The sequence below is a fragment of the Oncorhynchus masou genome, chromosome 28 (genome assembly GCF_036934945.1).
Source record: "Oncorhynchus masou masou isolate Uvic2021 chromosome 28, UVic_Omas_1.1, whole genome shotgun sequence".
Classification (NCBI taxonomy): domain Eukaryota; kingdom Metazoa; phylum Chordata; class Actinopteri; order Salmoniformes; family Salmonidae; genus Oncorhynchus; species Oncorhynchus masou.
The window spans coordinates 22,739,237-22,883,415 of record NC_088239.1 but is presented as its reverse complement, the minus strand read 5'-3'; the positions used below and the strand labels follow the sequence as shown (position 1 = coordinate 22,883,415).

General features: G+C 42.6%; 1 protein-coding gene across 1 annotated transcript; it reads left to right on the top strand.

Moving 5' to 3' along the window:
• Positions 1 to 87,899: 87,899 nt before the first annotated feature.
• LOC135517366 (V-set and transmembrane domain-containing protein 2A-like) lies at positions 87,900 to 120,860 on the top strand. Its single transcript, XM_064941596.1, has 5 exons — positions 87,900 to 88,176; positions 89,323 to 89,492; positions 113,819 to 113,869; positions 114,155 to 114,485; positions 116,946 to 120,860. Exons 1-5 carry the CDS (start codon positions 88,098 to 88,100, stop codon positions 117,020 to 117,022), a joined length of 708 nt encoding a protein of 235 aa, XP_064797668.1. The 5' UTR covers positions 87,900 to 88,097; the 3' UTR covers positions 117,023 to 120,860.
• Positions 120,861 to 144,179: the final 23,319 nt, after the last annotated feature.

Below are 144,179 nucleotides of genomic sequence, written 5' to 3'. Positions count from 1 at the left end.
CTGACCCATGATTTTGACTGCCTGAGAAAAGCTACCTGCCTGTCTGGCTCATCCCTACTCCAGACACGTTTATTACTATGGGACAGGTGGAGATCGAATTTGAACATTGAAACATTGATGCAAATGTCAGACAGACAGCAGGGTTAACACAAATCTCCACGGCTGAAAACGAAATGTTAGTCTAAAAGAAACGTGAGATAATGTCTAGATGCTTTTTATACTGGATATCAAGTTCATAAATTGCCTGGGTGGGTTGATGAGACTGTGGATTGTGCAGTCAGATGGAACAGAGTAAATACACATTTTAAGGTCAAAGATTTAGCCAGTGGTAATTTCTGGAGTAGACACCGGCTGGAATGCGCTTTTAACCAATCAGCAGTCAGGATTAGGCCCACCTATTGTAGAAATACTTATATCCACTAGGCTAATAAATAGTACATTTTTTCCTTTCAATTATTTAATGAACCTATATCATGTTATTTCAAGTTATCCTTTTGGAGTGCATGAAAAAAGCGATTTGGAGTTGTTGAAGGGGAGTGATAAAATGTATTACAATTGCATTTGAATGAACTGAATGATGAGGATTTAGAAGAGGATGATTGAATGTAGAACAATAGTGTAAGAATTGCTGTTCCTCTGACCCCCACACACACTCAAAAAAATGGAAATGCTTTGTTTCTACTTCCTCAGAAGAAGCTGTAACTGGACTGTAGCCTATTACTTACATAAACTGTTGTTACACTTACACAAGGTTTTTATTCTAAGAGAAACAAAAATGTTCTGTTATATTCCATTCTATTTTTTTAAATATATGTGTTGACTGAATATACACAATTGATGTCTGCTAAATTATCAAGTGGATGGCACAGCCGTATTGCCTTGGCTACAAAGCATAGATAAATAAACATCAATCTACAGACTCTTCAATAATTATTTTGCTTCATAAAAAGGCTCTTTGGACTCCAGAACCTCAGTCACTCCACAATATCACCTTCTCTCAGCTTCTCTCTTTCTCAGCACTTGATTGCTGTGGTGCTGAGTGACACCAGACCTTTCTGGAATATTGAGAGAGTCAGGACTTCAGTGAGTCTCGTGCTGTAATTTTTATTTCCATAGGAATAAGGGAACAATTCTATCTGTGGCTCCTGGCTCGACCACAGAGCGAATATTTACCGCTGGGAGCCGGCCTCTCTCACATAGATGCGAGCGCCGGGGTAATATTAAATGAAAGATAAAACCCTTCCATGGAAGCAGGGAAACGAGCTGCTGTGGCTGTGAGGTCTAGAAAAATGATTGGTATTAATTCCCCCCTCCCCTCTCCACTTTTTAAACACACAGTAAACTTTAAACTTTTCATGTGAAATTGGAAGGTATCAAGATGCAACTGAACTGGCCGATGCCTCTCCTGATATTAATGAAGAATTTCAAATTACAGACCAATTGAGTTGGGAAGCATACTATATCTGACCTTGAGGGAAGATTGGTGACCTTTAAGTTAGCGATTCAAATATGGTTTCCTCCATGACAGACAAGGGGCTAAAGAACACCATGACTTCTTTGAAATCATATGAAATATGCATAGATCTCATGACTGTCATGAGAGTGCAAGCAGCAGCACCATATGTGGATGACAGGGGTCAAGGCTCAAGGCTCAAGGTAACCATGATCTGAAATAGTTCTGAAATAGTAATAGCATAGAAAGCATATTCATGTTCATGCTACAATCATGCTCATTCTAGACACAGACTATTTGAATAGATTCCCATTCATAATTTAGTTTTGAAATGGGTAGCACTTTATAATAACTCCATGTAATAAAGGATTTATAATAGATTAGTAAATCATTTATTCATAATGTATTAATCATTACTCCATGCATAGATGTTTAATATAGGTCCTTATAAACCATTTCCTAATTATTAGTTCAGTGTTTTTTTTGTGGCCTCGTTTAAAGTGTGGGCTATTTATACTTTATAAATGTTTTGAGTGACTAGTGTAATTTTTCACAAAAAGATTGGACATGACATTGGTAGACATTCCAGGAGTGCCTGATGCACCTGAAGGTTTCAAAATAGCCTAGAACATATCAATGGTAAAAGAATAAGCACACAACACAGGATGTGTGCTTAGTAACTTAGTTGTAGTCACGATCTGGTTACCTTTAAGTACATTAAGTACAAACAGATTTATGTTTTTGGGTTATTACATATTTATGAACTTATCTACGGATAACTTTGAAACTACCCACAATGCACTACTTCTCAAAGTCATTTAGAGGATCTACTCTGTGCAACCAAGTTTGTATGCTACCTCGGTAGCTCAAAACGAAAGCAAAAATCATACCTGCTTGCTCTAATTGTGTAGTACTTCATCTGTGCTGAAGTAGGCTTCAGGGGTTATGTAACTTTACCCACCTTGGCTAAGTGCGATAGTTGACTGACATCTGGAATGTATCTATTTTGGATTTTGGCACAATGAAGCGCCCGCCATAACTGTAGTGGTTGGCTAGGCTAATAGCTAGTTACCTAAATAGCTAATGTTAGATGGCTGGCTAGCTTCCTGGCTAAGATAACTGCATATAGATAACATTATTTGATAACTGGTTAGATGGTGTTATGTATTTCCAAAATAATGGTTTACTTTAATGTAGCTGCAAGCTAGGTGTTGATAGCAATTGGCCTACTTGTTCAGTGCTAATGTAACGTTAGCAGGCTGATACTGTAGGGCTAACATTAGCAGGCTAGTACGGCTAATGTTAGCAGGCTAGTAGGCTAGCAACCTTGCATGTTGATTTGATCAATAAATTCATAAAGTAGTGCTTGTAAGTTAGCTGAAAATGTAATTGAAACCAGTAGTCATGACTGCAAACGATTTGATTTAATTTTGAGTTATTTCTGTTGGAGTTTACATTATGGAACATTGGCTGGCTTGCCGGGTACTCCGTATTACATCACATCAAACATTTTCCGACATGATTTCGGCCTTCTTTAGAATTCTGATCAGTTTTATGTGACAACAAAAAATAGAAAAGTGAGGAGCAACTTTGCATTGGGACTGATATGTATGATACGTATACTAATGCAAATCCATATGTTACATGTGGTTACGTTCATGCTACTTACCCTTTAAAGGAAATATTTTAAACATTTTATTCACAAAAACTGTTGTGAAACAACTGTTGCAAGGACTTCAGGAAGAGTAATGTCAATGTTTTGGTAATGTTGTCAACCTTGCGAACACAAACTAATCGTAAAGCAAGGAGATGTAGCCTCCACACAACAGCTAGCCGGACCGGCTAGTTTTCCAATAGGGGATTTTTATTCCTTCATTACTACTGATATGTGATAGAGGTAGAAATGGTTAAAGTATGATTTGCAGGTAGAAATTTTACATGTACTGCAAAACCTTTAAACGCTTCAGTCTTTGAACCCCAAACTATTTTCACACATGGCTTTGTTTCTGTCACGCCTTGGTCTTAGTATTTTGTGTTTTAGTTAATTAGTTGGTCAGGCCAGGGTGTGACATGGGTTTATGTTATTGTGTTGTCGTATTGGGTTTTTTGTAGGCATTGGGATTGTGGTTGATTAGGGGTGTGTTTAGTTTAGGTTTGGCTGCCTGAGGCGGTTCTCAATCAGAGTCAGGTGATTCTTGTTGTCTCTGATGGGGAACCGTATTTAGGTAGCCTGGGTTTCACTGTGTATTTCGTGGGTGATTGTTCCTGTCTCTGTGTAGTTTCACCAGATAGGCTGTAATTAGGTTTCACGTTCCGTTTTGTTGTTTTTGTATTTTGTATCAGTTATTTCATGTACCGCGATTCATTCATTAAAGACATGAGTAACCACCACGCTGCATTTCGGTCCGACTCTCTTTCAACAAACGAAGAACGCCGTTACAGAATCACCCACCACACACGGACCGAGCGGCGTGGTAACAGGCAGCGACAGCAGGAGCAGCGAAGGAGGACGCTATGGACAGCAGAAGTATGGAGTATACGACGTGGGAGGAAATAGACAGGTGGGCGGTCGACCCAGAGAGAGTGCCGGAGCCCGCCTGGGATTCGCTGGAGCAGTGCGAAGAGGGCTATAGGAGAATGGAGTTGGAGAGGCAATCACGACGGCGCAGAGGGAAGCCCGGGAATCAGCCCCAAAAATTTCTTGGGGGGGGGCTTACAGGGAGTATAGCTATGCCAGGTAGGAGACCTGCGCAAACTCCCTGTGCTTACCGGGGGGCTAGAGAGACCGGGCAGGCACCGTGTTATGCAGTGGTGCGCACGGTGTCCCCAGTGCGGGTGCATAGCCCGGTGCGGTATATTTCAGCTCCGCGTATTGGCCGGGCTAGATTGAGCGTCGAGCCAAATGCCATGAAGCCGGCTCTACGCATCTGGTCCCCAGTGCGTCTCTTTGGGCCGGCTTACATGGCACCAGCCTTGCGCTCGGTGTCTCCGGTTCGCCTACATAGCCCAGTGCGGGCTATTCCACCTCGCCGCACTGGCAGGGCAACCGAGAGTATTCAACCAGGTAAGGTTGGGCAGGCTCGGTGCTCAAGAGCTCCAGTGCGCCTGCACGGTCCGGTCTATCCAGTACCACCTCCACACCCCAGCCCTCCGGTAGCAGCTCCCCGCACCAGGCTTCCTGTGCGTGTCCTCGGCCCAATACCACCAGTGCCAGCACCACGCATCAGGCCTACAGTGCGCTTCGCCCCTCCTGCGCTGTCGGAGCCTTTCTCCTCTCCTGCGCTGCCGGAGCCTCCCGCCTGTTCAGCACTTCTAGAGCCTTCCTCCTCTACAGCACTGCTGGAGTCTCCTGTCTGTTCAGCGCTATCAGAGCCTTTCTCCTCTCCTGCGCTGTCAGAGTCTCCCGCCTGTTCAGAGCTTCTAGAGCCTTCCTCCTCTACAGCACTGCCGGAGCCTCCTGCCTGTTCGGAGCAGCCTGAGCTGCCAGTCTGCATGGAGCAGCCAGAGCTGCCAGTCTGCATGGAGCAGCCAGAGCTGCCAGTCTGCATGGAGCTGCCAGTCTGCATGGAGCTGTCAGTCTGCATGGAGCTGCCAGTCTGCAAGGAGCTGCCAGTCTGCAAGGAGCTGCCAGTCTGCATGGAGCTGCCAATCTGCATGGAGCTGTCAGTCTGCATGGAGTTGCCAGTCTGCAAGGAGCTGCCAGTCTGCAAGGAGCTGCCAGTCTGCAAGGAGCTGCCAGTCTGCAAGAAGCCGCCAGACCCGCCAGTCAGCATGAAGCAGCCAGAGCCGTCAGTCTGCCAGGATCCGCCAGTCAGCCAGACTCTTCCAGATCTGCCAGTCAGCCAGACTCTTCCAGATCTGCCAGTCAGCCAGACTCTTCCAGATCTGCCAGTCAGCCAGACTCTTCCAGATCTGCCAGTCAACCAGAATCTTCCAGACTCTTCCAGATCTACCAGATCTGCTAGCCAGACTCTTCCAGATCTGCCAGTCAGCCAAACTCTTCCAGATCTGCCAGTCAACCAGAATCTTCCAGATCTGCCAGTCAGCCAGACTCTTCCAGATCCGCCAGTCAGCCAGACTCTTCCAGATCTGCCAGTCAGCCAGACTCTTCCAGATCTGCGAGTCAACCAGAATCTTCCAGATCTGCTAGTCAACCAGACTCTACCAGATCTGCTAGTCAACCAGACTCTTCCAGATCTGCCAGTCAACCAAACTCTTCCAGATCTGCCAGTCAACCAGACTCTTCCAGATCTGCCAGTCGACCAGACTCTTCCAGATCTGCCAGTCGACCAGACTCTTCCAGATCCGCCAGTCAGCCAGGATCTGCCAGAACTGCCAGCCAGCCAGGATCTGCCGAATTCAACTGCCTGGTTGGGCTTCCTCTCAGTGCTGGGCTTCCTTTCAGTGCTGGGCTTCCTCTCAGTGCTGGGCTTCCTCTGTTCCAAGCTGCCCCTCTGTCCCGAGCTGCCCCTCTGTCCCGAGCTGCCCCTCTGTCCCGAGCTGCCCCTCTGTCCCGAGCTGCCCCACTGTCCCGAGCTGCCCCTCTGTCTCGAGCTGCCCTTCTGTCCCGAGCTGCCCCTCTGTCTCGAGCTGCCCCTCAGTCCAGTGGGGTTCTGGGTGAGGACTACTAGGCCATGGTCGGCGGCGAGGGTGGATTATCCCAGGACGCGTAGGGGAGGAACTATGACATTAATGGAGTGGGGTCCACTCCTTGGTCTTAGTATTTTGTGTTTTAGATAATTAGTTGGTCAGGCCAGGGTGTGACATGGGTTTATGTTATTGTGTTGTCGTATTGGGGTTTTTGTAGGCATTGGGATTGTGGTTGATTAGGTGTGTGTTTAGTTTAGGTTTGGCTGCCTGAGGCGGTTCTCAATCAGAGTCAGGTGATTCTTGTTGTCTCTGATGGGGAACCGTATTTAGGTAGCCTGGGTTTCACTGTGTATTTCGTGGGTGATTGTTCCTGTCTCTGTGTAGTTTCACCAGATAGGCTGTAATTAGGTTTCACGTTCCGTTTTGTTGTTTTTGTATTTTGTATCAGTTATTTCATGTACCGCGATTCATTCATTAAAGACATGAGTAACCACCACGCTTCATTTCGGTCCGTCTCTCTTTCAACAAACAAAGAACGCCGTTACAGTTCGTTGCACCTTTACTGGGCCTTTAAAGGTAGTAGCTCATCGAAATAATGTATTCAGATATTTGTTTCCTTTGTTATTTCTGATATTTGTTTCCTTATTTGTTTTGGCTGAGAGTTTCCTTTTATGAGGGTGGAGACTTCGCAAACAGGTATGGACCCAGAATTTAATCACGCAGCTGATCAAATCATCCAAGATTTTAATTTTGGATTAACCAATATTAAACTGCTCTAATGAGTCCCTGCAATCCACACTTTTGATTATTATTATTTTTTTCCCCCACACTTTTGGTAGAAAAAAGTAACTATAATTGACTCATCATAGAGTGGTATTTTTTGTGTGCATTTTAGTTAACCCTAACCTTAACATTTTCCGAACCTAATTCTCTTAACCTGCCCCCTTTAATTCTCCTAACCTGCTGCGTAGGTTGTACTAGACCTTCTACGAAAAGTCAATACTGACAAAAGCTGGATCCCTTCTAGCAATGACCAAGCCTCAGGTACTGCTGGAATGTCTACCAATGGCTTGTCCATCTTTTTGTGAGAAATTACACTGGTCACTCAAAACATTTATAAAGTATTTCTAAAGTATAAATAGCCCACACTTTAGAAGATGACTTATCTAACGATTGGTCATTGCTAGATAACCATTTTCAGGTCCTGCCATAGATTTTCAAGTAGATTTAAATCAACACTGTAACTCGGCCACTCAGGAACATTTCTCTCTCTTCTTGGTAAGCATCTCCAGTGTAGATTTGTACTTGTGTTTTAGGTTATTGTCCTGCTGAAATATTAATTCATCTACCAGTGTCTGGTGGAAAGCAGACTGAACTGAGTTTTTCTCTAGGATTTTGCCATGGCTTGGCCCATTCCATTTATTTTTTATTTATAATTACACAGGTTAATGAGAAATTTAACAGAATGTAGCCTGACATACGTTTACTTAAGGGTGAAATGAATGGCCATGAGGATGCAGGGGAAAAACATCATAAAACCTCCCCGTAATGTGGCACCGATGTTTGGGCAATTTCCCTGTCTGGGCCCACTTCAAAAGTCTGTGACTAACACATTCAGACAACAAATCTCCTACCATGCATATTCAACATCAATCTCAGCAATCCTCTCAGCAGCATAATTTAGTTCCCCCTGCGTAATGGGACTCACAATACCATTAAGAAAAGCACAGCAAACCTCTGGGGTGTCGCCGCCAACTTCAATTGAGCTTTTCTTTGGATTGTTTGAACACCAACAATGCCAAAGAAGGGCCCATAGTTGAAAATGGCCAATTTCAAGCATGTTTAAATGTATGCAAATATCATGTCATTATACTGTTATAGAATGATCATTATTATCAAGACATGACATGTCAAGATTGGCAATACATTATTTAGGATATTTCTTGTAAAATAGGTATTCTGACCTCAATGGAACTTCCTGGATAAATACAAGTTTAATTAATACATTTACTATTCCAGTTGAAAGTTACTAGCATCATACCATCGTTTGGTAAACATTCTTTATCTGTCATTTTCCAGCAGTGAGCCCTAAGATGTGAACAGGACTTGTTAGTCATCCTTGTGAGAGAGAAATCATCTGAAATATGAAGTATTAATATCTAAGGTACTGTCTGTGCGTTTGACAAGTTAAAGAGAATAGACTGAATATTTCAACACTTCAAATGTACTCACCTCACAAACTGACATGCTCTTGCCCTTCGAAACTCCGGAAACACCTTTGCTCTGCGAAGCTCCAGTAACACCTTTTGACTGGAAAAAGAATGGCACTCTCCCATCGCTCTTCTTTCATAAAACCAATGAAGTATTATAAGATAAGCTATAGAAAGCTTCTCATAGTAAGCGTTGGTTCTTTCTATGTTTGCCATTCCAGTGTTCATATAAGTCATACTTTTATTGTAATTTCTTTGATGGGTGTTGCCCTTTTGTGTATACTTTGTACATTACTGATGTGAATTATGTTTATTATCAAACTGTTAGTTCACAGTTTTTTTTTACTTTAGCAATCCATCAATTCTCGATGCCCCTGAATTTCAATAGATTACCCGGCAACAATTTGGTTTTGTTATTTCATGTCGAAAACTGCTGGGTTCACATTCAGGTAGTAAAGCCAGATTCAACTCTTCTGTGGAGTTGCCTTATGCAAGGAGTGCAGAAAACAGTGGAGGCACTCTAATCTAAGTGTAATTCATTCTGAGTGGTTAATGCTTTACTCCGTCAGATATTCTATGACTTTTAATTGTGAAATCTGCTCATGGGACTAAAACCTATTACTGAACTGGTGGAAGTGATATGGACATTGTACTGCAATTGTATACAGTACCTAATGGCATTAGATGAGAAGCTGAGACACATGAAATCTCTGGTCTCTTGCCCCCTCCCACCCCCACGAGGGGCCGGCTCCCACTCATCCCAATCAAACATCTTCGCTGTCCTGGCACCCTAATGGTGGAACAAGCTTCCCCCTAAAGTCGGGACAGATGAGTCCATCTTCTGAAAACGTCTGAAAACCTCTCTCTTCAAAGAGTATTTTGATGAATCCCACAGCCCCCCCTCCACACCACACCTAAAAAAATAACTATATATATATATATATATAGTATTTAAACATAGCCTTCTTTGCACTCTTTCACACAGTTTTTTTTTACTATAAGTCCCTGTAAGTTGCTCTGGATAAGAGTATCTGCTAAATAACTCACATGTAAATATGGAGATGGTATGGTTTGAGACTGACTGAGATCGCTCTACGGGGTCCAGGTGTTGGTCAGGATTTGGGGGTGTCTAGTGATTAGAAGACTGATGGAAAACATATGGTATAGGTTACGTGGCCTTTAGACAGAGTGAGTTACTGAAATAGTGATCTGATTACTTGCATTTTCAGGATTTATTCAAAGGGATGCATTTTCTGCACGATCATGTTGTGCGGTAGTTAAGACTTTACATTTGATTCATTGCCTGGCTAAACATGATAAGCTGCTTTAGTTCCAGCCACCACACCACGATCATAAGTGATTAGGTACACAAGGCTTCATACTGTCACGTTCTGACCTTTATTTCCTTTGTTTTGTATTTATTTAGTATGGTCAGGGCGTGAGTTGGGTGGGCAGTCTATGTTTGTTTTTCTATGTTTTGGGGTATTTCTATGTTTCGGCCTAGTAGGGTTCTCAATCAGAGGCAGGTGTCATTAGTTGTCTCTGATTGAGAATCATACTTAGGTAGCTTGGGTTTCACTGTGTGTTTGTGGGTGATTGTTCCTGTCTCTGTGTTTTGTTCCAGATAGGGCTATTTTTGGTTTTCCACATTTATTGTTTTGTAGTGTTCATGTTTATCTGTTTTCATTAAACATGAATCAATATAACCACGCTGCGTTTTGGTCCTCTACTTCACCACAGGAAAACCTAAACATACCTTAATCAGTTTATCTTCGTCTGAGGCAGTGCATTTCATGTGTCAAATAGTGCAATAGTTTGAATGGCATTAAGATAACGATTAACTAATCTTTTAAGCAAAATGTCCAACTATCTCAAGATTTTCTTTGAATTGATAGGTAAACATGCTAAAATGGTATCTTCCCCTGGTGATCTGTAACAAGGGGCTGGGGATTATTGTATACATATCAATGGATTGCCAGTTCTAAGTTGTTTGTACTGTAGAAGTCACAATGAGTTTATCAAGTACATTGCAGCAATTTTCCTGATGTTTTCCTCTTATTTGAACTGCACTGGATGATTTTCCAGGGCTTCCTTTCAAAAGAGACATTGGTCTCAGTTGGACTTCCCTTGCCTAAATAAAGGTTTAAATACAGCAAAGTACACCTACAGGCTTTCACCCTTAAGGTAAAAAGATGCAGTGAAAAAATAACTGAATACACAATATGTACATTCTTAAAACCAATCTCTTCAGCCTAATATGCATTTATACCTCAATGCAAAACTATCCATTTTATGCAATTATTATTTGGGCAAAATGTTTCCCTAAAGAAATGTCATTTAAGGTGACAAAATAGACATTGTTTGGCCATTTTTGACAGCAGTTTGACTTTCAATTTAATTGAATAGACACAGCCTCAAGCAAATCAAATTAGCTTACAAGGAAACAGTACAGCACTGGAGCATTGGAATTGAATGCTAAATAGTAGGCAACAAAATGCTCTGTGATTGTTTTGGATTCCAGAAAGAAATCTTATAAAACTTCAGGAACTGAACCTTGGGCCATACATTTCAGGTAAAAAAAATAAAGCTACTTGAATGCACATATATGTGCCTCCATCTCAAAAGTAATTTCTGAAAATCGAATAAATCATTTATCCTGTTTTTATCATCCACATTTGTTGGTGGACTTGGTTTAAATCATCTGACACGGGGTGGGGTATGCACTCCACCGCAGCCCCAAGTACTCAGCCAATCAGCGGCTAACACCTTAAATTTAACAACCAGCGCAATTTAAGGCCTAAACTTATTTTGGGTGTGTTTGTTTTTTGTATCACCCAGTGTCTTGCCGCAGGTGGATGGAGATTTCACTTAAGAACCCATGGAATGGTTACAAACTGAAGTAAACAAAGTCTTCCCACCTGGGGCACAACTAGCGATGCAAAACTAATGCCCCCAGTATAAGTATAGCCCTTGGATTGCTTTGGTGTCTCATTGGCTAGAGGTTTATTTAACGTAATAGAGATCAAATTGGGCCAGGACATTAAATTCAAAGCTTAATTACAGGTCACGGGTTAACCGGCACACTGGTGTTGAATCCCCTTTCTACTTTCAACATTGTTGGGACTTCTTAATCCATTTTTACTAAGCAGGGGAGGGGGGAAACCCACTGAACACCAAATTTAATTGCACCTATTTTGTTAAAAGTCAAAGCATTTATTTTTCTTTACTCCATTTAATTTCCACTCAGCTCTGTGGAGACAGTCTGGGAGATCTGTACATATTTAGCCCAATGAGTGGGAGGAGGTGTTTCACCGTGAAATGTTGTTTTGGAGCATTACATGTCAACTGCTACTGAAACACAAAAAAATGCTCGACAGGACTGCCGTCAACATGTCACACCAACGCTTTTACACTCTTGATCTCCTTCACACAGTCCTTTAGTTCTGGCCCTCCCTTGGTCGTCTCCCAAAATACACTATGCTGTATATACAAAAGTATGTGGACACCCCTTCAAATTAGTGGATTTGGCTATTTCAGCCCCGACGGTTGCTGACAGGTATATAAAATTGAACACACAGCAATGCAATCCCCATAGAAAAACATTGGCAGTAGAATGGCCTTACTGAAGAGCTCAGATACATTCAATGTTGAACCATCATAGGATGCCACCTTTCCAACAAGTCAGTTCGTCAAATTTCTGCCCTGCCAGAAATTCCCCGGTCAACTGTAAGTGCTGTTATTGTGAAGTGGAAACGTCTAGGAGCAACAATGCCCAGTGGTTAAGTTCTAAAATCATCTGTCCTCTGTTGCAACACTCACTACTGAGTTCCAAACTGCCTCTGGAAGCAACGTCAGCACAATAACTGTTCATTGGGAGCTTCATGAAATGGGTTTCCATGGCCAAGCAGCCGCACACAAGTCCAACTGTCGGCTTGAGTGGTGTAAAGCTTGCCGCCATTGGACTCTGGAGCAGTGGAAACGTGTTCTCTGGAATGAGGAATCACACTTCACCATCTAGCAGTCTGATGGACAAATCTGGGTTTGGCGTATGCCAGGAGAATGCTACCTGCCCGAATACATAGTGCCAACTGTAAATTTTGGTGGCGGAGGAACAATGGTCTGTGGCTGTTTGTTATGGTTCGGGCTAGGCCCCTTAGTTCCAATGGAAATCTTAATGCTACAGCATCCAATGACATTCAGTGCTTCCAACTTTGTGGCAACAGTTTGGGGAAGGCCCTCTCTTGTTTCAGCACGACAATGCCCCCATGCACAAAGCACAGAAATGGTGTGTCTAGATCTGTGTGGAAGAACTTGATTGGCCTGCACAGAGCCCTAACCTCAACCCCCTTGAACACCTTTGGGATGAATTGGAACACCAACTGTGAGGCAGGCCTAATCGCCCAACATCAGTGTCCAACCACACTAATGCTCTTGTGGCTGAATGGAAGCAAGTTACCGCAGCAATGCTCCTACATCTAGTGGAAAGCCTTCCGAAAAGAGTGGAAGCTATTATAGCAGCAAAGGGGCGACCAACTCTATCATAATGCCCATGATTTTGGAATTTGACGATCCATGAGCAGGTGTCCATATACTTTTGGTCATGTAGTGTAATATGCATCCTTGAATGAACCCAATGGGTCCAGAACATGAACTAACCAATTATCCTCTACCTTAGGTCCGTATGTGGAACACCTTTGTTGTTGCAGCCTCAAATGACTGTCGGTTTCCTTCTAACTGATATTTTTCTTAATAAAAGTTGGAGAGGTTTGGTAATGTCACACAGTATGTTTCCTGCTATATTCTAGCTTTTTATTAACGTTTTAGAGGTTTTATGAGGGCACACACAGTATGACATTGCTCTCCTGTCCTCTTCCTACCTCACAGTCTTCACGGACTGTCTGAGACATTGTCCTCCTGAACAAGCCCAGGGGCCTGTATGTGGAACAATCACACACTGTAGAAAACCTTGTGGCTGAAGGAAGATAACACAAGGGCCTTTGTAATTGCTAACTCTACAAGCCATACGTGATGGCAGTCATTCAACTGTCTTTAGGGCCACCATGCAACACAGGTTGTCAAGCATTCACTCAATCTCTGGATCCACACTTTTTGCACACCTATCCCGACACTAGCAGAATACACACCCCATGGCACGTAAGTAACATGGAAGATAGAAATATTGACATATCTTCTGGTAAAAACAAATATCAAAATAGACTACAAGGATCCAGAAATCCATTTAACTTTAAATATAGATTTTTAAATGTGACACTCAGGATTGTCATTCATCCAAGGCCAAGTGCCTACTGTTATTTATGTTCACAAGTTTCTCCTCACGCACTGTCAGGTTGAGTGAAATAGGGAAGGGCATTTACATAAATGTTCATAACTCCTACCAAGACAGTCATGCTGGTACAGTTTATGCGAAACAGTACTATGCAAATTGTCTTCAATGGTCTTTAATCTCTTCTCTGTCACCTTTATGTCATCGCCTGTCAGGCAAGATACTATTTTAGCTGATAATCTGCATTGAATCCCCAGCTGAAATATCCATACTATGCCCATATAAGGGCACTACAGTAAAGTGACAATTACACTGTGTGAATTGACATTCCCCCAGCCGAAAATCCTCTCGAGATCTAACTGGAAATCATTACATGAATCCCTATAATGGCCTCATACAAAATGTCAAGCCTTCCCTTAGCAGAGGGATCATGAAATAATCTTCAGTTTAATTAGATGACCCCTATAGATGGCAGTTCAATTGAATACAATGACGAGGCTCCTGCTTATTGTTTACGTCCGGTTGTTTAGGACTCTCCGCAATGGATTCCAGGGAAGGCATTAACTGAAAGAGAGAGAAAAGCTATTGGCAGGGAGCTTTTGTGTACAGCACCAATAAAGGAGGCGGAGTAACAGTAACACTTTATTTGGATAGTCCAGTGGTAGATGCTATACAGACTATAAGTAACCTTTCAACTAACTATACTGAGCAAAAATATAAACCTAACATGTAAAGTGTTGGTCCCATGTTTCATGAGCTGAAATAAAAGAGCCCAGAAATTTTCCATAAACACAAACAACTTATTTATCTCAAATTCTGGGGACAAAATTGGTTTACATCCCTGTTAAATGAGCATTTCTCCTATGCCAAGATAATCCATCCACCTGACAGGTGTGGCATTTTAAAAAGCGGATTAAACAGCACAGTTACACAGGTGCACCCTGTGCTGCGGACAATATAAGCCACTCTAAAATCTGCAGTTTTGTCACACAATACAATGCCACAGATGTCTCAAGTTTTGAGGGAGCGTGCAATTGGCATGCTGACTGCAGAAATGTTTACCATAGCTATTGCCAGATAATTTAATGCTAATTTCTCTGCCATAAGCCGCCTCCAACATTGTTTAAAGTATTTTGTAGTACGTCCGACCAGAGTCAAAACTGCAGACCACGTGTAACCACGCTAGCCCAGGATTTTTCACATCTGGCTTCTTCACCTGCGGGATGATCTGAAACCAGCCACCTGGAAAGCTGATGAAACTGTGGGTTTGCACAACTGAAGAATGCATGCACAAACTGTCAATAACCGTCTCAGGGAACCTCATCTGCGTGTTCATCGTCCTCACCAGGGTCTTGACCTGACTGCGGTTAGGCGTTGTAACCGACTTCAGTGGGCAAATTCTCACCTTCGATGGCCACTGAAGCGTGCTATTCACGAATGAATCCCGGTTTCAACTATACCGGGCAGATGGCAGACAATGTGTATGGCGTTGTGCTAGCGAGCAGTTTGCTGATGTCAACATAGTGAACAGAATGCCCTATGGTGGCGGTGGGTTTAGGGAATGCACAGGCATAAGCTACAGACAATGAACACAATTGCATTTTAATCAATTTGAATTCACAGAGATACCGTGACGAGATTCTGAGGCCCATTGTCATGCCATTCATTCACCGCCTTCACCTCATGTTTCAGCATGATAATACAAGGTCCCATGTCGCTAGGATCTGTACCCAATTCCTGGAAGCTGAAAATGTCCCAGTCCTTCCATGGCCTGCATACTCACCAGCCATCACCTATTAAGCAAGTTTGGGATGCTCTGGATTGACGTGTACAATAGCGTGTTCCAGTTCCTGCCAATATCCAGCATTTTCGCACATCCATTGAAGAGGGGTGGGGAAACATTCCACAGGCTACAATCAACAGCCTGATCAACTCTATGTGAAGGAAATGTGTCACACTGCATGAGGCAAATGTGGTCACAACAGATACTGGCTGGTTTTCTGATCGTCGCCCTACCTTTTTTTTTTACTATCTGTGACCAACATATGCATATTTATATTCCCAGTCATGTGAAATCCATAGTTTAGGGCCTAATACATTTATTTCAATTGACTGACTTCCTTATATAAATTGAAATTGTTGCATGTTGCCTATATTTTTGTTCAGTGTATCTGCTAATCCTAACCCTAGCCCTAACCCTGACATCAAACCGTCTCCTAACCCTAAACTTAAAGGGAAATTATAGTATTTCAGTATTTCAGGATGATTTCAGTATTTTGACCGTGTCATATCTTGAAAACTTGACTGCTGATAAGCAAAACATTTTTTTAACTATGTCAACAATGGACTAATGAAACAAATACCAAAAGATAGTTTTGGGGTTGAGTTTTCCTTTAACCCTTAAACTTACCCTAACCCTGGCCCTAACCATAACCATAACCCTTATTCTAAACCTAAACCTAACCCTAACCATAACCTTAGCAAGCAGTTGCTTATCAACAGATAGTTTGTTGATAGTATGACCATGTGTAAAGCATCTACAGATGGACTTTCCAGACTATCCAAATAAAGTGTGAGCTGAATAACAACGTAGAATGTTATTCTTATAATTTTATGATTTTTCTTCTGTTTTGCCTAAACCTTTGCAACACTGGGGTCAACAATTGATCATGATTATGTGTTTCGAATTGGACGTAATTGAAATGTAAATTATTATTGCACGCAACATACATAGTTAAACTCCTGTGTACGCTACTGCATTTGGCATAATACCAAAACTTTTAATACATTTTTGTGCTGTGTTGAGTGAACACCTCATAACTAGTAACACGGAACATTTGGTCACATATACTCTGTACAAAGAAAACAGCTACTGGGAAATGTAAAGGAGATATGCTGGTGATCAAATGGGAGCACCCCCCAACTCCAAAGTGGTATAATCCATAATAGCAGTGGCCACCTGTTTTTATATGAAAAACAAGGCAACAGTAAAAATGTTGTCTCCCACAAATGATGCAAAACTCTGTGACTCCTTGAGTTGACGCTGAGGCCTGTGTCTATTGTTTGGCTTGTGATTATCAAACCCACTCATGTTCTATTCCTGCAACATTAGGCTTTTAAATCATAGCATGTCCCACAGACACACACACTCAGTGACAACAGTGAGGTATGCTAATGATACATTTGTTCTGCCATTGGGCAATGCCATGGTAATTTGCGTGCCACACTACTAGACTTCCTAGACTCACTTTATGGACTAATTTGTTTTGAAGCTATACTTAGTTAGTCAAATATCCACCTCGCTATGGGGGCTGACCGTGTCTGTCCCTCCATTGTCAGAGCACATATGTAACCAGAGAGGAGATGAGATGCAGAGACAGGGGCTTAGAGTCTGAATATTGTGGGTCTCATTGACGTGCTGGTACTGTAATCCACCCTCCAGTGTTGAGGCCTACTACGCGACGTTGACAAGCTAAATGAGAAAAGCCACTGATAACTCAGCTGGTGAGGGAGAAATACAGTCCCCTTGTGATAGAAGATATGATACCTGAAGACAAAGATATTTATATAGGAATATACACTGAGTGTACAAAACATTAGGAACACCTTCCTAATATTGAGTTGCACCCACTGTGCCCTCAGAACAACCTCAATTCGTCGGGGCATGGACTCTACAAGGTGTCGAAAGCGTTCCATAGGGATACTGGCCCATGTTGACGTCAATGCTTCCCACAGCTGTGTCAAGTTGGCTGGATGTCCTTTTGGTGGTGGGCCATTCTTGATACACACGTGAAACTATTGAGCGTGATAAACCCAGCAGCGTTGCAGTTCATGAAACACTCAAACTGGTGCGCCTGTCACCTACTACCATACCCTGTTCAAAGGCAATTAAATCTTTAGTCTTGCCCATTCACCCTCTGAATGGAGCACATACACAACCCATGTCTCAATTGTCTCAAGGCTTAAAAATCATTCTTTAACCGGTCTCCTCTCTTTCATCTCCACTGATTGAAGTGGATTTAACAAGTGACATCAACTAGGGATCATAGCTTGGTCAGTCTATGTCATGGAAAGATTAGGTGTTCCTAATGTTTTGTACACTCAGTGTAAAGACCTTTGTTTCCTTAAGTATGGAGCATGTCCATGAATCACGCATGCCATTCACCTCTCTCGTTTTCTTCTCTGTGTGTGGTCCATATTACTGAATACTTATCTTTTGCTATATAAGCAGAACTCAATTATTATGTTGAGTCATTTCACCCACGTTTCTCTAGACCAGTGGTTCCCAAACTTTTTAGAGTCCTGTACCCCTTCGAACATTCAACCTCCAGCTGCGTACACCCTCTAGCACCAGGTTCAGCGCACTCTCAAATGCTGTACATTTATTAAACATAAGAATGAGTGTGAGTTTTTGTCACAACCCAGCTCTTGGGAAGCAACTTTGATGAGGCTCTCTTGTTCAGATATCAGTAAGTGGACTAATGGCAGGCAATGGAAGGGATAACGAATCCAGTTGTTTGTGTCATCCGTTTCGGGAAAGTACCTGCGTAATTGTGCACCCAACTTACTCAGGTGCTTCACTATATCACATTTGACATTGTCCGTAAGCTTGAGTTCATTTGCACACAAGAAATCATACAATGATGGAAAGACCTGTGTGGTGTCCTTGTTAATGCAGACAGAGAAGAGCTCCAACTTCTTAATCATAGCGTCAATTTCATCCCGCACATTGAACATAGTTGCAGAGAGTCCCTGTAATCCTAGATTCAGATAATTCCTTAATTGACCACCCATAAACGTAACAGACATGTACCAGGATCTGTGCTCGGCCCGCCACGTCTGTTGACTCATCCAGCTGTAACGCATACAATTCACTGGCTTGTATGCAAAGCAGTAATTGTTTCAAAACATCTTCTGTCATGTCACTGATAAATAGTTTTTTTGGCCTTTTCCCCCAGCATTGTCCCAGTCATATCCATGGCAGCAGGAAGACTTAAGTACTTCACAGTAGTATGGGGCTTGCCTGTCTTAGCCACTTGGTAGTTCACTATGTAAGACACTTTTAGCCCATTCTTATTAATGGTATCTGTTGCTTTTATACATGTCTTACTATTTGAAAGTCGTCTTAATTCTCGCTCTAGAAAGTCCCATGGCTTATTTTTCATGTTGGCCTGTTTTGTTTCTAAATGTCTGCGCAAGAGTGAAGGTTTCATCGAGTTGTGAGATAGTACTTTTGCACATATAACACACTGTCACTGGTGAAAGGCACTTCTCCCAATATAAGTGAACCCCAAATCAATGTAGTTCTCATCATATTTGCACCTCTTCGATGGTCCAACGTCCCTGTCTGTTGTTCGGTGCTTTCCCGGGTAAGGTGGCAGTAGCTCATCGGCTACATCAGATTCACAACAGTCAGTGTCCATCCTAGCTGGGCTAACAACAAATGTAGAATTACTGATGCTAGCATTGGATGTTCTCGTGGAAGCAGAACAACTTGTGTCATCGACATGTGTAGGTGTAGCACTGTTGGTAGTAGCAGTACTACCAATAGAGCTGGTATGTGTCTCTTTAACCATTTCTCAATTTTCAAGCAAACGGAATGTGCAGCAGCTATATTTGGTTACATATGGACCATTATTGGGGTGACCGGTAGCCAAGTGGTTAGCACGTTGGGCCAGTAACCAAAAGGTTGCTGGATCAAATCCCTCAGCTGACATGGTAAAAATGGTAAAAATCTGTCTTTCAGCCCCTGAACAAGGCAGTTAACCCACTGTTAGGCTGTCATCGTAAATAAGAATTTGTTCTTAATTGACTTGCCCAGTTAAATAAAGGTTAAAAATGGAATTCCTGTGAGAGAGTGACGGTTAATATGATTGGATGTTAATTATTTGACTAGGCCACCTGTATTTGACTTTGTGTTGTTATTTCGCTGAACACGAGTTTCACTTTATTTTTGGCAGTGAAATGAGGCTTCTTACGCGAGAAAAAACCCTCGCCCAAATGTATAGCCCCGTTGGAAAATATAAATGGACTGTTTGAAAATGTGAAGATTTTTTTTAAACAAAAATAAAATACATGTGAATCACATTTTTATTCGCCGTACCCCCGATGGCATTGCACATACCCCTGGGGTGTATAGTTTGGGAATACAAGCACTAGACCAACATCGTGTGCGTCCTTACCTAAAAAGAGGTACGTCATTTTCATTCCAGCTTTGTAAGCGCTCCATGAAAATAAAATTAGGAAATGACTCATGCTTTCACACTGGGCTAAAAGGGCTATTGTAAAGTTATTGCATTTAATTTTTATGGTTCTGGGAATAATTCATTTGAATTCCATCTCTGCATAGCGAGGAGCATTTGAAACCGTAATGAGGGTGGTAAGTTGCAGGCCCATTTTGCACATTAGCCTTCATGCTTGCAAAATACATGGAGAGATGAATTCTGTGTGTTAATGAAATGTCGTAGGGCTGTTGATTTGATGGACTTATTTATTTGGGCCTCTTATATAAACACAAGCATTGAAAGGGAACCATGCCTTTATATAAATAGAGGATGTATCGTGATGATAATTGCTTGATTGATTTGACAGTTTAAAAAAAGACAAACACACAGTTACAACTCAGGGATAATACAATAAAGTCAACTCATAATTTCCATTGTGGTCCCTTAAAGTGCATCATGCAATACATTACATAGACACACACATGAAAATGGTTCTATGGTTCAGTCAGTAGTAGTTGGTTTGAATTGAGGCAAAACATACAGCTTGTACTAGAAGCATACTGTCATGATCGTCGTAAGCATACTCAGACCAAAGCGCAGCGTGATCTGGGTTCCACATATTTATTTCATAAAACGCACAAAAACAATAAAGAATAACCGAAACGTGACATTCTGGAGTGCTCACAGGCAACTACACAAAAACTGATCCCCAATCAGAGACAAAGAAAAACAGCTGCCTCTGATTGGGAACCATACCAGGCCAGCATAGAACTAAACAACCTAGAATACCCACCCTAGTCACACCCCGACCTAACCAAAATAGAGAATAAAAAGGCTAACGAATAACCGAAACATGACATTCTGGAGTGCTCATTCTGGAGTGCTCACAGGCAACTCCACAAAAACTGCCTAAATATGATCACATATGACCTAACCAAAATAGAGAATAAAAAGGCTCTCTATGGTCAGCGTGTTTCACATAAAGCCTGTACTATAAGTTTCATTCCCTTTGTATCCATGGAACTTCTTGTCCACCGTTGAATGTTGTGTAATGTTTAATCATCCATTAAGTTCCGTGCCCACACATTGTCAATCACAATCGTCTGTTTCCATAGTTACTTTGTCAACAACTTATAAAAGAGAGCCCTTGAAGGACACACAGTAAAAAAATGTTCAATGATGGACGATACAGGCTTAACCTGGAATGAAATGAGAAATGGCAAAGAATGTATAACTGGATAAAGCATGTATAACTCTCGTTGGCAACTCTCAAGCACAATCAATGTGTATTCTCTCTATCTTCTCTGAAGCCTTCTTCTTTGTGTGTACCAAAGGGTTGTTTACATGGCTTAACGTTTGCTCCTTCTCTGTTGGAAAGAACACACTGTACAGAACAGTGTTTAGTCCACTGTCTATAAGGAATTCCTTTCTGAGGAATCTATGAGTCACATGGTAGTATATACTGTCCATCTTCAAACCATAAATATATATGAACTGAGAAAAATATTTAAGAAACACAATGTTTGTTTCTTCAAGTTCACCTTAGGTTAAGATGAGAAAGGGAAACAAAACTAATTGTAAAGTGCAGCCCCAGTCCACACTCCCAATCTCCATTCCTCTCCCTTGGGGGCTAGGGAGAGGCAACTTTGATCTCATGGTTGGTTTGTTTATTTGCTTGTATGCTTGCCTATTCAATTGGTCATATTACTGTGGTACAATATCTGATGGGGAAAAAAGACTGTCAACTGCAAAGCTTTCATTGTAAGCATATACAATCATCAACCATCAGCCTGTAAACCATATCCAAAACATAAAGCATAAAACATATACATGCAGAATGAAGATATTTCAACTGAAAGATCAGGCTCTACACTGCAGTCAAGGAAATCCTGTATCTCAAATGCACATGTGTAAAAATACACTTGAGAACAATGGAATATTTTGGTCTCTACTCTGCTATTCAGATGGAATAATATTGTCGCTACCAAAGACGACAGAGGGTGGGAGGGGGGTAAATTCAATAGTGGGGATTTGAATATCTGACAGAAAATAGCAAACGCATACCACGCCAAATTTTCGAGGCTTCCTCTGCATCATTTCTTTAATGTTATTGGCACTTAAAAGAGCTCCCACTTCAAGAAGCTGAGCCTTTATATGGAAAGCACTAACCGCCCCAGACGAAGGAAAAAAGAGTGTAACTGATGAGGAGAGCACATGGTAAACAATGTCAGAAAAATTCAGCATTGCAATGCCGGCGGATCCTGACAATAGAAACTTTGAGGGTTGCCATATCTATGCAGGCCTTTGCTATAGCATTTCACAACGATTACAATATCCACTAAGGAGTGTGTCACTTCAGATCTTGAGATAGGCAGTGTATAATAGGGGTAGTGTATAAGAGTGTATAATCAATTCTAAAAAAACATCTAGGCGTAGATCCATAGTCAACATGCATACATCGAATGATTAGACAACGTAGGATGGAGAGGAGCTTATTAAATGTCACTATTCTGACATTTATTAACCTACAGTAAATAGTTAATAAATGTCCTATTAACCTAAGTGGATGTACTATTAAGTGTATCTGTACGCCAGTAGTCATCACCGTCCTCAATGAGGGAAGGCAAGTGAGGTCAGGTGGGACCATTCTAGCCAATGAGAGGGCAGATACGCGTGTGAACAACAGGCACAACTAAGTTGTTTGTCACAAAGTTGCTGGAATGCCACGTTTATCCAATTACAGTATACTGTATATCAGTACATTTGTAACAGCCTAAACATTACAAAACTTCTACATGCTCAAATGCATCGGCGCGGCTGCTTATATTTTTCTAACTAAACAAGCATTGGAACTTTGCATTGCAGAACACAAGGCTGCTATTCAAAATAAATACACGGACTATGCTATTGCGTGCCACTGCATTCCTCCCTGCGCTCTGTAGCCATTGAACACCATGCAAATTTCACCTAGAGGATGTGATATTGTACGTAACCGAAAACATAGAGAGGCATTCTGGCAGTACTCCTTAGGCACTGTGGATCTAAATGGGTTAAACAATGATTTTTCACTGTCCTAGTTTCTATACGGTTGTTGCCTTGATTTTTGGGGGGTATCCGTGTCTCTGGATTCACAGACACCCAAATATCACCTATGTATATTTTGACATGGCCAATTGCTTAACGCGACACACTATTTGTCTTGTTATTTTGTGATACAATTTACCATTTACCAATTATATATTTTTTTACATTGTTGTGCCTCAATGGGCCACTAGGCTATAAATAGGAGCTAAGTGCAATGGCAGGTCACTCTGAGGAAGACACGTTGACACATCAGTCACCTGTTCACGTCCTGTACATTGGATTAAAGTGTGCAAAAAAACAATCTTTCTTTTTTTGTTGAGTGCGCCAACTCCTTTTCACCTTGAATTAGTCATTTTGGATGTTTTTCTTGGTAAGTCATTCTCATTATGAAACTTCTTGTCGATCAAATAAGCCTCTCGCAATTTGACACACTCTCATAGAACTCCATACAGAAAAGGGCTTATCTCATGCGGACAGATGTTGGACAGAGTAAATCCTCTCCCTTTGCATTTTCCTCTCTGGCTACAGTCACTACCTTCAGGTTCATGTATAGCGCACTGCATGACTCACTGACTACACTGTGCAAAAAAAAAAAAAAACAGAACAAAGGTACCACTACCTGCCCTGCCATATCTTTAATTTTGGTAGTTGTTGGCGTCTATCGAGCGGTAGCTTTGTGTGTAGAAAAGCATAATGTTGTAGCTAGGTCAACTGGAGAGGTTCATCCCTCAGGTTAATCCATGATGGACCAGTCCGACTACTAATCCAAGTACTCCTCTGCAGGCAGCTTGGTGTTACGTTGAACTTTTGTTGGAGGTGGTTTCGATGAGATGTTGATTCATTGATGAGATGTTTCAGGTTTCCCCTCTTTCTCTTTTCTCTCTTATCCTCTAGCGACAAATTACATTGACCACGCCAAAACTTACAGTCCGTTAATGAGCATGCAGGTTCAAATAAGTCACTCCTCTCCATAAAAAGAAGAATGCATTAATTGATTGGTGTTTGACACCTGTTTAATGGTGAAGGTGCATAAAGAATTGTTTTCCCACTATCCACTGAGTTCTTAAACTACAGTATGGCATGCGCCACGGTTCAATGCGCCAATAAATCCGCAGAATATATTTATATATTTTTTTTCAAAGCCAGCAGCTTAGAGCTAGAATTGGGATCATGTATACTGTGCTAATGATGACATAAAAAAGAATTAAGGAGAACAATATACAATGCTGCAAATTTAGCAAATTAGTCATTTGTGGCAAGTGCATAGGGGCTGCCATCTTTATGCACCTCCGTTTTTGGTGAGTTGTATTTTGTGTTTGCATGAAGAAGATTGACGTTTATTCCCACTGGGCACAGACATCAGTTCAATATCTAGTTTTGATTTACATTTAGTTGAATATTCAACCAACGTGAATTCAATGTAAAATCGACAAAACGTGTCACCATATCATTGGATTTAGGTCAAAAGTTGGGCAAAAAAATATGAAATGCCCATAAATGGATTACTTTTTGCAAATCCAATAATTTTTTCACGTTGAGTCATCACAGATTTCTTTGGGTTGAAACAACTGTAAACAACTTTGATTCCAGAGGTGTCATGCCTATAGGGTGCACAGGGGCAGTGCCCACTCAGATCTGTCCTATATATATATATGTATATATATACAGTTTTTGTTTGTTTGTTTGTTTCTCTGTAATACTAATAGCCACCTAGCAATTTTATGAGGTTGGCTTTAGCTAGTCCAGATAGGTTCCCAATCTCCAAACATAGCCACTAAGAAGTCATTTCAGGTTAGCAATCAAGTGGTCTAGCTGTATGCTTAGATATGCAAGATGTATGCTTAGATTTCCAAGATGTATGCTTAGATATGAAGAAAAATAAACATATTTTTGACATAGAATTAAGCATAATGATTATGGGTCTAGATTGCAGGGAACCTGTTTTGGGTGTATGAAAAATGCCAGCTTCATGACGGGGGTGCCTAATCCCCCTCCGGACCACCTCCCAGCCATCCTCATGTACTTTGTGCCCCCTCAGATTTTGGCGGTGCATGATGCCTCTTGTTGATTTAACCCGTTTTTGCCTAATTGGTTAGGATGGGTCTTGTCCTGGAGGCAGAACTGAATGATTTCCGCTCGATGGGCCAGCTGCAAAGTCTAAATTGTCTATATTGTAAAAAATCATGACAACGAAAAATTACTTTTGGTATTAATTTAAGGTTAGGGTTAGGCTTTAGGGTTATGTTTAAAATCAGATGTTATGACTTTGTGGCTGTGCCAGCTAGTGACCGCTCCAGAACAAGATTCATGGCGAAAAACGCTAACTTGCTTGGATAAGAGTTGATGCTGAATTCAGAGAGCACACAACTCTGTGACTCACTGGCTTTTGAATGCAAAAGTGGATGTCTTTTTCTGTTTACTATGTTGGATTGTGTGGGTTTAGATCTAAAGTTGGAAAGATAAAGGGAGTGCAGATAGCAATGATAGTGCAGTAGCCAGAACACATAGCGAAGTGTATTGCTTCAGAAAACGACTTAATGAGCCACAAGTGCCACCACATAGTAATTTGGCTAAGAGCTGAAGTCAAAAACCCTGGACATATTTTAAAAACGTATTTCCAACATGTTCCACCCTCAAAGTGTCCCCTATCTGCTCTTGACCCTAATTCAGCCACCACATCCACCCCAACTGAGAAAATAACAAGAGAAGTTCAATTGACTGATTAGAATTTCAGATTGATAAAAATCAACCTTGTTTTTTTCAGCCACAGAGACTCAATCTGCTTGATTAGAAGATAACTCCCATCAAGCGGCACTTGATTAGTGAAGGCTGTGGAGTTTATTTCCCTCTATCCAGGGTGCTATGTTGATTCAGTTGATGAGGCTTAATCATGAGTTCTTTAATCAATGAACTTGGGGGGAAAAATTAACTAGGCACTGATAGGTAGTCAGTCTCTGGTATTGGAATAGGGTACGCTATTGAAGTAATCAGTTTTGAAACCATAAGGTGCAGAATTAAATGGAATAGAACTCTCATGGCAAATACGCATTATATTTGCATCAAATACAGCAACTACCCAGCGGGCTAAAACACGACTTAACATCGAAATCCATTTTCCGGTTGATATTTGATTGAGTTGTGAACCTCAAATAAACCGACCCTTGAAATTACTGTTGTTGACTTGTGGTTGATTTCTCAGTTAAAAGGAGATGGAAACTGTGTACATTCAACCAAAACTTACATTGATTTTCAATGTTATTTTAATGTTATTGATAGACAGTTTTTTTTTCCCTTGTGAGTATTTTCTTCTATGAATATTTATTTGAGGAAGTCAACCCATCCTCACACCACTTCACTTCCATCCTTACATATTTCCTTTTTAAAGCTATTAAAAGTTCAACAAGGAAACTGTCTCTCCAGAGTAAAATTGACAGCCTGTGTATTTTTGTTTGTGGTAAATTGCATTGAAGTATGGATGAGAGCCTTTGGCTTTCAAGCATTAGATACAGATCTCTATACATTGGCCAGATACAGACAACTACAATTCAGAAAATTCACCAACACTTGATCAAATCAATTTTTATTTGTCACATGCTTTGTACTTACGGGTTATTTTCCAACAATGCAGTAAAATAAAACAAATTGAGATAGTGACGCAAGTAATAAATACTATGTGAATAACGAATAGAAATAACGAGTCAAAATAACATGGCTTTATATGGGGAGCAGAAAATAAAATAGCTATGTACAGGGAATACCTGTACAGAGTCGATGTGCGGAGTACGAGGTAATTGAGGTAGCTATGTGCTGTACATAGAGATAGGGGTAAAGTGACTAGGCAACAGGATAGGTAATAGACAGTAGCAGCAGCGTATGTGTAAAAAAGTTAGTGTGTTAGTGCAAAAACGTGTCAATGCACGTAGTCGGACGAGCCATTTGATTAACTATTTAGCAGTCTTGTTCAGAAGTCTTATGGCTTGGGGGTAGAAGCTGCTCAGGATCCTGTTGGTTACTGACGTGGTGCACTGGTACCGCATGCCGTGCAGTAGCAGATATTACAGTCTGTGGCTTGGGTTGCTTGAGTCTTTGACCATCTTTTGGGCCTTCTTCTGACACAGCATGGTATAGAGGTCCTGGACGGCAGGGAGCTCTGCCCCAGTGATGTACTGGGCCTTACGCAGTACCCTCTGTAGCGCCTTGCAGTCGAATGCCAAGCAGTTGCCATCCGGCCCTCCGTTTCCTGTAGTCAGCGATCAGCAACTTTGTCTTACTGACGTTGAGGGAGACATTGTTGCCCTGGCACCACACTGCCAGGTCTCTGATCTCCTCCCTATAGGTTGTCACATTGTCATCGGTGATCAGGCCTACCACCGTCTTGTCATCGGTAAACTTAATGATGGCGTTGGAGTCGTGCTTGGCCTCGCTGTCATGGGTGAACAGGGAGTACAAGAGGGGACTAAGCAAGCATCCCTGAGGGGCCCCTGTGTTGAGGGTCAGTGTGGCATATGTGTTGTTGCCTACCCGCACCACGTTGGGGCGGACAGTCAGGAAGTCCAGGATCCAGTTGCAGAGGGAGGTGTTCAGTCCCAGGTACCTTAGCTTAGTGATTAGCTTCTATGGCACTATGGTGTTGAACTCTGAGCTGTAGTCAATAAACACCAATCTAACTTAGGTGTTCCTTTATTCCAAGTGGGAAAGGGCAGTGTGGAGTGCAATATATATTGCATCATCTGGGGATCTGTTGGAGCATTATGTCATCTGGGGATCTGTTGGAGTGGGTCCAAGGTATCTGGGATGATCGTGTTGATGTGAGCCATGACCAGCCTTTCAAAGCATTTCATGGCTACATATGTGAGTGCTACGAGGCGATAGTAATTTAGACAGGTTACCTCTTGAGCACAGAGACTATGGTTGACTGCTTGAAACATCTATGTATTACAGACTGGGTCAGGGAGAGGTTGAAAATGTCAGTGAAGAGACTTGCCAGATGGTCAGTACACGTCCTGGTAATCCGTATGGCCCTGCGGCCTTGTGAATGTTAGCCTGTGTAAAGGTCTTACTCACATCGGCTACAGAGAGCGCGATCACACAGTCGTCTGGAATGATTAAAACCTCTTAACCTCTTAACCTCTCTGGGATATTCGGGACAGTAGCGTCCCACCTCAACAACAGCCAGTGAAAGTGTAGGGCGCCAAATTCAAAACAACAGAAATCTCAAAATTATAATTCCTCAAATATACAAGTATTTCACACCAATTTAAAGATAAACGTCTCGTTAATCCAGCCACAGTGTCTGATTTCAAAAAGGCTTTACAGCGAAAGCACACCAAATGATTATGTTAGGTAAGCACCTAGTCACAGAAAAATGATCTTCATTAGATGACACTCATAGGACTACATGTTACACAATACATGTATGTTTTGTTCGATAAAGTTCATATTTATATCCAAAAATCTGAGTTTACATTGGCGTGTTATGTTCAGTAGTTCCAAAACATCCGTGATTTTGCAGAGAGCCACATCAATTTACAGAAATACTCATAATAAACATTGCTAAAAGATACAAGTGTTATACATGGAACTTTAGATAAACTTCTCCTTAATGCAACCGCTGTGTCAGTTTTCAAAAAAGCTTTACCGAAAAAGCACACCATGGAATAATCTGAGTACAGCCCTCAGACAACAAAACAGCCAAACAGATATCCGCCATGTTGTGCAGTCAACAGAAGTCGGAAATAGCATTATAAATATTCACTTACCTTTGATCATCAGAATGCACTCCCAGGAATCCCAGTTCAACAATAAATGTTTGATTTGTTCAATAAAGTCCCTCATTTTTGTCCAAATACCTCCCTTTTGTTCGCGAGTTAGTACACAATCCGAACTCACGACGTGCAGGCAAATCCAAGCGAAAGTTCAGACGAAAAGTTATATTACAGTTCGTAGAAACATGTCAAACGAAGTATAGAATCAATCTTTAGGATGTTTTTATCATAAATCTTCAATAATGTTCCTACCAGAGAATTCCTTTGTGTGTAGAATTGCAATGGAACGCATTGTCAGCTCATGGCACTCTGCCAGAGCCCAGACTCAATCCCCTCTCCTTCGCCCCCACCTCACAGTAGAAGCCTCAAACAAGATTCTAAAGACAGTTGACATCTAGTGGAAGCCTTAGGAAGTGCAATATGACCCCATAGACACTGTGTATTCGATAGGGAATGAGTTGAAAAACTACAAACCTCAGATTTCCCACGTCCTGGTTGGATTTTTTCTCAGGTTTTTGCCTGCCATATGAGTTCTGTCATTCAAACAGTTTTCGAAACTTTGTTTTCTATCCAAATCTACTAATAATATGCATATATTAGCAACTGGGCCTGAGTAGCAGGCAGTTTACTCTGGACACCTTATTCATTCAAGCTACTCAATACTGCCCCCCAGTCCCAAAGAAGTTAAGGATCGGCACCTTTTTTTCAGGTTTTTGCCTAAAATGACATACCCAAATCTAACTGCCTGTAGCTCAGGCCCTGAAGCAAGGATATGCATATTCTTGGTACCATTTGAAAGGAAACACATTGAAGTTTGTGGAACTGTAGGAATGTAGGGGAATATAACACATTAGATCTGGTAAAAGATAATGCAAAGACAAAAACCAACTGTTTCATTTTTTTTGTACCATCATCTTTGAAATGCAAGAGAAAGGCCATAACGTAATATTCTAGCCCAGGTGCAATTTAGATTTTGGCCACTAGATGGCTGCAGTGTGTGTGTGTGTGCAAATTTTCAGACTGATCCAATGAACCATTGCATTTCCGTAAAAAATATTGTATCAAGACTGCTCAAATGTGCCTAATTTGTTTATTAATAACTTTTCATGTTCAAAACTGTGCACTCTCCTCAAACAATAACATGGTATTCTTACTCTGTAATCACTACTGTAAACTCGACAGTGCAGTTAGATTAAGAAGAATTTAATATTTGTGTCAATATCAGATATGTTTATGTCCTGGGAAATGTTCTTATGCTAATCGCATTAGCCTATGTTAGCTCACGGGGACCGTCCCACGGGGACCGTCCCACGGGGACCCTCCAATCCTGTAGAAGTTAACAACTCATGGTGTAATCGTAACAACAGACAGGAACTCAAGTCCTTTTGTTCACCTGACCTAAAATTCTTTACAATCAAATGCCGACAATATTATCTCCCAAGAGAATTCTAATCGGTCATTATCACAGCCATGTATATCCCTCCTCAAGCCGACTGTTGTAATAGGATTCGTTCATAGTCCTGCGACAGTGCGGATGTTGTCTGTAATCTATTGCTTCCGTTTGGAATATGTACGTACGTTCACTGTGGGGACGACGTCATCAATGCACTTATTAATGATGCCGGTGACTGATGTGATAAACTCCTCAAGTTCTTGAAAATACAGTGTATAGGCAGAGTTCAAAAGTTCAGTCAGGGGATGGCAAAACGGTTCTACTTTGAAGTTAACATGGAGTCTCAGGGTCAGACAGAGAAGACAAGATGTCCACGTCTGAATAGACCTAATGCTCGTCTCAAAGCAGACCAAGGGAACAGCTCTCACAGTTTACTTGTCATCAAACACTGAAAGGCGTTCTTTCTGGGAAATACAATCATATTCAATGCGGAGAAAATTATTTCTTGCAATGCTATATGCAGCAGTGTAAGCATCTCTCCTCTCCAAACTCATACAGTAGAAGCATTGCAATCCATGTGCTTTGCATGAACTGGAAAACCACATTTAGCGAAAAGAGATTAAAATAAGATCCCCTCCACGATCATAAAAGCACTAATACAAATGAGGACTGAAAGGCCATAGTCATTTTGTCAGATTGACTCAGTGAAATCATTGGCGTATACCCTGCTGGACATTGACATTTAAATAATGGCCATGTTACATGTTGAAATTCTGGGTAACAATCCAACTGTTTTGAGGCATGTGAACCATGACCTTCTTGTCAGTGGCAATTCCAAGGTAATACAGTGATGCTGAGATTCAGATGTTTCACTTTAAAATGTATGTCAAACAAAAACCAATGATTGCAAAGTTGAACAAAACATACAACTCTATGCACAGGAACTACTTTTAACAATTTACACTGAATATTTGACAATGCTGTTTGTGCTGTTTGTGCCGTCATTCTGTTAACAAACTTTGCATCTGCACTCATTGGTTTTGGTTTGACATACATTTTTAAGTAAAAAATCTTGAGTGTCAGCATCACTCTGATATCATGGAATTGCCCTCAGACATCTCTCAAACAATAAGAGCAAATTGGTAGTGTACTCCAGATTCCAGAAAGGAGGAATTACTACAAATTCATATATTGAAAAGTAATTTCTATCGAGCTAGGGGGTCTATTCATTTCAGCTTAAAAGTGAATCCATGCAGAACTTGTGGAACAGCACTTTGCTTCCACAATCCATTTCCCTCCATTTGTAATCGCTTTGTGCTTTGAGTGATTGGATGCTTTGCGCAGCAATGCGCAGTCGACATCGATCAGTGTGGCAAAATCTAACATTGCCTTTTTAAAATATACTCTGCCGATGCCAAGTAAGAATCTTTGAAACAAGTAGCGCCTTATTGCTAATTCATGCTGCAGCCTCCGTCAAAGGAACGATGCCCAGTCGTACGCTGTAGAGTTGTTCAAAACACTGATGTGCACACTAACAAGTCAGCTCCATGAAAAAAGATGCCTCTGAGGTATCAACTAAATTACAGCACAACTCACAATGAGAAATTGCATAACGGGGAGCATATCACACAGGATATGTACAGCTACCGCCACAATTAATTATACATATAAAACAAGTGAGATGAGGGTTGTTTATGATTCAGGGTCCACATACTGTGTTATATTCTCTATATTCTAACACACTTTTGTTTAGAAATGTTTTCTCCAGGTGGATTTTGTTTGGTTCTTTAGGGTCTAATAGCCATGTGTATTGTGCAAGATATTGGATTCCCAGGGGGTCAGCAAATTAAGTGGTATAGAAGAAAATGTAACTTGTCATCCAGGACCATGTGTGGTGGTTGAAAAAGAAGGACATGTTTATTTATTTTTTATTTGACCTTTATTTAACCAGGCAAGTCAGTTAAGAACACATTCTTATTTTCAATGACGGCCTGGGAACAGTGGGTTAACTGCCTGTTCAGGGGCAGAACGACAGATTTGTACCTTGTCAGCTCGGGGGTTTGAACTTGCAACCTTCCGGTTACTAGTCCAACGCTCTAACTACTAGGCTACCCTGCCGCCCCATGTGAGAGAGACAGAGAGAGAAATAAATAAAGAGATCTTCCCTGTTGTGCATTTTAAACCTCTACCCGCGAGAGACACTATCTTCATCTTTGATGCTATTCCCAGTTGAAAAATAGATAATTTATACCACGGATGAATATAAATGGCCATAGAGCAATATGTAGGCTATCTATGCATGTTATTTTGGTGGAGGCACCGCTACCACCCATACTAGATCAGTCTGAAATTGGCACTTATTTTAACAGCCATTTGCAGTGCTCTGGTGCCTAGTAACCGCTTCAGAATGCCAGATATTGACATCCTCCTCCTTATTGGTTCTTTCAGCCGAGTCTTCCCAGACTCTGTTGTTTCCCGGCTTAACTTCTCCCAGTGTGGCGCCTTTGGAGGCATGCTCCACTAAAACGCTCCCTCACAGACAATTAGATTGACAACCCTTAGGCAGCCGCAGCTCTCAACAATGGCTGTGTATCCCACATAGAGACTGCACAACACCAGCTATTTCCAGACGATGGGTTAGAAGGAGCTAAAAGTGAACATGGGGAAATTGGTATTCTGGTCCCAAGTTTGAAGGCTGCAGATGAGCATTGCATTCATTAAGATTCCAAAACACAAATCACAGAGGACATTAATATTGCAACAGATAATGGAATATGTCATGGAGATTATGACCATCATGGTTTGTTACCGCATACATGCGTTTACATTATTTTCCTCATTACACTCATTTACATACAATTTCACAACTTTTCAATCACTCACCTCGCAGATCGTCGTACAAAAGCCTAATCTCAGGATGTAAATCGAGACTCTTGGCCATAATTAAATGATAAGATATTTATGCAAATACACCAGATTTTTGTCACTTAAAGGACTGCAGCTGCTTGAGTGGGAGCCCTGACAGAACAGATCTTTGATTAAATAGAGGTTTGTAAGGATCATCCCACTTGCTCTTCCTCTGTAAGACTCTATTACACTGAGACTTACCAGTGACTGATTACCTGTGAATGGTGCTGATGCTCCCTGAATGTCATCAGATGCTTCAATAGGACCTAAGGCTGTCCATGAAACTAAGAGCCAGATTCAATCAGACCTGCCTTGGCAATATTAATGGCAAACACACACACGCAGGCAAGCACGTACACTTGCACGTGCACGTGCACGTCACAGGAGGCTGCTGAGGGAAGGATGGCTCATAATAATGGCCGGAACGGCGCGAATGGAATGGCATCAAATACATGGCAACCATGTGTTTGATGTTTTTGCTACCATTCCACTGATTCGGCTCCAGCTATTACCATGAGCCCATCCTCCGCAATTAAGGTTCCACCAACCTCCTCTGGTGCATGGACACACACTTACGTACACACACACATACAACTAATTGTCTTATTCTGAAATATATTACTACTTCTCTAGGCTTTTTTGTGTGCAAAAGAATCCTCCCACTAAGTTCTCCAAACCTCTCAATAGATCCCTCATTGGACCCCTGTGTAATTTCATTCCATAACAATCAGAATAGGTACATTTCTGAACACCCCCGGTAGTAATGTATCTGTTGAAGAATGTTGTCATCCACGTACAATCTGGGTTTAATAATACATTTTTGGAAAATGGTTTATGCTGCTAGGCAGCCAACACAATTTCACTGAAGTAGCAAGAAAGTATAATTGGACGTGCAGTGCCAGACAAAAGTTTGGACACACCTCCTCATTCAAGGGTTTTTCTTTATTTTTTACTATCGTCTACATTGTATAATAATAGTGAAGACATCAAAACGATGAAATAACACATATGGAACCATTTAGTAACCAAAAAAAGTGTTAAACAAATCAAAATATATTTGATATTTGATATTCTTCAAAGTAGCCACCCTTTGCCTTGATGACAGCTTTGCACACTCATCCATAACAAGCATCAAACTCACAAAATTAAGTAATTATAGTACTCATGGTAATTGTTGCACTCAGAGTAATCATGAATATAACACTCTTCATAGAAAAGCAGTTTAGTCTAGGAAAACTGGTTAAAACTTCTTAGGGATCAGGCCCCTTTTTCTCCATTTCTGCCTGAATGACATGCCCAAAGTAAACTGCCTGTAGTTCAGGCCCTGAAGCCAGGGTATGCATATAATTGGTACCATTGGACATAAAACACATTGAGGTTTGTAGACATGTTAAAATAATGTAGGAGAATATAACACAATAGATATGGTAGTAGAAAATCCAAAGAAAAACCAACCAGAATTTTATTTTGAGAGAGACCATCCTCTTAGAAATGCAATTGAAAGCTCATATTGTAATGCAATTCCCATGGCAGGGTGTCAGCAGTCTATGTTCAAGGTTTCAGGCTTGTAACTTCAAAAACAAATAAGAAATAACAGTGTTTGTATGAGGACACAGTATTGAAAACCCATGTCATCGCGCACCATGATGAAGTTGCGCACCTGCTAAAATCGGTTTCCTATTGAACATACTTCTTTCTGAAAGAAATATTATAGGTTAATTACATTTTAAGGTATCTGAGGAGTAAATACAAACTTATTTTAACTTGTTGATACAAAGTTCAGGAGTAGGTTTTCGGATTCCTTTCTCTGCAAGTTGAACGAGTGGATTAATCAAATTGATGGCGCCAACTATACATACTTTTTGGGATATAAAAAATTATTTTATCTAACAAAATTGCACTACATGTTATCTCTGGAACCCTTTGGATGACAAATCAGAGGAAGATTTTCAAAAAGTATGTGAATATTTACTCTTTATGTGAATGTATGACACATGTGCCAGTGGAAAAATATTTTGATAATGGGCGCGGTCCTTAAACAATCGCATGGTATGTTTTTGCTGTAATAGCTACAGTAAATTGGACAGTGCAGTTAGATTAACAAGAATTTAAGCTTTCAGCCTATATAAGACACTTAAATGTACCTAAATGTTTAACTGCTATAATACATATTAAAATGTATTTGAATTACGCGCCTGTAAGGGTGCGTACAGGCGGCAGAGAAGTCAGATGCAGGAGAGCAAAAACTGTGTTTCCAACGGCGCAGTTTAATAATAAAAACCCACCGGTTACCAGAACAATAAATAAATGGGTACAAAACCCTACGCACACCAGACATAATGTGCACAAGCACTTACAATATACAATACCGGACAAGGACATGGGGGGAACAGAGGGTTAAATACACAACATGTAATTGATGGAATTGAAACCAGATGTGTGGGAAGACAAGACAAGACAAAGCAAATGGAAAATGAAAAGTGGATCGGCGATGGCTAGAAGACTGGTGACATTGACCGCCGAACATCGCCCGAACAAGGAAAGGGACCGACTTAGGAGGAAGTCGTGACAGTGCCCTTCAGTTTCACCGGAAGTTGGCCAGCTAGCGGGACACCTATCATTTTAAAGATGAAAACATTAGGCTTTGAATAAACGGTATACTTCCCATTAATATTTTAATAGAATGGGTAATCAGTTTCTTTTCTCCAGGTCGTGTTCTTTCATTTTGCATTCCCTTCTTTGTGAAATTCAGCTATTGCTGTCTCAACCTCACCATTTTCGCAGCGTAATAACTGCCTTCAGACAACACCCTAGTAAATCTGACCTTGGGGTGTCTTTGTGAGTGTTTGTTGGCTGGGCATATGCAGCATTTGATCATTCAAATGAATGTTGTCTCATGACGTCCACACCTCTTAAAATCCCAGTAAGCACAGGCCAATCCATCCTCTGAATGGTATCTGGCAATTTAGCCATTCATAGATTTACAGATGGAAGCTCGTGTCTTGTTTCGCAAATAAACACAATGATATATTGGTGTATAAAACAATGATCACTACAACCAATACGAATCAGCCACCAAAGAGCACTACCTATAAGGAAATGGTAATCTGACTGCTGCCATTGTAACTAGACTGCCATTGTAACAGAGAGAGGGGGGAAATAAATAATGTTGCATGCTTTGGTGAAGACAGTTGTCAGTGAATGAAATGCTGCAGAATAAAAATAGTGACACAGTCATTACTCTGGGTCTTTGAAAAGAAGGGACTCTCGAGAGACAATGTGCTTTTATACCATTATGGCTGGGTCCAAATGGGTCCAATGTAACTAATGGCTGAGAATGTTACAATTAATGTCAGTCCAACCTGTTTGAAAAATCTCAGAATTTTTAATTACACTGAATAAAAATATATATGCAACATGTAAAGTGTTTAAAGATAATCCATCCACCTGACAGGTGTGACATATCAAGAAGCTGACTGAACAGCATGATCATTACACAGGTGCATCTTGTACTGGTGAAAATAAAAGGCCACTCTAAAATGTGCAGTTTTGTCACACAACACAATGCCACAGACATTGTGCCACAGACATCTCAAGTTTTGAGAGAGCGTGCAATTACAGTAGCATGCTGACTGTAGGAATGTCCACCAGAGCTGTTACCAGATAATTGAATGTTGATTTCTCTACCTTAAGCTGCCTACAATGTCAGTATGGGCAGGCATAAGCTACGGACACATTTTTACTGTTAATTCATTATTTCCATGACTCTCATCCCAATACAAAAATGATATTTCTCCAATTAGGTCCCTTATTGGCAGAGTCTCACAAATTTACCATTACTAGAGACACAAAACACAGTGAAAGCTCCCACGAGCTGTAAATAACGACCGGGCTGTGACTTCTGCATCTATAAATATTTTACTGTTTCTTAGAAAAACCTCTGGCCACAGAGTGCTGAAATAATCATCCTTCTTCCAGTTTGTTGCCGGGTGTTTAATGATATGCACGCTGCCTCCCCGAACAACCGCTCGTTCCTCATGGTCACTCAAACCTCCTCATTGATAATACATAACGATATCTGCAATTTAGGGATCCGCTCATAACACTGTCAGAGCAACATGTATTATGTATAGGTTGGCCTCCGATGCTTTGTTATGTAAGTGGCTGTAGTAGTTCAAAGTTTCACACTTGGAGAAAGTGTGACCTTTTTGAGGTGAAGGACTGGGTAAGCATGAAAGACAAATCAAGAATCACTGTCACAGATAGTGGGGGGTGGTGGAGTTACCAGTAAAGAAATAATCCCTGTTAGCACTTACTATGTCAACCAGGGCTGAGGGCAAAGTTGGGGCTTTGGCCCCGACTTCCTTGCCTTACTTCCAAACTTGCTTGCCCAATTTCCTTGCCTAAAAGACTAGACACCTGACAAGCCCCCATTGTCCACTCCTCCTTAAGCCCTTCTAAGAGCCCTAATGGTTCATCAAGGCCTGCCGTCTTTCACACAGCGGCAGAGAATTAGGGACTGATTAGTCCAGTTATACAGGTAAGGGGGAAAGCACATTTAAAAAGGTTGGAGAAGTAGAGGGACTGTGTCTTCGGCCTCCTGAGTAGCCTGCAATAACTTAGATTTTGGTGAATAGATGAATTTTTCTGTTATGTTAGCAGGCACTGAATCGATATTATGCCTGAATACATTTGCTTTAGCTGGTTAACACCTGCTATTGACCTGATTTGACTTAAAAGTTCTACATCTAAATGGTTATTACCGAGTGTTTATAACTTTATCATTACCAGCTGCACCAGAACTGCAAAATAAAGTGTTTCCAACATGAAGTACCTTGAAGTTGAAAATCTAACTGTTTAGATTTGTCTGTTTTCGAACCACCCTGCCAGCATGCCTTAACTTGTCTCTTCCCTATAAATAGCATGTCTACAGCCAGTCTCTGGTGTACATAACCCATTAACTATTAACCTGAAGCTGATATGGGCAGCAGGTAGCCTAGTAGTTAGAGCATTGGGCCAGTAACCGAAAGGTCGTTAGATTGATTCCCCAAGCTGGCAAGGTAAAAATGGTTTGTTCTGCCCCTGAACAAGGCAGTTAACCCATGTGTGCCTAGGCTGTTATTGTTAGTAAGAATGTTTTCTTAACTGACTTGCCTAGTTAAATAATAATAACCAAACACTCTTTAGTTTCTGTGTGCGCAGCTGAGAATATCGTAGTTCACAGTTGCCAATGCGGAGCCTTTCACTCTGCAATTCACTGCTTTGAGTCTATGCCCCTTTTGCCAATCCAATTAGCAACAGTAGCAACTCGCCTTCACTTCCATTTAATATGCTTGCTCAACTTTTTTGAGGGATTAAAGAAGAGGCTTTCTAATGTATGAGACCAACAGTTAGCAGCTATAGTACAGTAAATGCATGTCCCCATGTGACCTGAATGGGTTTGTTCAATTCAACCAGCACTGTTCTAGCCTGGTCCTAGATCTGTTTGTGCTGTATAGCCAGCTCCTATGGTCTTTATCAAGACAGCAAAAACAATTCTGGGACCAGACTAGCACTGTTCAACATGAGCACTTGTTTAGATGTCCATCACCTATTTTGTATGATACAGTATGTTATGAATTGCAACTCTTATTATATGTTATGAATTTGCAAAAGGTACAATATGTTACAAATTTGCATACCTTAAAATATGTTAGGAATTTGCTAAATGTATGATACGTTACAAATTCTACCTAGATGGCTAGGTGGCTAATGCTAGCTAGCTGGCTAACGTTGGCTAGGCTAGGGGTTAGGGTTAAATTTAGGAGTTTGGTTAAGGTTAGGATTAGAGGAAGGGTTAACTAAAAGGGTTGAGGTTAGGGGAAGGGTTAGTTAACATGCTAACATACAAAGTAGCTAAAAAGTAGTAAGTAGCTGAAAAGTTGCTAAATAGCTAAAATACTAAAGTTATCCATGATGAGATTTTGAACCTGCAACCTTGCGTTATACACCCACCCATCCATTCGAACCTGCAACCTCACATTATGCGCCCACTCATCTACCCCGACTTAACAGACAAAGAAAAGTGAGGTGGTTGGTCAACTTTTGTTTGTCCGTTAAGTAACCATCTGTCTTATGTAACCATACCAAACATAACATATTATACTTATTCGGGGTCCCGGATTTACTTTACTATGTTACGTCTAGTCTATGAGACCAGGCTGGGGTCCCATATGGCTCAGTTGGGAGAGCATGGCACTTGCAATGGGGAAAAGTATGAAAATGTATACACTCACCACTGTAGGTCTTCTAAATGTGAAATGCAAATGTTTTTGACATCAATCCCATGAAAGCATCAATGTACTGTACAGTAATTACATCTCTTTGGTTATTAATAGGGTGATATCAAAAGGGGATAAACCAAGAATAGACTCCTCATGCAAGTTCAGTTAAATAAACCAGGTTAGGCTGTTTAGCGTCTTCGTCTCACTGTCTAATTCTTTCAGAATCTCATTTAATTTTAATAACACGTTTCAACATGTCTCAGAATGGAATTTCAAACTACGGAAATTATCTCTCCATTGGTATTTCTATGGTCTATCCACCACTATTCACCGAAAATATAGAATGGTTGAATCCTCACGTGTGGTACACACATACCAAATTTATATTGACCTGAAAGCATTATTTAGGTGAAACTTTGAGAATACCTAGACTTGGCTCCAAATCTGTAAACCAGGCATCCAGATAAATATTTTAGTCATCTAGGGATTGGACAGCTAGATCAATGATTATCACTTCATATCAACCCAAGGGTACTTTTTGCCATCTCATCAGTAACAGGAACATATATTTGTTCTTTGCTCAGGTTTCCCTTCTCCTACCAATGCTTCCTCTTTAAAGGTTAAATGAAAATAAAACATAGAGTTTGTTCTCACAAGGGCAGTGAAGTTTTGGAAAGGCTTTACTTGACATTTGATTTAATTATTTAAATTGTACACCTCTCTTTTTCAAACATTGCAAGAACATCAGGTGAGATTAGTATCCCTACCACATCACCATTTGTTAGCCACTGAAAGGCTCCCCAGGTCTTTGTCTATCTGTGTCCCTGTAGCCACGACAATCCCTGTTGTTGTCTACAGATATAGGATCTTAATTTGATTACTCTTTTGTTGCTGAGAATTTTCCTGCACTGCATGAAATGTAAACTTGTAGTGTATTCAACGTTTTAAAAGGTTTCTAAAGTTAGTCATTTCCATTTTAAATTGTCAGACATGATTTGCCTTAATGAAAATGTCCATCAATTATAATCCACAATAATAATCCATTCACAATAATAATCCATTCACATTTCCAGTTGCTGCAGGATTATTTTCATGCTGTAGCAAACTGGCCAAAATGAAGATCCTACATCTGTATCCGTCTGGTCAAGTTAATTCCAGTTGATAGTGTCTGACAGCTCTCACCGACTGGTCTTCAGTGAGACACGATTCGCTTTGTACGGCGGTTCGTCCCTGGCTCCCACACTGATCGCCGTGGTGTTTAGAGATAGAACGTCCCATTGCGGGTCAGAGAGAAAAAAACGGGCGCTGATTCCTCATGACAGGCTCTCCCATGTGGACAGACCCACTATATCGCCTCAGATCACTCACTGCCACACCAGCTTATTTTCTTTCTCTGAGAGTCCATGGCAGGTATGGAGGCAGGACTGGCAGGACATAGCCTTGGGTGGACTGGAGAGAGTCCCAATAGGTTTGTTTAAAGTTCAACCGGTCAATGGACGCAGCTCTTGTCTTGTGCTCGTCAGAGAGGGGTGTGATATTCTTAGTCAAGGGATGAAAAGACGGACCCAGCATTTGACAACACTGCCAATCTTAAACGCTCAGAACATAAGAGGTCTAACCTAGCTCACAATAGATTCTGTATGATCACAGTTGGATGTACTGATCCATTAAAGATGACTAATGTATTTCAGTATGTCACAGAGGTGATCCTGATTTCGAAAACATGTATCCGATTTAAACTTTTAGTTAATAGAAGTTAAAGATTTAGTAATACCTTTATGAAAAAACATGGCTCAACTAATCATTGTGTGTTTTGGTGATTGTGTGCATTTGTTAAAGTACTCTACTCTACAACAAGGATTTAATAATTAGAGTGCACATAGAAAGAAGACAACATTCATGTCCTATCTGATATTGTGAATGTTTGAGAAATACACTTGCATTTAAGGCCTTCAAATGCCCTCATACAATTGCTTACAAGCCCAGCACACACTTTTGATTTAACAGGCTTTGCTACAGTTCAATAAAACTGAGAGGAAAACTCTGACTTAATTAAGGGCTATCAGAGACACATTCATTCCAAGCTAGACAGCAAATGCAAAAATGCACTTGATCAGCCACATAAGACTTAGAGAAATCAAAAAATCTAAACAGGCAGGAAATTGGGTCAACATTATCAAGGGACCATACAAAGAACGGGAGAGAAGATAGTAGATGAAAGATCAAGAGAAAAAGACCTCAAATGGAGAAGGAAGATGGAGACAAGAAGGAAAAGAAGAGGAGGGGGACTCTGTCTATTTAAGTCTGATGGTGGTAAAGTGGTCTTTACAATATCATGTTAAAGATCTGGTCACATTATACACATTCAGTACATTCAAGCTACTGTAGTTTTACATCTTTGATTTGCAACAAAAAAATGCAGTCAAGGAACAAGTCGTACGGCGTAGAATCAAGGCTGTTGGCCTATTCTCTAGCCATGTGAGATGCCTTGGGCCTTGATTTTGATAAAATACCTACAAGTCCAGTTTTGGCAGAAGGTCTTCCTGGTTAGTACTTTTGTGAAGCTCTCCCCATTTCTCCACCCTCCATGCTGAAATTGATGTTTCAATTTTCAATGTCAGGGCCTTGTCATGATCCTGCACTCTCAGCTGGTTTGGGTGGTGGAAGGGGGGTACAATGGTGGATCAGAAAGCAAGGAGCTCCAGCTCATCTGTGGCACAGCGGAGCACCCTGAAGAGTTGATTAATTACCGTGTGTTTACTGGCATGTCAATCTGTTGACAATGACTCATGTTCTGCTGTTCCACTGCAAAATGCATGTTCCCATCAAAGTGTTCACAGTGTAATGCCAGAAAATCGAATGTACACAACCATCAATAAGTAGGCTGCTGGAAACCTCTGGTAGGTAAATTTCCAAAGATATTTTGATCATTATTGTGTGTGCTGTGATGATTTTCAAAGCAGCAGCAACAGTCAACCAGACATGCTTTTTTTACATTTGCGTCTGTGAGCATGTCGGTGTGTACTCAACCTCTGTGTACTGTACGTGTTTGCAAGAAACTCCAGTAAAGTGAACAAAAGTGACGAACTGTGAATACTGGAATATCCCCACTTAGTTAACCTTGGTTTAGAGCATGACTGCACATGACATTGGCCTTCATAGAAAAGCTATTTCATTACAAACTCTGCATGTCACCATTTTTTAAGAAGCGGGTGAGAGCCTATAAATCTCAGCAGTGTAAAAATAAGAGGGGAAAAGCCTTGTACGGCTGGCACACAATTTTCAAGGACATTCCCGAACAATTAACTTGCATTTTGGCCGTCTCCTCCATTAGTCTTTAGCATTCAGGAACCAGAATTGATTTTGGACATCAGCCACTCTCATTTTGTAGAAAGTACACTAAATAGCAAGGGAAACAAAACAAATTGAATTTAGTGTTCAGTTATTTGTAATGTAAAATTAGATATGTGGCCACGTGTGACTTAATAAGGGAGCCAGGGAGAAAATACAGAAGCCACTCATATTGTATTGCAGGTTGGGGAGATTTCATCCAAACCTACCCTTCATGGTTTCACTTGAAAAAATGACAAGGTAACATAAATGGTGACTTTCAGCACTTATGATAACTAGTTATATTTGAATTTGGGCATACATTTTAAACATTGTGGTGCTGCAGCCGTAGTACTACCCTTTTAACTTGTAGTCATTCAGCGCCCAAAACTCGCATGTGGACTCATTGCTAGACGCAAGCTAGAATTATTAATGGCATCTTTGCCTTTAGGCCTGCAATCACTCTCAGACACCCAAGCCTCCTTTTCACTTACTTTTTCTCCCACCTGGTTCAAGAAGTCATACTCTCTAGGGGCCCAGTCACTGAGTGTCCCAAATCTGTCTCCGTCTTTTGTCTTTGGGTACTTACTAGAATATGTATCACACTTACTAAATATGCATCTCGCTCTCTTGCACGCACGCACACACACACACATGCACACACATCAATCTGTGTCTTTATGGGGAAAAGCTTTCTGGGAATAATGTGTGCCAACGGAGGCAAAGGCAAAGTAATAGAGGAAGAAAACCTCAATGCATCCCAAGCAGCTGTCAACGATCATGCCAGGTGGCAGCGTATGAAAAAGTATAAAATATGGAAGGATATGCCACTGTTTATTGTCATTGGTTGAGATGGCAATGTATATTGTTGAGTCTTTGACAACACTGTCACAATATTGAAACTCTATAGTCCTGACAAAGCATGAGTGACAAGGCAAGCATAATGTCAGCAGCAATAGAATGAGTGTGTTTGATACCTCAGGGGGCGATTAATAACCAATGGTCTTTGATTATAACCCTTGACTTCAAACTAAGCGCTGCAATCCTCTTTAATATATAGTTGAATACTGTTAATACGCCATGTTATTGAACTGTGTAGCTTCTTATCTCATTTACCATTTTCAACATTATTGTAGCCCCACGGTCAGGTTTGTGCTTAAAGACAAGGAGATGAATTGATAGAGGTAGTAATCAAATCAAATCGTATTTGTCACATGCCCCGAATACAGCTAAAGAAGTGAATTGGTAGAGGAATGGAACAAAAATCTTAATAATCCAAACTGAGGCCAAACATTAGAGATGCTCTTGAGACTGATGTACAATTTTCTTCTTTGCATACGAGGTCGATGCTGAGAGTAGGCAATGGATTCTGAGAATAGGCAAGGCAGTGGAAATATTCCCTTTTGCATAAGAAATGAAATGCTTGATGGCAATAACACCATGGCCACATGAGAGAGGAATCTAATAAGACAAAGGTCAAAATATGAAATGCTTTTGCAAATGGAAGAAGACATTGACAGGGATGGTATTGACTCTATGAAACCTCTTTGAGCATTGTACAGAAACACAGAATAGAATGCCCGGACCACAAAATACATCTGGGAAAAAGACAAAAAATACATATGATTTGCATGTTCCGCTACTTGCTAATGCTAATTATACAGTGAAAAGCATTACAACGTGTTGGCTTAGTCTTTCTGTCTCTTCCATGTTGTTGTTAAGTTAAAAATGCCATATTAATTCTTCCCTAGCCTCATCCAAGACTGAAATCAGCTAAAGAGGGATCGGAACCTGGTGTAAATGAGTGACGCCTTGCAACAAGTCAAACAAATCAAATGCCATGTTTGGGCAGAGCTCAAAAGCTATGTCAACAACATAATATTCAACAAAAATATTATAGAATGTTGTCAGTATGCTGGTTTTCACAGCATTTCTCTGTTATTTCGAGATGAGCTAAAGCTGCAGCAAGGTGGGAGAAACAGTCTACAATGTTGGCCATATCAATATTTAAAATGCTGACGTTTCTGAAGTGATATTTGGCTGTAAAGGTTAGCATGAGGGACAGGTAGCTAGCCACAATGAGGTTTGTTTTGAGAAAAGTCATTTAACCAAAGCTATATAGGTGTAACTAACTAGCTAGATACGAGCTAGTTCAATTACTCTTACAATTATAAAGTCAACAAAATTGGAATAAAAACAGCATATTATTGATCTAAACGTATATCTTACCTAGTGATGAGCTTATCCAGGGTCAGTGATATATAGAGCAATCATGTACTGTCTATCTATGGGAACTGCAATCATTTTTCTAGCAACACTGCTGAAATCAATCAAATAAAATGAACCTCGTAAAATGTTACCTGTAGTGCTCGTCTCCTTTACCCTAATTGGCATGTCCTTATTTCCATACTGTACCTAAATTAAGAGTTGGATGTGAACCACACTACCGGTCAAGGGTTTTTCTTTATTTGTACTATTTTCTACATTGTAGCATAATGGTGAAGACACCAAAACTATGAAATAACACATATGGAATCATGTAATAATCTAAAAAGTGTTAAACAAATCAAAATATTTTTTATATTTGAGATTCTTTAATAGCCACCCTTTACCTTGATGACATCTTTGCACACTCTTGGCATTCTCTCAACCAGCTGGAATTCATTTAAATTAACAGGTGTGGCTTCTTAAAAGTAAATCTGTGGAATTGAATTCCTTCTTAAAGCGTTTGAGCCAATTAGTTGTGTTGTGACAAGGTAGGGGTGGTATACAGAAGAAAGCTCTATTTGGTAAAAGATCAAGTCCATATAATGGCTAGAACAGCTCAAATAAGCAAAGAGAACCAACAGTCCATCATTACTTTAAGACATGAAGGGTCAGTCAATACAGAACATTTCAAGAACTTTTAAATTTTCTTTAAGTGCAGTCGCAAAAACCATCAAGCGCTATGATGAAACTGTCTCTCACGAGGACCGCCACAGGAAAGGAAGAACCAGAATGACCTTTGCTGCACAGGATAAGTTCATTAGAGTTACCATTCTCAGCCCAAATAAATGCTTCTCAGAATTCAAGTAACAGATACATCTCAACATCAACTGTTCAGAGGAGATTGTGTGAATCAGGCCGTTATGGTCGAATTGATGCAAAGAAACCACTGCTAAAGGACACCAATAATAAGAAGAGACTTGCTAGGGCAAAGAAACACAAGCAATGGACATTAGACCGGTGGAAATTTGTCCTTTGGTCTGGAGTCCAAATTTGAGATTTTTGGTTCAAACCACCATGTCTTTTTGAGATGCAGTGTAGGTGAGTGAACGGATGATCTCCACATGTGTATTTCCCACCGTAAAGCATGGAGGAGGAGGTGTTATAGTGTGGGGGGGCTTTGCTGGTGATAATGTCTGTGATTTATTTAGAATTATAGGCACACTTAGACAGCATGGCTACCAAATTATTCTGCAGCGATACGCCATCCCATCTGGTTTGGGATTAGTGGGACAATCATTTGTTTTTCATAGGGACAATGACCCAACACACCTCCAGGCTGTGTAAGGGCTATTTTACAAAGTAGGTTAGTGATGGAGTGCTGAATCAGATGACCTGGCCTCCACAATCACCCAACCTCAACCCAATTGAGATGGTTTGGGATGAGTCAGACCGCAGAGTGAAGGAAAAGCAGCCAACAAGTGCTCAACATATGTGGGAACTCCTTCAAGACTGTTGAAAAAGCATTCCTCATGAAGCTGGTTGAGAGAATGCCAAGAGTGTGCAAAGCTGTCATCAAAGCAACGGGTGGCTATTTGTAGAATATAAAATATATTTAGATTTGTTTAACACTTTTTGGTTACTACATGATTCCATATGTGTTATTTCATAGTTTTGATGTCTTCACTCTTTTTCTACAATGTAGAAAATAGTAAAAATAAAGAAAAACTCTTGAATGAGTAGGTGTTCTAAAACTTTTGACCGGTAGTGTAAATGATATATGTCAGCAATTAAAAGGCATGTGCAAAATCTGGTATATGGTTTGCCTCATATAAATTGTCTACTGGTATCATTTTAAATTGATAACATATAGCTAACATGTAAGCAATGTGTGAGTTTAGCTGTTATCTGCTTCAGATGACAGATGCCCATAAGGCCAGTAATTTCTGAATTAAATGTTTTCTTTATTTGCCATCCTACTGTAGGCCTATGGTTGCATTGGCAATGTATGCCATATGATAAGCTGCCAAATGGATTCACAGAGCTGATACGCTGAGAGAGAGTGACAATAAAATAAAGCAGATTGGGGATCTTACAACTAGACAAACAGGAAATGCTCATTTGAGAATACAACACAGAACAGACACATTAGAGACAGAACCCCTTCCCATCTTTATTGCAAGATTGTGATATGTGATTCATCAACATTGGCACTAGTTAATTTAGAATAATGTAGTTTAACCGTTAAAACAAGTTTAAACACTTCATTGCAAAGATCCAAAAATGTACAAATAAGCTAACTCGTATGTAAAAATTAGACAACAATAGATCATTGAATAGTAACAAGTCGGCAATTATTACTAAAGCTTAATTTCAGGTGAACAAAAAATACTCCATACCAGCGGTGTCCAACCTTGCGCCACTGATCAATGATCTAATGAGTAAGCAGACTTCCACTGAAGCACAGCAATAGCACACTTGATTATCGACTCTTAGATTTGATAAGTTAATCAGGTGTGTTCTTGCTGGGCTGAAACAGAACCCTGCACACTCAGCAGACCTCAAACAGGGTTGGTCTGCTCCAATTGCAATAGGTTTATACATTGTGTGGAGCCTACACTCTCCTTTTACTGACAGCTAAAGCTGCAATTTCACCCTCTTCCATGGCTGTTATGAACAAATGCATTTGGAGACTGTGTTTTCAAATTTACAATGATGACATCAATATAACTAGTTAATAGGAAGTTAGCTAGCTGATGACTTTTAATTAACTTAACTAAACAGTGTGTACAGTTAGCTAGCTAGCTATCAGCACAGTTGAGATATTCTACAAAGTGTTCTACTGTAGCCAGCTAGCTAGCTAACAAATAAGACATTTTTTTAACATTTTAAAATGTATTTACTTACTTGAATGGGTCCTCCGGCTGCCTCCGTTTTTGTTCTTCCTTACAAAAACAAAACAATGGGCAATCTTCAAGATATTTTCAGTGTGAGCAAAGCGCAGCCATTAGCCATGTGGACAGGACGAACGGAGACAAGGAAAAAGGTACCATTCAAACCATTTTTTGCAATCCAAAATTCTCCAGACCTCCAGGGCAGGCGTGAAAACGACATGATTTTGGAGGTTTGGTAACAAGAGACTAATTCGTCCCACACTCATAATACAGCTGGTTAAGTAATATGATATTAATAAGTAATATATCCCATTTAGCAGACGCTTTTGTCCAAAGCGACTTACAAGTCGGCTGGGGCCACTACTTTTACATATGGGTGGCCCTACCGGGAATCGAACCCACGACGCTTGGCGTTGCAAGCGCCATGCTCTACCGACTGAGCCACACAGCTTTACCCGAGACATTCCTGTAATAAGGTAATCTTTAACCGCCACAATGCACCAGGACATTTGATTCCTTTGTAAATCAGAAAGCCTTGCACATGATTTAATATGGAGAGTTAAATGGGCTACGTGTCCTCTTTGTTTATTTAGTTCTACTCACTCTGTCAGTAATATTTAAATATTTAAATCTGTAAAGTCAAGTTGCCATTTTGAGGGACCCCAACAAGTATTGCCAGACATGTTATCTAGCTAACATCCATCCTTCTATAACACTAGATAGCACTAAGGCTTAATGTGTGCCTCCTGTCAAGAAAAATAGTTTGATGGAATAAAAATAGCGAGTGTGGAATGGTCCTCTGAGTGGCTCCAACAACCCTGAATAACTCATCTTATGGTTCAGAATATGTCAATATACATCTTTAAAAAATAAATAAAAATTATTCCAACTTTATTTAACCAGGTAGGCCATTTGACAACAAGTTACAACTGCGACCTGACCAAGAGAGCAAAGCAGTGAGACAGAAACAACACAGAGCTACACGTGGGATAAACAAATGTACAGTCAATAGCACAATACTCAGACAGCACTGCTCACAACAGACGGAAATTAAAATGTTCTATTACTGTACATACTGTAGTTATAGAGCAGGATTAGGCAACTTGATTCGCGCAGGCCGTTTCTTGTTGGAGTGGATGATTCGGGGGGGCTGGAACATAACTATAATAATTTGTACACTGCAAATTTACCACAATTTAGCCCAAAAAGAGATTATATTTTAAAATAACAATAATTTCATACCTTGAATTACATTGAGATAAGATCACATATGTCTCTAGGGAACAGATTTCCTAAATTAAACACACTTTTTGCAGAAATCCTGGTGATTGTACACTTTAAAAAAATAAATTATTATTATTATATGTTTTACCAACATTTTGGGGACCAAAGAAAATCACTTGCGACCCCTGATATAGAGCGAGTATATTTGGTTGGGAGCTGCACACCTCAGTCGCTGTAGGGTTTTAGAGCTTTATAATCTCATATCCAGGATGTGATTTGGGTAGGATGTATGCCTTTTGAGGAGCATGGGGAACGAATGGCACTGATGTATCAATCCCCCCGAGATGGAGAAGAGGCAGATGCTGCAGACAAAGGAGTTTATGTCCAAAACCAAAGCCTGAATAGAAATGGACCCTCTCTAATCCCGGCTGAGATCAGTTATCCTCGTTCTCTCTATTCTAGTGACAGCGATGACAGAAACATTCAGAAGTCACCGTAAAGGAAAGCTGAGGTGCACAGTACAGCATAATAGACACAATGTATTGAAACTACCGAATAGCTATAGTGTAGTAGGGCGAAGAAAATGATAGATGTGCCCTCCCTTTAATTGAAATCCTTGGTATCTTATAGTGTTTCCTGCCACCAAAACCCAGTCTTTAGCCACAACCCAGCATGGCTCTGACCCCGCCATTTGGAAAACACAGCTTTACATCTTCTACATGATGTAGAACAGTAATACATTACATTTGTTTGAACACTGTTAATTTATACCCTAAATCCCTATCCATAATGTGGCTTTTGAAATTTCACACCAAAGCTGTGTACGATAACAACGTTAATGGGGATGTGTATTGATTATCACATGTTCAATTTCATTCCAGCTTGGAAATCACTGTCCCCAATGTCTAAATCCTCAAATAGCAGCTTTTGGCAAGCCACAGTCTTTTCAAGAAGCAAAGTGTCAACTGCCTCAACATCATGATAGGTTTTGCATCATTTACATTTTAGTCATTTGGCAGACACTCTTATCTCGAGAAACTAGGGCTAAGTGCCTTGCTCATGGGCACATCGGCAGAGCAATGTCCGCTTAGGAATTCGAACCAGCAACCTTTCAGTTATTGGCCAAATGCTCTACTCACTAGGCCAGGTTACCCATATGCCGCCCATATGATGTGTTTTGCATCATCATGAGGATGTGGTGAGTGACACTTTGCTTCTTGAAAGTCCAATATCTTGAAAACTTGACTGCAGACAACATTTTGGGACTGTATCAAAACAATGTACATATATAGTTTTTGAGTGGAATTTCCTTTTAATTGTTTTCACTTGTTGCGTCACACTCTAGAATGAATGGGACTAATGAACAGACTTCCATAAGGAGTCAGAGGGAAGCCGGAGTGAGAGGCTTCTTGATGTGGAAGATAAAGACATGCTGACAAAGGTGGATAGAGGCCAGGAGGAGGGTGAAAAGCAGCAGGTGAAGCAGTGAGGAAGGTGGTGGGTGGTTGGTGGTTGAGGTGGTGGGGGAAAGTCTGTGTGAAGCTTGTTTGTGACGCAGAGAGGCCAGGGAAATTTGACTGGTGCTCGGCCCTGTTTATCTTTGGAGCCGAGCTGGAGGAACTCTGGGTGTCGGGTGCCTTTTGTCCAGGTGATCACAGCGGAGGGTGGAGAGGACGGGGAGAGAGGAGGGGAGAGAGGACAGGAAACAACAGATCCACAGATTACACAATCTCTACTGCATGCCACACAGCTCTTTCCCATTTGGACAAAAGGAACGCCTACGTGAGAATGCAATTCATTGCTTAGCATTCAAAACCATAGTGCCCTCGTAGCTCATCACTAAGCTAATATCCCTGGAACTGCACACCTCCCTCTGCAACTGGATCCTGGACTTCCTCACAGGCTGTCCCCATGTGGTGAGGATAGGCAACCACACATTCGCCACACTGACCCTCAACACGCTGACCCCTCATGGGTGGGTGCTTAGTACCCTCTTATACTCCTTGTTCACCCACGATTCCGTGGTTGCACACGAATCCAACACCACCATTAAGTTTGCCAACGACACAGCAATGCCATGTCTGATCACCGACGACAATGAGAAAGCCAACGGTTTGCACCCGACCGGAATGCGCTACAGAACGTAGTGTGTATGGCCCAGTACATCACTGTACTGGGCCATAGCTCCCTGCCATCCAGAACCTCTATACCAACTGTGGAACAACCCGGACCCTGAACAGCTTCTACCATGTCGTGACTTTACTTTCATTAATCTGATGACTGTTATTTATTTAATCCACTAACTATGTTTAATTGTTACCTGATTCAATTAATCATGTAACAATTAACTAATTGGGAATTTGGGGCACCATTGAAGAGGTTGTTTCAAGAGCTACCATCTCCCGAATTAAACTCTATACGGAATAAATCTATTACATTGATAACAGTCATCTTATTAATCATTACCTCGTATCATATCATCATTCTGAACAGTCGAAACCTTCTTGAATCTGCAAAAACCCCAGCCTTACTCATGATTCAGTACTACACACATTGGTGTAATTATTTATTTACAAGCTAACTAAATAATAACAAAGAATAAACATACACACTTAATACATGAGCCAAAGGTCCCTAGCGGACTTTAACAATATGTTGGCTTTTTACACAACGACATGGAGAGGGAGAGAGAGAGAGAAAAATACACTTATCGGTGATACATTTCAGAACTATTCTCACAGTAATCATATAGTTTGCATACAAACCACCGCCTGTTTGGAGTAAGAAATCATGAATGTATTTACGTGTGAATGTCTTTGTCTGTCATTTATCTCTATCGGAACCAGCCCTCCTTTGGAAGGTTGTTGGCCTTTCAGCAGCAAGCTTGTATGGCTCTGATTGTCCGAAAGGGGTCTCCCCTTTCCAGTCTTCTAGTGTTGTTCAATCTAGATGATAGCTAGCCAGCTGTGTCGACGGTTCCCATTGGTGATGAGCATAGTAGGATAGTCTCAATTTGATGAGCTTTTCTAGATATTTGACTCAAGACAGCTAATTAGCTCTTCCAGGGATTTGTTTGAGAGGGGAGTTTGTTTTCCCCCTCGTGTTGGTATTCAGGATTCGGACCACTTTGGACATGAGCTGCAGCTCACCGTCTTTCTGGTCTCATCAGGGAAGTGAGGTATTCTTTTCACCTTGTGTTGAGTTTCAAAGTTCCAACCATTTCAAACATGTTAATGTTAATCTCCGTTACCAATCCTTTTATGCACTCTGGCCAAAGGGTCAGTTCAGTCAGTCTGACACACTCTCTGACCTCACTCGGTGCCTGGCTACTTACTATGTACAGTTTATATGAGATAGATTCTCTTATAGCTCCTAAAATCACATTCCTATCTCATACCTGTAGTGTAAATACTTTTCAAGTTACAGTATTTCCTTCGTAACCTTTTTAATGGCATCACAAAATAAAAACCAAAATGACATCAGTTTTCTATAGATCATCTCTGACAATTCCCCATGTTCTATGTCAGAAATATTGTTACAGGATTCACTTTAGAAACTGTTAGAGTTTGTGCGGTTAAAAGTCTGTGGACAAAGAACATTCCTTGGTGGATTGAGTGAGTGAATCTCCTTCTACCTTAAATTTACGACAGGGCGTGAGGTGTCAAAACCCCCACACCAATTCCCTCCTCCACTCTGCTGATCTGCTCATTTGGATCACACCAGGACAGTCATGACAATCATCAAGCCATAAGACATTTAAACAAGATTGCAAAATGGTTACATTGACATCCTGCATTGACACCTTTTTGCACTAACTCTCTTGCACTTCCACACACTCACACATACTTACACTAACACTCCAACACACACACACTACATACGCCCATACACACACATACAGTTGAAGTCAGAAGTTTACATACACTACATTTTGGAGTCATTAAAACGTGTTTTTCAACCACTCCACAAATGTCTTGTTAACAAACTATTGTTTTGGCAAGGTGGTTAGGACATCTACTTTGTGCATGACACAAGTCATTTTTCCAACAATTGTTTACAGACAAATTATTTAACTTATAATTCACTGTATCACAATTCCACAATTCCACAATTCCACTTAAATAATTTGTCTGTATCACAATTCCAGTTGGTCAGAAGTTAACATACACTAGGTTGACTGTGCCTTTAAACAGCTTGGAAAATTCCAGAAAATTATGTCATGGCTTTAGAAGCTTCTGATAGGCTAATTGACATAATTTGAGTCAATTGGAGGTGTACCTGTGGATGTATTTCAAGGCCAACCTTCAAACTCAGTGCCTCTTTGCTTGACATTGTGGGAAAATCCAAAAAACTCGCCAAGACCATTGAAAAAATATTGTAGACTTCCACAAGTCTGGTTATCCTTTGGAGTAATTTCCAAATGCCTGAAGGTACCACGTTCATATGTACAAACAATAGTACGCAAGTATAAACACTGTGGGACCACACAGCTGTCATACCACTCAGGAAGGAGACGCGTTCTCCTAGAGATGAACGTACTTTGGTGCAAAAAGTGCAAATAAATCCCAGAACAGTAAAGTTATTGTGAAGATGCTGGAGGAAACACATACAAAATTATCTACATCTACAGTAAAACAAGTCCTATATCGACAACCTGAAAGGCCGCTTAGCAAGGAAGAAGCCACTGCTCCAAAACCGCCATAAAAAAGCACGACTATGGTTTGCAACTGCACATGGGGACAAAGATCATACTTTTTGGAGAAATGTCCTCTGGTCTGATGAAACAAAAATAGAACTGTTTGGCCATAATGAGGGGGAGGTTTGCAAGCCTGAAGAACACCATTCCAACTGTGAAGCACGGAGGTGGCAGCATCATGTTGTGGGGGTGCTTGCTGCAGAAGGGACTGGTGCACTTCACAAAATAGATGGCATCGTGAGGCAAGAAAATTGTGCATATATTGAAGAAACATCTCAAGACAACAGTCAGGAAGTTAAAGCTTGGTCGCAAATGGGTCTTTCAAATGGAAAATGACCCCAATCATACTTCCAAAGTTGTGGCAAAATGGCTTAAGGACAGCAAAGGCAAGGTACTAGAGTGGCCATCACAAAGCCCTGACCTCAAACCTATAGACAATTTGTGGGCAGAACTGAAAAAGCGTGTGCATACAGGGAGGCCTACAAACCTTACTCAGTTACACCAGTTCTGTCAGAACAGGCGGAATGGGCCAAAATTCACCAAACATATTGTGGGAACCTTGTGGAAGGCTACTCGAAACGTTTGACCCAAGTTAAACTATTTAAAGGCAATGCTACCAAATACTAATTGAGTGTATGTAAACTTCTGACCCACTGGGAATGGGATGAAAGAAAAAAAAGCTCAAATAAATCAATCTCTACTCTTATTGTGACATTTCACATTCTTAAAATAAAGTGGTGATTGTCACGAACCGGCTCAAAGCCCAGTAAACAGTTTGGACACATCCACTCATTCAAGGGTTTTTCTTCAATTTTACTATTTTCTACATTGTAGAATCAACAGGTGTGCCTTGTTTAAAGTCAATTTGTGGAATTTCTTTCCTTTTTAACCTCTAAAGGATACCCCCCTTTTTTTCAATTTTTGCCTAAAATGACATGCCCACATCTAACTACCTGTAGCTCAGGCCCTGAAGCAAGGATATGCATATTCTTGGTACCATTTGAAAGGAAACACATTGAAGTTTGTGGAAATGTGAAAGAAATGTAGGAGAATATAACGGAATAGATCTGGTAAAAGATAAAACAAAGGAAGAAAAACATTCTTTTGTATTTTTTTCATATCATCACCTTTGAAATGCAAGATAAATGCTTTATTGTATTATTCCAGCCCAGGTGCAATTTAGATTTTGTCCACTAGATGGCAACAGTGTATGTGCAAAGCTTTGGACTGAACCAATGAACCATTGCATTTATGTTAAAAATCTTGTATAAAGACCGCTCAAATGTGCCTAATATGTTTATTAATAACTTTGCATGTTCAAAATTATGCACTCTCCTCAAACAATAACATGGTATTCTTTCACTGTAAATTGGACAGTGCAATTAGGTTAACAATAAGTTAAGCTTTCTTCCAATATCAGATATGTCTATGTCCTCTGACATTTTCTTGTTTGAGTTTTTTTATTTTTACAGGGACAGTGCACATTAATCAACGTTTCAGTAAAAGTGCCGGCTAATTTTCAACCGTAGTCCCTGGGCAGGTTATTAAAAACAATTACAATGTAGACAATCATTGAGCAGTGAGCACTTGCAGAGCAACATAGGACAAGCAAGACGTAGCATACAGACAGAGCAACATAGAACAAAAAGCAGCAAGACAAAATTCATAAAAGCAACAAAGTGTTTCCACACCTCACAAGCTACAGACAACATGGAAAGCGACAATACACAGCTAGGGATTATGATCACAAATCTGATTGACCTTTAGCCATGTATTCATACATTTTGTGAAAGTGTGATAGGTGGTGCAGTTATGTATGTCTGAAGGCAGTGTATTCCAGACATGGGAAGCTCTCACAGAGAAAGCGGATTTACTAAAGGTGCTTTTACTTAACTTCTTATTGTTTAGGGGACGGTTGCGTCCCAATTTGGAAAAAACGGGGGAAATGCAGCGCGTCAAATTTAAAACATCACATTAAATCACACATGTAAGACACTCAATTAATGCTACACTCGTTGTGAATCCAGCCAACATGTCAGATTCTAAAAAGGCTTTTCGGCGAAAGCATAAGAAGCTATTATCTGATGATAGCACAATAGTAAACAAAGAGGGTAGCATATTTCAACCCCGCAGGCGCTACACAAAACCCAGAAATAAAATATAAAACATGCATTACCTTTGACGAGCTTCTTTTGTTGGCACTCCAATATGTCCCATAAACATCACAATTGGTCATTTTGTTCGATTAATTCCGTCCATATATATCCAAATGTCAATCTATAAAGTGTGTTTGATCCAGAAAAAAACAGCTTCCAAAAAACGCAACGTCACTACAAAATATTTCAAAAGTTGCCTATAAACTTTGCCAAAATATTTCAAACTACTTTTGTAATACAACTTTAGGTATTTTTAAACGTTAATAATTGATCAAATTGTAGACGGGTCTATCTGTGTTCAATACAGGAAGACAACAAACCATGCTACCTTTCACGTCTTGTGCACTCTCAACGGTGTTACCCAGATCCTAGATGGCCTACTTCTTCATTGCACAAATGAATAATCTCAACCAAATTTATCCAAAAGTGAAAATGCTGCCCCCTATCCCCAAGAGGTCTTGGAACTACCCATCCCGGATCCGGTAGAATTGTCAGCAAGTACACTAATTAGCATAGTACAATGGTCAAATAATCTTACTAGAAAATATTAATGTTCATGAAATCACAAGTGAAATATAGCGAAACACAGCTTAGCCTTTTGTTAATCACCCTGTCGTCTCAGATTTTGAAATTCTGCTTTAAGACATGAAGGTCAGTCAATACGGAACATTTCAAGTGCAGTCTTAAAAATAATCAAGCGCTATGATGAAACTGCTCCTCATGAGGATCGCCACAGGAAACGAAGACCCAGAGTTACCTCTGCTGCAGAGGATAAGTTCATTAGAGTTACCAGCCTCAGAAATTGCAACCCAAATAAATGCTTCACATAGTTCAAGTAACAGAAACATCTCAACATCAACTATTCAGAGTAGACTGTGTGAATCAAGCCTTCATGGTAGAATTGCTGCAAAGAAACCACTACTGAAAGACACCAATAAGAAGAGGAGACTTGCTTGGGTCAAGAAACACGAGCAATGGACATTAAACCGGTGGAAAACTATCCTTTGGTCTTACGAGTCCAAATTTAATGTGTTTGGTTCCAACCGCCGTGTCTTTGTGAGACTCAGAGTAGGTTAACGGATGATCTCTGAATGTGTGGTTCCCACCATGAAGCATGTAGGAGGAGGTTTGATGGTGTGGGCGGCATTCATCATGAAGCTGGTTTAGAGAAGAGTGTGCAAAGGGTGGCTACTTTGTAATAATCTAAAATCTATTTAGATTTGTTTAACACTTTTTTGGTTACTACATGATTTCATATGTGTTCTTTTATAGTTTTTATGTCTTCACCATTATTCTACAATGTAGGAAATGCTAAAAATTAGGAAAAACCCTTGAATGAGTAGGTGTGTCCAAACATTTGACTGGTACTGTATAGGTATAATACATACAGTGCCTTCTGAAAGTAGTCACACCCTTTTACTTATTCCAGATGTTATTGTGTTACAGCCTAAATTTAAAAAAATATGAAATAGATTTTTGTTCTCGCCCATCTACACACAATACCCCATAAGGACAAAGAAAAAAACAGTTTATTTTTTTTGTGCAAATATTCAGACCCTTTTCTATGAGACTCGACATTGAGCTCAGGTTTCCATTGATCATCCTTGAGATGTTTCTACCACTTGATTGGACTCCACCTGTGGTAAATTTTGTTGATTGGATATGATTTGGAAAGGTACACACCTGTCTAGATAAGTTCCCACAGTTGACAATGCCTGTCAAAGCAAAAACCAAGCCAAGAGGTTGAAGGAATTGTTCGTAGACCCCCGAGACAGGATTGTGTCGAAGCACAGATCTGGGGAAGGGTACCAAAAAATGTCTGCAGCATTGAAGGTTCCCAAGAACACAGTGGCCTCCATCATTCTTAAATGGAAGAAATTTGGAACCACCAAGACTCTTCCGAGAGCTGGTCGCCCGGCCAAACTGAGCAATCAGGGAAGAAGTGCCTTGGTCAGGGAGGTGACCAAGAACCCGATGGTCACTCTGACAGAGCTCTAGAGTTCCTCTGTGGAGATGGGATAACCTTCCAGAAGGACAACCATCTTTGCAGCACTCCACCAATCAGGCCTTTATGGTAGATGTGCCAGGTGGAAGCCACTCCTCAGTAAAAGGCACGACAGCCTTTTGCAGTTTGCCAAAGGGCACCTAAAGGACTCTCAGACCATGAGAAGCAAGATTCTCTGTTCTGATGAAACCAAGAATGAACTCTGGCCTGAATGTCAGGCGTCACGTCTGGAGGAAACAAGGCACCGCTCATCACCTGGCCAATACCATCCCTACGGTGAAGCATGGTGGTGGCAGCATCATGATGTGAGGTTCTTTTTCAGTGGCAGGGACTGGGAGACTAGTCCAGATCGAGGGAAAGATGGACGAAGGAAAGTACAGAGAGATCCTTGATGAAAACCTGCTCAAGTGCACTCACGACCTCAGACTGGGGCGAAGGTTCACTTTTCAACAGGACAATGACCCTAAGCACATAGCAAAGACAATGTAGGAGTGGCTTTGGGACAAGTCTCTGAATGTCCTTTAGTGGCCCAGCCAGAGCCTGGACTTGAACATCTCTGGAGAGACCTGAGAATACCTTTGCAGCAACGCTCTCCATCCAACCTGACAGTGATTGAGAGGATCTGCAGAGAAGAATGGGAGAAACTCCCCAAATACAGGTGTGCCACGTTTGTAGCGTCATACCCAAGAAGACTTGAGGCTGTGTTCTCTGCTAAAGGTGCTTCAACAAAGTACTGAGCAAAGGGTCTGAATACTTATGTAAATGTGATATTTCCCGTTTTTTTTATATACATTAACAAAAAAACAAAAAAAACTGTTTTTGCTTTGTGATTTTGGGGTATTGTGTAAAGATGGATGAGAAAAACAACAACAATTTAATACATTTTAGAATAAATCTGTAACGTAACAAAATGTGGAAAAAGTGAAGGGGTCTGAATGTTACTTTCTACTCCCTATATTGTATGTAGCCATGTTATTTTTTACTTGGTATCCTTATTCATTATTCACTCTGTATGTATTCCTTGTGTCACTATTTCTAAGTAAGCATTTCACTGTTAGTCTGCACCTGTTGTCTGCAACGTGTTTGACAAATAACATTTGATTGAAACAAAGCAGACTCATTTTTAGGCAGCTGAGGTGTGATCGGAGGAGTGCAGTAATACAGAACAGTAGGGGTCGGCAACATTTTTTGATTTTTTTTTAACGGATATTTATTATTGGTCTAAAAAGACTGTAAAATCACCAGGAATTCTGCTAAAAAAAAGGAAATCCAAAAGGAAATCCAAATATTCCCATGAATAAAAAAAGAGACGTGATGGTGTCTCAATGTAATCAAGGTATGAAATGACTGTCTTTTTCAAAATAAGATCTCTTTTTGTGGTCAATTTGTAGTGTACAAATTATAATTATGTTCCACCCCCCCGACCATCCACTTTGACAGAAATCGTCACTTACCTGAATATGGTGGCGGCCTCCCCCTGCTTTACACAATGCCAGTACCTTCTCAAGTAGATACACATGGATTTGGATTATAATTTGCATCTTTTTTCCCCCCCATCTGTATTGACTCGTCGTTCAGTCATGAAGGAATGGTATTGTAGTTCAATGAATCAGATAATCACTCCAGTTATCTATCAATGAGGCAAACGAATACAACTCATCCAATTTGTCGCTACTCAAACACAGGTTCAATCCCCTTAACTGTCATGTAGAGTTCACCATGTGCGTTTCAAATCAAGTAGAATCCAATTTCTTTTCCAGAGCTTTAGTTTCATGAAATAATACGACACTCAACTTGAAGGACTAATGACTGTACAACAGTGATGTGGGCCTATGCTGACCCTGTTCATCAACAGTGACTGGAGTCAGGAACAGCTGTCCGCGTCATTGATTTGAGTGGATTTGAATGGATGGATGGGTAGTAAGGCATGCATACCCTGGCACCTTTCCTGAGGTTTTGATGCAGTTTTCGCAAATGTAGAGAATTTTTGCCTAAAAACCACTAGAATCATTGATAAAAACACAATATAACAAAAACAATAATATTTTTTTTATGTAATTGTACTTTTTATTTAGCATTTCACAACAGTTTTTTAATTTAAAAAAAGTTTTAATCACAGTTGAAGCACTGCCTACCCTACCTACTCTGACTGCATGTCACTGCTGTACAGGGAACACAATTTCCTTGACCGTGTTGTCCGTTTTATTTTTGATGAAGGGAAGAACATGTGGGTACACTTGCATAGGGGACTTTAGGAAACAAACATTTCATTTCAGCCAATGACAAGATGGTCCTCGGGCCTTTCAGAGCAGTAACTGAAAGATACTAACGATCATCCATTCCCTACATATTCAGCGATAAATTGATTTAACTTGGACATGGACGTTGACTTGTTGATAAGTTTACTCGCGATAATTTCACTTAACATGGACATGGTATTCAGAGTTCGATTGTTTTCTCCCATGTTAATAACTTACTTGAACTTCAACAAAAGATAGAAGGATATTTTATTTTCTGATGAAAATACACTTTACTTTCACAAAGATGTCATTGTATTTTTATTTGCATCAAACCTCAGTCATTTATGTTGTTAGGAAGATGGCTTATTGCTGTATGTTTCATGGTGTATCTATAGATTCTGTACTTAATTCCCTCTCTATGAGCATGCATTTGAAACCACACAGTAAAAACACCAGGGAGAATAACAATGACACATTTCCTTTCACTAATTAATGCTATATGTCAAAAAACTGAAATAGCTATCATCATACAGAATATGCAGCCTATGTAGACAGACGGAGACTCTTATTGCATTATGAATTTAAAAACAACACTTTGCTTCCATTTGAGCTTCACTTGACGAAAAAAAGAAGAAGCAGCATTTACATGATATTCTCTATTAAGACACACCTCTTGTGAAACACTTCACATCGAAATCCGGAGTGGTCCTGATGCAATATTTATATGGGGACTTTGTTTGGCATTCATTTTGATCTTGAAAGACAAATAATAAATAAATATATGTTCCGGAACAGTGCATAATGCATGACAACAAGAGCAGATCAGAGATGGTGGAGGGGCTCAGGCAGTTGCAACTGAAGTGCAATAAAAATACTATATCTCAGCTAAGGCTGTTAAGGCTGCATGGCCTAGTGGGATTCACACAGTGTCTTTAATGCTGCAATGCTTGTACTGGTCTAGTCTTTTGATATACAGATCAGGTTCTGGCCAATGGATATTACAAAATTGATTATTAAACAAGTCTGCTTTGTGGTCAAGGATGAAAGATTTGGCCTGCACCTGTATTGATATGTATTACCAGTGACATATCAATTGCTATATTCAAGAGTGAAACCCTGATTTTCAATTACATAACTGTAACTCCATTCTGTCGGGTGGTGTCAGCCATTTGAATTTGTGTTTGTGTCGTGTGTGTGTGTGTGTGCGTGTGATTGTGCGTGTGTGTGTGCCTGTGCCTGTGCCTGTGCCTACGTGAGTATGTGTGTGTCAATACTAGTCAATTTCAGGTATACAAAAAAGTGCAGAGATTGTGACGTTTATGGTGATACTTTACCAAAGATGGTTTCAAATGAAGATTTCGCATGGAAGCCATCTTTCATAAAATAAAATGGTTAACGTTCTGGTCTATATAAAGGGTAGTTACTAAGCCCCCTCCCCCCATCCCTCCTGACTAGCGACCAGGCAGAAGCATCCTACGCTAGCACAGAACTTACACAAAATCATTTTTCTCCTAATCTCCTCAAATGTCAATTTGGGCTCAAAATTTTCAGAACACTTTGGGTTTGTCATAAAATCACCAAAAAAGTACTCCAGTTACTGTGTGGGGGGAAATCTGTAATAGTCGGTCAAATCTAATGGCTCTCCCATACGCACCAATGGAATAACACCTGGATCTGGTCACTTCTCGCCCTGACCCGAAATCCCCACCTTGCCTGCCCGCCCCCAACCGGAATAACCAAGCCTATGAGATGTTTCGCTTTCTATAAGTGTCTGACTTTACCAGGCCCCCAGTGTCCGGTCGAGAGCATGAAGTCACAAGCTCTGCTGGTCGGCTACTGCGAAGCAACCTAACGTTGCCAAATCAAATCAAATCAAATTTATTTATATAGCCCTTCTTACATCAGCTGATAAGCCCTGGTCTGCCCTAGAAAGCCTATGTAAATTACGATCGCCACAACAGCCGAACAAAAAAAAATGTGACTGCTGTTTTGGGCTCTAACGTGTTAATTAGTCACTGACAGAAGCAATATTGCTTGATCATTTGAATGGTAGATTGATTTGGTGAATGAAGATTGTGTGAGCAGGCTAGTGTGAGGTAGAATCTAGGTACTCTGTAGCTATATTGTAGAATATACCGATTATAGTTCATTGACAGCGAAGTATGTAAAAAAATGTGTTTGTTTGTTTTTGTATCCCATTTGCTTCCCAATTTCGTGTATCCAGTTGGTAGTTACAGTCTTGTTCCATCGCTGCATTTCCCGTACCGACTCGGGAGAGGCAAAGGTTGAGAGCCGTGCGTCCTCCGACACACAACCCAGCCAAGCCGCACTGATTCCTGACACAATGCCTGCTTAACCCAGAAGCCAGCCGCACCAATGTGTCAGAGGAAACACCGTACACCTGGCGACCGTGTCAGCCCTGCATTGCGCAAGGCCCGCCACAGAAGTCGCTAGTGCATGATGGGACAAGAACATCCCTGCCGGCCAAACCCTCCCCTAACCCGGACGATGCTGGGCCAATTGTGCACCGCCCCATAGGTCTCCCGGTCGCGGTCTCGACCAGGGTCTGTAGTGGCACAGCTAGCACTGCCTTAGACCACAAAGCCAATCGGAAGGCAGGATCTTTACTTATTAACCAACATTGTAACGTAGACGCAGGGAGTCAGAAAGCAGGTGCAGTTGGTGAGTTTAATAATAATGGAGAGTTACAAAAACAAGAGAAGCGCTTGGACATGAAAACTGAACCAATACTGCCTGAAGTGTGATGCTAGATAAAGGGGGAGTAATCAGGGTAGCGATGGAGTCTAGGTGTGCCTCATGAAGGGTAATGTGTGCGTAATGAGGGTTGCCAGGACCGGTGGTTGGTAGACCGGCGACGTCAGGTGCCGGAGAGGGGGAACGGGAGTAGACAGTACATCCCAAATCCCCCCCCTCCACCACCACGTAGCTCCTGCCGCAGGACAACGTCGGGCCAGGAGGATGGCCCCGAGGGTGAGGAAAGGGTCGCCCGGATGGTGAAGGTGGAATTCTCAGATGATGTTGGATCTAGAATGTCATCCACCAGAACCCAGCACCGCTCCTCTGGACCGTGCCCCTACCAGTCCACCCATGTCGTGGGGGACGGCATCAGCCAGGGGACCAGGAACCACCAGCCTGAGGGAAAGATAAAAAGATGATGAGTTGTAGTCTGTAAATTACCTCGTTGCCCCTCCGGGGGACCTTGAATGCCTCCACAAACCTGGGACTCAGCTTCTTACAGGGCAGGGAGAGCGGGAGGTTCCTGGTAGAGAGCCAGACGCGGTCACCAGAATGGAAAACGGGAGCCTCACTGTGGTGGAGATATCTTTGACGGCGTACAGTGCGCTGGAGTCTCACATGGGCATCGTCTCTATTCCTCTTCTGCATGCCTGAACCACTTGTCCACTGCAGGAGCTGCGGTCTGGCTTGGAGTCCATGGCGCAACGGCCAGGTGATAAGCCAGAACACACTGGAAGGGAGTCAGACCGGTGGAGGGGTGTTGCAATGAATTCTGGTCGTATTCAGTCCAAGGAAGGAGTCAGGCTCACTCCGCTTGCCAGTTCTGGAAGTGACTCCTCAGAAACCCCCCCCAGCTCCTGTTTCATCCCCTCCACCTGACCATTAGATCGAGGTCGGTACCCGGAAGTGAGGCTGACCGTGACCCCGAGCTTCTCCATGATAGCCTTCCATACATGTGATGTGAATTGGGGGCCACGATCAGAGACGATATCCTCCAGAAGGCCATAGTGCTGGAAGACCTGCTGGAACAGTGCCTCAGCGACCTGGAGAGCAGTAGGGAGACCAGAGAAAGGGATGAAACAGCATTATTTTTAGAATCCGTCCACAACCACTAAAATGGCGGTGAAACCATCAGTGGAGGGGAGATAAGTGACGAAATCAAAGGACAGATGAGACCAGGGACACTGAGGCATGGAAAGGGGAAAGAGTTTAACTGCTGGAGAGTGCCAGGGAGATTTTAATTGAGTACATACTGAACATGAGTTGACATAGTGTGCTACATCCTGCGCCAAAGTGAACCACCAGTATTTCTCAGAAAGGGATTGAGTGGTGCGGGTGATACCTGGGTATCCAGCCACGAGGGATGTGTGCCCCCAGGTCAGCAATTGATCTCTGATCACCTTGGGGATGTAGATGTGCTCCGGAGGGCAGATGGCAGGAGCGGTTCCATCTCCATAGCCTGGCGGATGTCCACAATAAAATCAGTGTTAAATAAAAAATAAATAAAATAAAAGTAACAAATAATTAAACGGCAGCAGTAAAATAACAAGCAAGGCTATATACAGGGGGTACCGGTACAGAGTCTATGTGCACCGGTTAGTCGAGGTAATTGAGGTAATATGTACATGGAGTTAGAGTTAAAGTGACTATGCATAGATTTAATTGAGGTAATATGTACATGGAGTTAGAGTTAAAGTGACTATGCATAGATTTAATTGAGGTAATATGTACATGGAGTTAGATTTAAAGTGACTATGCATAGACTTAATTGAGGTAATATGTACATGGAGTTAGAGTTAAAGTGACTATGCATAGATTAAAAACAGAGCGTAGCAGCAGCGTAAAAGAGGGGTCTAGGTAGCCGTTTGATAAGCTGTTCAGCAGTTTTCGCAGCACTCTGGTACAGCTTGCCATGCGGTAGCAGAGTGACCAGTCTATGACTAGAGTGGCTGGAGTCTTGGAATATTTTTATGGCCTTCCTCTGACATCACCTGATAAAGGTCCTGGATGGCAGGAAGCTTGGCCCCAGTGATGTACTGGGCCGTACGCACGACCCTCTGTAGTGCCTTGTGGTCGGAGACCGAGCAGTTGCCATACCAGGCAGTGAGGCTCTCGATGGTGCAGCTGAAGAAGCTTTTGGGGACATGATGACCCATGACAAATCTTTTCAGTTTCCTGAGGGGGAATAGGCTTTGTCGACACCAAGGAACATGAAGCTCAACCTGTTCAGCTATAGCCCCGTCGATGAGAATGGGGGCGTGCTCGGTCCTCCTTTACCTGTAGTCCATAATGATCTCCTTTGTCTTGATCATGTTGAGTGAGAAGTTTGTTGTCCTGGCACCACACGACCAGGTCTCTGACCTCCTCCCTATAGGCTGTCTCATTGTTGTCTGTGATCAGGCCTACCACTGTTGTGTCATTGGCAAACTTGATGATGGTGTTGGAGTCGTACCTGGCCGCGCAGTCATGAGTGAACAGGGAGTGCAGGAGGGGACTGCGCACGCAACCCCTGAGGGGCCAGCCTTTCAAAGCACTTCATGGCTATAGATGTGAGTGCAGTGGGTTGATAGTCATTTAGGCAGGTTACCTTAGGTTACCTTAGTGTTTCTTGGGCACAGGGACTATAATGGTCTGCTTGAAAAATGTTGGTATTACAGACTCAGTCAGGGACAGGTTGAAAATGTCAGTGAAGACACTTGGTCAGCGCATGCTCGGAGTACACGTCCTGGTAATCTGCCTGGCCCTGCGGCCTTGTGAATGTTGACCTGTTTAAAGGTCTTACTCACATCGGCTACGGAGAGCATGATCACACAGTCGTGTGGAACAGCTGGTGCTCTCATGCATGTTTCATTGTTACTTGCCTCGAAAGGAGCATAGAAGTAATTTAGCTCGTCTGGTAGGTTTCAGTCACTGGATAGCTCATGGTGGTGCTTCCCTTGGTAGTCTGTAATAGTTTGTGAGCCCTGCCGCATCCGACGAGCATTAGAGCCGGTGTAGTACGATTCAATCTTAGTCCTGTATTGACGCTTTGCCTGTTTGATGGTTTGTCGGAGGGCATAGCGTGATCTCTTATAAGCTTCCGGGTTAGAGTCCTGCTCCTTGAAAGCGGCTACTCTACCCTTTAGTTCAGTGAGGATGTTGCCTGTAATCCATGGCTTCTGGTTAGGGTATGTACTGTACATTTTTTTTTTTACCTTAATTTTACTAGGCAAGTCAGTTAAGAACAAATTCTTATTTTCAATGACGGCCTAGGAACAGTGGGTTAACTGCCTGTTCAGGGGCAGAATGACAGATTTGTACCTTGTCAGCTCGGGGGTTTGAACTTGCAACCTTTGCAACCTTGCAACCTTTCGGTTACTAGTCCAACGCTCTAACCACTAGGCTACCCTGCCGACCATAAGGTCACTACGGGGACGACGTCATCGATGCACTTATTGATGAAGCCAGTGACTGATGTGGTGTACTCCTCAATGCCATCGGATGAATCCCGTAACATATTCCAGTCTGTGCTAGAAAAACAGTCATGTAGCTTAGCATTTGCTTCATCTGACCACTTTCTTATTGACTGAGTCACTGGTGTTTCCTGATTTCGTTTTTGCTTGTAAGCAGGAATCAGTGAGATAGAATTATGGTCCGATTTGCCAAATGGAGGGCGAGGGAGAGCTTTGTATGCGTCTCTGTGTGTGGAGTAAAGGTGGTCTAGAGTTGTTTTCCCTCTGGTTGCACATTTAACATGCTGATAGAAATTAGGTAAAACTGATTTCAGTTTTCCTGCATTAAAGTACCCGCTCACTAGGAGCGCCGTCTCTGGATGAGCGGTTTCCTGTTTGCTTATGGCCAGGTCCCCAGACAGTAATCCTCCTATTTGACCAGGAGATGGTGGGATTATGAAGTTGTAGCCACGAAGGCCGAGGATGACTTTGTGTATGGATGAGGTGATGAAGAAGGGAAGGCTTTCCTGGTGCTTGGGTACTACGGTGAGCGTAAGTGGTGCTGTGACGTGAGTAATTGTGCCGGATCCCAACGGTCGCATATCCAGAGCATGGACAGGAAAAGGAGAGGAGAGCGGGTATGAAGTTATGTTTAGGGAGGATGCGAGGGCCTGGTCGATGAAGTTCCCAGTGGCACTGGAGTCCACTAGTGCTGTAGAGACAACAGAGGATGGACAGCCAGCGAAATTGAAACCAGAAAGTTTTTGGTGGAAAGTGATGGAATACTCACGCCTACCCTGGGAGACGGAAGGTCACAGGCCGCCCCTTGGATCTAGTGGACCCCCGAAGAGGTGCGTGGCCCCCACCTCCATGGGTTCAGGCTCTGCCTCAGGACAGCCAAAGGAGGGAAGTGAGTGGCGAGGTGGAGACCGACGATCCCGAAGTGCAGAACTTTCAGATGAATATATAATTTTTTTCCCCCCACTAATGTGGGAAAGTATGTTTCCTATGCTTATCTACACATTTCCTTTCAGACCAGAGCCAAGTTTTTCAAATCCACACTTTAGTCCCACATCTACATATTATTGTGTTACCTTGCCAGGCATTTTGCTTTTAGATGTGCCGGAATTCAAACGTAAAGCAAAGCCTTAATCTGCAATGTTTGAAGCTGTGACAAATGGTTGGGCTTTACGAGTGTCTCACCAGGGGTAATTATCAGCCACAGCATAACAATCAGATAGGAGCCGGGGAGCGAATCTGGAGCCAGGAATTAGATATCTGTAAACATATGAGGAATACAAGTAGAGCTTTCACAGACGTTATTTGTAATAACCTGTAATTCATATTATCAATCACAGCCTTCACTGTCATAATGATGACATCACCAAAGTCATACACAGTTATACTCGCTGATTGCTGACGACCTGATCGCTGACTCTTAAGGTGCAAATACATTTTTTATTCAGTGTCCATATGAGCACAGTCACTTCAGTTACTATGCATGTCACTTTGAAAGAGAAGATCTTACTGTACAACAGCATCATTATGGTCTGTATGTCACGGATCCCTCCGGTACTGCTGCTCATTCGGTTCACCAGCTCATTCGTTCACCAGCTTCTGGATCACCCCAGTACTGCTGCTCAGCTCCGGAAGTCTGGATCCCCCCAGTACTGCTGCTCATTCGGTTCACCAGCTCCGGAAGTCTGGATCCCCCAGTACTGCTGCTCATTCGGTTCACCAGCTCCGGAAGTCTGGATCCCCCAGTACTGCTGCTCATTCGGTTCACCAGCTCCGGAAGTCTGGATCCCCCCAGTACTGCTGCTCATTCGGTTCACCAGCTCCGGAAGTCTGGATCCCCCCAGTACTGCTCCGGACCAGCTCTGGAGTCTGGATCCCCCAGTACTGCTGCTCATTCGGTTCACCAGCTCCGGAAGTCTGGATCCCCCAGTACTGCTGCTCTCAGTTCACCAGCTCCGAAGTCTGGATCACCCCAGTAGCTCTGGATCCCCCAGTACTGCTGCTCATTCTGGTTCACCAGCTCCGGAAGTCTGGATCCCCCAGTACTGCTGCTCATTCGGTTCACCAGCTCCGGAAGTCTGGATCCCCCAGTACTGCTGCAGTTCACCAGGAAGTCTGGATCCCCCAGTACTGCTGTTCATTCGGTTCACCAGCTCCGGAAGTCTGGATCCCCCAGTACTGCTGCTCATTCAGTTCACCAGTTCACCAGCTCCAGGAAGTCTGGATCCCCAGCTCCAGTCTGGTACTGCTGCTCATTCGGTTCACCAGCTCCGGAAGTCTGGATCCCCCAGTACTGCTGCTCATTCGGTTCACCAGCTCCGGAAGTCTGGATCCCCCAGTACTGCTGCTCATTCAGTTCACCAGCTCCGGAAGTCTGGATCCCCCAGTACTGCTGCTCATTCGGTTCACCAGCTCCGGAAGTCTGGATCCCCCCAGTACTGCTGCTCATTCGGTTCACCAGCTCCGGAAGTCTGGATCCCCCAGTACTGCTGTCACCGGCCTTCTGCTCATTCGGTTCACCAGCTCCGGAGTCTGGATCCCCCAGTGACTGCTGCTCATTCATTACCACCACCCCGGACTGATCCCCCAGTACTGCTGCTCATTAAGTTCACCAGCTCCGGAAGTCTGGATTCCCCAGTACTGCTGCTCATTATTATGTGTATATCTGGATCCCCCAGTACTGGAGTCTGTTCCCCAGTACTGCTGCTCATTCAGTTCACCAGCTCCGGAAGTCTGGATCACCCCAGTACTGCTGCTCATTCAGTTCACCAGCTCCGGAAGTCTGGATCCCCCCAGTACTGCTTTCATGTTACTGTGTATGTAGTACAGGTCCCGTCCCGTGTAATTATTAGAGTTTTATACCTCGCTCTTTGTTTGGGTTGCATCCCGTTGTTATATACTGTATTATGTGTTTGTTTTGGGCTTTGTCTCTGTCATGTTCAATGATGTACTCTATTTTGGGTAGGCAAATTGTAAAAAACTATTTCGTATTGGTGCGCCTGTCTCCTATCCTTATACAACGTGACACTGTATGTATGGCGATACAGCATCGTGGAGGTTTATTCAGTTTTGTAAGCTAGTGGATAGTGTGACAATATTACCCATTGTGATACCTCTAATCAGTTTCCCCATCACTACAGAGAACACTGTTTGCAAAACACTGGACCTCAAAATACAAGTCACTCCGCCTCAAAATAGCAGCTCTGTCCTTGCGGTAAGCTGGGTTAATGACACAGGTGAAATGGCCATTCTTGTTCATATAAAGAGTCACAATGTCATGGCCTCTACATAGCCGCCCCCTCAGTCACAAAGCAAGCAATACTAAGTTAGCTTAATTTAAGCTAATTATGTTGATTTAAGAGGAGACATTTGATTTAATTATGTCTTATCAGGCATTCTATTTTCCAAAAAGTCTATTTAATTCAGTTTTAATCACACGGCCCGCGCCTAGGGTTTTCATCACTGCATTTATCTGCGTGCAAATCTATTTTTCTCCTCTAGCCACAACATGGTGGGCTAATCCCTATTGTAAATCAGGTAATTACCATTAATTAGCCATTTATGCAATCATTTCCATTTTGACATGAATTACTGCATCACTCAAGCCACAAGTGAGTAAAACAACGCATAAAGGCATCCCTTAACTTTATGGCGCCCATTTACTCATCACATCATGTTTTAATGATACCAGGGGCTGCTCTTTCATATAATTTACAACTGGACCTCTTCAGGGATAATACAAAACAACCAATGATCCTCTTGCACTCTCTTGTGTTGTGAATGATGTGCATGCATTGTGTTTTACAGGTTCTGTTACCATTGGGATGATGGTAGTGTAGTTAGGCCTACTCTCCTGTACTAACACTAACTGTTAGCACAGAAAAAAGCACATTGAACAATGCAGAGAAAGAAAGATCATCAGGGTCTCTCTAATCATGTCTGAAATGTTGAACTACAGAGTGGAACACCGTCTTTAGTTGTATTCTATTGACATACCCTAATGTATTTGCCAGAGGTAGCATTAGCCTTTCAGTTCTCTCTTAGCATTTGGAAATGCATCCTATACGGCCATGCCGTATACAGGATGCCAGTGAACTCTTCCTCTATTTACTCATACTAATTTTACAGGGCCCCCTAATGAGGATTTCTTCTTGGCGTTGCTCTTGACACAACCTCCTAGGTAATGATATATAGGGAAAAACAGATTATATCTTTCCTTAATGTCATCTCTTAGGAAAAATAAAACAAATATTCAATTGAGACTACCTAGCAACCCAAATAGGTTCTTCGTATGTTCCCAGAACATTTGTTAGGTCGCAGTGCATGTTCCCATAATCAAAAACTGTCTCGTCGTGGTGATGGTTATAGAATGTTTGTATAAAACATTTGTCCGATGTTGCAAGGACATTCCTAGAACACATGTAATCTATTCTTTAAAGGTTACCAGAATGTTTCATTACGTTGTGGGAACAGTCTGGTGAGAACATTGTGGGGACAATCACAAAAGATATGTTCCCAAAAGACAAAAGACGTCCAGTTGTGTGGATGATTCTACGTTTCTTTTAGGGTGCAGAGAACATTCACCTGATGTTGCATGAACGTTCCTAGAACACATTTCATCTGTTTTTTTAAAGGTTTACAGAATCCTTCATTAGGTTTTTTAAGCCAGGTCTTTTATCCTCTGCGCCACCAGGGAGGCCAGTTGTGTATATAGCCATGGCAATATGGTCCATCAGGAATTCCATGCTTCCTTTTAGCCTTCTTAGACATAACCAACCCAGGGAACTACTGGTAACTGGGTTATTCACCGTCACCTCACCCATCCTCTTTATATGCTGCTTACTTCTGGGTCCATATTTACAAGGTATCCAAGACTATGAGCGCTGATTTAGGATCACTTTTGCTTTTCAGATCATGGAAAATAAGACAGACGGGACCATATGAAGCATCTCAAAGAGGGAATTATATTGGGTGCGTTTTTTTAAATTTGAGGTTAAAATACCTGGCTTGGGAACCAAACATTGCTGGTTCAAGCCCCACATATGCAAGTTGTCAACATATGAAGTGTACAAATTATTATTTGTTTTTGTATGCTCAAATGCTGCATGTTCAAACGTCCTATTAAAGAAATGTATTTTTTATTTTTTTAACAAGGCAAGTCAGTTAAGATCAAACTCTTATTTACAATGACGGCCTACACCAGCCAAACCCGGACAACGCTGGGCCAATTGTGCGCAGCCCTATGGGACTCCCAATCACAGCCGGTTGTGATACAGCCTGGATTCGAACTAAGATGTCTGTAGTGATGCCTCTGGCACTGAGACGCTGTCACGTTCTGACCATTGTTCGTGTGTGTTTTCCTTGTTTTAGTGTTGGTCAGGACGTGAGCTGGTTGGGCATTATATGTTGTGTGTCTGGTTTGTCTATTTCTATGTTTGGCCTGATATGGTTCTCAATCAGAGGCAGGTGTTAGTCATTGTCTCTGATTGGGAACCATATTTAGGTAGCCTGTTTTGTGTTGGGTTTTGTGGGTGATTGTTCCTGTCTCTGTGTAGTTTCACCAGATAGGCTCGGTCACTTTGGATTTTCTTTTTTCCTTGTTTTGGAAGAGAAGAGAACGAGCGCCATTCTCCTTGCAGAGATGGTGCTAAATACATCAACACGGTCGGTCCCTGGGATTGGGCTGGCCAACACGATTCGTTTTGCTTGGAAGGAAAAGGAGTTGGAGCCTTTAGGAGGGGAATCTTTTGGAAGGATAATATTGATAGGGATTCTAAAGCTGACGGTGAAGGACGTGTTTTGTTTCCAAGGCAACTCGTTGGAGGGAGCATACGACGTGGCACTATATACAGAGGAAAAACATGATGATATCCTGAGAAGGGCAAGTGCAGTAACTGTCAACATTTACAACCCTTAAAGTTAAGGACGAAGAGGTGACGGCTTTTCTGGGGAGATACATGGATAACGTCTCCTCAGCTAGGCACCTCAAAGACTCCCTTGGGTTTTGGAATGGGAGGAGAGGCTTCCAGGCCCTCCTCAGGGAGGATCCAAAGGGACATGGTGGCTACCTCCATCCTCCTGCTATGTTCTCCCTTGGGGCTGACAGGGGGACGTTGTTTTATGCACGTCAGCCCCCATTTTGCAGGCGCTGTATGGCCTACGGACACATTTTCGCCTCGTGCAGCATGAGAAAATGCAGATTTTGTGGATCTGAGGATCACGAGGCGAGGGATTGTGACAAGCCTAAGACGTGCCATGGGTGTGGCTCGTCAGCACACCTGTGGCGGGGGTGCCCGGCCCATCAGAGGTCATATGCGTCTGCGGCTGGGGGGGAAGCAGGAGCGGGGGATGGGGGAAGAAGAGGAGGGGAAGGAAGCACGCCTCATGACAAGAGTACAAGTCCAGAGGGGAAGGCCACAAGGAAGGAAGAGGAGCAAGAAGCGGCAGATGGAAGAGAGAAGGAAACGGAAGGCACGGGAGTAGGAGAACCAGGAAAAGCGGCGGAAGAAGGCAACCGAGTGGAGGAGCATGAGAGAGAAGAAAGCGAGGGAGGAGTGGTGGAGAAGGAGATGATGGAAGAGCAAGTGGACTAGGGGGAAAGTGCCCTGGTGGAAGAGATGAGGGGTATGGTGGAGGAGCTGGCGGGGGGGGAGGGTGGTATCTCTCCACTGCCGCCATCACCAAAGAAGAGAATGAAGAGGAGGGTGCGATTGGCCGACAGTGAGGGGGGGGGGGGGTGGCCAAGAGAGTGATGGGGGTGGGAGAAACCTCTGGGTTGCTGCTGGTTTCCCCAGGCCCTCAACTTCGTTTGGGTGGGGACACACCTAACAAGGAGGTGGGGAGTTTTTTGTTTGGGGACTCAGCCTCCCCAATTTTTTTCCAAACCAGCTGCAACACTGGGGAGGGGAGGATTGTGGGGGTAGACCCAGGGTGCAGGGCACCCCGGAGCCAAACACTATTCCTGCATCCTGGGATGGTGTGATGGAGGAAGAGGGGGGATGTCGGGATTACGGATGGTGTTCTCACCGGTAGATATGGAGCAGGGGAGCATCGGGTGAGTCTCCTGTTTTTTTTTTTTCTGTCTGGGTTTGGAATTTGAGTGTATTACATGTTTTTAATTTTTCATGGAGTCTAATTTTACTTTTGTTAGTTTAAATGTAAGGGGTTTAAGGGATATTGTTAAGAGGAGGGCGGTTTTTAGTTATTTGGAGGGTGTGGGGTTTGATTTTTGTTTTTTACAGGAGGTTCACCTGAGGGATGGAGGGGATGTTAGTAGGTTTAAGAGGGAGTGGGACAAGGGGGAGTCGGTTTGGGGTGTTGGGGGGTGCACTCATCGGGGGTAGGGATTTTGTGTGGGCACAGGGAGGTAAAAGTGGAGGATTCTTTTGTGGTAATGCAGGGGAGGGTTATAGGGGTGGATGTCACGATAAGGGATTGTAAATTTAGATTAGTGGTGGTGTATGGGCCACAGGTGGTGGCAGACAGGAGGGAGATGGTGGACTGTCTGACACCCCTGTGTGTCACAAATAGGAAATTAGTGATAGGGGGGGATTTTAATACAGATTTAGGAAGAGGGGGGATAGCAGTGCAGGCGCCATTGCCAGGCTAATGGCTTGCCATGGTCTGGTAGATGGTGGTCTGCACACTACTCCGAAAATGGACGGTCCTACATGGCGTTACTCCAGGGGGGTTGAGCGGAGGCTCGACTATATTTTTGTACCCAGGTCTTTGGGTAAGTTGTCTGGGCGGCTGTTGCCTGTTTTCTTTTCGGATCACGACGGGGTGCTCCTGCAGGTGGGGTCGCCAGTCTGCCTCTTTGGTAGGGGGTACTGGAAGCTAGATCGGGATGTGCTGGAGGAGCAGGCTTTTGTTGACGGGTTTTATGGTTTCTTTAGGAGGCTTGTGGGCCTCCGGTCCATGTGCGAGGGGGTGTTAGAGTGGTGGGAATTAGTTAAGGTGAGGTTTAGGGCTTTTATAATAGGGTATTGCAAGAGGGAAAAAAAGGGAGGAGAGGAGGGAGGTGGATCGTATCCAAAGGTTAATTGAACTCGAATACGAGGCAGGCAACCTCGGCGGGTCGTTTGACTGGGAGAGATCCGCAACCCTAAAGGCGCAGCTCAGGGAGTTGCAGGAGCGGAAGGCTCGAGCTTTCCTGGAGCGTGCGCATAGCGGCTTTCTAGAAAATAATGAGACTTGTTCTGCTATGTTCTTTAAGTTGGTTAGGGCAAGACAGAGTAGGAAGGTAATGCATGGTGTTAGGGAAGAAAATGGTAGTATAGTTAGAGAACCAGAGGATATGGTCAGGGTGACAACTGATCATTTCCAAGGTTTATTTAAGGAAAGGGAAATAGATGTAGAGCAGGGAAATGTGTTTTTAGAACACTTGTCCAGGCGGTTGCCGGAGGACATTAGAGAAGAGATGGAGGCCCAGATCTCACTAGAAGAGGTTGAGAGCGCTCTTAGGAGGATGGGAAAAGGGAAGGTGCCTGGGATGGATTGGCTGCCGGCTGAGTTTTATCTCAAGTTTTGGGGTATACTTGGACCAGTGGTCCTCGAAGTCTTGAAGGCCATCCTTGAGACGGGGGTCCCGGGGGCTCAATGGCTGTTGGTGTGCTGTCACTTTTATATAAGAAGGGGGAAGTAACAGACCTTGGCAACTGGCGGCCTTTGACCATGCTGTGTGTAGATTACAAGCTACTTGCAAAGGTTTTAGCAGACCAGTTGCGCACAGCCCTTCCCTACGTCGTTCATGAGGATCAGACGTGCGGGGTAGAGGGCCGCTCTATTAGATGGAACCTACAGTTAATCAGGGACTCCATCGCTTGGGTTGAAGATAGAGGACTGCCTTTTATGGTAGCAGCGCTAGATCAGGCGATTAGGATTTGGGGAGAAGTTTATAGGATGGATTCGTACATTATATGTCGGAGCGGGGTGCCGAGTTAGTGTAAATAGTCACTTGGGTGACGTTTTTGACCTCTCGTCTGGGGTCAGGCAGGGGTGCCCACTCTCGGCTCTCCTCTTCGTTCTGTACATGGAGCCTCTGGGGGCTGCCATTATAGGGCAGACACAGGGGTGGAAGGTTTGCTGATCCCTGGAAGTGGTGGGCTGCGTGTTAAGATGACGCAGTACGCCGACGACACTTCCTTGCTTTTGTGCAAGGACTCGTGCCTGACAAGGTCCCTTGACATCTTTGGGGATTTCACCCGAGTGTCGGGAGCAGTTCTGAACCATGCAAAGTCTTCCGTCAAGTTTTTCAGAAGATGGCGCGGTAGAACGGATGTGCCTGGGGGGTTATCTCTCTGTGAGGGGGCCCTGAGGATTCTCGGGGTCCATTTTGAGACCTCCAGCTCAGCGACGCTAAACTGGAACATGCGTATCGCAGTGGTACAGAGGAAGCTAGCAATGTGGAAAGCTAGGTATTTGTCTTTTATGGGCAAAGTACTGGTCCTAAAGGTGGATGTGTTGCCGTCTCTTTTGTATTTGGCATACATCTACCCATTGCCGGCTTGTCTGAGGAGGCCTTGTGTTTCAGTTCATGTGGAGTGGCAGGTGCGAATGGGACGCCAGGGCACGCATGCTCTGTCCCATCGGGGAGGGAGGTAGGGGGGTACCACATTTCCCCCTCAAGCTGGACGCAATTTTTGTTTCTTTCTTGTTAACGGAGCTTGCTCATCCAGTGATACACCCGTCCGGTTACCTCCTGCGGGTGTTCTTCTCGTATCAGGCGAGAAGCGTAATGGTGTGGTCTAACACGGGTCCTCGGGCGGAACAGCTGCCGTGGCACTTTGGTCATGAGGCCAAGTGGCTGCATGCGCACCCTGAGGTTGAAGTTGCCAGAGTAGGTTTAGATCACAGGCACCTGTACGAGGAGGTCAGAAAGGCAGGGAGTCCGGCGCCTGTATTGGGCATCTCGGAAGTGGTCTGGGAGGGGGTGCAGGCGCGGGTTCTGGACAACAGGCTCAAGGACCTGAATTGGATTGAGCCTCCATAAGTGCTTGCCGGTACGTTCCATCATGTACCGGTATAGTTTGGTGCAATCCCCCACCTGTCCAAGATCCTCTTGTGGCAGGGAGGAGACTGTGCGCCATGTCTTTTGGGACTGTGCCTTTGCCGGAGTAGTATGGGCTAGGGCACGGGTGTTGTTAGGTTTGGTAAGGGGGATTTTGTATTGACGTGGGCCAGGTTAGAGAGAGGTGTTGGGAGAGCGAGAGGGATGGATAGGGACAGGTTTCTGCTCTGGCTTCTCATGAGTCTCTTTAAAAGGGGGCTGTGGGAAGCCAGGCAGAACATGGTGAAGACAGGGAGAGATTGGGGGGTGGAAGGGATAGTGAGGAGGGTGGAAGGAGATTTGAGGGGGAGGATGAAGAGGGAGGAGAGGAAGTGGGGGCAGCATGCTGCTCGGGAGAGGTGGAAGGGGGGTTTAGGGCTGGGTGTTGTTTAGATTTGTAAGGGGATAGATTAGGGACGGGGAGATAGGGAAAGGTAGTTTGTAGGGTGACGGGGAGGGAAGATGCTCCCCTGAGGTTTTGTTTGGGGTTATTGTATAGTTCAATTAAAATACCATTATTGGAGTAAGTATGAAAATTATGACTTGTAAAGAATGAATGGTATTGAAGGTAATAAATTATTTTTTATATAAAAAAAAAAGATAGGGCTGTTTCGGTTTTTCTAGTTTCTTGTTTTTGTAGATTGTTCATTTATCATCTTCATTAAAGATGTATAAAGATAACCACGCTGCGTTTTGGTCCGCCTCTCTTTCCCCAGAAGAAAACCATTACAGAATCACCCACCAACCAAGGACCAAGCGGCGTGGCAAACAGAGGCAGCAGCAAAAGCAGCAGCAGGAGAAGCAACAGGTGCAGCAGCAGGGCAACAGCAGCAGCAGCAACAGCAGTGGGAGAGGCTGCACTATTTGGAAGAATGGACTTGGGAGGAGATCCTAGACGCGAAAGGACCCTGGGCAGAGCCAGGGGAATATTGCCGCCCCAAAGCCGAGCTGGAGGCAGAGAAAGCAGAGAGGCGGAATTATGAGGAGCTAGCACGGCAGAGCGGCTGGAAGCCAGAGAAGCAGCCCCAAAAATGTCTTGGGGAGGGGCACAGGGAGAGTGTGGCAGAGTCAGGAGTCAGACCTGAGCCAACTACCCCTGTTTACCGTAAGGAGCCATGGATGGAATTGAGTCTGAGAGTGTTGAGGATGTATTGGACAGAGTAGAGAGAAAGCTGTTGGTTTGGCATAGTATGCACGGCATTCGCCCTGAGGAGCGTGTTAGCTGTCCGATGCCACCTGTGTCAGTTCCTCGTACTCAGCCTGAAACGTGTGTTGGAGTTCCGGGGGATTTGATGCCGGCTATACACACCAGGTCTCCAGTACACCTTCACAACCCGGTGTGTCCTATTCCTTGCACTCACCCGGAGGTGCGTGTCCCCAGCCCGGTACCACCAGTGCCGGCTCCCCGCACCAGGCTGTCTCTCCGTCCCATCAACACAGGTGCTCCCGCCTGTCCGGCGCTACCAGAGTTTCCGCCCCTCAGTCCAGAGGCGCCAGAGCCCCTTAGTCCAGAGGCGCCAGAGCTTCTCTGTCCAGCGCGGCCGGAGCCTTCCTCCTCTCCAGCGCAGCCGGAGTCTCCCGCCTGTCCAGCGCTGCCAGAGCTCCCGCCCCTCATCCCAGAGGCGCCAGAGCCCCTCATTCCAGAGGCACCAGAGCTCCTCAGTCCAGCACTGCCAGAGCCTTCCTGTCCAGCGCCGCTTGAGCTACCCGTCTGCCCAGCTCCGCCTGAGCTACCCGTCTGCCCAGCGCCGCCTGAGCTACCCGTCTGCCCAGCACCGCCTGAGCTACCTGTCTGCCCAGCGCCGCCTGAGCTACCCATCTGCCCAGCGCCGCCTGAGCTAACCGTCTTCCCAGCGCTGCCAGTGCTACCCGTCTGCCCAGCGCCGCCAGTCTGCCCAGCACCGCCAGCGCCGCCAGTCTGCCCAGCGCCGCCAGCGCCGCCAGTCTGCCCAGCGCTGCCAGCACCGCCAGTCTGCCCAGCGCCGCCAGTCTGCCCAGTGCCGCCAGTGCCGCCAGTCTGCCCAGCGCCGTCAGTGCCACCAGTCTGCCCAGCACCACCTGAGCTACCCATCTGCCCAGCGCCGCCTGAGCTACCCATCTGCCCAGCGCCGCCAGTCTGCCCAGCGCCGCCAGCGCTGCCAGCGCCGCCAGTCTGCCCAGCGCCGCCAGTCTGCCCAGCGCCGCCAGTGCCGCCAGTCTGCCCAGCGCCGCCAGTCTGCCCAGTGCCGCCAGTGCCGCCAGTCTGCCCAGCGCCACCAGTGCCACCAGTCTGCCCAGCGCCGCCATTCTGCCCAGTGCCGCCAGTCTGCCCAGCGCCGCCAGTCTGCCCAGTGCCGCCAGTGCCGCCAGTTTGCCCAGTGCCGCCAGTGCCGCCAGGCTGCCCAGCGCCGCCAGTGCCGCCAGTCTGCCCAGCGCCGCCAGTCTGCCCAGCGCCGCCAGTCTGCCCAGCGGCACAAGTCTGCCCAGCGCCGCCAGTGCCGCCAGTCTGCCCAGCGCCGCCAGTGCCGCCAGTTTGCCCAGTGCCGCCAGTGCCGCCAGTCTGCCCAGCGCCGCAAGAACTGCCAGTCAGCCAGGATCCGCCAGTCTGCCAGGATCCGCCAGTCTACCAGGATCTTCCAGATCCGCCAGTCAGCCAGAATCTTCCAGATCCGCCATTCAGCCAGGATCCGCCATTCAGCCAGGATCCGCCATTCAGCCGGGATCTGCCAGAACTGCCAGTCTGCCAGGATCCACCAGTCAGCCAGGATCTGCCAGCACTGCCAGTCAGCCAGGATCCACCAGTCAGCCAGGATCTGCCAGCACTGCCAGTCAGCCAGGATCTGCCATATCCGCCATTCAGCCAGGATCCGCCAGTCAGCCAGGATCCGCCAGTCAGCCAGGATCCACCAGACCCGCCAGTCAGCCAGTCTGCCAGGATCCGCCAGTCTGCCAGGATCTTCCAGATCCGCCATTCAGCCAGGATCCGCCATTCATCCAGGATCTGCCGGAGCCGCCCGTCAGCCAGGATCTGCCGGAGCCGCCCGTCAGCCAGGATCTGCCGGAACCGCCCGTCAGCCAGGATCTGCCGGAACCACCAGCAAGCCAGGATCTGCTAGATTCATCAACCTGCTTGAGCTTCCTCTCAGTCCCGAGCTGCCCCTCATTCCGGAGCTGCCCCTCAGTCCAGTGGGGCCCGTTGTTAGGGTTCCTAGGCCAAGGTTAGCTGCGAGGGTTGACACTCAAGGGACGCTAAGGAGGGGGACTAAGACAATTATGGAGTGGGGTCCACGTCCAGCGCCAGAGCCGCCACCGCGGACAGATGCCCACCCAGACCCTCCCCTATAGGTTTAGGTTGTGCGTTCGGAGTCCGCACCTTGGGGGGGGGGGTGGTACTGTCACGTTCTGGCCATCGTTCGTGTGTGTTTTCCTTGTTTTAGTGTTGGTCAGGACGTGAGCTGGTTGGGCATTCTATGTTGTGTGTCTGGATTGTCTATTTCTGTTTGGCCTGATATGGTTCTCAATCAGAGGCAGGTGTTAGTCATTGTCTCTGATTGGGAACCATATTTAGGTAGCCTGTTTTGTGTTGGGTTTTGTGGGTGATTGTTCCTGTCTCTGTGTTTGTTGCACCAGATAGGGCTGTTTCGGTTTTTCACGTTTCTTGTTTTTGTATATTGTCCATTTATCATCTTCATTAAAGATGTATGAAAATAACCACACTGCGTTTTGGTCCGCCTCTCTTTCCCCAGAAGAAAACCATTACAGACGCAGTGGCCCAGCGGTCTATATCACCTTGTAGTGGGCCTACAATACAGTCCTTAAATGCGCATTGCCATTACATAATGGGGATGTATTCCAAAAATCTTTCTTACGTTTTAAGGAGCTATGTTGTGGTAATATTAGGTAGAAGTTAAATGTTCTTAATGTTCTGAGGACCTCCAAGACAAGGTATAATTTATATTGCATGAACATCAATGGAAAATGATGTTAAACCTAAAACAAATGTGTTATGAACGTCATAATTGACTTCTTTGGAAACTGGAACATTTTGCAATATTGTAGGCATGTTCTATGCAACCTATGTGAATATCACAGTAATATTCTTACCACACCCCAGACGACTTCCATAACTGAATTAAATGCTCTGGGAAGCTTTAACACTAGAACAGCCAAGACGGTCAACCTGACCATTTTGTCGTTTCAATAACCTTATTTAAATAAGAACCTTTAACCCATCTGCCCTGACTTTTCCTAAATATGCTTATTTTACACTAGCAGTACTTTCAGATATACTGTATTTCATAAAATACAAAAAAGCTATTACAAATCAAAATACCCAAACCGCAAGACACGCGGTCAATGATGTAAATATCAGAAGCCTAAACATCAGCATAAGGACCATATGAGCTTGTTAATAGTGAAAATCATCACAAAAGCAATAATGGCATTATAATGAACATAAGTGTCGATATGACAGTAGTCAAAAATAGTATATTACTGTCAGTTATTGGTCGCATTATTTGTGACCTCGCTTGTGCTCTATACGCAACAGTTGGATCTCATTTAGCTGTTGACCCTTGTCCGAACAGTCACCACTGTCCCTTTCACTTGTTTGCAACATTTCATACAAACAAGTCGCTTGCACCTGAAACAGGTGGCATGGATTCTGTTCCGAATGCATCTGCTCACCTTGCAGTTTCTCCTCCCAGGGATCTATGCTCAATTTGGCTGCACAATCGCTGGTGTGGAATCTTTGCAGCAACCTTGGCCCTCATACAGTATGTCTCTCATGTAGCCTGTGCCAGACTCATGGTGAAGTCTCTCCGGCTTATGATGTTGTTCGTGCAACAACACGTGTGCATTGATAGAAGCCAAGTCAAGCATGTTGTAGAACACAGCAACAGGCCATCTGCGAGTTCCTCGTTCCACCTAATACAGCCATTCCATCTGATCCGAAAACACTATCAGACACTCATCAGACACTTGTTCAATTGTTGCCCGATATGGATCCTTCCCCAGACATGGAAAGTTGTTCAGCATGAATCAGAATAATAATCATCAGCGATGTCATGATCCATTTCTTCCCTGCCATATGAGTCGTTTTTATTCCGATCTGGAAGCATTATCCATTTGTCTGAGTCTTGCCATTGTAAATTACGCACACTCTCACTGTGTAACCTACTCCAAGTAGTCCTAGAGTAGACTAATAATGCTGCTTGGATTCGGTGGACTGATATAGGGTACATCGTTTTGAGATCATAATTAGAATAGATAAATAGAATAGAATGGCCCTTTTTGTTCTTCATTCACAATTGGTGATCACATAATTATGCATCTTTCGTTTCCCCTCGCTCATCAATTCACCCATTCTTCCCCTTTCATCCCTATCATCCTATACTTCATTTATTTCATCTGTTATATGTGTGAAATTAGTTTCAGTATAGTTTAGGTTTAGTTTCGAGGCAATTATCGGGGTGATTATCAACTGGGCACGGCACATTTAGCTATCGGGAGTAGGAGCTCGGGAGGAGTGGAATAGGCCGGGGAAAACCATTAAAGAAATGACATGCCCTCTGTCGTGACTTACATTAATCTGATGACTTTTATTTATTTAACCCACTAACTATGTATAATTGTTACCCGATTAAATTAACCATGTAACAATTAACTCATTAGGAAATTAGAGGCACCACGGTAGAAGTTGTTTAACGAGTTACCATCTCCTGAATTAAACTCTAGAATATATATGTTATATATCGATAACAGTCACTTGTTAATCATGACCTCATATCAGTCTCATTCTGAACAGTCGTAACTTTCTGGATCCGCAAGAACCCCAGCGTTGCTGATTATTCAGTACTACGCAAATCGATTTAATTATTTATTTATTTACTAACTAACTAAATAATAACACAGAATACACATACACACTTACATGAGACGAAAGTCCCTAGTGGACTGACAAGATATGATGGCTTATTACACAGAGATGGAGAAGGGGGTGGGGAAATAGAGAGAGAAAGAAAAAGGGACATTAATTGTGAATACATTCTAGGACTGTCTACACATTAATCATATACCTTGCATGCGAACCACCGCCAGGTTTTGGAATAAGAATTAATGACTGTATGTATGTGTTGAAGGCCGTCATTCGTCATCTATCTCTGTTGAAACCAAACCTTCTTGAAAGAGGGTTTTGTTGGCATTTCCGCGGCCCACTTTTACATGGTCTGATTGTCCACCAGAGGTCACAATGTCCTTCTTCTTAGATGTCCGGTTTCCAGTGAGATTTGTTCAGAACTTGGATAGTGAGAGTTTGAAGCACTTTTACACAGACAGCTGCAGCATGTTCATGTTTGGTTATAGTCTGGTGAGTTTATCTTCTTCACCCTGTGTTGTTTCAACCATTTCCCACATGTAGCTAATGCTCCACATTTCTTGGTCTTGTAGCTAAGGTTATCTTCTCATGTAGTGTTGAGGTTGAGAGTTTCTGAGTTTCTAACAATTTCAACGTGTGGACCACAGTCTCACGTCTTCTGGTATGATATGTTCATTCTTACCCATATCCTTTTAAGCACGCTGGTCGAAAAGGGCGGTTCCAAAATGCTGACAAGCTCTCTGACCTCATTTGGGGCGTGGCTACTTAATGGAAAAAGTACCATCAAAACTATGATCTTGTTAGAAAACTAAAACCACAATCTATCTTATTAACAAAAACTTATCTTCGTCCTTGATATTTCCTACACATCATAAAAGATGTAAAGCTGACATACACAATGTGAAAGCTCTTCAAGTTACAATAATTTCGTTGTAACATTTTTATACCATTTTTAATGACATCACAAAATAGACATTCATGTTCCATAGACCATCTGACATCATTCTCCACATCCGGATGTTTAGAAATATTGTCCCAGTGTTCACTTTTGGACGTCAGAGTTTTTGGGCTGCAAAATGTCTCTGTATCAAAGGTACATCCCAATCACCACTCCTGAAGACCTAAAAGAGTTCCCTGCTGCATACAATTTACGATTGGCGTGAGGTGTCATAAAATCCCACATCAATCACTACTCCCCTCCCTGAGTGAGAGGGGTCTGGTGGACGTTGATCCATTGTAACCTGATCTTTGGATCCTCACAGGAGAGTCATGACACCTCCTAAAACCGATTATAACTCCAGTTCTGTTTGTGATATTAAGATTCTAACAACAGTGTGTTATATTGACACATGTAGGAAAAGTTAAGGATGAGGGGTCATGACTTTAAAAATGGCAGAGTAATTCATTCATTTTCATCAACTGGACAGTTTGTGTTTTGGAGACATACAGTATCTTTTGTGATGTACCGTAATGTTCCCACCAGACTGTTCCCACAACCTAAAGAAACATTCTGGGATCCTTTAAAGAACAGACAAAAAGTGTTCTGGGAACATTTTTTTTTCTCTCCCCAAATGGTAGCTACAGCCTTGCCCTATCACTGCAACTCCTGTATGGACTCAGGAGAGGCGAAGGTCGATAGCCATGCGTCTTCCAAAACACGACCCCACCAAGCCACACTGCTTCTTGACACACTGCTCACTTAACACAGAAGCCAGCCACACCAATATGTCGGAGAAAACACTGTACAGCTGCGACCAAAGTCAGTATGCATGCGCCCGGCCCACCACAAGGAGTCACTAGATCGCAATAGGACAAGGACATCGCTGGGCCAATTGTGTGCCTCCTCTTTGGATCTGTAGTGATGCCTCTAGCACTGCAATGCAGTGCCTTAGACCGCCGAGCCACTCGAGAGGCCCTGGGAACATTCCTCTCACATCAGGTGAATGTTTTTTGCATCCTAAAAGAAACATTGTAGAATCCTTCACACAACTGGACAGTTTTTTGTTTGTTTTGAGTACATACGGTATCTTTTGTAATGTTCCAACCAGACTGTTCCCACAACCTAATGAAACATTATGGGAACCTTTACATTACAGACAAAATGCATTCTGGGAATGTACTTGAAATCTCATGTACGACTGGCGACAGGTACAGTTGAAGTCGGACGTTTACATACACCTTAGCCAAATACATTTAAACTCAGTTTTTCACAAATCCTGACATTTAATCCTAGTAAAAATGCCCTGTTTTAGATCAGTTAGGATCACCACTTTATTTTAATAATGTGAATTGTCAGAATAATAGTGGAGGGAATGATTTATTTCAGCTTTTATTTCATTCATCACATTCCCAGTGGGTCAGAAGTTTACATACACTCAATTAGCATTTGGTAGCATTGTCTTTAAATAGTTTAACTTGGGTCAAATGTTTCGGGTAGCCTTCCACAAGCTTCCCACAATAAGTTGGGTGAACTTTGGCCTATTCCTCCTGACAGAGCTGGTGGAATTGAGTCAGGTTTGTAGGCCTTCTTGCTCGCACACACTTTTCAGTTTTGCCCACAAATGTTCTATAGGATTGAGGTCAGGGCTTTGTGATGGCCACTCCAATACCTTGACTTTGTTGTCCTTAAGACATTTTGCCACAACTTTGTCCATTTGGAAGACCCATTTGCAACCAAGCTTTAACTTCCTGACTGATATCTTGAGATGTTGCTTCAATATATCCACATAATTTTCCCTCCTCATGATATCATCTATTTTGTGAAGTGCACCAGCCCTCCTGCAGCAGAGCACCTACTCAACATGATGCTGCCACCCCTGTGCTTCATGGTTGGGATGGTGTTCTTTGGCTTGCAAGCATAACAATAGTCATTATGGCCAAACAGTTCTATTTTTGTTTCATCAGACCAGAGGACATTTCTCCAAAAAGTACGATCTTTGTCCCCATGTGCAGTTGCAAACCGTAGTCTGGCTTTTTTATGGCGGTTTTGGAGTAGTGGCTTCTTCCTTGCTGAGCGGACTTTCAGGTTATGTCGATATAGAACTCGTTTTAATGTGGATATAAATACTTTTGTACTTGCTTCCTCCAGCAACTTCACAGGGTCCTTTGCTGTCATTCTGGGGTTGATTTGCACTTTTCGCACCAAAGTACGTTCATCTCTAGGAGGCAGAATGTGTCTCCTTCCTGAGCGGTATGTTGACTGCGTGGTCCCATGGTGTTTATACTTGCATACTATTGTTTGTAGGTTGGAGGTTGGCCTTGAAATACATCCACAGGTACACCTCCAATTGACTCAAATTATGTCAATTAGCCTATCAGAAGCTTCTAAAGCCATGACATCATTTTCTGGAATTTCCCAAGCTATTTAAAGGCACAGTTAACTTAGTGTATGTAAACTTCTGACCCACTGGAATTGTGATGCAGTAAATTATAAGTGAAATAATCTGTCTGTAAACAACTGTTGAAAAAATGACTTGTGTCATGCACAGTAGATGTCCTAACCAACTTGCCAAAACTATAGTTTGTTAACAAGAAATTTATGGTTGTTAAACAAGTTTTAATGACTCCAACCTAAATGTATGTAGACTTCTGACTTCAACTGTAGCCTAGTGGTTGAGTGTTGTGCCAGTAACCAAACAGCAGCTGGGTCAAATCCCTGAGTTGGAAAGGTGGAAAAATCTGCTGTTCTCATCTTGAACAAGGCATGTAACCCCCAACAACTGCTCCCCGGGTGCTGTTGATTAAGGCAGCCCCCTGCACCCCTCTGATTCAGAGTTGTTGGGTTAAATGTAGAAGACACATTTTGGTAGAATGCATTAAGTTGTGCAACTGACTAGGTATTCTCTTTAGAGTTGTTGTATTATGATAACATTTGCCACAACCTAAGGAATGTTATGGGAACTTTCACAGAACCAATTTTGGTTTGCTGGGAAAACATTACTGGTACATTGTGTTATTACATTAGCTATAAACCTAATGTGAACTTTTGAGGAATGTTCTGTGGTGGTTGTTGCAGATGCTGTGCACCAAATTATTGTGAATGTTAGGATAACATTCCATATTTTTTAGTGTTTTCTTATCAAAAACATTTTTTTTTATGTTTTGGGGTTGTTATCATCCTAATGTTAGATTAAAAACCTAACTAGAACTTAATGGGAATCTTAGCTAATGTTCTGGAAATGTTCCCGGTTTGCTGGGTAGGAACATGCTATTTCAGTATGACAAACCATGTCTAAGGAGCCTATTAATATTTCATGGTGGATAGAGGTGTCCTTTGTGTGCAGACACAGCGCTCAGGGCAGACTGTCTGTTTCCCTTGATAATGATGGTGACCTAGCCAACCTTTTGTCATTGACTCCCACCAGCATTACCAGTGTATGGCGCTCAAGGCCTTGTAGGCCTCTACATGCTATCAGCATGTTCTGCATGACCAGCTGTCATTAACATGATGACTTCTGGGAAGAGAGAGCTAGATAGAGAGAGTTACAGAGAGAGAAGGTATTATTGTCGAATGCACACTAATGAACGTGGTTGGATGTGAATGTAATTAATTATTGCTAACATCATCACCTTAGAAAAGTGTTTAATTATTTCTGGGTGCACTCTCAAAGGAGCTCGTGAAGAATGCTCAGGTTGAGAAAATGGATACTGGCAAGGAGCCAGAGCTGGATGAGCCCCTTTGTGTAGCGTTGCCTGCCCCCCACTGACTATTGTTAGAGAGAGTGCTGATCATCAACAGCAACCATAGAGTATATAACTGGATCTAGGTTTCTGTTCAATCTGTATCGCTGAAGCATAATATATTGTGTGATAGAAATGTAAAGGTCATTTGAAATTGAGCCGACATATGCGGTGTCTAACATGAATGCAGTCTCTGCTGATGCGGGAATGTTGCCTTTTAAATTCAATCACACTGTCAGGCAGAACTTCCACGATATGGTTCGAATAGAGCCCTAAGTCTGATTTCATATTAAATACTGCAGTTTATTGTTGCAATAAAGCCATAATGGGCTGAGCAAGACTTCAACCAGTGACCTGGTGGTGACAAGGAAAGCTCCACTCCAACTTTTCCCCCTCTTTCACTACACTGGTGACAGCAATGGGATTATCTCTCAAGTCTGCATTGCAAGTGTACACTTGTCTGCGCTGAGGTTTCGCGCTGGCCAGAAACACATCATGGGATGTAAGAGAACTACAGCCTCTGGCAAGAGGTCCGGGTCTTGTATGCTTGACCGATACTTGCAGAGTTGCTGGTCCAAGCCCTGTCTGAGCTGTCTCCCCTCAATGGCAACAATATTGTTTTATAGCCTCTGTACCAGTGGGTCTGATCTGTGCCTGCTCGAGTCTCCTCTGACTGCAAACAGTAGCTATTAAACGTGAGATGGACACACCCACACTCCATACGTAAATGCTTCATGCCGCATACCACTTCAGATACTGTTATGATGTTGCTTTGAGTGACAGCTCTCTCAGTCTCTTCAATGATTTGGCATTTTTTGGTTGCTGAGAAAAGTGTGGAGCTATTTTGTTCTCCTCACACAAATTTGGGCTTAAATGCTAAAATTATTACTGGGTTTAAAAGTCGCAACTCCTACTGCTGTACTTGATAATAATTTTCAATCTATAATGTTTAATATCTTTACGTTTATTTACATTTGAAAGGAATGTGAACAACGGGGTTTACAGAGGTGTAAAGAGATGTGTAGATTTACGAACATATCCGTTGAGTCCAGCTCTACTTGTCGCTAGAGCACCAGGCACGCAATCAGCACGCCATAGGGGAGCTGGACACTGACGTTGCAGCAACAGCCACGTACCGAGAGCTGGGAACAGAGGCTATTCTTTTACATACTTCACAACACCTTGTGCAGAGCGCGCAGTCGTCAGTCTCTATCCGCAAAGCCCGTGGCAGCGCACATAAAGAACTTCAGAAGCCTTGCTATAGTTCCAGCATGTTACATATTCGGCATTTTGTATCCAAGCATATCCGCATGGCAACAGTTTAATTTGCTGAGCAGTTTTGGAAGATCGTTTTTTCCTCGGCTGATGTGACATTATCCCTTTGGAATGATGTGGACCTCTCATGACTCTATTGGATTTGTTTTCCTGTCCAGTTTATGTATCCAATTTGGATTCTCCTTTGAAGGTAAATTGAAACATATCAAACAAGTATATAAATTATTACCTATCCGGGCTTGTTCTAGGTAAAAACAACCTATAGGTCACATTTGAGTGCGTATAACTTCAGCATTAAAGCTGCAGAGTGCAGACATGAAAGAATGGTTATTACGATTGAAACAAGTAACGAATGCAACATCCATTATGCTTGGCTATAAAATAAATGCAGAAAAAGTAGCTTACATAGCATTCACCTAACGTTACCTAAATTAACAAAACGCAAATGTTGATTGCTTATAAAATGGCATCTAGGTATGATTTAGTATTTATTGTAGTTAATGTCTTTGTATAACTTTGTAGAGTCACAGAGCGCGACATGCATTTAAAGTAACGGATATGCGGAAACAGGGTTGGAAAGCAGAGAGCACCATTGACAGTTACTCTGTTGACATACCAGTGAGATTCTTGATCTGTCCCTCAGTGGTTTCTGTCTACCTTTGAATCTCATCAAACGAAATACGATACATTTGCACGTCTCCCACTGTCTCGGTAAAGATAGTCTGTATCCCTTGCAAATACTTTTTAATCGCAGTGAGTCTTGCAGGGGAAAACTGTAGGCTACAGTGAGAGTTATTGTGATGTTCAGAGTGTTTTCATGGATTAAACCAGGGTAACATTTGTCAACACTTAAATATATATTCAACATATATGCACTATAGGCTATATTATATAACGTTACTGGTCTTATTTTCAATTACACTGTGCGCATGAATTTGGATTATGGTTATTGGAGAGTGAATCTGGCAAATATCTGTTCATGTTTAGTCACTTATTTTTTTCATATGTCAATGTTTGAGAATGCTATTTATATGTTAGGAGGCATCCCTTTATTATAATGATGTGACACCTATCGCAGTGACATTTTAGACGCATAGTGGAGCCCCGCCATTTCCGAGGATTTCGTTCACTATTACGATCAGCTACAATTTAATTATACTGCCTTTTGTTTAAAGAATAAGACACACGCATGGCATACACTATCACCCTTTTTTACGTTTTCATATCATAAGTTTGTTAGAAATAGGCTATAGTTGCGGAGGGAAAGGCCTCAATTTCAATAGCCCTACGACCATGGACGCACAGTAATTATACTGACTGTTTCACTCTCTTTCAGGAAAGTTTACGGATATCCCCTCCAATCTAACAGTTAAAGAAGGTCAAAACATTGAAATGGCGTGCGCCTTCCAGAGTGGAACCGCATCAGTTTACTTGGAGATTCAGTGGTGGTTCATTAGAGCGCCAGAAGAACCGAGCAACAGCGAGGAGGAGGATGATGACGAAGAAGTACGTATGGATTTCACTTGCTTCAAATACCTGTTTAAATGTTGAGGACTTTCTTTACAATATGACGCCATGCTCCTTCACATTGCAATCACATGCCTGCATAGTTGCGCAGTTTCGCCGAAGCCCATTAGGCACAGACAACGCCGTTGTGATTGGCTTATCATTACCAAGAATAGCATAGTTCCCATAGCCTACATGAAATGTATTATCTGTGATTCTGTCTACCTGTATTTGACTTGGAACTGATTTGGGGTTTTATCCACTTTTTTAATCCCTATATTATCCTGTAAGACTTACCTTTGAATAACCTTTGACAACAGATTTACATAAGACGCAGGGGGAAATAATAGTGGTCTGTATCATCTCAGCCTTCTTTACCAAGCATATTTAACATTAAGTCAACATGTACATTTCCCAGGAACCCAGGGGTAATTTAAGTGACTTGGAAATGTAATCTGGAATATGTATAAGGCCATACGACCACAGTTAAGTGCATTTATGGTCATTTATGATTGTAGGACCCTCAGAGTCAGCATAAAGCTTCACTGGCATGTTCTTGCAAATTGACTCATTATATACAGTAAGCCTGAACAGTGTACTTTCTGAGACTCGACACGACTGGCATTTGTAATGTATTGCTACATTGGACAGCTACTGATGACAGCTTCTCCTTGTGGATAATGATCAGTTACTTTGTGTCTGCATCTTCTTATGCTCCCTCTATTCAGATGGCGGGTACATTTTAGGGGAGTTTGGCAGTTTGTCATCGCTGACATCAAACAGGGGAATGTTTCCTTTGATAAATGCTCATCTTCTTCGCAGTGAAACCACAATGCATAGAGAGAGCCCGTTCTTGGGTATCCACATGGCTTTAAAACAGTTATTACTGCTCCTTTGTTGTCACCCATCATGCCCGCATTGCCAAGGCTTTGATCCATTTGGTTCATCACTCTTAGATGTTGGCTGAAGGAGCTATCGACGCACACCACGGCTTTGTAGCTCATATTATCCAATTCTTTTCATGGCATCTGTTTGAAATGACAAGCAGTGGTTTTCTCTTGCAGGGAATGAGTTTCAACAAAAACACGCTAAGGAGTCATAAAGGGGAACTATAAAAGATGCCATAGAAAACAGTAGAGCTGAGAAAATGAATGAATGTGGAATATGATTTGAAGTCGAACAGACATGCACATATAGACTACAGCGTCCAGTTTAGGACAAAAACATAACAATTGAAACACACTTCATGGGTGGGCACATTGACTATATCACAGTGGCATCACAATGTCCGTTCTCTAGCTCTGTGAGCTATAGTCCCAATGACACTATCATGTGCAGTGGTTGATGGTGCTCTGAGCTCTCTGCTTTGCCTTGTTTGACTGGGCTAAGATGGTGGTCTGTCCCGCTACTCTGATGTTGAAGAGGGGATTCATCTCCTCAAGTCTGGATCTATCGCTATCTGCTTAATCCACAGGTCCACTGTTTGCTATCAAATCAATTTATGGAGTAAATCTTTACAATCTTGTTCGCCGGTAATTCTATTTGGTGTGGGATTAAGGGTAGCTATAAGCAAACGCAAATGGGATTTCCCTTCAAGGTAACAGTTGTGTCTTCCTAGGTTGTTGAAAAGCCTAAAACCATTGATTGACATTGTGTGCCACAGCCTCTCTCAACGAGATAAGATAAGTCTCTCTTTTCTTCCCTGTTAAAGAGGAAGTGTGGTCCAAAGCCTGTGGTCTTGTGGTAACACACCCGCTGCAACCACATATGCCTCCCTACTGGAGACCAGGGTTTAATCCCCGTGTCTCTACTTCTAACCTGTCTCAATCAAACATGAGTCTGAAAGTTGAAGTGTGAAGGTCACAGATGTACAGAACGTCTGTCTTGGATCAAGGTATAGCAGGTCTTTGTATTCCAAGAATTGTAATATGAATAATTCTGGAATTGGCATGATACTGAGAGAATGAGTTTAGACCATTGCAATGTTTAATGAGAGCACATATTTCCTGTTTCAGAAGGAAGCATAAAATCCATAGCTGTACTCAAGCCTCTGGACCTTAGGCTACTATCTCCTTCACCGGCCCTCGCAACTACTGCCCCGAGAGCCTTGTGCCCTGTCTGGCCAAGATAATAACATTCAGAGTCAATACAATGCAGAGGCTCCCATCGACCCCGGTCTCATTAAGAGACCGACACACCACTTTAATGGATGGAAGGTTTTTGGGATCACATGATCAAGATGTGGGTGGCGGGGAACAGGTAGTACAGTAGATTAGGTCCTGCTTACCATCTATTTGTCTTTTTCGCTGCTACTTCACCCTTATTACAGTGTGTCAATAACATTACTGATTTCTCATTTGGAATGGCTCAGTTATTGGACCATTAGTAACTTTAGTTGGAGTCAATTCATTTGAAGGGAAGGGTGATGAAGAGATGGGTGAGAAAAAAACATACAGAACACGTGAGACAATAAGGATGCAAAGGCTCCTGGGAAATAACAAACGCCACATGTAATTTGAGTATTATAATTATTGGAACAATCAGACAATGATGGGAGGCCATTGCAGGTCGTCATAGCAAAATGGCTTCTAGAAGATGAATAAAAACAGAGGCACACATTACAAAATGGCTATCAGCACCGAGTTCTATTTGATACTTATCCTCATGGCTAGCGTGGTCCCAATGGGTGTTAGAAAGTTAGTAGTAATTTGAACAGAGCCATCTGTATGCATCCCATCTGCCGTATCGAGTCCATTGTCTCTGACAGCAGCTGAACCAACACAAGGTTCTTATGTGCTAGTTAATTGATGATTTTAATTTAATAATTTTAACTAATTCCTTTGTTCAATATGTTTAATAATACAGGTCCCCGTTTTGTTTTACAAGTTTTCTCATTTTTGTTGTGTGTAATTCTTCACTTTAATCCTTTGATGATACAAGCTACCTGAAACACAAATATGGCATGGAGAATCTCCGGAGTAATCTTCTTCCTCTGCAAGCTTTAAGAACAAAAACTTGTTATAAATCATTATGACAAGGACCAGCACTAACGAAGGGACATCCCTTTCAAATACTTTGCTGCAAATCTTGTACTATAATAATTGTCTCTCAGTGCTTTTTGTCAACATCACACATTTACAGCTTTCACTAGGGGCCCCTCGGGAGGGCCTTGGGGGCCACTGAGGTGGCCACAGTAACTAACTAGTGTGATACAGTCAAAGAGTGTGAGGATGTCTCCGGTGTAAAACTGTCATGTGTTAGGCCAGATTAGTTAGACCACCTGGAGGGGAAATTCACACAGGAGATGGATCGGAGCCACTGGGCAAGCTCGAGGATGTAACAGCAATCTTGTCTTCAACATCCTTCAGAGAATTCCCTGCAGGAACTCAGTGGTGATATCAGTGGATAGGGTTATTGAGTGAAATATCCAATGGTTGCATGACCCTGACCAGTGTCCAATTTTTGTTATCTTTTTGTTGTTGTCAAAAGACACCAAACAAAAGTGAATTGTAGGAAGGAATATGACTAACAGGCTTGCAGAGCAGCACAGAGTGGGATGTCTCTTGGCTTTATGACCATATTTGGTGAGAAAGGAGAAAGACAATTCTCCATGCATGAGGTACATCTGACTAAACATAAGCTTGAGAAGAGGCTTTGTCTGGCATGCACTGCCAGCAGCTTCCTCCAATTCAATTTACTGGATCAGAACAGACTCACAATTAGAGAATGACTAGCATTTGATCTCGTCCACCAAGTCAACGGGAGACGAAAGAAAGGTGAAAGTTTGGCTGAAGGTCTATTCATGTGTGTGCATGTTGTGTTTGCGCGCGTTTGTGTGTGTGTGCGCACTCATAGGTGACCGACTGATGTTGTTGAGTCAAGGTATGAATAGTTGGAGCTGACATGACAAGTGTCCCAACATGGCAAACATCACTAGAACAAACATAGTTCAAGGACAACACAAAAAAAACTAATTTCTTTAGAGTTCCAGATGTGTTTTCTCTGAAAAAGGACAGAAACCCTGCAGTATGTGGCATTCTGCTTGTGACCCCTATGACCGTTAGAAACAGCAGCGACACTCAAGCGACATTTCTACCCAGATCCACATTGTCCGCAGTGATAGAATGCACAGGGAGGAAAGGGCTTATATGTATCGCGGAGGGACAGGAAATGAAACATGGACTCGGATGATTGGAGGCCCGGGACGCTCAGTTCCAGGGAAGGATTACAGGGAGAAGGCAGAGATGGAGGTGTGAACGTTATGTAGGATCCAGAACTGCAGTGCGACAGCATCACAATGAGAATCAGCTCATGTGTTTTCGAAGGGGCTGTTGATTGTTGAGAAGCGAGGAGATGTGCTTGTGTCCACTGCATAGATCAATGTTAAGGCATGTATCATACTTGAAGATTCTTCTGATATTATGTACTGTATGTTATTTAATACTCTGATATGGATGTGAGATGTCAATCAGAAGTCTCCTTCAATAGGACAAATACATTTGGATATGTTCTATCCCCAAGGACAAACGCTTGATAAATAGTTTTGTCACATTTTCAACTGCTGGTCTATGAAACTTTTTCTTATTATTGTTCTGATGGTATGATATGTGTGCATAGACCTTAACATTGTTAACCATACATTATACCTAATAACTTGTGCATTAAACACACACCAAACTAAGTTAGGACATACAAATATTTCTGGTGTTATATATTTAAAGTCTTTTGGAGCACTTCTAAGAATGATATTAAATTGAATTATGTAGATTACACACTGTGCACTATATTACAACTGTTTCCTCATATCCACTTGAGGAAAGTGTTGTTGGCACATTACCTAAATGTATTTGTTACTTCATGCCGAGTGGAAAATCATAATGGATTAGCCCATTATTCCTATTACATTATTGGGGAAGGTATTCATCATGAGCCTGTCTTGGAGATCTAAAATAACGTTAATAAGGTTTGGTCTGAGGCTGGATTGAAGAGTTAAGAAGGGGTAAGGGCCCCTCAGAGTGCTGATCTAGGATCAGTTTGGCATTTTAGATCACAATGAGTCTGATTACATGGACAGGGGGGGGACCTGATTCTAGATCAGCACTTCTACTTTGAGATGCTTCATGAATATGGGCCCAGCATGTCTCCCTATTAAGAGACTATAGTGTAGTGGCATCTCCACTTCAAGGTGTGACCCACTGTGGTCCGGTGTTATCAACCTGACTGCTCCCCTACTGTAATAGGATAAATTAAGAGCCTATTGTGGAGCTTTCGCGGATGAATCTCATGGACGTCTGGTGCGAGTGTCAAATAGATGAGTGTCTGCACATAAAAGTGGCTGATTAGATTAAACATGGCCAATCCCCTTGATGTGTAGGATGACATTGACCATGGCACTGTGCTATCCACCTTCTGCAACACTCCCAGATCCCTCTCTCTACTCTCTCTCTCTCTCTCTACTCTCTCTGTCTCGACCCGCCCGATCAGCTTCAAATGAACCCAGAGGGAGGGCGGGAGGTGGGGGGGGGGATAGGGGAGCAAGGGAGAGAGAGAGGCTCCTATATTCTGGGATAATGGAGCTGTCACACTGTTTTGATTCAGGGCATTGATTCCGTCTTTAATTGCTTATGGCTTCCACTGGATAGTGGTTTTGGGGACATCACAGTAATGTATGGTCGTGCAGAACAGTTATGGCACTGATCACACCGGGATATGTAGTCATATGTGCCAATAATCCCCATATCAGTTGTGCCCTTGATTGTCTGAGCAAACGCCCATTTCCTGACATGATAGACTTTGTTGAATGAAAAAGAGAATTGTCTGTGCCTTGTTATTGTTTATGAGTCACACCTGTACAGCCATAACTCTCAATGGACAGGGCACAAGACAAAAGCTGAAAATAACAGCCATTATCGACTGGATCATTGTGTCCTTTGTGATGAATGGAAAATCTCCAAGAGTATAGGCACTTAGCTGGGCTTGGACTGGAAGGTTACACAGGTCATAGCTCAACCCACATCCCCTCTGACACGCCAAAGTCCCTGCACTTTGACTGACTCACACCATACTGTACTGTGCTGCTACGCACCTGTAACCACGCTGACAACCAGTCTCTGATGGTAATGGAGTCAGAAACCACCTGGACGAAACAGCAGTTAGCCGAGCTGAGATTCTTGCTTAACAATTTTCCATGATGCATTTGGAGATGAGTGAGCAACAAGAGTTTCGAATTAAGCCCCTAATTAGGACTCCCAGTGAAGGTTTATATACTGACATATTATAAAAATGTCCACTTCTACGACCAAGACACCCCGCCACTTTTGATATTAAGCATTTCAAGTTGGGATACACAATATATCGGTGAACATATTGGATGTCTAGTTTAATAACGCCGATGTGCAAAACCGATGTCAAAGCTGACGTGCGTACCTATATAAACGTAGGTACATGACGCAATGACGCCACGTACAATATTGCACTACACGTGTCTTTGCGTGTCAAAAAAGATACAGAGCACTGTCAAAGCTGTACAAAAAAGTCTGCAAGTATGCAAACATCAGCCACGAACAAGGTGTTTTCAACACCGCTTTGGAATCATTTGTTCGACCGCAACTTCTGGGGTAGCTAGCTTTAGCTTAGTACCTAGCTAGCGCCAACACAACCAGCAATGATCAGTAGAAACTGTCATTTTCATTATTCTTAGCAATGATTTAGGAATCATCATGAGTAAGTAGTAGCTAGGTTGCCACTTGTTGTTCACCTATTGAAATTGAACTTCAGTTCATGAAAATAAATAGCTGGCCAGCTACTTAACCCTTTTGCCCAAAGCTAAAGTTATAAGCAGCCAGCTGGCTTTACCTGGCTAGTGAAGCTCGACCGGACCGGGTTATGTGCTGTGAATCTAGCCACAATAAAGATTAGGGACAATAGTAGAATTTGTGGTTTGCCTTAAAAATTAAAGTATGTCATTGACAGTTATGCAAATGAAAACAAATAGTAGAATTATGCCATACTTTTATTTTGAAGGCTAACCGCAAAGTCCACTGTTGTGGCTAGCTTCACATAGTTGGATCCGACCACCATTAATCAAATAAGAACTGTCTTATAAATTTGGGTTATTTTAGATGATAACACCTAGCTAACTATAACAGATGTCGCTTTGCTATGTTTTTGGGGAAGAACATTGTTTGCATCCATGAGCTAGCTAGCTTTTTTTTATGACCGGCACTGTAGGTGTGCGAGGCAACTTTACCAGCATCATAGCATACATATTGATAAATCGTTGTGACATTAAATACGAGTGATTGTAACGGTTTTCTATAGGTGAAAGAGAGTCGGACCAAAATGCGCCGTGGCTATTGTGATTCATGTTTTAATGAAAAAAAAGTAAACACGAATCAAATACAAAAAACAATAAACGTAACACGAAAACCAAAAACAGCCTATACTGGTGCAAAGTAACACAGAACAGGAACAAGGACAATCACCCACCAAAAACTCAAAGAATATGGCTGCCTAAATATGGTTCCCAATCAGAGACAACGATAAACACCAGCCTCTGATTGAGAACCACTTCAGACAGCCATAGACTAACTAAGCTACAATCCCAATACCTGTGAAAAAAACCCAAGACAAAACACACCACAATACAAAACCCATGTCACACCCTGGCCTGACCAAATAGATAAAGAAAACACAAAATACTAAGACCAGGGAGTGACAGAACCCCCCCCCAAGGTGCGGACCCATAGGGGAGGGTCCGGGTGGGCGTCTGTCCACGGTGGCGGCTCTGGCGTGGGACGTGGACCCCACTCCAACAAAGTCTTAGTCCATCTTCCTCGCGTCCTTAGATAGGCAACCCTCGCCGCCGACCTTGGCCTAGTAGTCCTCACCAAGGACCCCACTGGACTGAGGGGCAGCTCGGGACTGAGGGGTAGCTCGGCACTGAGGGGTAGCTCGGCACTGAGGGGTAGCTCGGCACTGAGAGGAAGCTCGGCACTGAGAGGAAGCTCGGCACTGAGAGGAAGCTCGGCACTGAGAGGAAGCTCAGGCATGTAGTTGGCTCTGGCAGATCCTGGCTGGCTGGCGGTTCTGGCAGATCCTGGCTGACTGGCGGATCTGGAAGAGTCTGGCTGACTGGCGGATCTGGAAGAGTCTGGCTGACTGGCGGATCCTGGCTGACTGGCGGATCTGGAAGATCCTGGCTGACTGGCAGATCCTGGCTGACTGGCGGGTCTGGAAGATCCTGGCTGACTGGCAGATCCTGGCAGACTGACGACTCTGGCTGCTCCATGCTGACTGGCGGCTCTGGCTGCTCCATGCTGACTGGTGGCTCTGGCTGCTCCATGCTGACTGGCGGCTCTGGCTGCTCCATGCATACTGGCGGCTCTGGCTGCTCCATGCAGACTGGCGGCTCTGGCTGCTCCATGCAGACTGGCAGCTCCTTGCAGACTGGCAGCTCCTTGCAGACTGACTGCTCCTTGCAGACTGACAGCTCCTTGCAGACTGGCAGCTCCTTGCAGACTGGCAGCTCCTTGCAGACTGGCAGCTCTGGCTGCTCCATGCAGACTGGCAGCTCTGGCTGCGCTGAACAGGCAGGAGACTCCAGCAGCGCTTTAGAGGACGAAGGCTCTGGCAGCGCTAAACAGGCGGGAGACTCCGGCAGCGCCGGAGAGGAGGAAGGCTCTGGCAGCGCTAAACAGGCGGGAGACTCCGACAGCGCTGGAGAGGAGGAAGGCTCTTGCAGCGCTGGAGAGGAGGAAGGCTCTTGCAGCGCTGGACAGGCGAAGCGCACTGAAGGCCTGGTGCGTGGTGCTGGCACTGGTGGTACTGGGCCGAGGACACGCACAGGAAGCCTGGTGCGGGGAGCTGCCACCGGGCTGGTGTGTGGAGGTGGCACACGATGGGCTGGACCGTGAAGGCGTACTGGAGATCTTGAGAGCAGGGCTGACACAGGACGTGCAAGGCTAGGGAGGTGCACAGGAGGCCTGGTGCGTGAGGCTGGCACAATCTTCACCAGCCGACTAACACGCACCTCAGGACGAGTATGGAGCGCTGACCCAGGTGCCATCAAATCCCCGACATGCTCCGTTGGGGCGAATTCCATGCCTAAAGCACCAACACAGCAACTCCCTCATAACTCCCTCCTCCAATTTCCCCATTAACTCCTTCACAGTCTCTGCTTCGCTCACCTCCAACACCGGCTCTGGTTCTGGTCTCCTCCTTGGCTCCTCACGATAACCAGGGGGAGTTGGCTCAGGTCTGATTCCTGACTCTGCCACACTCTCCCTGTGCCCCCTCCCAAGAAATTTTTGGGGCTGACTCTCGGGCTTCCTTCCACGCCGCCGTGCTTGTTTCTCCAACTCCATTCTCCTGTAACCCTCTTCGCACTGCTCCAGCGAATCCCAGGCGGGCTCCGGCACTCTCCCTGGGTCGACCGCCCACCTGTCTATTTCCTCCCAAGTCATATACTCCAGACTTCATAGCTCCTGCTGCCTCTGCCTGTCATCACGCCGCTTCGTCCTGTTGTGGTGGGTGATTCTGTAACGGTTTTCTATAGGTGAAGGAGAGTCGGACCAAAATGTGGCGTGGCTATTGCGATTCATGTTTTAATGAAACAAAGTAAACACGAATCAAATACAATAAACGTAACATGAAAACCGAAAACAACCTATACTGGTGCAAAGTAACACAGAACAGGAACAAGGACAATCACCCACAAAACACTCAAAGAATATGTCTGCCTAAATATGGTTCCCAATCAGAGACAACGATAAACACCTGCCTCTGATTGAGAACCACTTCAGACAGCCATAGACTAACCTAGAAAACCCCACTAAGCTACAATCCCAATACCTGTGAAAAAACCCCAAGACAAAACACACCACAATACAAAAACCCATGTCACACCCTGGCCTGACCAAATAGATAAAGAAAACACAAAATACTAAGACCAGGGCGTGACAGTGATAGTGTAAAAAATGAATGTGTGATGTGCAGTAAGGTCCTGATTGGTGCTTAATTAAAAATGTATGTCAAATATCAAATCAAATCAAATCAAATTTATTTATATAGCCCTTCGTTAAATTATTATGTGATGTGCAGTCCCATTTAGGTCCTGACTGGTCAACAAGCTTAATTGACATGTCAAATAGTGATATTTGACACGTCAAATAGTGTTAAATAGTATATTTTTTTGACACGCAAAGACCAAAACGGCATTCCATATAAATCCTGGTTGAGAATGAAATGACTGAATAAATTAACAACGAAACAGCAAGTAAGTGAAAGAAATAGGTTTTGATTTATGTTTTACTGTTAATGGGGAATGCGTAAATGCCAACAAAATACATTTTGTCAGAATGAAATGTGAATAAATTAACAACGAAACAGCAAGTAAGTGAAAGAAATAGGTTTTGATTTATGTTTTACTGTTAATGGGGAATGCGTAAATGCCAACAAAATAAATTTTGTGTGTGTGTGTGTGTGTGTGTGTGTGTGTGTGTGTGTGTGTGTGTGTGTGTGTGTGTGTGTGTGTGTGTGTGTGTGTGTAACCTTTATTTAACTAGGCAAGTCAGTTAAGAACAAATTCTTATTTACAATGACGGCCTAACCCGGCAAAACCTGGACGACGCTGGGCCAATTGTGGGCCCCCCTATCTGACTCCTAATCACCTCCGGATGTGACGCAGCCTGGATTCAAAATTCAAACCAGGGACTGTAGTGATGCCTCTTGCACTGAGATGCAGTGCCTTAGACCGCTGCATCCATTTGTATGCTAACTATTTAACTGTACTAGAATGATTAAAAGGCTGCTTAAATTTTAAGTATCGGTTATCGGTATCAGGGTTTTTTTGGCAAGGAAAAAAATCGGATTTCGGTGCATCATTAATTTCAATGGTACGCCGCCTTGTTTTGTGACACAAATTTTAAGTCTGAAAGAGAAAAAGGCAAAGCAATCATTCAGCAGAAAGTGAGAAGTTTCTTCTATACCACAATATGTATCAGTATTGGAAAGATGTTTTGTTTTTCTTCACTCCACAGACCTACACTGTAAAAAGAAAAAAATATACAGTACCAGTCAAAAGTTTGGACACACCTACTCATTCCAGGGGTCTTCTTAATTTGAACTATTTTCAACATTGTAGAATAATAGTGAAGACACCAAAACTATGAAATAACCCATATGGAATCATGTAGTAACCAAAAAAGTGTTAAACAAATCAAAATATGTGTTATATTTAGGATTCTTCAAATTAGCCACCCTTTGTCTTGACAACAGCTTTGCACACTCTTGGCATTCTCTCAACCAGCTTCATGAGGTAGTCATCTGGAATACATTTAAATTAACAGGTGTGCCTTGTTAAAGATAAATTCTGGAATTTCTTTCCATCTTAATGCGTCAGTTGTGTTGTGACAAGGTAGGGGTGATATACAGAAGATAGCCCTATTTGATAAAAGACCAAGTCCATATTATGGCAAGAACAGCTCAAATAAACAAAGAGAACCGGCAGTCCATCATTATCTTAAGACATGAAGGTCAGTCAATACGGAATATTTCAAGAACTTTGAAAGTTTCTTGTTGTTGTCTTCACTATTAATCTACAATGTAGAAAATTGTAAAAAATAAAGAAAACTCTTGAATGAGTAGGTGTGTCCAAATGTTTGACTGGCACAGTATGTTGATTCAACATACTGTACAATTGTAAAGCATGCAGCTGTGATAGGATTGTGAGTTTGCGCAACAAGATGTTCCACACAGAAACTTTTGACTGTGTGTGCCCAACAACTTTTTTTCTTTGCAATCTCACAAACATATTGTAGCTGGTTGCCTTTAAATTGTACGTTGAACCAACATTTATTTTTACAGTGTACACAGAAACCAATACTGTATCTGTACACAGTTTGGGTTTCCTTAGCTGTTTGAAATTCAAGGTCAATGTCTACTTTGGATAAATAATCTTGGGATTCCATGCTCTCAGGTGGGAGAAAAGAGAAACCATTTTCAGTGAGTGAAATAAGTCATTTCAATCAATGTGTCAATCATGGAGCAGACCAGATATCTATTTGAGGGGGAGAGGTATCAATCACCCATGCGTGCCAGCTACCAGGAGTGTTAAGCGTTACTGCTCTGTGGTGCCTCAACACCCTCATGTTGACCTATGGTGACAGGTTATATCATGTGGTTGTGTAACGCATGTTAACACATTCTATATGTGGATATACCCCACTGTTAGGTTGGCTTTACATAAAACAAAGCAGTGGAAGTGGTATGATACAATATGTGTTATTGGCATCGTTGAGGGAAATATGTGTATTTGTTTCCAGCTGGAATCTCTTTAATTTGATTCTATTCTGTATGATTGTATCAATCCCCTCAAAGGGAGTTTGATAATAATTCATCAAAATGACTGATATCAGTCCAGGTACTGTACTTTAGTAATTAGTGCACATTTATTATATTCGATTGCTTGTTTCTCATCATTGTTAAGGCTCTGATATTTTTGAGGCAACATTTAACCTAAGCCTGCTCTTTAGTCTCAATGTTATTGCTTTTTCTTGTTTTGTTTTTAGTGTTATGTGATGCCCATTTATATGTTGCATCATGTGAGGCCTACTGTTTTAACTTCAAAGCATGTATGGATTCCCCCAAAAATTATAGACGGGCACTCATATTCTCTCTCTCTCTCTCTCTCTCTCTCTCTCTCTCTCTCTCTCTCTCTCTCTCTCTCTCTCTCTCTCTCTCTCTCTCTCTCTCTCTCTCTCTCTCTCTCTCTCTCGCCTAAGAGGGGTCTTTTGCATTTAGAATCAAAAAATCCAGTGAAGCACAGCTTTTCAATAATGCAGTACATACAGTACCTTCCCTTGGTATGCCAATTGCAAGGAAAACATGGCTTTACTTTTAAACCCTTAAGCAAGTGTAAAATAATATTGATTTGAGGTATTCAGGTATTATTGCGGTTGAGGAATTTCATATGTGCCAATGCCACATAAATACGACTTTTGCTCAGTTTCTACAGACTTAAGTAATGTCTGAAGGTCATGGGTCAATACTTTGCTAAATACTTTGATTGGTCAATGAACAGGTCGTGTGTAAAGTACTTGGATTGTTATGCTACTGTACAACCCGTCACAGTGTATGATGTACACAACTGTACAAGTTAAGAATAGACCGGTAGTTATAAAAACAAAAGGCTGTAGATATTATGCTATCTCAAGATCTGTAATCCGTCGGTGATTTTGACTTAAATACCACAAGATGTTTTTAATGGTTGATTGATGTGCCAATTAACTTCCATCAAATTGGTTAATAGCTTATAGTGTTATTAGACTGTGCATATTAAAGTTAGCTTCATAATTACAGTGATTATTCAACATGAATGTGAATAATGTATTTGAAAACTTTTTTTGTTATAAAGAAATACTAAGGGTCTTTCCATATGTAGCCACTTCTTGCCCAGACTTATTAACAAGATCAATGCCAGTGAAGATATCTATATAGAAAGTGTAGCAGCAGTCTTCCTTCAACATCTATCCATTGAAATCCAGAGGTAGTCGAGAAGTTATTTTTGTAAGATGTTGTTCTTCCTTGAACTATGTATGTTTGAGATCCCAAAGGCTCAGTTTCATCTCCTGTCTATTTCTCCACTGTGAGTCACAGCACACAAGCCTCTGCCAATTTTGAAAAGCCAATGCTTTACTTTAACATATACATAAACTTAATCTTGTGTCCTGTTTCTAGACTGGGAGCATCTCAAGGGCTGAGTAGGAGTGTTGTTTCGTCCACACGACTCAGCTTTTTCCTTTTACGAATACTCATTTAATTGAATGCCTTCTAAACAGCACTGAAATGCAGACATTATTACTTTACACTATTTGCAGAGTGATTTATCTCAAACCCTTTTTACAATTCCTCTGAGAAGATGATAAATTATGCAGATTTAATGCAAACAGCGCAACAATATATGCAATGCAATCATGAGCTACATGTACAGTATTCCCAGTGTTGGGGGGAAAAAGTACCCAAATGACATACTTGAGTAAAAGTAAAGATACCTTAAAAGAAAATGAAAATGAAAGTCACCCAGTAAAATATTACTTGAGTAAAAGTCTAAAAGTATTTGGTATTAAATATACTTAAGTATATAAAGTAAATATAATCTCTAAAATATTCTAAAGTATCAAAATTAAAAGTATAAATCATTTCAAATTCCTTATATGAGGCAAACCAGACAGCACGATTTCCTCGTTTTTATTTATTTACTTACATAATTTACAAATGAAGCAATTGTGTTAAGTGAGTCAGCCAGATCAGAGGCAGTAGGGTTTTTTTTTAAATGTAACGAGTAAGAGTGGAGTAAAAGTTGTGAAAAAAATAAATAGGTAAGTAAAGTACAGATAGCCCCCAAAAAGACTAGTACTTTAAAGTATTTTTACTTAAGTACTTTGCACCACTGAGTATTCCAAACTTGTTTTGTCCCATCTATTTAAAATATTTGCTATTTTTAACACCTTTGCACATTTGGAAGGCTGTTTAGATGACTGATTCTGAGTCCTACACTCTCTCTCATATCGGAAGATACTGCTGTGTAACTATTATACATGTAATTGCCATTGCAGCACCTGACACTTGACCAATTGCACTGGAGCCTTTGCTGCTCTTTTCCATGTGAGAAGAACTCAAGAACATGATTTCAGTGACTATAATTAACATTAACAACAGATCTTGGGCCATAACGTCTTGAGCGCCTACTCAAGAGTCAGTGAGGTTTGTAATTAGCGAGCACTTACAAGGCTGCATGGTGTTTTATGTACTCCAACTTAACACACTCTAACGTTATTATCGGCCACTTGATGTTATCACAGAGGACTTGTTTAAAGGTTCAGAGATTTTGTAAATGAAGTTCACTTGTAGTTCCTAAAACACATGTTAAAAACAGCACACTTGAAAATGGTGTCCATATCAGGACAGCCTCAGACAACAAATCAAGATTGACCGTTGTCTTTCTAAGTGTGCATGATTTTTGTGTGTTTTTTTTAACATGTGTTTTGGACTCTAATTTGTTACTAACCAACAACTTAAAGAAAACACATTGCTGTACACAGAGCTTCTACTTTTTGAATCAAATCAAACTTTATTCGTCACGTGCACATGAAACAGTGAAATGCTTACTTGCAAGCTTACTTCAGTCATGGTATGCCTTAGTGCCAATTTTTCAACTGATTGAAAATAGCTGCTAATAAACCTTTGCCTGTTGGCTGTGGTCAAATGACCAAATCACCCTCTAGTGGTCTTATGGGTGGAACATTATTAAACATTTTCATAATTTCATAATTAATCAACTTTTTTTTCGAAATCCGGTGTTTCTATGTCAAACAGTTTTGTTATATTTCAGTCTTCTGTGATGTATATAAAGTAATAGTGGGATGCAAACTAAAAATAATTGAATACATTTCAACTCCTTATCTAACATTGTACAGGTGTCTTACTTTATTTAAGCCCATAACCATGTGTGTGATGTGTATGCTTTTGTTTCAAAGTAGATTTGTTTAAGACTACCAATAAACATTGTGTGACCCTGATTTAGCTCACTGCAGTAAAAGGTTTTAAAGATCGACTCCACATTTGGGGAAACAACACCATTTTCACCCGGCGCATTCGTTATCGTCTCTGATTTGTTGATGTAATGGAGGAGAAATGGAGGAGAGGAGCACAGTAGTCCACACATTGTGACGAATGTCATTACGCCGTACGGCATCTTCATCTCGTCCCTCTACTGGACGGAGAGCATAGGGTTTCACAATACAAAATGGAGGAGCATAGTATCCTGTCAGAAATCACATTTATTTTGGAAGATTGAAAAACATGACCTTTATTTAAGACAGGAGAAACATTGTTTCAGGTGATAATAAAACATGTTTCGTTTAATTACTTTTCCCTCAACTTTCCTCAAATCAAGCTAGTTTACAGAGCAACTAGGTTGAAGATACTGTAGCTAGCGACCTCCACCGAATAATGATCATTAAAAAAGTGTCATTACCATCACAATGAAATATAACAGGAGGCAACAGTCAAAATATAATTGGCTTAACAGCGAATGTGTATTATTGAACATTAGGCTACTAAAATAGTACTCACTTATAGTAATGCGTAATTGTCCCATAAGGCCATTGCCGAAAACCACATATTATTTTCTTGCTCTGTGGTTTGGTAACTTCCTGTTCTATTGACGGACTCTGGCTCAGTTGTTTCGTAACTGAGCCTTCAACCGCAAGGGGGTGCTGCGATACCATTCCGTTGTGGACAGTCCCCATTGAAATGAATGACATCAGGCGTAACGCAACGGACTGCTTAGATGTAATGTGAATGAGGCTTAAGTGTTGTAAAAGAAAACGCAGTACACATTCTGCTATTCTATCTCGAGTGCAAGGGGGAAAAGAAAAGTGTTAGTTGTTTGTAGTAACTAGTTTGTTGTTGTAATATCCAAAACTGACGTGGCAGTTCCACCAATTAAAGACTCAAGTGTTACCGAAAGTGAATCTACATCCAAGTTGATCATCTTTCGTTTGGTTGTTGGCTTGGGCAGGCTCTAGTAACGCTATTGTGAATAGCTTGTTGAGCTCAAGGGGCTTAGGTGACCTTTTAAAGGATGAGAGGGCGAGTCTAGTTGTTTATTAATGTGTAGTACAATGTGCAACAAGCATTTATCAAAAGTGAGAAGTGGTGCTTTGCAACAGATTTAGCTAACAGCTCGTTTACATCTGTAGTCCCGTGCAGGTGAACATAAAAACACGAAAGCATTATATACGAAAGGACAACATACATACTGTACATCAGACATTTCAAAGCATGAAGGACATAGAGACACGTTTCAACACGTTGTTGCTGCTGATTTTATGACCTGATTTGTTTTGAAATCAAGGCTGCCAGTGATTAAATGTAACACAAAGGCCTTATTGACAATAACAAAAGGATCATAACAGAAATAATGAAATAAGCCAGACAATCGTAATGATGAGTGGAAGTGCATTAGGTCTATACAGTATTTCAACGTAGATATTACCATTTGGTTGCAGGGAAATGGGCGGCCGCTTGCTTTTTACACAGTAATTGTGGGACTCATTTTACATGAAGTCAATTTCAGTTTGCATGAGAAACAGCAGTGTGTCACAGTGGAGGGTTTTTGTAATAAAGAGACAAGAGATTGAAATTGAGATACTCCAAACGGCTGAGAGTGTGTCGAGCTCAGAAGGCAGCCAGGCGTCGAAAATGAAATACAAATGAGAAAGCAATGGCTCTTTTGTTTCTTATTGTCACTTTAAACTTTTGCATCAATGTCAAAAGACATTCAGTCAATCTAAAGAACGCTTGGAAATTATACAGAAAACATTCGGAGGCGAAGGGGCATCTTTATTGATGAAAACGGGCATTCTAAGACTACAAGTCTATTTCCCATTTGAAAAACCAAGCTATTCAGTTCCGCTGAAGCTACAGGCTTAAACTTGTGTACATTTGTATAGATTTCTCTCATTATGAAATCAGCACATTTCCGTGACAGTTAAGTGTCTGACAACACAACGGCAGTCTGCAAGTGGCCTATAAATGTCTATTACACTTCAAGATAAATGTCTGGATTCTGAAATAATATCTGAAATGCATTATTTCACAATTAAATAAATTGCATTTGTTTGTACAAGGCTAAATGACTAATGGAGTTCGACAGTTAAATGCCCAGCATTTTTATGGTTCGCAAAGCCAATGGAAATTCACCAGACCCAATTGGGATAAAGCACCCCATAAAGCTGTGATCCAGAACTGAACTGGAGAGACAGGCTAGGCATACTCCAATCTCTTTCTGCTGGACCTATTCTCTGGTCATTGAAGGGTAGATGAATGTCAGAGTATTTAACATTCTATGTCCACTTTAAGAAATACATGACGTTTGAACACAGAGGGAAACCAGGTAGGCAGATGTGAAGGTCTTTATTTTAAGAAAATGATCTACCCCAGGTGACATATATTGTTTAAATCAGGGGGCAGTTTGTCAAGAAAAGATTGAGATAGAGGACTTTGGTGAAATCCATGCAGAAGCCCCACCAATTACCTTCACATCATCAGTGTTAATTTCATCACCAAAAATATTGGCTAAAATATTCACCAAGCACCTATTTTTCAGTGACAATTGACGAGACTATAACTGACTAAATAGTCCCAGAGAAAAAACTGTAACTAAACAAAAAATATTTTTCAGTTCCCTAAAACAAGTCGAGACTAAATTGTCTCTGTGACTAAAATCAGACTACTAAATGGACTGGACAAGAGTTTTTGGAGAGATTGAGAGCTTTTCATTTATGAGCACAATTAATATTAGCAGCGCAGATGTTCTGTGTAGGAGTGGGAAGGATGTGCCACACTCGGCACACACAGCCTATGCTACGTCAGCTCATGAGCGGCGGGGGAGCAAGCGATGAGTGTGTGCAGACAGGCTCCACTCTGGCTCCGCCTCTGATCATACACATTGCACAGGGGACTCTCTTGCTTCCCCGTAGCTAACCAGTCAGCACCAGCCTTCTAGTTAGATACCCTTTTCCTGGATAAGAAACACAAGCTGTTTTAAGAAATTAAAAACAATAGCAGAATTAAGTTTAACAGTAATACAACGATCTAGCTATGTTTGTCGCTCCCTTGAGCATAGACACGTTTAGGAATTTGTAGTCTCGCTCATCCCTACTGAATTTTATAGCCAGGTTCTGTAGCGAACGTACTAGCCAAGTCTCCCTCTTTTCCTCAAAGGAAACAGCTTGATTCTAGCCATTACCGTTCAAAATAAATGTTTTTTTTCTCTGTTTTTTTTTTCTTTCTATCGTGCATTACATTCATTAAGTATATCGCGGGCTGTTCTAAAAGTATGCTACTTGCGGACCAGATTTTTCTGCAATCTAAAGATATAATCCTATAATGCTTAATTCTATGTCAAAAATATGTTACTTTTCCCGCATATCTAAGCATATATCTTGAACTGCCTGTATCCTGACAGGTGGTTATGTTTTTTTTAAAGAAATAAAATTTGCTTCTCAGCATCTTTGCTAAAATCTAGGTAAACTATTGAAAGGAATGTGAGTCTTATTCGATACATTTAGTAATTGATTGCTTTTCTAAAGTCTTCATGCTACTCTGTTTATCTTATACCCTATTGCCTAGTCACCTTACCCATATACATACAGTACCTTCCCTCCATCACTCCAGTATCCCTGCACATTGTAAATATGGTATTGAAACTGACCCTGTATATACAGTAGAATGCTTACTTACTTACTTATTGCGTTCTTCACATTTCTTCTTATTTCTTGTGTGTTCTTTCTAGTATTACAATGTTTTTGATTATTGCATTGTTGAGTTTTTAGTTTGCAAGAAAGGCAATTCTGTGCCCCCTATGGGCAAGAATTAGCTGGTTATAGCTAACAACCTGGGGCACGTTCAGCAGGACACAACATTTTGGAACGTTCAGATAGATGTAGAACAAACATGCCTCTCTGGCAAATAGACAAAAAAAAAATAACGTAGGTTCTATTCATGGAATTTCTATTGGCAACGTTTTGCAACTAAACACTGCCCTGGTAACATTACCAGTAGTCTATGGATATAAAAATGTTTATTGACTAAATCCCTCTTGCCACTACACTATATCTGACTGGGTAACTTTATATTTTGTTAATGTGGACCCTAGTGACTTAGACTTGAGCACTTGGACCATAGGGACTAGTGACTCGTCTTGTGACTCAACCATCGGTAACTCGGACTTGGACTCGGATTGAAGCATGGGGGACTTGGGACTCGATTTGGACTCGAGGTTTAGTGACTCGACTACATCACTGGGCAAAACAGTCATCAGCCCCGTTCTACTTTTGGACATAAATGTGGCTGGGGGTGTCTGTGGAATGGTGATAACAATGGTAATGACGGGACCGAGTGATGGTGGTGCAACCCATACTACTTTGCGGCACCATCTGGGGATTGTGATTTGGCTTGTCACCAAAAGCACTCACAAACTTCTACAGATGCACAATCGAGAGCATCCTGTCGGGCTGTATCACCGCCTGGTACGGCAACTGCTCCACCCACAACCGTAAGGCTCTCCAGAGTAGAGGTTGACGATTAATCGGAATGGCCGATTAATTAGGGCCGATTTCAAGTTTTCATAACAATCGGAAATCGGTATTTTTGGGCGGGGTTTAGTGACTCGACTACATCACTGGGCAAAACAGTCATCAGCCCCCGTTCTACTTTTGGACATAAATGTGGCTGGGGTGTCTGTGGAACGGTGATCGGCCGATTTTCCAATTTTAATATATATATTTTTTATACCTTTATTTAACTAGGCAAGTCAGTTAAGAACACATTCTTATTTTCAATGACGGCCTAGGAACAGTGGGTTAACTCCCTCGTTCAGGGGCAGAACGGCAGATTTTCACCTTGTCAGCTCGGGGGATCCAATCTTGCCAGCTTACAATAAGGACCTGCCTCTCTCTCGTTGCACTCCACAAGGAGACTGCCTGTTACGCGAATGCAGTAAGCCAAGGTAAGTTGCTAGCTAGCATTAAATGTATCTTATAAAAAACAATCAATCATAATCACTAGTTTACTACACATGGTTGATGATATTTCTAGATATTATCTAGCGTGTCCTGCGTTGCATATAATCTGACTGAGCATACAAGTATCTAAGTATCTGACTGAGCAGTGGTAGGCAGAAGCAGGCGAGTAAACATTCATTCAAACAGCACTTTTGTGCGTTTTGCCAGCAGCTCTTCGTTGTGCTTCAAGCATTGCGCTGTTTATGACTTCAAGCCTATCAACTCCCGAGATGAGGCTGGTGTAACCGAAGTGAAATGGCTAGCTAGTTAGCGCTCGCTAATAACATTTCAAACGTCACTCACTCTGAGCCTTCTAGTAGTTGTTCCCCTTGCTCTGATGGTGGCTGTTGTCGTTGTGTTGCTGGTTCGAGCCCAGGGAGAAGCGAGGAGAGGGACGGAAGCTATACTGTTACACTGGCAATACTGAAGTGCCTATAAGAACATCTAATAGTCAAAGGTTAATGAAATACAAATGGTATAGAGGGAAATGGTCCTATAATTCCTATAATAACTACAACCTAAAACTTCTTACCTGGGAATATTGAAGGCTCATGTTAAAAGGAACCACCAGCTTTCATATGTTCTCATGTTCTGAGCAAGGAACTGAAACGTTAGCTTTCTTACATAGCACATATTGTGCTTTTACTTTCTTCTCCAACACTTTGTTTTTGCATTATTTAAACCAAATGCAACATGTTTTATTATTTACTTGAGGCTAAATTGATTTTATTGATGTATTATATTAAGTTAAAATAAGTGTTCATTCAGTACTATTGTAATTGTCATTATTACAAATAAATAAAATACAAATCAGCCGATCAATCGGTATCGGCTTTTTTTGGTCCTCCAGTAATCGGTATCGGTATCGAAAAATCATAATCGGTCGACCTCTACTCCAGAGGGTAGTGAGGTCTGCACAACTTATCACCGGGGGCAAACTACCTGCCCTCCAGGACACCTACACCACCCGATGTCACAGGAAGGCCATAAAGATCATCAAGGACAACAACCACCCGAGCCACTGCCTGTTCACCCCGCTATCATCCAGAAGGCGAGGTCAGTACAGGTGCATAAAAGCAGGGACAGAGAGACTGAAAAACAGCTACTATCTCAAGGACATCAGACTGTTAAACAGCCACCACTAACATTGAGTGGTTGCTGCCAACATACTGACTCAACTCCAGCCACTTTGATGTAAAAAATGTATCACTAGCCACTTTAAACAATGCCACTTAATATAATGTTTACATACCCTACATTACTCATCTCATATGTATATACTGTACTCTATATCATCTACTGCATCTTTATGTAATACATGTATCACTAGCCACTTTAAACTATGCCACTTTGTTTAAATACCCTACATTACTCATCTCATATGTATATACTGTGCTCGATACCATCTACTGCATCTTGCCTATGCCGTTCTGTACCATCACTCATTCATATCTCTTTATGTACATATTCTTTATCCCTTTACACTTGTGTGTATAAGGTAGTAGTTGTGGAATTGTTAGGTTAGATTACTCATTGGTTATTACTGCATTGTCAGAACTAGAAGCACAAGCATTTCGCTACACTCGCATTAACATCTGCTAACCATGTGTATGTGACAAATAAAATTTGATTTGATTGTTCTTCTCTCTCTCTCGCGCTCTCTCTTGTGCTCTCTCTCGTGCTCTCTCTCGTGCTCTCTGTCGCGCTCTCTCTCAACCCTCCCTCTCGCGCGCTCTCTCGCTCTCTCTGATTAGAATTACATCTAAAAAGAGTGGCAAAATGACCACTGCATCACCATCAACTTTGTCTTGGCAATTCAAAAGAGAATGGTCTGTCTGAGACGGTTGAGGGTAAAATGTTAACTTTTGTGTCTGACATCTGTGAAGATTGATGATGGCAGAAAAATAACAAACAGTCAATCTGTCTGTTATTAGCATTGATCAGAATTGGAAAAATGTATTATATTGTAAGTATTGGCATCTCTGAAGTAATTATATACTTGACACAAAACACTCTCATTCTGGTTTTCTTAAGTAGCTCCTGTACTTTTCCAGCCTTATTTTAAGTCTCCCGTGGAGCTGACAGCGTTTATCCCCTCTGTTGCTGTTTCTTTCATGGACTGGTTTAAAAGAGGCTCTGAATTTAACAGACTTTCCCAGGAATAAGTCCATTTGAAATGCAATGCCAATTCCATGATATAGGCTTTGGACTGAGTGTTTGCTATAGTGCCAGAGTACTTTCACCAGAGCAAGAACATGGGCATGTTTTACATTTTTAGCAGACACTCTTATCCAGAGCAATTGGGATCAAGTGCCTTGCTCAAGGGAACACCAACAAATTGTTAAACTAGTTAGATTGGGGATTCAAACCAGCATCGGTTACTGGCCCAGCACTCTTAACCTCTAGACTACCTGCTGCTCAACCTAAAGCTGGGTCACTTTTTAAGGGCTTTGTGTTTTAACTTCTTTGAGAGTCTCTTATTTGAATGTTGGTTTTGGGTAAAGCCTCCTGGCAGTTAATTATATTTCATATGCCTATAGAGAGAACATTTTTTAAGATGATTATGATTTACAATTTTTGCTTGTTCAGTCTCATTTATGAGGAAACATTTGTCAATTTGTCAAAGAGTATAATCATTCTGTTTTCGAACTGCCTCCTTTTACTGACTATCAAAATCCCTTTCTTTCATTGATTGTTTTCACAGCGCTTTTCATTCATTCTAAATGTACAGAATGGGGAAGAATATGGGATTTCATTTTCTTTCATTTTAGTCGATCTTTCATTCAATTGGTATGTTTTTGCTTCTTCCATCTGGGATAAACTGTTTATTGATGTAGCTATCAAACATTTATAGCCATCGATGAATGATGCCGCATTTACACCTGAAATGTACTTTAGAGGAATACCAGGGGCTTTTTGCCATTTTTGCTTCAGTGACTGTGAAGACGAGACTGGTATAAAAATATATCTGTTTTATCATTTTCTCTTACATGCTGACCAGACCGCCATCGCGTGCATGTTGATTTTGTCCACCCACATCAGACACGATCAGGACACGCAGGTTAAAATATCAAAACAAACTTTGAACCAACTATATTATTTTGGGGACATAAACATTTATGCCAATTTAGCTAGCTAGCTTGTTGTTGCTAGCAAATTTGTCCTGGGATATAAACATTGGATTGTTATTTTACCTGAAATGCACAAGGTTTTCTACTCTGACAATTAATCCACAAATAAAATGGTAAACCGGGTTTGTTTCTAGTAATCTCCCCTCCTTCAGGTGTCATCTTCTTTGGACTTTATATTGAGGTTGGAAACCAACTTTAAGGTGCATTACCACCACCGACTGGAGTGTGGACCTCAGTTCATCTTCCAATCACCCACATGGGTATATGCTCCGAAAAACCAATGAGGAGATGGCACGTGGGTATATCCTCCAAGACTTGCAGTGCGTCAGGCGTCACCAATAGAACCAAGTTCTATTTTAGCGCCTGGCGTCACAGACGCTCATTGGCACGCGCCAGCAGTGTGGGTGCAATGATTGAATAACATGTATGTATTTATTTTGCCACACTCACGCACACAACGCGAGCAGTGTGGTCAGCATGTTAGAGTCTTGTAATGCATTGATGTCTCCCTTTCAAACGCTTCTTCAGCTTTTTAAGTGAATTTTTATTTTCTCTGTTTTCTTAGATGGAAATGATACCAGAGCCTGATCCAGACGACGAAGGGACTAAAATAAGTGTAAGTTATTGTATGTACAGAGCTTTTACAGTGTCCATATTAGGGCAACATCATATTTCCTAATATGGACACCATAAGTATGGACACATAAAACCATCACCATTACCACTATTTTGCTACACCTGCATTAACATCTGCTAAACAGGTGTATATGACCAAAAACATTTGTTTGATGTTTCTGTTGTGTCATTACATGGTTCTTTGTACTGAACAACCAGTCATGTGGATGGGATGTAGTTGCTCCTGCATCATTCATTGAACATCTCTTTAACTTTATCTCTACAGACAGTGAAGGTACAGGGAAACGACATCTCCCACAAACTGCAGATCTCCCGGGTGGGGAAGAGTGACGAGGGCCTGTATGAGTGCAGAGTCACCAACGCCAACTACGGAGAGCTGCTGGAGTACAAGGTCCAGGCCTACCTGAATGTGAACAGCACCAGGCCCCGCATCAGACCGGTCAAGAAGACGTCCCCCCTGTCCCACCTGACAGCAGATAAGAAGCCCCGCAAGACAGGCTCCACAGCAGCACAAGACGGCATGAGCGCCGACCAGAGGGTCCGCTCTACCTCCAGCTCTCAGACTTCCTCAGCCAAGACAGTCAAACACAGTTCAGGTGAGATAACGGCGCCAGAGATTCTGCTTTGGTTTTTCATATAAATTTTCTTCCCTTCAGTAGGGTAAATCGTCAGCCAATCCGTCTAACTATTTGTAAAAAAATGTCTTTTTTTCTGCCTGTATGTCAGTCTGCTTGTCCATCTGCATGTTTCTTGTCTGTCTTCCTTCAGTCTGCTGTCCGCTTGTCAGTTTATTCCACTTTAAAGCAATTCACCCATGTAGTTAATCAAAAAGACACCGAAGGACACTGTAGTGAGTGAACATTACAATTGAATGTGGAAATACAGCAGAAATAAAAGCCCAGACTGCAGTTTGTGATTATGAGGCAGAAGCGCCCCAAATTATGCTGACAACTGTGTGGCGCTGAATGCTCTGTGCAGTGTATGACACTGATAAATGTTCCTCTATTGCTCCCCCTGCGGTCTTACCTTTACTGAGCACTGTTATGACTGGAGGACAGTTACATTGCTGCAAATGCAGGTTTTTTGGTCGATGAACAACAATTGTCAAACAATTGGATGAAATTAGACCTGTGAGAGTAAAACGATTTTCCACGTTGCCTTACCTGTAAATGATGGCAACTGTTAGCCGAGTCGGAATTAAGTGCATGGAGGTTTGCCTGAGTTACTTGCCTGTGCAGAGAAGACCAATGTGTCAGGTCTAGTTACCTCACAGTCTGCATATATTGGTTTTGGCACTGTTGGTTTTTCAACGCTTTGGGTCACTGAAATGAAATACAACAAATGTCCCAGAAGTGATATGTACTGTACCAAAAGGCCTTCAACTTTGTTTAAACCATGTGGCAAGTCGCCAACCGGTTCTGGAAAATAGCTGCTTTCATACCCTCTTCCCAATGTGCTCATACAACTTCAAACACAGAAGAAGGAATAGCCCTGTCCTATCAGACATGGCTGAGTGGTGAATGACACTGAGAACTGGGAGAATTTGTGAAACACGGTGTATATGACATCGAACCTAGCTTCTGTACATTCTGATATCACTAAATCCCAGCTGGGATTTGCTACACAAGTCAGACTGTGTTATCACATTTTTTTCAGTAGCCCACCACGAGCTCCATCATGTAGGCAGATAGATGGCGCCAGGCCAGCTCTCTCCCTATGGCAGCGGCATATCCCTGGGTGACGCACCCACCCTCAGCAGGGAGGTCACTCTACCTTATATTTCAAATCTGTATTCCATTAGACAAAATAAGGAGTAAACTGGAGACTCAGGCTGTATACTATTGGTGGTGGATCAGGTGACTTTACTCTGTGCAATGTAAAGCGATTTGAGTCAGTACTTGTACAGCAACAGTATTTGGTTTGGTATTTAGTAGTGTTGTACTCATGTTGTAGCCTAATTATTTAGTTTGGTTGTGGCAAATGATAGGTTTTTTAACCTTTCCTGCGACATTACTTTTTCAGTATGTATCTAAGAATTGCATTTAAGCTATATTCAGGGGTTTGAGTATGTTTTAAGGTGGGGCTCTCATGGATGGTGTGAGAGATTCACTGAAAGTCATCAGAGCTGTGTCTATCGGCATGTAAACCTAGTCCAGCCTCCCAGGCTACGAGCTGATTCATTATTCTCCATGTAGAGGATGTTTTGGCCGAGCGTGATTGCTGCTCCTCTGTGGCAATACTGTTCACTTGATCACCCCGGGCCAAATGAAATCTGGCAGGGAGGAACAGCGGGTTACAGGCCTCCGTCTTTTTCCTCCTCCCGATATTGAGCTTGGCCAAACCATAGTGTCCCCAGACAATTCTCTTCTTAGAACATTGCTGTGCTTGGTCTGACGGAAAAATCCAGTAAATGTCACCATGATTTAGGGAATATTTCATTTTCCATTTCCTTAATGCTGCCTTTGTTTCGTAGGATGACTTTTTTTGTGCCTCTTTTTCTGTCCCGGGCAGGTACCAGAAAAAGTTCATTAGGGAATCTGGTTTCTTTTGATTCTTTTGATTCTATTTTAGCTTGTGTGTTACAGGGAGATTAAACGGAAGAAAATCTTGCGTCGATATACAGTAGAGCATTGCCATTCAGAATAGCTCCCTATCTCTTCCTACTGTACTAAAAGTTCTGTATCATTATCCTTTGGACAGAAATGTATCGATGCCTTTTTCCTGTAGTTTTGATCTTATCAATTCAAGGACAATGTCCCTGAGAAGCAAATGAACCAAATGCGCATAAGACTGCCAGGCTTTTCAGTATCATACAGTTGTCAGATGGTGATGCACAAACATATATAATGTTGTTTTTTTTGTATTCCATATTCATATTTAATTTAAGAATAAGATCATTCCATATGTGCACAATGTATAAAATGTTTCAGACTAGTGCCATGGTAGCTTTTACATACATTTCTCCACAGCAATACATGTTAAAGAGAAGAACTGTGCACATATTTTGTGTGAAGATGAGCACTGTGTATGTCCTAACTGTATGCCTTCATTCACAGGTACTAGGATAGCTACAAGCTACGGACTTGCCATCCTGATTCTTGGCTGTGGCTTTATGAGGGATACCTTGCTATAGTTTCAAGAACAGACTTTTCCTCCCAGTATCACTATGTATGGCCTATTATTACCACCAAGCAGACAGCACAGTTGGCCCTTTTTCCCCCCCACCACTACTCTGCACCCAATGAATTCTTATTACCCATTGTACACAAGAGGCACCTTCTCAAAGGCCAGCTGCGGGATTACCTGTTGTGCCAATGTTTCTTCAGCACTCCCAACAATTGAAACAAAAAGGAAACCGACAGTGTCTACTTGGAATATCTTTCACAAATACTTTTATTTTGGTTTCCTGCAATACATTTATTGTGTCAAAGTAGAAAACAAAAGGATCTATATTTGTGTAATATATGAGTATATAATTGTTTTATTTCAAACTCCTTGAACTGTTTATAGCTTACATTCACTTTGTTGATCATGTAACTACATTGTACAAGGGTATTCATGCCCCACCCAAAACAAAATAACTACTAAAATACAACAAAATGATGTATAGGCCTAGTTGGATTGCTAAATTAGGGCAACTCGACATTGTATTATTTTAAAATCTGCATATGTATAATCTGCAACTACAATTCTTGAACTTTGTTATTATGGATCTGTTCTTATTCATTCTCACATTCTTTACTTTTGTACGGTATTTCCTTTGGTATACAAAAACAATACTTCCATCTCTTGTAATTTCCTGATGTGCAACAGCTTCACATGTTATGAAGCATAATAATGTCAATGTTTATATGTGACTGTGCCAGCAGACCATTCGTTAAAATTTGGCTGCACTAATATTGTAAAAAGCCATTAAGAAATGGAATGCTTCACTTAGAGCACAGCTCTAATATTCAAATATGCTCCATTACTGAAAAGAAGAATCTAGGTACTGCTGTAGCCTAATGCTCAGGGGCATTATCTTTGTGTAAAGAATCTCACATTAGCCAAGAAGAGTTCTTATGCCATTTGATGGTGGAATGATGCCCCAACGGTATCTATAGTATACGTTCCTTATCTGTAACACACAGATAAGGACAAGGAAACAGTTTAAAGGTCTTGTGATTAAGAAAATGGTTTTAAATTTTTCTCGCTCTTGTCCATTCTCAATGTTCATCGACACAACGCTTTGACAATCTGACCTCTTGTTTCAGAACCCGTTAGCAGAAGTCATGGATTCTACTGTTATACTAAACTGTTCATATATATAGAATCTTTCTAAATGTCTATCTGCAATGTTCCATAGACATTCAACACTTGGAATCATTTCGATTCACTATATGGATGCACCTATTTTATGTAGCGTCATTGTTAAGTGCAGTGAGCACTGGACATATAATGCCACCATAGCTACTGTATGAATAGGTGGTATTGGTAATCGTGCAGCAACAGTGCTTCAGATCTGCCTTTCAGTTGAGTTGAAGAGGGTATCCATAGACTGAAGAGAGTCTCCATTTTAAAATGTATCATGTGACCAAAGACCGTGGCTATGGCCATACAATATTGACGCTCACCAACACCGATCTCTTTGCACATTGCTTATACTATTGCCTAGTGTTCTCACATATTGTGCCCCTTTATTCCCTATCTTTTTACAATCTCAGAACGAGGTGGACAATATGCCCAGATTCACAAAGCACCATCTGTCCATTTCTTCAAATCGTATTTAAAACAACAGCACTTTGGATGGAATAATTATATGTATTGGCAGTACAAAAAAATTCCTGGGTCCACTAAGAAGGATCTTAACCTGTTGATACAGCAGTTGGAGTTAGCTGACAGAGCAAATAATACAGAGGAATCCAGCTAGAGACATATCCTAATCAGCAAGTCTGGTCAGGGTACAAAATGTGTGGGCTATATACAGTATTTAATCTGAGCTGGTTCCTGAGATGAGGACAGTTAATCTAGCAGAGCTGTGTCATGCTGCTTAACCTCAATCAATATTAGGCTATTGTCCATTGAGTCATTTTATGACTATTATCACAAATCCTAACTGTTCAGTTTTGAGGAAGAAGATTTTGAGAAGTTGACATCTGCTAGTAGAATGTTTATTACATACTTCTCCAAGCAGGTAAAATGGATAGCATATCTGTGTGCACAGTAAAAGAATGCCTTCAGTTGATCAAATCCCTGTATAAAATGTTAAAAATAAAATAAAAAATCTGTAAAACTTGTAAAGTAATCAGCATGTAACCTTTTTTATCCAAATGTTTAAAAGCAGAGAAAAGTTATGTTCTGTATTTGTAACAATGTTGTCATATATTCGTTTTGAAGCACTAACAACAGGAAATGGAATTTAAAAACAACTTTATTGACAGTCTGTTAAGGAGGACCACTTGCCATGTCAGTGCACACCTGTTGCAAGGCCTACTACTTCAACAGGAAATGGAATCACTACAGAGTACAAGGTCAAGCAAAGTGGATATATAATTTAAAGGTCGTCTGATAAGGAAATTGCAACGTCTGACAATTGTGGTGGCTAACAAGCACCGAAGTCTCAGTCCATCAAACAAGATACTATATTATGACATTTGAGCAACTCAAATCCATGGATATTGTTTCAGAAACAACAACACAGCAGTTATGTTTTGTTTATGACGCCGATGTCCATTGTTTCAGCTCTACATAGATGAATTGTTTCCTTATTACGCTTCATCTCAATGCAGTCTTATCTGTTTGTTGAATTGTCAAAAATGTTATGACCTGTAATTTTCATTTGATTTGGTACTGTGTGAAGCTTCTGTACTGGAACGTTGCAGCAGTTTGTATTATAATGATGATATCAGAAAAATATTTAAATAAATCATTTTCACAGATGGGATTCAAACACCGCTTCCTCTGCTGGATTCCATCTGTTAAATCGGTAACACATTATGACTTGACTTAGTGAGTACATTGGATGTAGTTCACTGGGCGGTCATAGTGTGGCACATAATGGGGCACGTACTGCGCATTCAACCATTCCGAGTGGATATCAGGACAAAGCTTAACGCTGTCTGGTCAAAACACCACTGAAGGTTTTAGAGAGGTCCAAACCACAAAAAGTATATTTAACCTGGTTGCAATTATAACAACTAAAATGTTTTATCTAATAAGATAGCAAGGATGCCAACTGGATATTCGTATTATCAATTAGTTGTGTCTATTGGCTCACAACACCATCTGTTGCATTGCTATCATTAAAGTCTGCTGTAGGAGAAACTGTTTTCTGCACAGGTTGCGACGTTGTTACAACTATACCGTGTACATAATATGGACACACGAGTACGCCTGTCCTACTATGTACACTGTACAGCTATAAAAACATCATTTTTGATAGAAGAGATCTATCTGGAGTTACTGTATGCAAGACTGTGTTCACCTTTGTATCATAGAACTGTCATTTAGTAAATAGTTATCAGAGTTATGAGGGGGTGATCAAACAGGTTCCCGGTTCCTGCTAAAGATACCCACAAATTCTCTGCAACAATGTTGGAGGCAGCTTATGGTAGAGAAATGAACATAACATTCTCTGGCAACAGCTCTGGTGGACATTCCTGCAGTCAGCATGCCAATTGCACGCTCCCTTAGAACTTGAGACATCTGTGGCATTCTGTTGTGTGACAAAACTGCACACTTTGTGGAAGTTGTTTGTGGCCTTTTAATGTCCCCAGCACCTGTGTAATGATCATGCTGTTTAATCAGCTTCTTGATATGCCACAAAATGAGAAATATGAGAAATAAGAGAAATAAGCCTTTCGTGCATGTGGAACATTTCTGGGATCTTTAATTTCAGCTCATGAAACATGGGACCAACACATATAAACATGTTGCGTTTATATTTTTGTTCGGTGGTAGTTTGAAAATAAAGATGATAAATGTACTTTGGTGCTAATGTTTTACTCCAACTTATTGAATTTGACAATGGTGCATGCATGTCACCTACTCAGAGAAGACACAGGTATTTGTGTACATTGTCGTTGATTGCAGAACTGGGCAAGCAGAGACGCAGTGTAACAGCTTGGTATTACTGGAGGGCTGTAATCATACACGTTGGTTTGAATTCAGTCTCAGTACACTGTGGTCTAACCACAACTTTACTGCCCTGAAAAAAATGCTCTCACGTCATCCAGTCATCCTTTTGAAGCATGTGGAAAAAATATATAAATACAGTTATATTCAAATTTGAAATTTGCTACTGTGGATATAATCAGGTTTGTTTAATCATTAGATTCAGAATGAGAAAATAAGAACATTTAGCAAGGACGGTGCCAGCCATTGGGCCCATGGGTGGAAACGCTAGATGAACATCAATGCAAAATGATGCCTGACTTGTGTTTGTTAATTTGGTCAGCACCATGTCCGTTATTTATGCGGAAATGATTGCAACCCAGCCTCCAGCACTTTAATCGTGGTTCGGGCTCACTATATCTCCACAGGGAAGCATGGCTGGGGAAATGATTATATGAATAAATCTGGGGATGGCAGCACATTCACATTCAGCCACTGGATTCCAAAGTGTATTCATCTGATAACAAATATACTATATTACAGCAACGTGATCATTCCCTATGTAGTCTGAGAGTGTAGAATGAGGCGTAGATTAAAATAGTGATAAAGAAACGCCTGGGAGGGTATAGTATATAATTTATTTAGTTTGAAAATAAAGATACATGTACTTTGGTGCTAATGTTTTACTCCAACTTACTGAATTTGACAATGGCGCATGCATGTCACCTACTCAGAGAAGACACAGGTATTTGTGTACATTGTCGTTGATTGCAGAACTGGGCAAGCAGAGACGCAGTGTAACAGCTTGGTATTACTGGAGGGCTGTAATCGTACATGTTGATTTTTAATTCAGTCTCTGCCTAAGTACACTGTGGTCACAGGAAAATGATCAAATCGCAATTCACTGCCCAGAAAAATTTGCTCTCACATTTCATCCAATCATCCTATTGAGGAGCGAGATTTAAAAAATATAAAAAATTTGAAATTCTAATTTAAAATTTGCAACTGCGGATGCAATCAGGTTTGTTTAATCAGAAGATTCGGGATGGGAAAAGAAGGACATTTAGCAAGGATGATACCAACCATTGGCCCCACGGGTGGAAACGCTAGATGAACAACAATGCAAAATTATGCCTGGCTTGTGTTTGTTAATTTGGTCAGCACCAAATCCGTTATTTATGTGGAAATGATTGCAACCCAGCCTCCAGTACTTTAATTGTGGTTCGGGCTCACTATAGCTCCACAGGGAAGCATGGCTGGGAAAATTATTATATGAATAAATCTGGGGATGGCAGCACATTTATATTCAGCAACTGGATTCCAAAGTTTATTAAGTTGTTAACAAATATACTATATTACGGCAACATGATCCAGTGGCAGTCGATGGAGTTTAAGATGTGGGAGGACAATAAAACAATTTATGAGCATGGCCTTATTTCCATTACAGCATACTGGATGACTGTCATTCATATTCCATTCACCCAGCTTAATGTAACATCAATAGGTTTAGGCTACTACATGATACAAAAAAATTCTCTATACCCATCATGAGGTTGCTACAACCTAGCCTATGAATGTCAGTTTACAACATTTACACAGGTCGAGAGAATAATTTGAATAATCAAGGTGACAGATAGAGAAATATTTATAACTGCCTTGCACACTTGTCTACATCTTTCTGATCTAATCATTAGTCCAACAGTTGCAAATGAGAGTTAGTATTGGACACATGTTTATCCATGTTTATCCATGCTTCGTTCAGTTACCTTCTGTTTAAGAAACTTTTTCAACAGAATCGGCAGAATGAATACACCTCTGATCACACGCAAACACAGTAAACTTTCATAGCAGCCACATACAAACAGCATGAAAATGTTGCTTGTATATAATTCCTTCTTGCATCTAAATGCTCTCCTTCTCTCACTTTTTCCCTTTGTTTTTGGACTTCAGTGCACACCACATCAGCTGTCTGTGACCAGGCAAATAAATACTTTCCAAGCCAAACCTTCATATCATAACCACTAACCTCAACACACAGCCCACATTGTTGTCATCATATTAGCTAATGACGTTAGTACTGTCATTGTTATGTACTTGAGTGAAGACCCAAAAGCGGTTTTAACAGAAACAGAGTTCTTTTAATGAAAAAACAGGAATGGCATAGATCCTCTTCCGACGTTGTCAATGGCACAATAGAATACCCGCAGAGAGGGTGACAAATGAAACATAAAGTCCCTCTGATGAATAGCTGGGTAGCGGCGACAGGCTGCAGGTCGCTCTGGGTCGGTGCGGGTCACAGAGGAACGGTGGTAGCTGATCACACGTAGCATATGATGAACTGGACACGGTGCAAACAAAAGATAGTTAGTAGAGTGCAGGATGCACCTGCCAGGCAGACTCCGACAGGATAGGACTAGGTGGAAGCAAACGAGACGATAGCTTGCTTCTGGCATGAGAAACACAAACGAGAATCTGACACCGAAAGTAGCAGGAACAGAGAGAGAAATAGAGACCTAATCAGAGGGAAAAAAGGGAACAGGTGGGGAAAGGGTGAATGAGCTAGTTAGGGGAGATGAGGAACAGCTGGAGAAGGAGAGAAAGAGAAGGTAACCTAATAAGACCAGCAGAGAGAGACAGAGTGAAGAGAAAGGACAGGAACAGACATAATAAGACATGACAGTACCCCCCCCCACTCACCGAGCGCCTCCTGGCGCACTCGAGGAGGAAACCTGGCGGCAACGGAGGAAATCATCGATCAGCGAACGGTCCAGCACGTCCCGAGAGGGAACCCAACTCCTCTCCTCAGGACCGTACCCCTCCCAATCCACTAGGTACTGATGACCACGGCCCCGAGGACGCATGTCCAAAATCTTACGAACCCTGTAGATAGGTGCGCCCTCGACAAGGATGGGGGGGGGGGGGAGCGGGGGCGCGAAGAACGGGCTTAACACAGGAGACATGGAAGACCGGGTGAACGCGACGAAGATAGCGGGAGAAGAAGTCGCACTGCGACAGGATTAATGACTTGAGAAATACGGAACGGACCAATGAACCGCGGGGTCAACTTGCGAGAAGCTGTCTTAAGGGGAAGGTTCTGAGTGGAGAGCCATACTCTCTGACCGCAACAATATCTAGGACTCTTGGTCCTACGCTTATTAGCGGCCCTCACAGTCTGCGCCCTATTACGGCAAAGTGCCGACCTGACCCCCTTCCAGGTGCGCTCGCAACGCTGGACAAAAGCCTGAGCGGAGGGGACGCAGGACTCGGCGAGCTGAGATGAGAACAGCGGAGGCTGGTACCCGAGGCTACTCTGAAAAGGAGATAGACCGGTAGCAGACGAAGGAAGCGAGTTGTGGGCGTACTCTGCCCAGGGAGCTGTTCTGACCAAGACGCAGGGTTATGAAAAGAAAGACTGCGTAAGATGCGACCAACAGTCTGATTGGCCCATGACCGTTAGACTGAGGATGAAAGCCGGACGAGAGACTGACGGAAGCCCCAATCAAACGGCAAAACTCCCTCCAAAATTGAGACGTGAACTGCGGGCCTCTGTCCGAAACGACGTCTGACGGAAGGCCATGAATTCGGAAAACATTCTCGATAATGATCTGAGCCGTCTCCTTAGCAGAAGGGAGCTTAGCGAGAGGAATGAAATGAGCCGCCTTAGAGAATCTATCGACAACCGTAAGAATAACTGTCTTCCCCGCTGATGAAGGCAGTCCGGTGATAAAATCTAAAGCGATGTGAGACCACGGTCGAGAGGGAATGGGAAGCGGTCTGAGATGGCCGGCAGGAGGAGAGTTCCCAGATTTAGTCTGCGCGCAGACCGAACAAGCAGCGACAAATCGACGCGCGTCACGTTCCCGAGTGGGCCACCAGAAAAAACGCCGGGGTGGCCGGCTAACTTGGCAGAGTGGGCCCACTGAAGAACGGCCGGACGAGTAGGAACGGGAACGAACAGAAGGTTCCTAGGACAAGCTCGCTGCGACGGAGTGTGAGCGAGTGCTTGCTTTACCTGCCTCTCAATTCCCCAGACAGTCAACCCGACAACACGCCCCTCAGGGAGAATCCCCTCGGGGTCGGTAGAGACCTCAGAAGAACTGAAGAGACGAGATAAAGCATCAGGCTTGGTGTTTTTGAGCCCGGACGATAAGAAATAACAAACTCGAAACGAGCGAAAAACAGAGCCCAACGAGCCTGACGCGCATTAAGTCGTTTGGCTGAACGGATGTACTCAAGGTTCCTATGGTCAGTCCAAACGACAAAAGGAACGGTCGCCCCTCCAACCACTGTCGCCATTCGCCTAGGGCTAAGCGGATGGCGAGCAGTTCGCGATTACCAACATCATAATTACGTTCTGACGGCGATAAGCGATGAGAGAAAAACGCGCAAGGATGGACCTTGCCGTCAGAGAGGGAGCGCTGAGAAAGGATGGCTCCCACGCCCACCTCTGACGCGTCAACCTCAACAACAAACTGTCTAGAGATGTCAGGTGTAACAAGAATAGGTGCGGATGTAAAACGATTCTTGAGAAGATCAAAAGCTCCCTGGGCGGAAACGGACCACTTAAAGCACGTCTTAACAGAAGTAAGGGCTGTGAGGGGAGCTGCCACCTGACCGAAATTACGGATGAAACGACGATAGAAATTCGCGAAGCCAAGAAAGCGCTGCAGCTCGACGCGTGACTTAGGAACGGGCCAATCAATGACAGCCTGGACCTTAGCGGGATCCATCTTAATGCCCTCAGCGGAAATAACGGAACCGAGAAAAGGGACAGAGGAGGCATGAAAAGTGCACTTCTCAGCCTTCACATAAAGACAGTTCTCCAAAAGGCGCTGGAGGACGCGTCGCACGTGCTGAACATGAATCGGGAGAGACGGTGAAAAAATCAGGATATCGTCCATGTAAACGAAAACAAAAATGTTCAGCATGTCTCTCAGGACGTCGTTAACTAGTGCCTGAAAGACAGCTGGAGCGTTAACGAGGCCGAAAGGAAGAACCCGGTATTCAAAGTGCCCTAACGGAGTGTTAAACGCCGTCTTCCACTCGTCCCCCTCCCTGATGCGCACGAGATGGTAGGCGTTACGAAGGTCCAATTTGGTGAAAAACCTGGCTCCCTGCAGGATCTCGAAGGCTGAAGACATAAGAGGAAGCGGATAACGATTCTTAACTGTTATGTCATTCAGCCCTCGATAATCCACGCATGGGCGCAGGGACCCGTCCTTCTTCTGAACAAAAAAAAACCCCGCTCCGGCGGGAGAGGAGGAGGAGACTATGGTACCGGCGTCGAGCGATACAGACAAATAATCCTCGAGAGCCTTACGTTCGGGAGCCGACAGAGAGTATAATCTACCCCGGGGGGGGAGTAGTTCCCGGAAGGAGATCAATACTACAGTCATACGACCGGTGTGGAGGGAGAGAAGTGGCCTTGGAACGACTGAACACCGTGCGCAGATCGTGATACTCCTCCGGCACCCCTGTCAAATCACCAGGCTCCTCCTGTGAAGAAGAGACAGAGGAAACAGGAGGGATAGCAGACATTAAACAGGTCACATGACAAGAAACATTCCAGGATAGGATAGTATTACTAGACCAATTAATAGAAGGGTTATGGCGCACTAGCCAGGGATGACCCAAAACAACAGGTGTAAAAGGTGAACGAAAAATTAAAAAAGAAATGGTTTCGCTATGATTACCAGAGACAGTGAGGGTTAAAGGCAGCGTCTCACGCTGATTCTTGGGGAGAGAACTACCATCTAAAGCAAACAAGGCCGTGGGATCCCTTAACTGTCTGAGAGGAATGTCATGTTCCCGAGCCCAGGTCTCGTCCATAAAACAGCCCTCCGCCCCAGAGTCTATCAAGGCACTGCAGGAAGCAGATGAACCGGGCCAGCGGAGATGGACCGGAAAGGTAGTGCAGGATCTTGAAGGAGAGACCTGAGTAGTTGCGCTCACCAGTAGCCCTCCTCTTACTGATGAGCTCTGGCTTTTACTGGGCATGAGGTGACAAAATGACCAGCGGAGCCGCAGTAGAGACAGAGGCGGTTGGTGATTCTCCGTTCCTTCTCCTTGGCCGAGATGCGGATACCCCCAGCTGCATAGGCTCAGCATCCGAGCCGGCGGAGGAGGGTGGCAGTGATGCGGCAGGTGGCAGTGATGCGGAGAGGGGGCAACGGAGAACGCGAACTCCTTTCCACGAGCTCGGCGACGAAGATCAAACCGTCGCTCTATGCGAATAGCGAGAGCTATTAAGGAGTCCAGACTGGAAGGAACCTCCCGGGAGAGAATCTCATCCTTAACCTCGGCGAGGAGACCCTCCAGAAAACGAGCGAGCAAAGCCGGCTCGTTCCAGTCACTAGAGGCAGCGAGAGTGCGAAACTCAATAGAATAATCCGTTATGGATCGATTCCCCTGACATAGGGAAGACAGGGCCCTGGAAGCCTCCTCCCCAAAAACAGAACGGTCAAAAACCCGTATCATCTCCTCCTTAAAGTCCTGATACTGGTTAATACACTCAGCCCTCGCCTCCCAGATTGCCGTGCCCCACTCACGCGCCCGTCCGGTAAGGAGAGAAATGACGTAGGCGATGCGGGCTGTGCTCCTGGAGTAAGTGTTGGGCTGGAGAGAGAACACCACATCACACTGAGTGAGGAATGAGCGGCACTCAGTGGGCTCCCCAGAGTAACACGGCGGGTTATTGATCCTGGGCTCCGGAGACTCGGAAACCCTGGAAGTGGGCGGTGGATCGAGGTGGAGTTGGTGAACCTGTCTTGTGAGGTCGGAGACTTGGACGGCCAGGGTCTCAACGGCATGTCGAGCAGCAGACAATTCCTCCTCGTGTCTGCCTAGCATCGCTCCCTGGATCTCGACGGCGGAGTGAAAAGGGTCCGGAGCCGCTGGGTCCATTCTTGGTCAGATTCTTCTGTTATGTACTTGAGTGAAGACCCAAAAGCGGTTTTAACAGAAACAGAGTTCTTTTAATGAAAAAACAGGAATGGCATAGATCCTCTTCCGACGTTGTCAATGGCACAATAGAATACCCGCAGAGAGGGTGACAAATGAAACATAAAGTCCCTCTGATGAATAGCTGGGTAGCGGCGACAGGCTGCAGGTCGCTCTGGGTCGGTGCGGGTCACAGAGGAACGGTGGTAGCTGATCACACGTAGCATATGATGAACTGGACACGGTGCAAACAAAAGATAGTTAGTAGAGTGCAGGATGCACCTGCCAGGCAGACTCCGACAGGATAGGACTAGGTGGAAGCAAACGAGACGATAGCTTGCTTCTGGCATGAGAAACACAAACGAGAATCTGACACCGAAAGTAGCAGGAACAGAGAGAGAAATAGAGACCTAATCAGAGGGAAAAAAGGGAACAGGTGGGGAAAGGGTGAATGAGCTAGTTAGGGGAGATGAGGAACAGCTGGAGAAGGAGAGAAAGAGAAGGTAACCTAATAAGACCAGCAGAGAGAGACAGAGTGAAGAGAAAGGACAGGAACAGACATAATAAGACATGACAGTCATAGTCAACATAGCTACAAACATGCAGTACAGTGTATAGTCAGAAAGCAGGTTAGCACTGGCAGGCCCCGGTGGCAATACATTTTTAAAACCAAAATCTTACCTTGACTTTGAAGAGTTCCAGTGTTGGCTAGTCATAGCCAACGAGCTAACTTAGCATCCCTCTGATTGAGCCAGGTGTTTCAATAGGCTAAACTAGCGAGCTGCATTCGCTAGCTAAGTGTAAGTGAAAGGGGAAAAAATACAATTAAATATAGCTAGTGCTCTCTCTCTCTTGCTTCTCCTTTATTGTTAAAGAAATGTATTTGTTAAAAATTGTTCACCTATTGTCTTTTTCTCTCTTTGAGTCAACTACTCACCACATTTTATGCACTAGCTAACTGTAGCTTCATTACCAAAAAATATAATTGGCTCATCTAAGCACTAAGGTTAAAAGAGTATATGAATATTGTTTCCAGAGAAAAGCTATACAGTGAACAAAAATATAAAATGCAACAATTTCAAAGATTTTTCTGAGTTGCAGTTCATATGAGAAAATTGGTCAATTGAAATTAATTCATTAAGCCCCAATCTACGGATTTCACATCACTGGGAATACAGATATGCATCTGTTGGCCACAGATATCTTTTTTTTTTAAGTAGCGATGTGGATCAGAAGTCCAGTCAGTATCTGGTTTGACAATCATTTTGGCCTGTGTAATGTTGTCCCACTCCTCTTCAATTGCTGTGCGAAGTTGCCGGATATTTTTGTGAACTGGAGCACGCTGTTGTACACGTAGATCCAGACCCACATGCTCAATGGGTGACATGTCTGGTGAGTATGCAGGCCATGGAAGAACTGGGACATTTTCAGCTTCCAGGAATTGTGTAGAGATTCATGCTAAAACATGAGGTGATGGCGGCGGGTGAATGGCACGATAATGAGCCTCAGGATCTCATCACGGTTTCTCTGTGCATTCAAATTGACATCGATAAAATGCAATTGTGTTTGTTGTCTGTAGCTTATACCTGCCCACACCATAACGCCACCGCCACCATGGGGCACTCTGGTTGACATTCATGCAGTCAGCATGCCAATTGCATGTTCTCTCAAAACTTCCGACATCTGTGGCATTGTGTTGTGTGATAAAACCGCACATTTTAGAGTGGCCTTTTATTGTGCACCTGTGTAATGATCATTCTGTTTAATCAGCTTCTTGATATGCCACACCTGTCAGGTGGATGGATTATCGTGGCAAAGGAAAAATGCTCAATAACAGGGCATTTATGTTACATGTTGCGTTTATATTTTTATTCATTATATATTGTTTGGTATCTGGAAGTATGACCTGTCAGATTAAATGAAACTCACATTCTATGAATAAGTGGAATTTCTTTGAATGTCAAACTCAATTCAAATTCTACATCCTGTAGGGTGTGGCCAAATTCAATTCAAATTCTACATCCTGTAGGGTGTGGCCAAATTCAATTCAAATTCTACATACTGTAGGGTGTGGCCAAATTCAATTCAAATTCTACATCCTGTAGGGTGTGGCCAAATTCAATTCAAATTCTACATCCTGTAGGGTGTGGCCAAATTCAATTCAAATTCTACATCCTGGAGGGTGTGGCCAAATTCAATTCAAATTTCAACTCATGAGTTAATTCCAGAGTTCTGAGTTGAGCCCAACCCTAGTATGCATGCTTTTCATAGGTTAGGATTTACTACCAAACAGGGTAAGCAATGAGACTGAAACAGATAAGGGTTGTCGGGTAGTGAAAAGCATTATCCACTAACAATCCCCTTGTGGCATGTTGAGAGAGTAACAAGGCATACATGTAACTCCCTACTGCCCTGCCCTTTGGCCCCATGACTTGGGGTCATAGAAGAAAAGGAGAGAAATGCAAACAAGACGCCTCACTCAAAAACATTGTGAGGTAATACAATGCAATCCAATGACATTGTCCTCTTCCAACCCTGTTTTTATCTCTCTCTTTTCCATCTTTCTCTCTCTCTTTCTCACATGCATGGGCATGTCCCGCACTCAGGGAGAAAGATACCTGCATTATTTATTTGTTTCATTAAATGCGATCAATTGATTGTAGCATTGATGTGTGGCTCTTTAATGGCACTTGCAGAAATGATTATCTTTAATAAAGGTTATTTTACCTTGTGTGATTTTATTTATTCTATAAGAGGCTCGGGGGGAGGAAAATGTGTTCAAATGTATCAGTCGATGCTAAGCAACCCTTGCAGGTTCTGGATGTAAGAACCCTCAGGCTTTAGAGGGAAAGCGTATTGCCATATCTACTGAAAGAACAGTGAGAAGGCTTAGCGCAATACAAACCATAGAACACACAGTAACCATCTGAATGATCCTTCTCTACATAATGGGTTAGATAAACAATAAAGGATATCACACTATTTAATATGAGTGTCAGATGCAAAGGGTAGGTGGGTAGGGAATTATATTGCCTTGAGTGGGTGTATATTATTTAAAAGAGCCAAGAAAATAGTGTATGACAGTGGATCTGTTGGCATGCTTTGTTCAGCTATGGAATGAACGATAACTATTTAACTGCTTTGAGCTAATGTCAATAAACACATTAGTTCCAATTCATTTTAAAGCCGACAAAACCAGAAGCAAAACTATCATACAGTTCAAAATGTTTAGTATATGACAGCAAAATGACTTGTTCTGTTCGCCTAATGCAGCAAAAGGAAGTATCGCACATTGAATCCAGAGGCAAGTAATATGGAGTTACCTTCGAGCACAACTGCATTCAAATCATCCCAGGCCCCCATGGGGGCATAGTCAAGGAAGAAACACCCACACACCAGAGGACGTGAGAGTGACAGGCTACAGTCAAATTAATTCAAGTTGTTTTTAGGGCATCTTTGTCCCTGGTATGAATCAGTGGCATGAATGTACAATGGTAAAATGTGTAAGCCTGACTGCACATACTGTACAATGACTTGAAAGTCATTATTGTGCTACAGGGCTCTGAAAAAGGTTATCTGGAATCTAGATAAGTCTTCGACTTTGCAATGCAATTTTGTGTGATGAAAAAAAACACAACATTTCTTCTTTCCTCTCAATCCCAATCCTCATTAGAAACGGATTCCATGTTAGCATCGATATTTAGTGATTTAATCTGGTAAAATATGTCAAATCTATTGAAGACATAATTATAGGTTACAGTAAATGATCAATGATGCAAGTGGATTCATTTTGATCCTGTCATAAGGCATGGAGTACTTCACTGTAATTTAATAAAATTAGTCTGAACGTTGCCTAGACATAATTAGGGGATTATTTATTGGTTATGCAGAAAATATATTAATGGCAAAACTCCTTGTCAGTCTCACATACTGTATGGCCTGGTCTCCTCTTTTGATCATTCATTTATTTTAAAGATATGATAGCAGACACTAAGTACTTTTCATTGTATTCTGCAGAATCTTCCTAGCCCTGCATTGCAATAGATGTCATGTGCCAAGACAGGGGACAGCCCAAGTAATGTAAGCTGAGAAGGAGAGTAATATATTGTAAGCGGTCCAATCACATCCTTCTGCAGGGCTAAGTTATAACCTGCATTATGAAGCCATTTAGCCAGGCCTCCTCTTTGGTTAACTTTAAGGATGAGTCAAGCTTTAATATACAGCACATCAAGCTATCGACTGCAGAAAGTGAGCAATGTGCAAATCACTAAAAGGAAATGGGTAACCTCTGAGCGTAATTATAGAAGGACAGTTATTGACATTGGCATAGTCACAATGCAATGACTATGTAATGATTGTATGACCCAATTACTTTTGTATTTGCTGGCAAAATACGGCAAGGCAGATTTTACCCCAGGTGTATGATTTTAGAAAGGCAATCAAATGTTTCTAACACTTAATGAATAGTAATGCTAATCATGAAAACACATCTATAATTGACAAATTAATTGTAAAAAACACTCTTAAATTAGATAGCTTAAAATAATAACCCCCCAAACTATTTTAATCTTCTAAAATGGTGTTGCCACTAACACATACATTAACAGTAACACTATTAACCTAAGATATGGTAAGACTTGTTTCTCGGCATTGGCAGTGTCCAAGGGAAACAAGACTGTGTGACCAAAAAATATGACTGACTCAGAATTTGGCTTTAGGGATATCGTCTAATTAACATTTTAATGAACGTAAAATATTGTTAACTCTAGGCCATTTTCAGAACCTCATCTCAGACAGACTCATTACAGCAGTGTTAGCTCGTCTCAATTGGCCTAAAAAGAGCTGCAGTAAAGATGTCATCTTCCTGGTCTGTAATAACTACAGTCCAATTCATTGACGTTGCCGTTAAGAGGGCAACAACAATAACATTTTACAATGGTGCTGTCACGATAGTCATAATAACACTCGGACCAAGGCACAGCATGATACGGGTTCCACACCTTTTTATTTGTGAAACACACAAAAACAATAACAAGCAAACGACACTGGAAGCTATGGAGTGCTCACAGGCAACTACACATAAACACGATCCCACAAAACACAGTGGGGAAATGGCTGCCTAAATATGATCCCCAATCAGAGACAATGATAAACAGCTGCCTCTGATTGGGAACCATACCAGGCCAACATAGAAATAAAACAACCTAGATTACCCACCCTAGTCGCACCCCGACCTCACCAAAATAGAGAATAAAAAGGCTCTCTATGGTCATGGCGTGACAGCTGCAGTAGAAGCAATCAAGTTTGAAAAGTGTACGTTTCATCTCCAGGTAATGTGCATACCATATCAATACTGGCTAAGACCATTCTTGGTGGTGATCCCTGGTGTATTGCTGGAAATCTGGAGACTGACCGGTACTGTAGATATGTGCAATATCCTTTTGCAGGAGGTCAAATCCAGATCAGAGTACCCAGACAGACTAGTGACAGCTAACCAGAATATTACCAGATCCTCAAAACGCGGACAGCAATCAAGAGGACGCAGAAAACCAGCGGTAATGTAGTTGACTGAGTATAGACACAGGATGCAACAGGCACCCATTCATATGGTTTAAGGTTACTGACATCATTGTTAGTTAGCAAGTCTGGACACTGCTACAGTATGTTGAATTCAAGGCTGTTTATATGTAGTATTCACAATAGCATCTGGGAGTTGGAAATGATCCTTTTAAGACGTAGGTCTTCCTTTTAAATGAATGCCATTGGTGCAATTATTTGTTTTGAGTCCATGGCAGAGAAATCTATAGAGGAAATACGTACTTGCAAGTGAAAGTCAGTGGTATTGATTTTGAATCTAAAGTACAGTGCTTTACGGCAGACCAGCTCTTCATGATTCATCACTGGTCATTGAGGAATGGCCGTGGAGCTCATTTGAGCAAAACAATCGTTTTGCCAGCAACCAACTATACACAAAATTCAATAAGTTGTTTGTATTTGTTGGGCTAGGGAAACTATTCAGAATATCCACAGCAATGGTTTAGAATGCATGTTGCTACACAATGATATTTGCAAGTCACTGGGGGTAGCAGTAGTGTTTGTTTTTACGAGAATAAATAAGTTGCCGGTGACTCAAATCTCACAGTAGAGCATCGTAAATACAGGATTCAAACTCATAAAAGTAACGTTTTGTATGAGGGAGATTCTGAAAGAGGCTAACTTCTGACTTGACTAGAGATCAAACAAATGACAGACTACAATACTGTATGTCACTCCTCCTACTAAACTCTGTCAGACAAAACAGCTTTCAGTTTACCCTCTTCTAATCTACCTGAAAATCACATGCTTGATGATACATGAGAGCATTCTAGATGAAATGATTGACCTCTGCTTTGCCCAATAGTTAAAGCCACAGTAGTAAAAAAAAGAGAGAGAAAAAGTGTTTCTTTGCAGCCATTTTGTCTGAAGAAATTTTTGAGAACTGACACCCTATTAGGAGAAGGACAAAGGACAGGGTATGTCCAAAAATGGAGACCGCATAATTGACCCATCATAGATTTTACAGTGTTTCTGTATTAATCCAATACTCCAACTTGGCAAACATTTTATGACATCTGCACAACATAGACAGCGCAGAGCAGAGCACAACTTTCCTAATGAACATGTGTACTAGGAGAAAGGGAAGTGTGGGGAAAGTTGAGGATAATGTATTATTCTGCATTAATGAAGGACAATGCTCGGCTAATTAGACTCGGAGGCAACCGTTGCTGCTTTGTGTATTTCCGTCTGTTTATGATCGAGTTCATCAGAGCTCGAGCTACTTCTTATGTTCTGATGGTGTTTGAGAAAGTAGAGGAAGGACTCTATGGTAGAATAGCAAATCAGCTGAGGAGAGGGGGAAAAGGAGTACACTCTAGGTTGCAAGATGTTTTTTCCGTCTCTTTAAATCAAACCAGGATATGCAGTATTATGTTGGAGAGTGAGAGTGCAGAAATATGCAACTTTGATCAGGATAGGCTCAGACAGGTGTTTAGCAATGTAATTAGGTGGTATATGAATTCATAAATATGCTAAGTTTGTTTTGGATTTCGCAAATTTGATCATTTGATGACTCGCCCTTCTACAGTGAATACCATAGTACAGAACAACACGTTAGTTGGCTGCTCAAGTACCTAATCAATGTACTTTAAATAAATGTTATTCCTATAGCATACTTGATGTCACTGAGCATTAGGGAAACAAATAAAGTCTACCATTCTGTTCCTTGTCTTCTTTTTAAGTGTTAAATCATTAATAACTTTAGGCTCAATGGGCTGTTTAAACAAGTTTACAAGATATTACACTAACTTAGATAAATAAAGACACAAATTAAATTACTTCACAGTTTGAACAAAAGAATTTCCATATTGCACGGTTGAAAAATGAGCCATTGACTGAACGTGTTGCCATTTTCAATGAGGGTAATTATACTGAGAACAAACCGCTGTGCAACAGATGAGCTATTTGTTTTAATGCTCTCCTTATTTCTCCCTACTGCTGTGTCTCTTCAGCCATGTGTCGTCGTCTGAGCAATCACACCCCTGAGGATTTCAGCCACTAAAAGAGGGCACTTGCATAATAAAATGGGCCCTCTCCTGACCCACAAAAAGAGCTCATCGCCCACTCATACTGTGAAAATGCTATAATCCAGACACTATGATTTGTTTACGAAAATAATGGCAAAATATAATATTTCCCTCATTCCCAAGACATCGGTATATGCCATGTTCTGAAAATAGTGCAGCCCAAATCCGGGCAAGGTGTCTGCCTAATAATTGTCCCAAGTCATTGATCTTGAGTAGGCACAAGTCAAGTATTGGGGAATGTTGCGTGGCTACCGATTTTGTAGTTTAGCAGATGGCCGGAACATAATTACAAATCATTTGTAGACTGCAAATTGACCTCAAGAAGCCTAAACAGATATAATATTTGACTGAAACATAGTCATTAGAAACCTTGCTTACATTTGTATACGATCACACACAAAACATGACCAAAAGTATATGCTCACCTGCTCGTCGAACATTTAATTCCAAAATCATCCGTATTAATATGGAGTTGGTCCCCCCCCCTTTGCTGGTATAACAGCCTCTACTCTTCTGGGAAGGCTTTCCACTAGATGTTGTAACATTGCTGCGTGAACTTGCTTCCATTCAGCCACAAGAGCATTAGTGTGGTCGGGCACTGATGTTGGGCGATTAGGCCTGACTCGCAGTCGCTGTTCCAATTCATCCCAACGGTGTTCGATGGGGTTGAGATCAGGGCTCTGTGCAGGCCAGTCAATTTCTTCTATACCGATCTCAACAAACCATTTCTGTATGGACATCAAATTGTTTTTTGTATTTGTCACATGCCCCGAATACAACAGGTGTAGACCTTACAGTGAAATGCTTACTTACAAACCCTTAACCAACAACGCTTTATTAAGAAGTTTAGAAAAAATTAAATAATGTGTGAAGAAAAAATATAAAATATAAAATAAAAGTAACAAATAATTAAACATCAGCAGTAAAATAACAAGCAAGGCTATATACAGGGGGTACCGGTACAGAGTCAATGTGCGGGGGCACCGGTTAGTCGAGATAATTGTACATGGAGTTAGAGTGATGATGCATAGATTATAAACAGGGAGTAGCAGCAGCGCTAAAGAGGGGTCTGGGTAGCCATTTGATTAGTTGTTCAGGAGTCTTATGGCTTGGAGGTAGAAGCTGTTAAGAAGCCTTTTGGACCTCGACTTGGCGCTCGGTACCGCTTGCAGTGCGGTAGCAGAGAGAACAGTCTATGACTATGGGTGGCTGGAGTCTTTTGACAATTTGTAGGTTCTTCCTCTGACACCGCCAGATATAGAGGTCCTGGATGTCAGGAAGCTTGACCCAGTGATGTACTGGGCCATACGCACTTCCCTCTGTTGTGCCTTGCGGTCGGAGGCTGAGCAGTTGCCATACCAGGCAGTGATGCAACCAGTGGGATACTCTTGATGGTGCAACTGTAGAACCTTTTGAGGATCTGAGGACCCATGCCAAATCCTTTCAGTCTCCTGAGGGGGAATAGGCTTTTTTGTGCCCTCTTCACAACTGTCTTAGGGTGTTTGGATCATGATAGTTTGTTGGTGATGTGGACACCAAGGAACTTGAAGCTCGGTCCTCCTTTTCCTGTAGTCCACAATTATCACCTGTGTCTTGATCACGTTGAGGGAGAAGTTGTTGTCCTGGCACCACACAGGTCTCTGACCTCCACCCTATAGGCTGTCTCATCATTGTTGGTGATCAGGCCTACCACTGTTGTGTCATCGGCTAACTTGATAATGGTGTTGGAGTCGTGCCTGGCCATGCAGTCATGAGTGAACAGGGATTACAAGAGGTGTTTCGTTCCAGGGTCCTTAGCTTAGTGATGAGCTTTGAGGGCAGTATGGTGTTGAACGCTGCGCTGTAGTCAATGAATAGCATTCTCACATAGGTGTTCCTTTTGTCCAGCTGGGAAAGGGCAGTGTTGAGAGCAATAAAGATTGCATCATCTGTGGATCTGTTGGGGCGGTATGCAAACTGGAGTGGGTCCTTTGTGCATGGGGACATTGTCATGCTGAAACACAAAAGGGCCTTCCCCAAACCGTTGACACAAAGTTAAAAGCACAAAATGGTCTAGAATGTCATTGTATGCTGTAGCGTTAAGATTTCCCTTCACTGGTACTAAGGGGCTTAGCCCAAACCATGAAAACAGCCCCAGACTATTATTCCTCCTCTATCAAACTTTAAAGTTGCCACTATGCATTGGGACAGGTAGCGTTCCCCTGGCATCCGCCAAATCCAGATCCGTCCGTCGGACTGGTAGAGCGTGATTCATCACTCCAGAGAACACGTTTCCACTGCTCCAGAGACCAATGGCGGCGAGTTTTACACCACTCCAGCCGACGCTTGGCATTGTGCATGGTGATATTAGGCTTGTGTGCGGCTTGTCGGATATGGAAACCCATTTCATGAAGCTTTCGACAAACAGTTATTGTGCTGACGTTGCTTCCAGAGGCAGTTTGGAACTCGGTAGTGAATGTTAAACTGAGGACAGACGATATTTACGCGCTATGCGTTTCAGCACTTGGCGGTCCTGTTCTGTGAGCTTGTCTGGCCTACCACTTTGGGGCTGACCGGTTGTTGCTCATAGACGTTTCCACTTCACAATAACAGCACTTACAGTTGACCAGGGCAGCTCTAGCAGGGCAGAAATGTGAAGAACTGACTTGTTGAGTGTCCACATACTGATCAGTTTCACCTGTCTTTGTGATTGTCTCCACCCCCCTTCCCCATTATCCCCTGTGTATTAATACCTGTGTTCTCTGTTTGTCTGTTGCCAGTTCATCTTGTTTATCAAGTCAACCAGCGGTTTTGTGTCTCAGCTCCTGCTTTTCCAGTCTCTTTTCTTCTCGCCCTCCTGGTTTTGACCCTTGCCTGTCTTGACTCTGAGCCTGCCTGACCACTCTGCCTGCCCCTGAGCCCGCCTGCCGACCTGTACATTTGCCCCACCTCTAGATTGACAAGTGGGGGGAATTTATCGGGACTCCATCCAGATGGGCAGGTCCCGGGTGGAGAGCCATACCCTCTGCCGGAGCCGATAGAGTGGAGCAGGGTCCGGTGGCATTCCGCTTGACGCCTTTACCCGGAAGAGGTCTTTAACAGAGCGGTCCGGTCTCTCTTCCAGGTACGGCGACAGCGACAGATGAACATCTGGGCAGAGGGATTGCTGACTAAAGGACAAGCTTGCAGCTCGGGACTTACCCACAGATTTTGACTCTCTCATCGCTTTGACCATCCACATCGATGGGCGACTGCAGGAATGACGGCCGTAGAGGAAGTTTGATTTCGCTCGCACGTCCAGGGATTCCACCTCGCCTCCGAGTCATCCCGGAAGTCCCCAATGGTCCCGTTGTCGAGAGCACCCAAGGTTTCCCAACCTTCCTCGAGAGTCACCGCAGACAGCCGAAGCCGAGCCTATCCAACTAGGATTTCGCCAGCAGAATGGCAACACAGGCAACATATCGCACAGAACAAGACTCCTCGGAATGCTCTGGCTGGCCTTCTCCAACCACTGTCTGTCCCTCACCATCCCTGGTCCCATATATGCCTGGATTTTGTCACGGGTCTCCCCCGTCTGATGGAAAAACTGCCATCCTGACTGTGGTTTTCCAAAGCTGCCCACTTCATTCCTTGCTCTGCCACGGGCCTCTCACCCTTCAAGTGTTCCTTGGGATATCAGCCTCCGATCTTCCCCGAGCAATAGAAGTAAGTCAGCAATCCCTCTGCCCAGATGTTCATCTGTCGCTGTCGCCGTACCTGGAAGAGAGACCGGACCGCTCTGTTAAAGACCTCTTCCGGGTAAAGGCGTCAAGCGGAATGCCACCGGACCCTGCTCCACTCTATCGGCTCCGGCAGAGGGTATGGCTCTCCACCCGGGACCTGCCCATCTGGATGGAGTCCCGATAAATTCCCCCCATTTCATTGCCCCGTTCCCCATCTCTAGAGTCATTAGCTTTATGGTCTTTTGTTACCCCGTACCCTCCATATTCACCCTACTTTCCATGTGTCTAGTATTAATCCCCTGGTCTACCAGGTATGCCCCCAGGTAGGACACCAGGTGGCGCCCCTAGAGGGGCGTACTGTCACACCCTTCACCTGTCTTTGTGATTGTATCCACCCCCCTCCAGGTGCCCCATTATCACCTGTGTTCTCTGTTTGCCTGTTGCCAGTTCGTCTTGTTTGTCAAAATGTCAACCAGCATTTTTGTGTTTCAGCTCCTGATTTTTCCAGTTTCTCTTTTTCTCGTCCTCCTGGTTTTGACCCTTGCCTGTCCTGACCCTGAGCCTGCCGACCTGTACCATTGCCCCACCTCTGGTTTACTGATCCCTGCCCGCATGGGATTATAATACAAAAAAATTAGAAGGATATTACAATTGTTTTCAGATCAATTTCACCCTAATTGGAGGCCAGTTACATTTGTTAATCATGACTTAAAGATTTTTTGTTCAGAGTGTTTACATTACTTACTCGATAGCAAAAGCCTGGACATTGGCAAGAGCTTGAGCTTGTTCTCCAGAGAAAGAGTCCCAAAATTGCTTATTGAAACGGTCCAACGATCATTAGCCTTGGGTGATGAATCAAACAGTCTGCCAGACACGGGTAGATAAACCTCACCGTTCTAGTCAGGACTGTTTGCAAGTGCACTTATGCAAAGCTTGTCTGCTTTTTCACATTTTAAAGTACTTTTCTGAATAATCATTAGGAATGAGAACAGTTTTGACAGTTTTAACTTACACAACTACACTAAACAAAAATATAAACGCAACCTGTAGTTGGACCCATGTTTTATGAGCTGAAATTTTTTTTAAATCCAGAAATTATCCATATGCACATAAAGCTTATACCACTAAAATGTTGTGCACAAATTTGTTTACATACCTGTTAGTGAGCATTTCTCCTTTGTCAAGATAATCCATCCACCTGACAGTTGGGGCATATCAAGAAGCTAATGAAAAAGGATGGTCATTATACAGGTGCACCTTGTGCTGGGGACTATAAAAGGCCACTTTAAAATGTGCGGTTTTGTCACACAACACAATGCCACAGATGTATCAAGTTTTGAGGGAGCATGGAATTGGCATGCTGACTGCAAGATTGTCCACCATAGCTGTTGCCAGAGAATTGAGTGCTAATTTCTCCAACATTGTTTTAGAGAATTTGGCAGTACGTCCAACTGGCCTCACACAAGCCCAGGACCTCCACATCCAGGGGTGCTGATGAGTATTTATGTCTGTAATAAAGCCCTTTTGTGGAGAAAAACTCATTCTGATTGGCTGGGCCTGGCTCCCCAGTGCACCCCTGCCCGAACATGTCAAATCCATAGATTAGAGTCTTATGAATTTATTTCAATTGACTTTCTTATGTGAACTGTAACTCGGTAAAATCTTTCAAATTGTTGCATTTATCTTTTTATTCAGTACGATAATGATTCACTTTCACCACAACAGGCATTAACATTAATGCCATTAATGACCAGTTTCAAATCAGAGTCAATCTCCAGAAGCAGAAAACAAATTGGTGCCTAATTGGTATTCATGCAATGCCCACTATCACCTTCAGAGGTATCAAACTAAGTCACAAAGCTTGACATGAAATATGGCCAGGCATCAGAATCTGATTTTTTTCATCTGATGAAAAAGCAGAAATCAAACATAGGGTTCAGCAGAAGCATGAGATATGCTCCTCTTGTAGTGAAAATAGACGTTATTCAGTGGAGAGAAGGGGGATAAGACACCCGTTGCTTATATGTCAAAAACAGCTACTGTAATTACTGTCGGATGTGGAACCTCATTACCCATCTATTCAGCGTGGAAGTTTCTCCAATTTCCTTTGAATGAGGAAGCGTCTCATGTTTTAAAATAATCCAACGTGATATTCCCGCTAGCTGGGATCCAACTGGGTTATGGAAACAATTAGCATACCCTAATCTACCAGCTCTATCTCTAACTGCCAGCTGCAGTTTTCACCCTTTTAATTTTGAGAGGTTTGTTAAGGTTAATTGACCAATTATAGTGAGGTTCAACCCCCACCCCACCCCACCGATGCACTCTTACTGACCTCTGACTGATGGGTATCAGACACATTGGTCTTGAGAGCACTGCTGCATTGGTGGTAAAACAGAAAAACATTGGGGTGATATAAACTGACATGAGAGTCGTTCCATGTCATTGCAGCAAGCCATGACAATGTTTGAAGGTCACACCTTTGGCCCCATTAATCTCTCTAATAGACTAACATAATATGAAATGATAAACAGTTCTAATAACTTATAAAACATGGTTAATTGGCCACAATTATGAAGTTAACTTTGCTAAAACATTTTGATAGCAAAAATAGGGCAAATTGTCTATTTTCAGTCTAACACCATTGCAAAGGAAAATCTCTGTATAGTTGTATGGGTTGTTCCACTTCAAAAAGTACAAGAAAGAGGATTTTGACACCCACCATCAGAGATTGTTCTGAAATCGTTTATGTGGTTAGAAACATAAGATCAGCATTCCTGCAACATTATTTTTTTGAATATTTAATTTGATCCCTGAGAAATTAAGCTAATTGTTTGCACCTAAATTGTCCCTTTTAACTTGTAGGATTCATATAATATTAAATAAATATAATATCCAACATCCGATTTGAAGTAAACTTCTTCCTGCTAAAAGAACATCAGTCCCAATTCCATCCCAACAACTCAGGGCATGTGCAGACCAGCAGGCTGGAGTGTTTACAGACCTATTCAATCTCTCCCTATCCCAGTCTGTTGTCGCCACATACTTCAAGATGTCCACCATTGTTCCTGTACCCAAGAAAGTGAAGGTAACTGAACTAAATGACTGTCGCCCCATGGCACTCACTTCTGTCATCATGAAGTGCTTTGAGAGGCTAGTTAAGGATCATATCACATCCAACTTTAACCAACACCTTAGACCCACTACAATTTATCCCAACAGATCTATGGATGGTGCCATCGCACTGCACACTGCCCTATCCCACCTGGACAAGATAAATACTTACTGTATGTAAGAATGCTGTAAGAAAACCATAGTGACCTTCAAGCTCATCACTACGCTCAGGGCCCTGGGTCTGAACCCCGCCCTGTGCAATTGGGTCCTTGACGGGCTGACCCCAAGTGGTAAAGGGAGGCAACAACACATCTGCCACACTGATCTTCAACACGGAGTCCCCATTGGGGTGCGTGCTGAGGCACCTCCTGTACTCCCTGTTCACCCATGACTGTGTGGCCACGCACCTCTCCATCTCAATTATCAGGTTTGTTGACAACACAACAGCGGTATGCCTGATTAATAACAATGACAAGACAGCCTTCAGGGAAGAGGTGAGAGCCCTGGTGGAGGGGTGCCAGGAAAATAGCCTCTCCCTCAACGTCAACAAAACAAATGAGCTGATCATGGACTACAGGAGGCAGCAGAGAGAGCGGACCCGCATCCACATCAATGGGCCATTGTTACGGATACCAGTATCCTGTGTATGCATCCTGTGTTCTTGTCTCTCCTTCTCCCCTCACAGGTGAAAATCATCACTCCCCAATCAGTCACCAATCAATCATCAATCAGAAGACACACCTCCTCCTGTTTCCTACCCAATCACAGTTCCTTTCCCTTGGTTTAAAAACCTTGTCAGTAGTTTGCTCTAGAGCTCAATCTCTCTGTAAATGCCATGTCTGTAGGTCTCTGTGGTTCACGCTCTCGTTGTGTATTAACCTCTCTTTTGTTTGAGCACCTCCATAGCACTTTGTCATCACCTGTGAGTATTGTTTTGGTTATGGTGTTTGTGTTTGATTGCTGGTGGGAAAAGGGGAAACCAAGACAAGTCGCACATGGGCATACACTACCCGTAGGTAGACTTAGTTAAATACACTAGTTAGAACTGGGCGGACCACCCACTGTATTTTTGGTTGGTTAGTTAGCTGTTGTTAAAGTAGGCTAGTCTAGCTTAGGGGTGTTTTTGAATACTTATTGTTTCTTTCCTTGGGTCCAGCTCAGCCCCTTTTCCTGCTCTCCCCCATTACCGTGTGTTTTCAAATAAACCTAGAGTTTGACGGTAGATTTCAGTTGTCCTGGGTATTTTGTTCTCACTTTTACTTTGTCACAATTATGATTTGCATGAGTTATGTTACGGGTCTCATTACCACCTCTACAACCTCAGGTGGCTGAAGAAATGTGGCTATCCCCCGAAGATCCTCACAAACATTTATAGATGCACCATCGAGAGCAGGCTGTCGGGCTGTATCATTACCTGGTACAGCAACTGCAACTCCCGCAATCGCAGGACTTTCCAGAGGCAGATGCGGTCAGCCCAACACATCACCGGGGGCACACTACCTGCCCTCCAGGACATCTACAGCACCCATGTCACAGGAAGGCCAAGAAGATCATCAAGGACCTCAGCTACCCCTCGCATTGGCCTGTTCACCCGCTACCATCTAGATGGCGGAGACAGTTCAGGTGCATCAAAGCTGGGACCGATAGACTGAAAAACAGCTTCCATCTCCAGGCCATCTGACTGTTATTAAACTGGACTCCGCCCAGTACCCTGCCCTGAACCTTATTCATTGTTACTAGCCGGCAACCACCTAGTACTCTACCCTGCATCTTAGAGACTGCTGCCCTATGTACATAGTCATTGAACACTGGTCAGGTCAAT

Coding starts and splice junctions, on each gene's coding strand:
- LOC135517366 (XM_064941596.1), top strand. CDS start 88,098: ATGATGTGGACCTCTCATGACTCTATTGGATTTGTTTTCCTGTCCAGT. Junction 89,493..113,818: donor AGGAGGATGATGACGAAGAA/GTACGTATGGAT, acceptor CTGTTTTCTTAG/ATGGAAATGATACCAGAGCC. Junction 113,870..114,154: donor ACGAAGGGACTAAAATAAGT/GTAAGTTATTGT, acceptor TTATCTCTACAG/ACAGTGAAGGTACAGGGAAA.